General features: G+C 32.4%; 2 protein-coding genes and 1 long non-coding RNA gene across 6 annotated transcripts; 2 read left to right on the top strand and 1 right to left on the bottom strand.

Annotated features, from left to right (window-relative positions):
* The first annotated feature begins 51259 nt into the window (after positions 1-51259).
* On the top strand, positions 51260-93585 carry LOC139515810 (uncharacterized). The gene is made up of 5 exons (XM_071305508.1): positions 51260-51304; positions 51411-52180; positions 81454-81949; positions 89291-89317; positions 90588-93585. Exons 2-5 carry the CDS (start codon positions 51485-51487, stop codon positions 92612-92614), a joined length of 3246 nt encoding a protein of 1081 aa, XP_071161609.1. The 5' UTR covers positions 51260-51304; positions 51411-51484; the 3' UTR covers positions 92615-93585.
* On the bottom strand, positions 70234-72896 carry LOC139514783 (uncharacterized). Its single transcript, XR_011662699.1, has 2 exons — positions 72438-72896; positions 70234-70430 (listed from the first exon to the last, which is right to left on the bottom strand). It is a non-coding gene; the product is annotated as an uncharacterized lncRNA (long non-coding RNA).
* A 16679-nt stretch (positions 93586-110264) lies between the features above and the next one.
* LOC139515798 (protein phosphatase 1B-like) lies at positions 110265-141082 on the top strand. Of its 4 annotated transcripts, none has more exons than XM_071305494.1 (7): positions 110265-110367; positions 123433-124293; positions 128985-129102; positions 130376-130481; positions 132282-132336; positions 133155-133227; positions 134291-135174. In XM_071305494.1, exons 1-6 carry the CDS (start codon positions 110296-110298, stop codon positions 133206-133208), a joined length of 1266 nt encoding a protein of 421 aa, XP_071161595.1. In that variant the 5' UTR covers positions 110265-110295; the 3' UTR covers positions 133209-133227; positions 134291-135174. The 4 variants fall into 4 exon arrangements, with proteins under 4 accessions (XP_071161595.1, XP_071161596.1, XP_071161598.1 ...); XM_071305496.1 differs by lacking the exon at positions 110265-110367 and adding an exon at positions 119009-119375 and having other exon boundaries at positions 134291-137344; XM_071305495.1 differs by lacking the exon at positions 133155-133227 and having other exon boundaries at positions 134291-141082.
* The last annotated feature ends 3097 nt before the right edge of the window (positions 141083-144179 follow it).

Genomic DNA, 144179 nt, shown 5'->3' with positions numbered 1-144179 from the left:
TTTTCTGAATTGAAAATTTAAGATTTTAAAAAAGTCCGTAAATTTTAATTGTTTGATGATAGTTTATTCTTAATCTAACCGGGATTGAGATCTAATAAGTATACCAGAAGAAACGTATACTCATTACTTTGTATATGAAATAACCGTTAGAAAAATCATGATCGTAATGTTTAAAGCTGAAAAGCAATGACCAGATATAGTGTTCTTAAATTGTCCGTTTTTCAAACCTATATATTGCAGTTGATTGAAAGTCGTGCTGATTATCATTTGCCGCATCTTCATAGCAACATTTATTTGCGTATTGATTTTTTCTCAGTACGTGTATAGTATTATTAGTTTGCCATCAATTTATTATTTCCTTTTCGGTCTGAACAAAATAATATTTCTACAATATTTACATCATAATCATGCCATCACTCCATTGATGCGAATCAACTTTAACTTTTCATTGTATTTTCTTTTTTTCGCTTTCGTGCTTTGGTGGTGCTTAAAAGTTCATTCGGGTCAATAATGTAGACTGATAATAATGTCCTAAAACCTTTCGTTATGTTTGAACGAAATAAGGTGTAGCTCTAGTATCCTTATATAAAATATATTACTTACTTGTAATTCATGCCTTCTAAATTTTCCATTTATTTATCAAAGTGTTTTACATGTGTACATAGGGGTGTATCAAAAGCTCTTAGCGAAGCTGCTTAGTAATGAAATGGATTTCTGGTGGGTTTATCCACCTTTTCTACATAAAAAAAAATGCCTGTACCAAGTCAGGAATATGACAGTTGTTGTACATTCGTGTTATGTGTATGAGCTTTTGATTTTGTAATTCGATTAACGACTTTCCTTTTTGAATTTCCTCGAAGATAAGTATTTTTTAATTAGTCCTCTGTAACCACCTAGTATCTAGTGCCTAGAAAATCAACCTAACGATGTTAAAGTAGATTTGATTCGTAACTTCCTCCCCGACGCTGGGGCTATATATAATCTTTCTAAATATAACTTTCACTTCTAAAAGAATAGATCGCGATCGATCTAAGCGCTTACGCTCGAAGAAATATTGATTTAAAAAAGATCGAGCTTTAAACCATCTTAAGAGTTAAACTTTTCAATTCCCATTGAAGACCGATCTTTCTAGTTTTCATTAGACTGACGAATGATCTTTGAAGGGACTACAGTGGGACTAGTTTAAGGGTCTAAGATAATTTATGATAATTACTCTATTAGTTCCTATTGGATAAAAACGATTCTCACCAGAGCCAGAGACTAATTTTGATCCAGAAAGCCTGATATTTCAAGCTTCTCTGAACGTCTTGAAAATTTATAAAAAAAATTCCTTAAAGCAAACACACGTTCAGTGCTTATCCTTAATACTATGTATTTTAAAATTGAGAAAGGAAATGGTGAATATGTCAAAGCGACAACCACCCGACCATAGAGCAAACAACTTTGTTTTCTTCCAATTAACACTTTAAAATAAAGACTATGTTCCGCACTATTATTTCAGATCGACTTGAACCTTAGACACATCAATTTCACAAAAATGGGAATTATAACATTGGATCTACTAGCAGATGTTCTTTACGACCTTGTTCTTGTAAAAGATCCGAATTTCACAACACCTAAAAGTGAATGTGATATTTCTAAACTGTATGACATACACAGAAACACAATTAATTTCTTTATTCCAAGCCGCGGGAAATGGGGAGGTAAGTGGGTAGATATAAATGCAAATGCTACAGCTCCTGGAGACGATATAGAACGTATTAGATTAAATAGGAATGAACTTCAACATTCAAGCAAATTTGAGCTACAGGATACCCGATTTTTTCAACTCTGCAACCTTCATAAAAAAGTTTTGGGTAGATTTGAAATACAAAATAATGTTTCTGATTATGTCCAGAGGTTTGAAAACATACTCAACAAGAAAATGGAATTTCAGGACTGGAAAAGATGCAAATAAAACATTGTTTTTGGTAAGTAAAATATGCCACAGTTAACTTTATAAATATCTTTGACAGCAGGCACCTGACATTTACCGAATATAAAAGGTTCATAGGTCGACGTTTATTTTTCTTGCTTATGTCACATTTTCAATTACTATCAGATCGTCCGGAACATGCATGAAATATTTGTCACTTGACATTATACAAACAACGAATAATCATTTATACAAATACAACTGTTTTGGTCCATCCTTGAAATTTAACATAACTTTAGATACAATATTTGATTGACATTTAGAATGTAGGTGTGTGACAACTGTTTTTGACTTTGTCATTTTGATTTAGGACGTTTCTTAACTTATTAACGGCAAACTTGATTGACAGTTTTAATCACATTTAATGCATCTGGTACCATTTAATGGAAGTATTTTATCGCGTTCTGCAAAAGACATAAGAAGATGTGGTATGAGTGCCAATAAGACAATTGTTCATCCAAGTCACAATCTGTAAAATTAAACCAATATAGGTCAAAAAGGGTCTTTAACGCGGAGCCTTAGCAAACATCAAACAGCAAGCTATGCATAGCCCTATAAAATGACTAGAGTAAAACAATGCAGTAAAAATTCAGCGGGTTTAAAAGTGTTAATAGGTACCAACATTTACCCTAACTTGAAACAATAGTGAATCATCACAACATAGAAAGACACACTATGGAATAATAATTAAAATGGCTTTACTCAATCAAAAGATATATTAACAGAAACAAGTGAATATGCGCTGAAGAAACAACTTTGATCTATGACTCATTGTATATACAGAGATTTAATATGTAAATTGAAAGTTTTTGAAATGTGTATTAAGTATTGACAGTTTTCCTTTAATACTTTATTTACTTCTGATGCAATAGAGAACCTTACATTTGATTTTCATTAGTTTAATCAAATAAAAGTTTTTTATTCCCTTTTAACGTTTTTAGAAAAAAGCTTATTCTTTATCAAAATGGTGGCAGAGAGACACCTTTCTTAAGCATTTTCGTCCATTTTATGCAACTACTCTGAAACAGTTAACATAAAAAGCTTTGTACAATAACATACCAATGCCAACACTGTGTTCAAGAAATGATGTATAATTGTTGATCTATTTTAATAACTTTAGTATATACGATATAGATACAGCAATGTATGTGCCTTGCAATTGTGCAGACAAATTACACTGTACAGGGCTGTTAAACCATACGAAGGAGCAAAAAGCAACACTCAACTAAAACAACTTTTAGAAAATCAATACGACATTTGTCGATTATTTTACAAAAAAAAAAGAAATAAAATTAACAAAAGTTTGTACTCTTTGTTATTTCTAACTTTTTTTTATCCGAGCGTCACTAAAGAGTATTTTTTTTTATAGATGAAACATGCGTAAAAGTATTTTAAGGTAGATAGGGTGTCTTCCTCCATTTTGGATTTTGAAATACTAGAAAACAAGGTTTAGATCTTTGATGAAATGTGCAAATTTTTATAGTAGTAGTTAATTCATGTGTAAGAATTTTCATTATGATATAGAAAATGCCATGTTTGATCATATTTATGATTGTATTTTACAAAAATAAGAATTCTTTTGTTTGATTAATTTTTTTCCAACTTTGTCAAATAGGGGGAAGCAACTCAAATGCAAGGGCAGATAATTCAGATAGTGTTACTTTTACAATAGAATGTGTTAGAAATTTACCTATTTTTACACGTAGCAAGAAAACGAGTCCGGTGACCCCATTTTTTCCTTTTCTTATCTGAAAGCATAATATTGGAGCTATCTTCTCATATTTTATCTCAAAATTCTATGGTGTGGTTTGCGTTTTATGGCGGTTTTTCATGCATAATCTATACAAAATCTTTACAATTTTGCACAACCTGTATTGTGAAAATAAGTCCGGTGACCCATTCTTTTTATTAATGTTTTTAAACAAGCAGGATATGAACTACATTTTGGCAAATTATTAAAAGATTCTATGGATTATAATTTAGACACCCAATCTACCTTAAGCGTGGTATTACTCGATTTATTTCAACTGACTGGGCGGAGTATAACCGATTCGCTCACAATAAACCAGTCCATCTATAGATAGGTGTTTAATGATAAACTCATCAATGAGGTGTCCAGTCATTGTTTTGTAAATTCCTTTGGTGACACTGATAGGTGATTAGATATCAGTAATAATTAAAAACCAATTGTTCAGAGAACAATTGAAGGTCTTTACACTAGTTAAGATCTATTTTGATATTGAAACAGGAGAAATCAGTTTAAAATGTTAGTTCCTATGGCTTTCTGATGTATTTATATGAATTTCAAGCATAGATCAAAATCTAGAACGTCCAATTAGCCTATGACCTTGACATAAATGTCAAGGTCACAAACAAAGGACCTTAAATCAAAAGACCCCAGATCTGTTATATGCATGGTTAATGAGTTATATCACTTTACGCGTTATTATTTAAATATAGGATGAGTGAAAATTTCAATTAATTGTCTACGTACCCGGGCAACCAAAATATATAAGTAACGACATGTCGCAACTAACAATTTGATAAAAATAATTTGTCAATATCTTTTAAGGTTTTTGAAAATATGTGAAAATAAGCTGAAATCAAAATTTAGAATATGACCTTGACCTTTGACCTTGACCTTATTTTCATTTTTTTGGACCAAGGATCTCAAATCAAGAGACCCTAGGTCTCTATCACTTATGGTTTACCAGTTAGAAACACATATCACCTATATCAAATACATAAGGGGGAATAACTCTCATATGGAGTCTCTGGATTGCTTCGGTCAAAATAAAAATCCTAATCCTGAAGATGTAACGAGCAATTTGGTAAAATAAATTTGTCGTAATCTTTTACGGTTGCGAAGGAGTAGTGGCCACAAGAAAAACAGTGTTTGGGAAGATAACTCTTATAACGTAAAGTATTTGGTTACATCGTTGTCAATTTTAAAAGCGTATAAAAAATACGATATCATATTTCAAATATATAAGCGAAATCTTTTGAAACATCAATACTACGCAAGAAAATAATAAGGCGGAAGAAGAAAAAAAATAATAATAATTAAAAACCAATTGTTCAGAGAACAATTGAAGGTCTTTCCACTAGTAAAGATCTATTTTGATATTGAAATATGAAAAATCAGTTTAAAATGTTAGTCTCTATGGCTTTATGATGTATTTATATGAATTCAAAGCAAAGGTCAAAATCTAGAACGTCCTTTTAACCTATAACCTTGACCTCAATTTCAAGGTCACAAACCAAGGACCTTAAATCAAAAGACCCTAGGTCTGTAATATGTATGGTTAATGAGTTATATCACTTTAGGCATGATTTTAAATATAAGATGGGCGAAAACTATCATTTATTGTTTACGCACCCTTCCAACCAAAATTTATAAGTTACAAAATGTCGCAACTCACAATTTAGTAAAAATAATTTGTCAATATCTTGCACGGTTGTTGAAAATAAGAGAAAATAAGCCAAAATCAAAATTTAGAATATGACCTTGACCTTTGACCTTGACCTTATTTTCATTTTTTTGGACCAAGGAACTTTAATCCAAAGACCCTAGGCCTATATCACTGATGGTTTACCAGTTAGAATTGCATATTACTTATATCAAATGCATAAGGGGAAATAACTGTCATATGGAGTCTCCGGATAGCTTCGGTTCAAATGAATATCCTAATCCTGAAGAAGTAACGAGCAATTTGGTAAAATAAATTTGTCGTAATTTTTTACGGTTGCGAAGGAGTAGTGGCCACAAGAAAAACAGTGTTTGGGGAGATAACTCTTACAACATAAAGTATTTTGTTACGCAGTTGTCAATTTTTAAAGCGTATAAACTATACGACATCATATTCCAAATATCTAAGCGACAACTTATTAAACAACAATACTACGCAAGAAAAAAAATTAGGCGGAAGAAAAAAAAAATAATTAAAAACCAATTGTTCAGAGAACAATTGTAGGTCTTTCCACTAGTAAGGGTCTATTTTGATATTGCAATATGAAAAATCAGTTTAAAATATTAGTTCCTATGGCTTTATGATGTATTTATATGAATTTAAAGCAAAGGTCAAAATCTAGAACGTTGTATTAACCTATGACCTTGACCTCAATTTCAAGGTCACAAACCAAGGACCTTAAATCAAAAGACCCTAGGTCTTTAATATGTTTGGTTAATGAGTAATACCACTTTACGCGTAATTCTAAATGTAAGATGGACAAAAACTCCCATTTATTGTATGCGCACCCTTTCAACCAAAATATACAAGTAAGGACATGTCGCAACTAACAACTTATGAAAAATTATTTGTCGAAATGTCATACAGTATTTGAAAATAAGTGAAAAAAGCCAAAATCAAAATTTAGAATATGACCTTGACCTTTGACCTTGACCTCATTTTCATTTTTTGGGACCAAGTACTTCATATCTGAAGACCCTAGGTTTCTATCACTTATGGTTTACCATTTAGAAATGCATATCACTTAATTTAATGGAAAAGGGGGAATAACTCTCATATGGAGTCTCCGTAAAGCTTCAGTCCAAATGAATATCCTAATCCTGAAGATGTAACGAGCAATTTGGTAAAATAAATTTGTCGTAATCTTTAACGGTTGCAAAGGAGTAGTGGCCACAAGAAAAACAGTGTTCGGGGAGATAACTCATACAAGGTAAAGTATTTTGTTACGCGGTTGTAAATTTTTTAAGCGTATAAACTATACGATATCATATTCCAAATATCTAAGCGACAACTTATTAAACAACAATACTACGCACGAAAAAAAATTAGGCGGAAGAAAAAAAATTAGGCGGAAGAAAAAAAAAAATAATAATAATAATTAAAAACCAATTGTTCAAAGAACAATTGAAGGTCTTTCCACAAGTAAAGATCTATATAGTTATCAAAATATTAAAAATCAATCTAAAATGTCAGTTCCTATGACTTTAAAATGTATAAATATGAATTTAAGGCAAAGGTCAAAATCTAGAACGTCCTATTAACCTTTAACCTTGACCTCAATTTCAAGGTCACCAACCAAGGACCTCAAATAAAAAGACCCTAGGTCTGTAATGTGTATGGTTAATGAGTTATATCACTTGAGGCATGATTTTAAATATAAGATGGGTGAAAACTCTCATTTATTGTTTACGCACCCTTCCAACCAAAATTTATAAGTTACAACATGTCGCAACTCACAATTTAGTAAAAATAATTTGTCTATATCTTTCACGGTTGTTGAAAAAAAGAGAAAATAAACCAAAATCAAAATTTAGAATATGACCTTGACCTTTGACCTTAACCTTATTTTCATTTTTTTGGAACAAGGAACTTAAATCCAAAGACCCTAGGCCTATATCACTGATGGTTTACCAGTTAGAAACGCATATCACTTATATCAAATGCATAAGGGGAAATAACTCTCATATGGAGTCTCCGGATAGCTTCCATCCAAATGAATATCCTAATCCTGAAGAAGTAACGAGCAATTTGGTAAAATAAATTTGTCGTAATCTTTTACGGTTGCGAAGGAGTAGTGGCCACAAGAAAAACAGTGTTTGGGGAGATAACTCTTACAACGTAAAGTATTTTGTTACGCAGTTGTAAATTTTTAAAGCGTATAAACTATACGACATCATATTCCAAATATCTAAGTGACATCTTTTGAAACATCAATACTACGCAAGAAAAAAATTTAGGCGGAAGAAAAAAAAAAAAAAATAATAATCAGAACAAATTCAATAGGTCTTTCCACGGAAAGGTGGAAAGACCTAATAATCAGAACAAAACCTATAGGTCTTTCCACGGAAAAGTGGAAAGACCTAATAATAATTAAAAACCAATTGTTCAGAGAACAATTGAAGGTCTTTCCACTAGTAAAGATCTATTTTGATATTGAAATATGAAAAATCAGTTTAAAATGTTAGTTCCTATGGCTTTGTGATGTATTAATATGAATTTGAAGCAAAGGTCAAAATATAGAAAGTCCTATTAACCTATGACCTTGACCTCAATTTCAAGGTCACAAACCAAAGACCTTAAATCAAAAGACCCTAGGCCTTTAATATGTTTGGTTAATGAGTAATACCACTTTACGCGTAATTGTAAATGTAAGATGGACAAAAACTCCCATTTATTGTATGCGCACCCTTTCAACCAAAATATACAAGTAAGGGCATGTCGCAACTAACAATTTATGAAAAATTGTTTGTCGATATGTCATACGGTAATTGAAAATAAGTGAAAATAAGCCAAAATCAAAATTTAAAATATGACCTTGACCTTTGAACTTGACCTTATTTTAATTTTTTTGGACCAAGGACCTCAAATCTGAAGACCCTAGGTCTATCACTTATGGTTTACCAGTTGAAAATGCATATCACTTGAATTAAATAAAAAAGGGGGAATAACTCTCATATGGAGTCTCCATATAGCTTCGGTCCAAATGAATATTCTTATCCTAAAGATGTAACGAGCAATTTGGTAAAATATATTTGTCGTAATCTTTTACGGTTGCGAAGGAGTAGTGGCCACAAGAAAAACAGTGTTCGGGGAGATAACTCATACAACGTAAAGTATTTTGTTACGCGGTTGTAAATTTTTGAAGCGTATAAACTATACGATATCATATTCCAAACATCTAAGCGACAAGTTATTAAACAACAATACTACGCAAGAAAAAAAATTAGGTGGAAGAAAAAAAAAAATAATAATAATAATTAAAAACCAATTGTTCAGAGAACAATTGAAGGTCTTTCAACTAATAAGGATCTATTTTGATATGAAAATCTTAAAATTCAGTTGAAAATGTCAGTTTAAATGGCTTAATGTTGGATAAATATGAATTTCGAGCAAAGGTCAAAATCTAGAACGTCCAATTAACCTATGACCTTGACTTCAATTTCAAGGTCATAAACCAAGGACCCCAAATCAAAAGACCCTAGGTCTGTAATATGTATGGTTCATGAGTAATATCACTTTACGCATAATTCTACATATAAGAGGGGCGAAAACTCCAATTTATTGTCTACGCACCCTTTCAACCAAAATTCTTAAGTTCCCACATGTCGTAACTAACAATTTAGTAAAAATAATTTGTCGTTATCTTATAAGGTTAATGAAAATAAGTAAAAATAGGCCAAAATCAAAATTTAGAATTTGACCTTGACCTTTGACCTTGACCTAATTTTATTTTCTTTGGACCAAGGACCTTAAATCAAAAGACCCTAGGTCTCTATCACTTATGGTTTACCATTTAGAAATGCATATTACTTATATCATATACAAAAGGGGAGATAACTCTGATATGGAGTCTCCGGATAGCTTCGGTTTAAAATAAAATCCTAATCCTGAAGATGTAACCAGCAATTTGGTAAAATAAATTTGTCGTAATCTTTTACGGTTGCGAAGGAGTAGTGGCCACAAGAAAAACAGTGTTTGGGGAGATAACTCTTATAACGTAAAGTATTTTGTTACGCGGTTGTCAAAATTGAAAGCAAATAAACTATACGATATCATATTACAAATATCTAAGCGACATCTTTTGAAACAACAAAACTACGCAAGAAAAAAATTTAGGCGGAAGAAGAAAAATAATAATAATCAGAACAAAACCTATAGGTCTTTCAACCGAAAAGGTTTAAAGACCTAATAATAATAATAATCAGAACAAAACCTATAGGTCTTTCCACGGAAAAGTGGAAAGACCTAATAATAATCAGAACAAATACAATAGGTCTTTCCACGGAAAGGTGGAAAGACCTAATTATAAGGGCAATCATCTTTATAACACACATCTTCAAATAGACTGTCCTTATTTAAATTAAAACACAAGCTCCGCCCGATCAGTTGAAATAACATTGGTAATATCTATAACGGAATTATTTGATCAGCATTCAGGAATATTTGAAACAGTTTACATAATATGTTAGTTAATGTGACATATTTAGATAATTATCATTTCTTTCCTTTTTGTAAGATTTTTTTTACACACATTCCTTATCTGATTATGTTTTTCTTTCAAGGATAAATTTTAACATTTTGATATTAATCAGAATGAATATCTTAGTTTTATTAGCATATAATAAGTGTTTATATAAGTACCAAATTATCAGTCTTATTTTATACCAATTTCAGTCTGTGCAAAGTTACAACTACCAAGTTCAATAACGTCTTCTAAAGGATGTGGATGTACTATCAACTGCGAGATTAATTCAAGTTTACCCTCTGAGTCCACGTTATGCTGGTTCAAGGACAACAACGGCGTAGATGAACCTGTAATTGCTGACAGTCAGAAGTATCATGGTTCATCAATAAAATTTCCATCCTTGGTTATTTCAAATTCAAACAAATGCGACGAGGGGTTCTATTCATGTCGAATTGTGTACCCGAAGAAGATACTGAAGCAGTGGTATGGCCTAAAACATACCTACACGTTAACAATAAATGATAATAATCAAACAAAATGAGTTTGTAAAAATCATGAAAATTATGTTAAAGAATAAATGTTTAAGAGAGATTTTTTCATAAAAAGCAAGAAATGAGTACCTTTTTGTAGTACCTGTAGTTTTTGACATTGACATTGACAGTATTGTTTGATGCAAGTTTTGTCTGTTAACTCTTTAATAACTTTACTGAAGCGTGCTTGAGAGATTTTCAACTTATATTTGTTCACACAACCCTGCCACAGTAAACTCCTTATACAACGTCATGTTAGTTTAAGCATCAATGTTATACCAGTTAATGGATTTTTACTTTATATCCTGCACAGGAACATCAGTAGAACCAACGATGACCGCGGCTTATTTTTATATTCATAAACATAACATAGAAACATATACATTAAATACTACACGTTGATACTGCATCGTAGGTTGATGAAGTGCTGAAGATTTGAACTGTCATTTATAAATATGGGTACCTTTGATAGGGTCAGACATTTCGCCTTGCAACTGGTAACTTACGAACATCTTCATGTGCTTAAAATTTAACGTCTCATGTCGACTGCATGTGGATATGATTTTAAATAGCCGGAATTGACAAATGGAGGACCCACTTAAACAAGGATACCATATTTTATAAGACAGTCACTCCCTGTTATTTTCATTTCAGTTGGGGCTAAGATTTTATGGCAGTTCACTGCAACGTTTGTGAAGACATGATTTCGATTTAAGTGTACTCGACATGTGTCCCTGACACGCGAACGTCAAACCGTTATGTAAACATCATATGGATTAAAGTGTACAAAGTATTTTAATATGTTAAAATTAATCAGACATGTGGACGTCAAAAATATGTGAAGACACGATACCGATTTAAGTGTACTCGACATGTGTCTCTGGGTATAACTTCATAAACGGCCAAGTAAGCTTTTGTATAAGTTTTTACAAAAATATTCTCCCGTGAAACTACTGGGTCAAATTAAACTAAAATAGGCCACAGCCAACGTTTGGTCAAATTAAACTAAAATAGGCCACAGCCAACGTTTGGGCATCAAATGTAAAATGAAATAATATATCCGAGGACCTCGTCTGCCAACCAAAATGCGTAAAAAATAAAACGGGTGTAAAATGTTAGATTTACTTTTCCATAAAACTTCCCGTATACTGTATATGTTTTCTTGTTTCCGCATCTCCCTAAAATTATAAAAGTTATCGCTTCATTTTTAAACCAAAGCAGTCTTGTTTCATTCTATACGAGTTATTTCCCTTTTTCTGTTTGACATGCGTGATATGTTGGGGTTACTTATGAACCGTAAGTCGTATATATTTAGATATCAGAAAGTTGAAGTCAAGTTCAAAGGTGAAGGTTAGGTCCCAAGTTTTGAAATTCTCAGAAACTGTCAGTTCGGCAAATCAGTTTTCCATATTTGTTCTTCGTGCTTGAAGATATTTATTTAGTATTGGATATATATTTTCAACATAACAAATTACAGATCAAGTTCAAATTTTGTTCCGCTCTGATAATTTTTATCCAAAGGGTCCTAATACTTAGGACATTCACCCAAATAACTTTTTTTGGTCTTGCATGAAGATATTGATTTGTTAATTGGTACTGTATATAGTTTTAACATGACAAATAACAGATCAAATTTGAATTTGTTCTGATCTGATAATTCTGTGCAGAGTTATGATCCTAGGGCTTAGAACATTCACCCAATTAATCAGTGTCCCTCCCATTTTTGGTCATGCATGAAGATATTGATTTAATAATTGGTATGATATCTTATAATGACAAGTTACAGATCAAGTACGATATTTTTCTGGTCTGGTGATTTTCATCAGTTATATGGTACTTGGTTTAGAAAATTCAATCAAATAATCAGTTTCCAAACATTTTTAATCATGCTTGACGATATTGAGTTGACATTTATTATATAGTTTACACTATCCCAAGTCATAGACCAAGTATAGCATTTTGTTCCAGAGAGGACTATGCATTGCCATGCAAAATTCTCAGTATGCATGTTTAAAAGGGATTGCCAACACCCAGAGGCTACGTTTATGTCTACTAAACAAATATATGTACAGATTCACAATTAACAAAGATGTTTTATATTTTTAGTTTACAAATATATTTAGCACAAGACAAGAAAATATGTACAGGACAAGACATACGGTTTTAATTTGTCTATACACTCATCCCATCACTCGTGCATCTTTTTCACATGCACGCGACTTTACAGTCATGTTGAAATCAGTATATAAAATATGATAATGGAAAGACGAGTTTTAGAACAATTAGGTCAAATGAGATAATAAAAAAAAGAATAATAAATTAGCCATAAATATACAAGGAAAGGATAGTACAAATAAGTTATCGAAACACACACTCAAACAGCTCTAAAAGAGGGACAAAATATACAAGAGGGACAGTCAAACTTATCAATCGAAAATAAACTGACAACACCATGGCTACAAATTATACAAGGACAAACAGGCAAAAATAGTACATATGCCACAACATAGAAAAATAAAGAACAAGCAACATAAACCCCACCGAAATCTAGGGTTGATCTCAGGTGCTCCGGAAGGATAAGCCGATCCTGCTTCACATGTGGCACCCGTCGTGTTGCTTATTTGATAACAAATCCGGTAAACTGTCTAATTCTGGAGGTCACATTCATGAAAGGAGAGGGGATTGTAGTTACGACGTAAGGAACATATCAGATAACATTTGTGAAACTGTTATTCCATAACGGTCAACCAACTCGTGATGGCGTCCGTAAAACTTACGAAGGGATGATTTCATCTTCACCGTTTGGAACTCTTGGTTTAATAGCTCCCCTGTGAAATCAGGATAGGAAATGCAAGCACGAGAATATTGTATCAATTGGAAGATATATACATCGTGTGTAGGTGCTGCTGGAATGTTGCTACTTAGAAATGGAAAGTTAACAATTGGAAAGCTGAAATCATCTCTTTTGTCGTAAAGTTTTGCTTTCAACCGACCCTCATTGTCAATTTCTAGATGTAAGTCAAGATATGAGGCCGACTTTACTGTATCTGTAGTATCCTTTAATTCTAGTTCGATGGGATAAATGCGATCAACATGGTCACCAAATTTTGAATTATTTAGTGAAAGAACATCACCTATATATAGTGGAAGATATTAGCAAGCAAAATCAAAGGAATTGTGCAAATGATGATACAAGCAAGAAAATTAGCACGAATCCTCATTTTTATATACTTTTTAAGAAAAAACTCCTGGCCATAAGAAAATTTCATTTTTTCAAGATGGCCACCACCTTTTCTAAAATGTCTGGTTTTCTTCCAGATTTAACTTCTTATAACGTTTTCTTTGACCTTCATTGACTAAAAAATATTATCAGGTTTGGTGGATACCTTCTTTATATGTGACGTATATACAAGAAATGAATATTTGACATGTTCTGAGTTTGCGCATGCGTGAAAATGTTACAAAATTCACACACAAACATTTGAACTATTTATTACATGCTTAGCGCTTTTGAATTTTCAATGATGTTATGAATTTGTTTGATGACTTTTTGCAGCTAATGATACACATGCGTTTAACAATTTCGCACATGCGCAAACTATTTATGAATAAAGAACAAATTATACGCACTACAAAGGCACAATAATGGAAATCGTTGTTCATCTAACATATGAGGATTTGAATTTCTTTAACATATCTTGGTCGTCATTCATTCCTCTAAGCATCTAGGTTCTTCTGTTCGAGTATAAAGTGTTACTCCTTTGATGCCACTGTTTGAAAACACGCTCTTTCAGTTCCAATGATCAAGCATTGGATAGATTAGGTGAAAAAGGTAGTTAAGTTTTATTATATCGGGCAAACATCAGTAAAAGCTGCAGATAACCCCTTTGGTATTGGCTAAGCAATTTCAGTTGAGATGGCCAGATTTCTACGGAGAACATAAGTTTATCGTCATATTTGATGGATTGTTCATTAAAATGACTTGGTTGTTAATTCCGAGTGATATATTGCGTGAGAGTGGATGGACATGACCATCACTGAAGCCGATATTGCAACACCTAGAATAGCAGCTTGATGGTGTAAACTATGCTCGATGGTTACCGAGCCATCCCCAAGATGTGGCTTCCCTTAACGAACATCACCCACAAGTTGCAATGAAATTTGCAAATGGTAATTTTTACAGTAAGAAAGACCAGCTAGTTGATTTCTTATATTACAATTGATCAGGCACAAACACAGAATAATGAGTCGTGAACGGCGATGTAGGTACCATAATTTTAATCGAACATTCCTTCGAGACGAAAGATAGTAGCTGGACCAGAAGTTAGTAGACTGGTAGATGAATTTGAAAGATTTAGGGGATTGAGTCAGATGAACGACGTCATAAAGAATCTACGAAAAAACAAAAGGATTTCTTCGAAAAACTTAAAAGGCTTTCTAAAGTGATGAACGAGTTTGGAAATCCATTTCTAGAAGAATCGTCAGATTTGTACAAAATAAACTCTTTAATGAAATAGTTCATTCAGAAGTAGGTAAGATATGTATATAAACTCCAAGATATTGGGTTCAAACAGTACGATCTTTTGAAGGAAATATGAAACGACGGATAATCTGCTACCAGTATTTTAAACCAGATGAAAAAGAACGTTTCCATATAAAAGCCGTTAAATGAAACTGGAAACTTCTTTGCAAAGCTAGAGAACCTGAACACTGATTGCGATCTCTTTTCTAGACTTTTCATTTCCTCTTTAGTCATGAAAACCAAACTGCTCCTCCGTCTTTGTGTTAGGTTGTGGTATTAAATCGCAGCAAATGGGTATACTTGAAACATTCTGCGATTTGCCTTCAACTGATTCCAATTCTGACGCATTTGTCGTTGGTGGGGCAGCAATGGTTAATTTATTGCCATCACTTGGGGCAAACATATTGATGACTATGCAAATGATATCATACTGCCTTACATAAAATCTTCCTTCGAAAAGTATCCAAGAGTAGACAACGATTTGATGTTCACTTAATTAATTATTTTAAGTCTGAGAAAAAAAAACAAAAGACAAAGTATAGGTGCTAGACGGAAAGTTGTTGGTTCTGGAAGAACGCAAAGGGTTTGGAGTAGTTTGTCTGAAAATGACAACAAAACGGAATTGTTCAACTTCCTTGCCGACAGAATTGCTTCTTTAGAGACTAATGAAATGATTATGCCACTCATCAAGGCAAATTATCTTTGCAATTTCAATACGGATACTTCCTAGCTATCCCCTTGTGACCATGAAAAAGTAGATACACGAACGATTGTCTATGATAATCAAGCTGCTGAAAATGATTGTAAAAAGTAGTTTTACGTAGTACTGACATAAATGTAGTAGTATTAGAAAATGCAGTACTCGCAAGATTAGGTGTGGACAAATTGTGGATAGGTTTTTGAAGGAATAAAGACTTTTGATGGCTTCCTGTGCATGTCATATCAACTTTTTTTGGTCCTCGTGTAACAGCTTTTCTTTTCTTCCGTGCATTTAGTGGGCGTGTCGGCGTCGGAAAGTGAAGAGGTCAGTTTGGCTGACATTGAAAGTATACTCAGATTTAACGGCCCGATTTTGTATGAAGACACAGACATGGACATCATAGAAGTATTTGTTTGTATCAACTACGGAAACATCACCGTTTGCTGTTAACGAGGCACGAGTAAAATAGTTTGCATGAAAGCAGCGGCCTTATGATGCTATTCCGCCTACCAAAAAATCATTATCAATACCTGTGGTAGGCGGAATAGCACCATAAGGCTGCTGCTTCCATGCAAACGATTATAATCTTCTGGAGCACATCAAAAGAGAAACATATCAAGTTGCACATGTTTGGGCTCGTCCGAATTTATTCATTCGACATGTACCAACCAAGTCATGAACACAGGAGTTGGGTTAAAGACAACAAAAACAATGACAAATGGACACCAAAATTTTGAAATGCGGATGTAAGAAATTCAGCTGTGTTGGTAACTGTAACGCTATCGTTCTGGCCTTCCGCGTATTGTTAACTGTCAGATAGTTTCAGATAATTATAAGATAAGCAATCTGTCTTTCTAAACAAACTATATATGCATTTGAACTTAAAGAAATCAGTGATATCTCTTATTAAGTTGATAGAAATGATATAATTGACATTTGCACGTTTTGTCGCCATTTTGGGACCGGAAGTCACTTGTTTCTTCATGTAGGTGTTGTCTTTTCGTACTTTAGGAACTGTTATTTATGTTTTGGATAAGACGCCATTTGCAAAATCAGCGGTGGCCATCTTGAAAAAAATGATTTTTTTATGGTCAGCAGCTGATTTTTTTTAATTATCATTAAGTCCACCCATATACCAAATTTCATGCTTGTATCACGATTTGCACAATTATGTCCATAATATCTCCCACTAATAGCGGAAAATAGAGTTAAAGGATATTGCTAACTTCTTATCTTTCTTCCTAGGAAGGTCCCTAATGAAGTCAGCCTCATAATAATAAAGAAAAAGTCGGCAAGAAGAGGGGCACAATTAGTTTCCATTGGAATGCCGACAGTCTGTTGAAAAACACGTCCTCCGAACGTTACAAATATGTTGTCAATCAAGAAATCAAGCAATTTGATATCGTCATTAGTATCGTCAGACAAATTGTCATTACCTTCTTAAAAATGTGCTCAGATAATTAGAACATAGATCCCGCAACATTGCTATATTTATATCTGGACAAATCAGATTATTGATACTTAGTAGAAGAGTAATCCGATACTAAGTGTAACGGAAGCAATGAATTAAATAGTTGTCGGTGCGTTCAATACGGTTACTTGAGCAGCATTACCAAAACCTATTTAATGTGAGATTATATTCATACAAGTGGTCACTATGGGCACTAACCTGTAAGTGTAATCTGGTATGAATCTTTTCCTCACAACCATGCCCTCGTGAACATTTGTTTTTACTACACAACTGGACATGCTTGTTTAACAACATTTTGAAATACGACAAAGATGTTGCTGAAATTAGTTCAGCTGACAAGCTTTTTCGGTCTCTAATCGTAGCTAGAAGAAAATAATTATAGTATGCTACGACCTTTAACAAGGAGCAAATTCCATACCACTTAGTCATCTAAAAAAAGCCCCTAAATAACAATTGTAAAACAATTAAAACGAGAACTAACGGCCTAATTTATGTACAAAATATTAACGAAAAACAAATATGTAACACATCAACAAACAAACACTGAATTACAGGCTCTTGACTTGGGACACGCACATACATACAGAATTTGGCATGGTTAAGCATGTAAGCGGGATCTCAACTCCCCCCCCCCCCCCCCCCCCCCCCAAAGCGGGGACAGTGGTGTTACAGTACAACATAAGAACGAACTATGAAAATCAACTGTAAAGGTTTAACTCATCAGAAGGATACAAAAACAAATACATCAAACGAAAACACAGAATGAACGTGGCCAACAACAAAATGACACTAAGTACCCATCTTAAAGTACTCACAGTTACTGACAGCTAGTTCAAAGCCATTAACAATTAATAATACAAATCATGCATCTTAGACTTGATTATCAATCAGTACACATCCAACATACAATGGGTTAAGTTTATAGACGTCATAAACAGTCAGAGAAAGTTTGCAATGCCAAGACACAGGTTCGACAGATTGTAGATCCATGAAGTGTATTCAAGAAATGACTGTAATAATTTTTCTGTCTATGAAGAAATAAAATGTTTTTTCATGTTTTTTTCATGGTTGATTCTGGTGCACCACATTTTTGTATGTTTGTTCGAATAGACAGAAAAAATATTGCGGACATTTCTTATAATTTAATTATAAATTCTATTTTAAACCGGAATAAACCATGAAAAAACGTTGATGACGTCACGGTCACATGACAAAATTATGTCTATGAGCTGATAAACAATACAATATCAGCCAATCAGAAGAGGCGTTACATCCAAAATAAAGTTTTATGTATATAACAATAATTAGTTTGCTTTTATTTACTGATAATAACATCAATATTAATACAGTAGGTCAATATACAATGATATAAATACAATCTTAAGTTGGTAACCTTTAAGAATAATATTATTTAAAGTATCGATTAATGTTCAAGTGTACCAAAAATTTAAAACGTCACAATGTCGTCTTAAGTTATAGTTTTCTGTGTTATGATTGAATAATGGATGAAAATTACCGAGATAATTTTGTACAGATATGTATGTCTACGTACTTTACAGCGTGTATTTCAATAAAATGACATGTTTTGCGGCCATGATGACCCCAGTAGATATAATGCAGGCACGTCTCTGCGAATGTTCAATGTTTGTAGATTCTGCGCTTAGGGAGTTATCTTAGCTGAATTCTACATAAACTAGCAATGAACAAACAAATGTTTTATATAACTTTTCAATTCATAATCTTGATAATAAATGTTGCGTCCTCAAGATAGTGTTCAGTTTACTGTGACATTCCTTAAAAAGATCAGCAATATGATCTACCCAAGAAAGTTTATCATTCAAAATAAGACATTAATGTTTCTGGTGTGTAACTCTCTTTATACTAAGTATTTACATTAGAGAGTAAAGGGGGAACTTCTTTGTCTTAAAAATAATAAGATACTCATTTTTGTGTGCATTGAAAGTTACACACCTTTGATTTGACCATGTGTTCAACGTGTTGGGGTCACTGTTCAGAGTTTGAAAACGATCAGAGATGTCATCAATTTGTTTGACAAGGGAAGTATCATCAGCAAACAGTTTAGTTTTGCTGAAATTCCATCTTTTATATCATTAGCATAGATAAAAAAAAAAAGCTGGTGTCAAGCGATCATAAAGTGCAATGGATGGTTGTTTATTCTTTTAAGTGCGATCTGCTGACACGCGTAAGTGCGATGGTGTACATCGTGATAACGTGCGCTGGTATACAACACTTTAAAGTGCTCTGGTGTAACAATAATGTGGTTCAGGCATTGGTTTCCGTTTGTTGCTGTGTTTCACTATTATATTTTTTAATAAATCATACCGTTGTCTTTCTCTTGAATTGTTTTTACACTGGTCATTGTGTGGCCCTATATAGCTTGCGTCATTCAAACACCAACGACATTTAGTCTTGGTTGAATAGTTTTCTCATTGACATTTATACCACATATTCGAATTTATATTTAAAGCATGATATTAAAAAAAAAATGGGAAATAGTTTCATTGCAGTAGCTAGGTATACACTTTATGATATTAAAAAGAAGATGTGGTATGACTGCCAATGAGACAATTCACCACAGCAGAAATTAATACACATTTTCCATTAAATACACGTATTTTGTTGTATAAATGAAGAATGCGTAATGTTATCTGTCCTTGTCTCCATTGACGCTTTGATAAAGAGTGCTTTCTTTCACGTTCGCATTTCTATCAAGTATGGCATGCCGAGTTAACATTTTAATGAGTACTATAGATGGTAGACATAAATAACAGAACAGTGCACAACTAAGAGCGCTTCCGAAATGTAAATTGATAATTTGCGAGTCTCAGTTTATAACATCGATAGTAAAATTGTCAAATCAGTGGTAATTTTTCAATACAAAAAAAGACTTTATTAATGTTGAAACTTGGATAAGAAATGAATAAAATGTGCTGTTATCAAACGTATTTTAACTGAATAAAGTCATGAAATATTTGCCACTGGATATTAGACAAACAAATAACATCCAATCATGTATAAATAGCCATGTTCATGTACTGTTTACATAAACAATACTATTTGTAATTGCATATTCATAAAACAGATTTATTTTTTTATTTGTGTTCTTTGTTGCATTTTTTAGTCACAACGCATCGGTTGTATTTTGAACAACACAGGCAAACATGCGACACAAAAATTACTCTAGCAACCAACACCCCCTCTGTTAATATTGACTCTGTCACAGGAAGGTCCCAGTTTTCACTATTCCGATTTACCATCATTTTTTGTTGTTGTTAACTTATTCTAACAGAGAACGCTTCAAACTTTAAACAGTTCTATTTGGTGTTCCACTGTCTTTAGAGTTCAAACGTATTAACTTTAAATAATTCACCCTTCAATTAAGTAGTGTATAAACATTGTTGTATGTAGACAAACAAAACTATAATGTTCTTCTCAAAATAATTCTGTAAACTGAACCAAGCATCGTGCCTTAACTTTCTAATTTCTCTGCTTTAGGAGAGACACATAGCCGTGTATCGTCATGTTAGTTATTCGATAAAACTTCACAAAGTTTATTAAGTATGACAAAATGTTCGCTACACCGCGTCTCAATCATTCTTTATTTTTTGGGGTGAATATATCTGACTACTTTCACTAATACATATCTACCAACCAACCGTGGTAAATTTTGTGAGCCTGCTGCAAAGCAAATTTTCTGTATATAGTCCCTATTCAATACTAGTTATACTTTCATTGTCCAGTGGCAGTTCAGTGTCATTTGCCGTTTTTCATGCCGGATGGCAACTATTACAGGGTCTTTCTATTTTATTGATTGTTAACTGATTGTTCTCAGCCTGAACATGCATGTCAGTAATATTTGCCACTGAACATCACGCAAAATTATAATATTGTAAGTACTTTATGATAGGTTACTAGTATTATTATTTTGAGGCTTCTCAGGATGAATAGTTTTAACTGATGGGATTATTCTCTTGAAATCAAAATTATTTATTTAAAAAAGTTGCTCAATTATTCAATGTCGGACTATTTGGGGTATCAGACTATTGGGATGTCGGACTAATGGGGCGTCAGACTATTAGTTTGTCGGACCAATGAAGTGTCGGCCTAATGGGACATCGGAATAATGAGGCTGCCCCGATTTATAATACTTTACTTCTCCCCTCGTGTATTTTTTTTTCAAGACTTTAGTTTTCAATCCCTTTCAATGACATCAAATGCAATTTCTTGTATCTTGTTTAAAATAAATTAGCAGCTAAATTACTCTCATTGTAGATAAAAAAAAAATACTGATTTTGCCACGGTTGTGCCTTATACTATAGTATAGGATTCATTCGAGTTCCCAAATCTTTTGACCTAAGTATTGCTGAACAGCCAGCTTACTTCAATTCGTCCAACTCGGGTTGTAACATCAGTGTTAATGATCATGTGCACAATCTTCCATAATCGAAGTGAAAAATCGACAGGAGTTGAGTCAGACTCTCAGAATGGAAGATATTAATATAGCAGCAGTTGTCAATTTTCTTTTATGGACGTCGACAATAAACTTTATATTTGAATTAGTAACATAATGGAATTTAAGAAAAATGCTTATTTATTCCCCAATTCCCCTCGTTTTTTCGAGACTTTTCTATCTTTTTCAATGACTACTCTTGCAATTGTTTTGTATCTTGGAATTGGACATGTTTTGGTGTCAATTGAAGGTAGACCCTTTGAAAAATGATGAAAATCGCTGAAATCTTGTTGCCGTCATGAAAAATTTATGAAAATCGTGAAAATCCTGATGACGTCGTAAAATATGATAAGAATTGAGAAAATCGTAATGACGTTGTGAAAAAAATAAGGAAAATCGCAAAAATTCATGATTGTCACAATGAATTTTATAATTAAATGGAGCTTTATCGCAAAAAAATCAAAAATTGATATTATGTCCATTCTGTATAAACATTCTCAAATTTATAGATATTAAAGTTTTATTCCGCTAGATAAGAGATCACCATCGATTTTAAATTTTGAGTATCAATTCTCTGCGTTCCGCCATTTTGTTATCTTCTACGATCAAAAATCACGATATGTCTATAAACCGCAAAGGACCAAAACTACAGTAACCGATGTAGTCGTAATTGCGTGTCGATATCTTGTCAATCGTACGGTTGTTTTATCTGACTAACTAACTTGATACGGAAAATGTTCTTATCTTTTTTTTAAATAACCATAGTCTGTTATTTTTAAACTGTTAATATTGGAATTAATTAAAAAGTCAAAGTTCAAATCATAAATACTGAAGTGTTCCGTGAAAATTGTTTTCGAAAATGTAATTCGTTCATAATTCTTTAAAGTAATAAACTTTATTCAAATAAATTCGGATCTTCCCTCATCTGATCACCAGCATGGCTTAAGGTATTACTCCCAAAGGTATTGTGAGGGGTGTGAGGTGACACGTCCAGGTATTCAAGCAATTTCCTGTCGGGCTTGCAAGTTCATGCATCGTTTCACTTCTGTAGGTATTGATCGGTGTACACGGCCGATAACTTATAACTTTCCATTTTGAACTATCAGGTTTATAATATACATCTCTGTCTTGCGTGTCCGAAAGTGATATAATATACTAGTCATTACTTAACTCATACGCTTGTTTATAAATAACATTTCTGGTGTAAAGAATATTATTTATAAAAATATAAATAATACATAAAAAAAAGATTTGAAGAAATAAAAATCTATTTACATATTTTTTCCAAGGGTTAATTTAGGAAAATGTAATATAAACTCGTTGTCAATATGGAACATACCAGAAATATTGATTTTAAAAAATGTACGCATTTGCCGACGATTCGTTTATACGCCTGGATAGAAAGTTACGGAACTATAGCGCAATTTAAATTATATACATGTATACATTGAACATAAGAAAGAAACATACATTTTGTGTAGGGGTAAAAGTTTTGTAAATAGACTAGTCCAAGTATGCTAACAGTATGTAATCAACGAATTCGATAGACTATTGTATACCAAAGAAAAAGAAGAAGAACGAACTATTCAAATCAGTTGAAAAAGGCTTTAGTTAACTCATCAGATGGATAAAAATAAAAATACTATAAATACAATTGGAAGTTTTCGTTTTTACAATTTGAGAGTAAATGATGTATCAAACGTTCAAGAATACGCATGTAATATGTGTCACTGGATAAAAAAAAATCATCCTCAACACCTACTTCCGTATGGGACTTCCCCTTTCAGTGACCTGCAAATTTAACAGATGATACACTTTCTAAGATTTATATGTCCAACAACGACCCACTGCTCTACATGTGTTGCTAACAGCCTAAGACAGCAATTCTTTTGTTAGGTCAATTCTCTTTCGTACAATGCCAGAAAACATGGAAAATAAGTTCTTTAAATTTTGACTCTGGAATTAATACCATTTTTTCGTGCGACAAACTTTATTTCTGGCTATGAGCAGACATGGGCGGAAAACAATAAAAAGATAGGTTTAATATTTGTTCATTCATTTAACATGTATAATATGAATATCATTTAGTACACTTCGGTCTATACAAATGCAGAATATACCATGATGGTTTGATTTCGTCAAAAGATATAAGAGATCTGACAAATAGATTATCACTTCGATATTGCAAGACACCCATTTATAACTTTGCACTTTTGCATACCAAACTTTCGCAAAAAGATAAGTCATTTGATTAAATAAGAAGTTGTGGTTTGTTTACTTGGGAGACACTTACCCAAATGAATTGGACTTAAGTAGCTATATAAGTCACGGTATGGCCTTCAACAGTGAACAAAATTAAAAGTATATTGCATAATTCGACTAAATGTGAACATGGCTGTGAGTTAGTACGTCTGGAGCTCTCCCTCAATGGCGCTTGTACCTCGGAAAACTTATACAGCTTGTTTCAAGAACAACCGGGTTCAGACAAACTGTTCTGAAATCGATATTGTCACAAATGCATTCACCCAATTCAATATTACCATCAAAGAGAGTAAATTCGGGGCAACAAAGACATTCCGTCAATAACGGCATAACTATGCATTTAGTACACGAACACCAATCCGGCTGTGTTAAACTGGCGAGGGTTGCTAAGGATATCTTGATTTCGGGAACTTTCTGCAGCTTCCATTTTATGGAGCTCTTCTTCGGTATACTCTGGCTCTAGTGCGTACCCAAATTGACCATACTCGTCAAAATCTGCCTCTCTTGACCGGACTGGAACCACTGTTAGTGCTATCAACCTCTTTTTTTTTTTTTACTATCAACCTCCGAACAGGACATTTTTAGTTACGATTTTATGATTAATTTTGGGACAATATATACACTGTCCTATAGAAACAAGCACGCACAAATCATGAGAGAAATATATGTGAGTAAAAGTTAATTGAATTAGCAAAGTTAATATCCTTTGTTCTCGAATGTATGTTAACTAATTAATGTGTTTTTATAGGCTAGCTCAAATCCTCATCCAAATAATATAATCTATATGTAATAATCCCTTCCTACCACACCAAGATTTAATGCCGAGCGGTAGACATATTTAAGGTACTAATTAAGTATAATTAAATGAACAATAGATAACAATAATTAATCATAAATGTGCAAAGATTTAAAAACATTTTTTTTTCTTTATTCGTACAATTATATTCCGCTTCGGTAGAGTTATCTTCAGATAGTTTCAGATATTAATTAATACATGGGTTTCAAAAGTCTAAATGTAAGTGTTCTCGTACATTTTTTTGCCTAATAAAGACAATCAAAATGATTTGGTAAAGCTATAATTTCTAATTTCTAAGTTCCCTTTTTTATGAGACTTAAATCAAGGACAAGAGGTGTATATCATTTTATTCTGACACATGCATTAAGTTTCCCGTCTTTAACCGAAAACTGTTTATTTCTTAGTAAATTAATTTATTTGAATTCAAATAAATAATAGCACCAAATGTAATTAAATAATTCCACGGCGATCTATTTTTATTTGTCACCTGTATTTTTAATGTGTGTATTAAATGCTCCCTTGTTTTATAATCCACTGATCCGAATAGACAGTCACACCTGGCAAGGTGTGCCCTAGAGGCGTGGTTAAATACCGAAGTGCAAATAACAATTTACCTTTAAACAAGCCATCTACGAGTATTGCCACAGAACCGTGAATACACACATCGTATAAACCTGGTCATAGCAGAGATAGTAAAAGGTCAATGAGTACACCAACATATTGTCTTTACAGATTATTGTACTTTAATTTGTTCACCTTATCAGTCCGAAAATGCATTAATTAAAAATAATTTTATAACTTTTTGTGTTGTCTAAAAAAATAATTCGAATATATACGTTTAACATAAAAAAAATTATCTCATGAATGTGTACAATTGCACGTCTGTGCGTTTTATCTTCTTATTATCGGCTGGTTATTAGATAAAGCATAAGTCATCGGCGCTTACGATTACGTTAAAATATGATTAAAAACCAAGACTTTAATGATTGTTTTTTAAATCCCGGCATGCAAAAACCAGGAGAAAACGTCACGACCTACAGGAAGTAGTTAATATTTTTTCATTAATTATTGAATTTCTCCTTTATTACTGCACATTTAGCGATAAAACTTTGTGAATATATATATTATGTCATTATGAACATATTTAATCCATAAGAAAAAAATCGCGAATTTTCCCTTTAACATTTTAATAGCCACTTAATTGTCTATTAGTTAATAGTAGCCTTAAAAGTGATTCGTCTTCGTGAAATATGTAAGATTTTTTTTTAAACAAACTTGGTATCAAATGATAGCTAGAATTGTTTTAATATTTTTCAAATACATTTTCACTGACTAAATTGCTATTGTATGCACATTTATGATATGTCAAACAGCGTAAATTTAAGTTTCGAAGACTTTTAAAACAGCCGAAAATTAAATAGCTTTGCAGAATATTCCTAACTTCAAATTTCAGGTTACGTCTTTACATAGAAAAAAGTAATTAATCAGCATTAAATTCTATTAAAGTTTTGTTTTAAGCTTTATATCAGCATTTTGTTTTTTTTGACAAAATGTTATTTACAAATATATATTTACGATAAAAAATCCATAGATTAATACAAATTTTCACTAAATTATGATAAACTTGTTCAAAATGCAACTGCTTGTCTATAAAATAGATGAACGTATTTTCATTATATTGATGGATGTTTACAACTGAGGACACAGATCAGTGTGGATAGTTTTAGTTCAGTTTGAGTCCGGGTACTTTTATTGTGAATTTTTCGCGAAACGTATCATACACATTGTAATATTATTGAGGTGTAACTTCGATCTGGTTTTTTGCAGAGTTGACAGGTATATTTTTTTTATTGACTAGATTGGCTTAACTACAATGTGTACTAAGTATGGTGTTCACCACCCTAGCAGTAGTGTGCATGCTTTGGTTTTAATGTCTTTCTCATTGGGTTCTATGTTAATCTGTTTTCATTTGTGACAACAATTATTTATTCAGATTGGCACAAATACTCAAAATAAGTATTAAATGATCACCATTATATCTTTTACTTAAGTATTGGTTAAATGTTTGAGACAGTTTCAAAGAAGCTATTTGTACGCATTTCAAATATTGTTCTACATGAATTTTATGTTCCCCAGTGGTATCCATCTTTTATTTTATAATATAACCTCGTGCATTCGTAGATCATCTGGTTTTACTGTTTGAGATGGTTTATTATACGCTTTTGTATGTTTTCCCATATGTGTAATTTATGTTAAAACATGGTGGTCATTTATATTTATTTTATTTTTGTTAAACAAAACTTACAAATTACAATCAAAGATATCATTATAAGATCATCCTAGTATCTTTAGTGGATAATTTTGTTTAGATTTTAGAAATAGTTATCTATGAAATATCAGTTTGTATGTATTTACAAAATGTTCTATGTGAAAGATGTTTCTTGGTGCCAATTCTATTTTGTTATGGATGCGCACAAAACATAAAAAAAATCCATATTCACAATACAAGGCGATTTTTAATTAACTAAAGGTTCCCAATAAAGTGATATACTTACAAACTATTACATGACTGGTGCCTCCTCCGCCCCCAGAAACCGCACACCGAAGTCTCGAATTGCCTGTTAACAGTCTATTCCAAATCATAATTAATTAGAATCCTGCATAATGCTTCTGACACTTTACTTCACAGTTCATATGTTCATGTTGCATGTCTGTTTACAAATCCAAAGAGAATGTACATCTTGCAAAACAATCTACTGGTCTTATTTAGTGTATAGAACCTTAATAGTAATCTATTGCATTGGAGGGTGTTAAATCCACTTATAAACCTATTTTTACATCAGAGTCGGGCTTCTTTTTAACTGAGTTTAACTGTGCGTATTGGTCTGTGTTACTGAAATAGTACACAATTGTTATTAAAGGTACCGGGATTATAATTTAGTACGCCAGACGCGCGTTTCGTCTACATAAGACTCATCAGTGACGCTCATATCAAAATATTTATAAAGCAAAGTTGAAGAGCATCCATAATTCCAAAAAGGTTGGGCAAAATACGACTAAGGTAATCTATGCCTGGGATAAGAAAATCCTTAGTTTTTACGAAAATTCCAAGTTTTGTTAACAGGAAATTTATACAAATGACCACATTATTGATATTCATGTCAGAAGTGTTAAATACTGGGCTGGTGATACTCTGGGGGAATGCAATTTTTAAGCGGCAAGCTTATGACCACCTCCGGTTGCGGGATTTTTCGCTGCGTTGAAGACCCATTAGTTTGCACTGGCCTTCGGCTGTTGGCTTGATCTGCTCTTTGGTCGGGTTGTTGTGTCTTTGACATATTCCCCATTTCCATTCTCAATTTAATTCCTATAAATTATATATATATATATATATAAATAAAGCAGCGCAAACATGTTTGCATTCACAGTAATAAGAGTAAAAAGAATCACGACAATTTAATTTGCATATACTTTTATATGTATACACAATGTATACTGCAATTGACCGATCCCAGAGCATAAGATACATGTTTATAAAGTGACTTACATCATTTAATCTCAAACAAAAATATCAGAAAATTCAAAGCTATGAAGACCTTAATAGTATTAGACCAAGATTTACTGGTGGGATATACTGGTCCTTTCCATTGCAACATACGGGTACATTAGATACCTTTGTTGTCACATCCAAAACAGATATAAAGTACAGGGAACCAGTCTAACTGGTAGGTTTGCAACTATAGTTCTTTCTATAAAAACATGCTTTATAATGTGACTACTTGTATTGTCCTGTACCAAGTCAGGTAAAATGGCTATTGTTATCTTATACATGTTGTAGTTCGTTTCTGAGTGTGTAGCATTTTAGTGTTTCTATTGTGTCGTTTTTCTCCTCTTATAATTGATGGATTTCCCTCAGTTTTAGTTTGTAACCCGGATTTGTTTTTCTCAATCGATTTATGAATTTCGAACAGCGGTATACTAATGTTGCCTTTATTTACCACCATCACGAAATGTTTGATCTATAACGATATGTCTGTGTCTAAAATAACTAATGACATTTTTACCACTTTTTAGATTATGGTTTAACACTTATGTCATCTGTCTGCTAAAAACCGAAAGTGACCTATTCCCGAATATGACTGTTTTCACGAGTGTGAATTTGCATAGCTATACGAAGTGTCTCGGTATTACATACATCCAACATTCATGTATTTATTTATGATGTTTCTGTTATTGTTTCGGTTGGATAATGTTTTTTTCTTATCGTTTGTAGTCCAATTTTTTATAACATAGCCTTTCAATACTGTCAGTGTCATGATAATTGTTTGGACTGGTATTGTGAAAATATTAAGCGAGTCACTGCTTGCGGTGTCCTGTGCAGTCTGTCCTTGATGTTTAATATTCGTTGTTCTGCATGTTGTGTCGACTATTATATCATTTGTTTGTGCGCATCTCTTAAATGAGTGTTTTTGTGCTGTATTTCTGCCACGTAGTATTGTCATGTAAGCGAATATTTTAACATTGACATATAAGCAGGAGAATTGAATCAATCAAACCAGGTTCAACATACTATTTTATTTCTTAAAATGTCCTGTACAAAGACAGGAATACGGCAGTTGTTATCAGATAGTTCGTTTCTATGCATGTTGGCGTTTGTTTTTTGTTGCTCTTCAATCTTCCTGTTATCTCTTTGTTTTTTCTTCATCGAAGACTCCCATAGACTAGTATAAATAAGACTTTTGCAAGAAAGATAATTCATAATTTTTCAATTTCAGGTAAAGTCTTTTTCACGAAATAATAAGTACTCAAGCATATTCAATATCTATCAAAGCTGTATTTTGAGCTATTTATCAGAATTTGATTTTCATTTGATGTACTGTTAATCAACTGCTTTCAAAGTAAACAGTGAATAGGACAATACGCATGTTCACTTAAACATGATAAACATGGTGCAATTCAATTGTTTGCTTCTATAGCAAAGCATATGTTTAGTATATTGATGAATTAATTCAGTTCAAAATGCAAATCGAGAATTACTCCTCTTTATCTACATATATATATATATTTTGGTATTATCTATATTTGTTTATCTTTTGTAAATGTAAAACATGCTAATCATTATAATGTTTTTGCAAGAATTAGTCCTCTTTTGGTAGTAAACGTATCTACATTACATATATAATAAGTAAATGCTCATCTGTATATGTTTAACATTTATACAACCTCTCAAAAAATAATTTTAATTTGTAATCCATGGTACTGTTACGTAAAATGGTTATAGTTGTATAAAGTATTTCAAAAACACCTTATTTCAAACAAATGTAAATCAAATGCGCATATTCCGTGAACTCTTACAGATGATATTAAGATCCTTTTGCAATCAATGTTTTGATTTAGAATACCTTAATTGTCTAGAGGGGGCAACGGGTTTAATTTAATTTCATTTAATTCTTTGTTATCTGTTATTCTGAAACTATATTTGCTGTTAGCTGTTATTGTCCTATTCCTTGTTACCTGTTATAGGACTAATAATTTTTGTTATCTGTTATTGTGAGAATGTATTTGCTGTCAACTTTTATTGAAAATTGGAATGTTCGCATTTTGACAGCCAATCTTAAGTAGAAATTGAAGATAATTGAAAATTGTGACTTGGATGGAGAGTTGTCTTAGGCACTTATATCATATATACTTATATCTATTGGGATATTTCTACTAGTAATATCGTGGTCACCTATTTGCAGAAGGATTCCATTAACATGCATCACATAAACATGTCAAAATCATTCGGGTGCAGGACCATTCCAGTATAAATTATTACTATCAATTGTAATAAATTCCATGGTCTGTGAACAGGTTTTTATATTGTATCATTTTGTACAAAACTTGTGTACACATTATAATTAATATTTTGACTTAGTACACATTTTTCGTAGAAAAACAAGTTATATAGTAAGATCTACTGGATTGGACTTGGACCGGACTGAGTTTTATATTTAATTTACTGTTATCTGTTTTTTCCCTTTTCAATTCCTTGTTATCTGTTTTAAGCCAAATCAATTTATCGTTTTGCTGTTATTGGAATTCCCCCCCCCCCCCCCCTTGCCCCCTCTGTCTAGTTATGTATTTGAAGATCTTGCTACTCATTGAATGACATTTATCCAATAAATAGGATTGTTTTGTTTTGTAAATGGCCAACACAATATAATCGATTTTGTGTTGTCAGGTATTTAATGTGCTTCATAAGACTGTATTGTGACATATACAAAAACCATGAACTGTGTCACACCTTAAAAATATAAAATAAATTTTCAACCAGTAAAACCGCATAGGAGACAAGTAACAACTTCGTTTAATTGATTTTGTAAATATTTTCCAGCGTAAACAAATACTGTTCTTTACGAGTTTGTAAACAATTGAAACAAGAAACGAAGACATTTTTAACACGGAACATTCAACCCGAGTTGTTTAAATGTATGCGTTTAAAAAAAGGAGGCATGCAGTAAATGTTATAAAATGTTTCGGTTAATGCACTTTAAAAGTGTATTGTATTAATTCATCCGTTGATATATATAAACATATAGCCGACATGTAAGAACTTAAAAAGTAAAAATAAAAGATACTTACACATTATATTGTCGGACAAAGATTATCTTATTTGATAGATTTATTTGTCTGTTCAAATCTGTATGTTTTATTCGCCCATCTGTGTACGTTTTCCAAACACAAAGATAATGGTATTTCACACCTAACAGTCTGGTGTATAGGTGCCAAGATAAGTCTGAAAGTAACATGTAAATACTTTAAATAGTTAAAATATTATTTAAAAAAGTAAAAGTAAATACCGAACTGCATGGTTAATTCAGAAAGAGGAAACTTATAAAAACTGACAAATCCAACCAACGGACCGAATGAAAAACAACTGTCTTATTCCTGACATCGTTTATGTAGGTCCTCGCTATCAGGTAACTATTCCTCCTTGGTTTCAAATATTTTTGTTCTATTGTTGTTTATGAGAATTATATCGTTATGCCAAATAAATGGTCTATATAGATTGACATCAAAATATTCATAAACTTAATAAATCCTGCGCATATAGATGTTTTAAACTTAAAAATCGTGTAAATGAAGAAACTGATTTTTAATCTTAAGTTTACATACATATAGAAAATGAAAATGAAAATTACTGTTATGTAAGTCAAGATACTGTAACACCATAGAGTAAACAAACACCGTAAAACAATAACCCTGTAGACGAACCACGATTAACTCGACTCTCCTAACAAGTGAGACATATTTGAATTGTACCGAAAATACTGAATTCAAAATACAAACGAAATAGATAGTCAACTAAGCACGAAATTACCAACCGGACCAATACGTATATGAAAGTTACGACAAAAAGCCCAATAGCGGAATATTCAGATAAAGAACCTCGTTGTCTCCAGTAGCGAATATATGACATTATAAAATAGTCACCGGGACTTACAAAATAAACATCATCACTTTTAAAGTACATGAATGTTGGATATATGAATACCGAGAAACATCGTATAGCAATACGAATTCACACTCAGCTGCTCAACTGTCATATTCGGAAATAGGTCACGCTCCGTACCAAGTTGACTGGACGACATTAACGGTAAACCTAAAACTTGGAAAAAATGTCATTAGAGAGTTTAGACACTGACACATTGTATGGAATAACCAACTCATGATGGTGTCCATAAAATTTACGGGGTGTCATTCTTAATCTTTCCTCTTCATAACTCTGTTGAAACAGTTTTCTGCGTAAACAGCACATTCCTGTATATGAAGTCTGTATAGTGTGAATTTCAACCAATATAACGCGTCACTAGAGATTAGCACCATATGACGGGGTAGAGGGTATGTAACTGCTGAGAAATAAAAAAATGATAATTGGGGAAATGTAATGAACCCGTTTTTCATAGATTTTAGTCTGAAGTCGTCAGTTTATCATTGCCTTTCTTTCTGTTGTAAGAGAGTGACAACTTTGTTTATCGAAATTGCGTTTGCTTTTCTGTTTATAGACTCGCATGTACTCACACTATTCTAGCATTTAACATTATCAATGACCAATGTAAATGAGTTCAAGGGTAGCGAAACTCCACCAGGTAGACATGCAACCTTACAATCATAACGTTCACCTTATCTTGTTAGCTTCTTGATAATCCTATCTGAACACTTACCAATGATTATAAAAGAAAGGTAACCTATGCAAGACAACATTTTGCATCATACAATCATTCAATACATCAAATATATCGTCTGATATTTGAGAAACATACACAACCATGCATAAATGCATTGACCAAAAATAAGGTCAAAGTCAAATTAACCCTGCCAGACAGACATATTCATCTTGCAAGGATCCTATTATCAACAAATAGTTACAAGTATTCAGAAGGGTTATAGTTACGATACTGTTGTTAGTTCATAGAAGATGGCATATTTTGGTATTTATATTAACCCCCTCCTAGGGTATTTGCATCGGAAATAAACACATTTGTTCTAAAACCAATCTGATATAGGTAATGTTCTTCTCCTATATCTGATGATGGTATGACACTTAACCACAAACGGGATGGATTGTGCTTGATTTTCATATGATGAAGACATAATTTTTAAATTAGTTTAAATGAAGTCTGGAGCTGGCATATTAGTAACTGCTAGTCCTTTGTTAATGAATGTACCATTGTCATTTTGCTTAGCTTCTTTAGTTACCTATTATGACATCGGACTCGGACACTCTTGAACTGAATTTTACTGTGCATATTTCCGTGTGTGTGTGTTTGTTAATTCGTATTTTTTTTTAAATTTTAGTTCATTTATTTATATTTTGGAGTTTAGATGTCCATTTTCAGTGAGCTAGTACACATTTTTATTTTACTGAAGCCAGCCTCCGGATGCGGGATTTTCTCGCTGTGTCGGAGACCAATTGGTGACCTTCGGCTATTTTCTCCTCTTTGGTCGGTAAAACAAAAATTAAAAACAATTGAAAGGTCTTTCCTTTTTTCTTTTATTAATTGCCTAAGAAGGCAAAAATATAGTTTCTAAGGACTTTTATGTTCATAAAAAGTTGTTGCTAAGGATAAAAATCATTCCTAAGGATAAAAATATTACTACCAGTTTTAAAAATGTCATATGAACTATTCATAGTATTTAAAGTTAAAAAAATAAGTGATTGCTAAGGACTAATATGTCGTTGCTAGGGTCAAAAATGTCATATCCAGTATTTAAATTTCATATTTTTATCATTCATAGCCTTCTAAATTCAAAAATATATGGTTGCTAAGGTGTTTTATGTCATTGCTAGGGATTTGACCTCTGACCTTGACTTAACTTTGTGATCTTATTATGCTGAACATTTTTGTAATTCAAAGTTTCTTTTTATCTCTAACCACTTTTGAGTTATAAGCAAACAATCATCATTTCGGACCCCAAAAACAGTTTTGGTGCCCTAGTTCCATAACAGTTTGTCCAATAATTTTGAACCCACATAACAAATGTAGATTTCGACAAGACACACATTTTCTCCGTTACATTTTATCAGCTATCTTTTACGGTTATTGAGTAAATCCGATAACAAGCTAAGGTCAAAATCTAGGTAAGGACCTTGACCTTTGACCTTAGGTCAATTTTCTTAGTCACGTAAATTGATGATCATTGGTGAAGATCCTAGGTGGCTACAACTTACGGTTTCTGAGTTTTAGTGGCCAACCGACATCGGTTAATTTTTGAAGGGACATAACACTACCAATGAGTCGTTGAATCTTTTCGATTCATATGTAACGAAGAACCAGGGTCTGTTATTGAACAAATTCCACCCTTTATTTTTTTCTACCTATTATGGTTACAGAGTTAGAAAGATAACAAGGTTTTCGGTGTAAGGTGAGATAACCCCTATAAAGGAAATATTACGGGGTCGTGCCTTCACCACAAGATAGCTTTTGGTCAACCGATACTAGATACCTAATATCATTTTAACATATCGCGTACTTTTTTTGGGAAATGTCGTTAAAGTTTGGCGAAAAGAATAATAATAATCAAAAGAAATACAGTAAGGTCTTTCCTTATAGAAAAAGGAAAGACCTTAAAAAGGTTCACGGAGTCACTGAACAGTGAACATAGGGTATAGAACAAATGACATATATTTCGTTGTAAATAAAATGAAATTGTTAGATAAGGGATCAACAATTCAATCTAATAATCAAAGTTTTTAACCTTCAGAACAATAAAGTTTCAACAAACAGTTTTCGCCCTCGGATAGAAACCCCTTTGTCTTACATTCTTGTTGAATAAAATATAGAAATCACCCCTCTGGTGTGAGATATATATAAAATATCTTTATTCATATCCAAATACATTACACAGGTAATTCATTGACTATTGATTTTATATGAGTGCTTTAAAATTCATTATATCATTTATACCTTTAAATTATTTCACCATTTGATATTAAAAAGAAAGCGAATTTGCCTCGTATTGAATTTGTAATTCCCCGTTTACAAAAATAAACGGACCGTGTTTTTTGTTTAATGGATTTCCCATAATCTTAATAATACAAAATTGCGTTCATTTTATAATTAGAACTGCTGAAGGTAAGATGTGTTTTGTTTATCATTCTTACGGACTATTGTGAGAATAATATCGGACTTTAGTAGTATAATACTCGGCAAAAAAATAGTTGATATCAAATCAATATCTTGCTTTCTTTCAATTAACGAAATATGTCACTCTCTTGCGTTACGCTGATAACATGTCCGAGTTTTGCATATTTTGTCGAGCCTGCGACTTTTGTCGCAGAAAGCTCGATAGAGGGATGGGCTACTACGGCGGTGTTAGTTAACTTCTTAAAAGCTTTATATTTTAGAAGGAAGAAGACCTGGATCTTCATTCTTTATATATAGATGCCTCACGTTACGAAGTATCCGTCTGTCATATTTCCATTGACCTTGACCTCATTTTCATGGTTCAGTGACTACTTGGAAAAAAGCGTAGCTCTTTTGTAAGTTCATTTCTCTCTTATTATGAGTAATAGGTTAACTATATTTGGTATGTGCGTACCTTGCAAGGTCATCATGCCCGTCAGCCAGTTTTCAATTGACCTTAACCTCATTTCATGGATCAGTGAACAAGGTTAAGTTTTAGTGGTCAATTCCATATCTCAGATACGATAAGCAAGAGGTCTTGTATATTTGGTAGTTGGCAGGACTGTAAGGCGTACATATCCAACTTGCAGCTGTCGTCTGACCTTGTCCTCATTTTCATTGTTAAGTGGTTACAGTTAGGTTTTGTGTAATGGTCTGGTTTTTTTCTATACTGTATGCAATATGTCTACTATATTAGTGTATGGAATGATTGTAATGTGTTCATGTCTAGCCAGCAGGTGTCAAGTGATCTTACCCTCATTTTCATGGTTCAGTGGTCACAAATAAGATTTTGAGTTGTGGTCTTTTTTTTCTAATACTATATGCAATATGTCAACTATATTTGGTGAATGGAAATATTTTATGATGTAGATGTCAATTTCGCAGGTTTTATTTGACCTTGACCTCATTCTATAGTTCATTGGTCAATGTTTAGTTTTCTTGGTTAAGTTTATTTCTTTGTAGTATCTATCTGATGAATCAAGCCCATTTAAACCGATACTTATAGTTTATTCTTGTGTGATCCTGCTACACTACCGGGTTGCTCAGTTACAAACCTGATACATGTACGACCTTGTTCAACTATATTCTCTTAATGAACAAAGTAAGACCAAGGTTGCAGTCTTTGTTATTGTTTATTGCAAGTCATTATTTCATTCGATTATGCTTTAATTAGCCTGTAAATATTTTATACATGTTTCGATATTTTCTTTATAAGGTAGCTATAGGTTTCGCATTAGTCATTTCAAGGTCTGTACTTTGACCTGTTTTTATAAATCTCATTCTTCTTTCTGGATAGTTGTCTGAATATGGCAAGCATACTATGTCCCTTTATATTGTATTTGTATTTCTTTTTTTTCTTTTTTTTAACAAATAATAAATATTCTTTATTCTTCAGATTGCTTCTTACAATTTTACTTCATTGTCCAAGCTTCAATAAAGTATCATTGTGAAATACTTTATGGGTATACAGAAAAATACACAGAATATCATATAATATAAACATTTTTTTTTCATCACTTATATCAATCTTTTTAAACTTCGTAATTTATTTGGCATTTTTAACTTTTTTATTCGAGATTCTCTGATGAGTCTTTTGTGACCGAAACGCGCGTCTGGCGTACATATGAAATTTCAATCCTGGTATCTATGATGAGTATATTTAAATTTATGAAAAATTCATTTTGAGATTTTGTTTTGTTCTCATTCATAACCCTTCTTAGCTCCGTTATAAACATAGCATACACATTTAAAATTTTCTGGTTTTGCTCGGATGCATAGTACGACTTGTAAATACTAAAACCTAACATTGTCACGAAATAGTTAAAACCGTTATACCCTTGTTCTGATGTTTTGTATCCAAATACTATATGTTTTGCTAATATCTTGTTTTGAAAATTCATTTTTGCCAGAAGATAATGTATTTTCTCTCAAAAATCTTTCAAAAAAGAACATGTAATAAAGAAATGAAAATAATCGTCTTCTTTTGTTTTACAAAAATTGCATTTCTCGTTCTCGGATATTTTCCATTTTAATTGTATTGGTATTTCTATTGATTTAAGAATTGTATAAACAATAACTTTACCAAAGAAAACACCACTAATTGTTCATGTCAGATACATTGTTAATGAAACTTCTAAAAGCAGGGGTACCGACGGTGAATGTTCACCATGGTCCCTTTCTTAAAAAAAAAACTGAACATGTAGTGCATGAATCATTAACTTGTGATCATTATTTAGCACATGATTTTTTCTTTCACAATTTTTCGTATAACTTTCAAATATATTATGTACAATTGGTTCTAGTATGACAGTACAAATGTTAATCTAAGTTGTAATCCGCGGATGCTTCTTTTAGATTTCTCGATGAAGAGTCTTTTGTTTTGTTTTTAATTTACGATTAATAATATACCAACAAAAATTAGTAATAATTAGGACCTAAGAAAAACACAATAATAAAATAGCTTGCATACATTATTCAACAGCTTTGACAGTTTGACAGCTTCAGACATACTTATTGTTGACCATGTTGACCTTTTTAACTATATCAAATCACTAATTAAGATTCAGCACACAATATTTTTCAACGTGTAATTTCACCCCCTTACTTGATACTTCTTGCATCAAATATCAAGAAACAAATTGGGAAAGTGTATGATAAAATTGCAAGTTATACACTGTTTTCACTAGGGACTATATTCATGATATCAGCTGTGTCCTTGGACCAATAGACATATGTTTCGTTGTTAACAACATGAAGTCTGAAGATGAGGCATCAGCATTATATTTAACAATCTAGGTATTAAACCTTCTAAAAAAAAACACCTTAATACAAATAGTTTTCGAAGTCGTCATCGGGTTGTGACCCTAATGATTTACATTCTTGCAGGACAACATATGAGGAATCTCCCTTCTGAAGTGAGAGGTATAAGATACCTTTATTCATAATCAAATATCAAAATGGAGTCAAAACATTACACAGGCAATTCATTGACCATTTAGTGCATTCATTATATCGGTTAAACATTTAAATTATTTCACCAATTGTTTATCTAAAAAGGTGCCGATTGTACTTCGTATTGGATTTAAAATTTCCCGTTTACAAAATGAAAACAGACTGTTTTTGTCTAAGGGAATTCCCAAAATCAGAACAATACAAATTACGTGTGTTATATAAATAGAACTGTCGAAGGTAAGGACTTTTTTGTTGATCATTTTTATATATTATTGTGGTTATAACATCACGGGTGTCATTCGGTTTATCGAGAGAAATGGGCGTGAAAGAATATCTAACGGCGGTCAAGTATTGAGAGACGATCGTGAAAGTTCTGGTAACGGATCGTGAAAGAAATTTAATCGAGAAGACATATGAAAGGTCAGTAAATATTCTAATTTAATTAATTACACAGACACATTTACGACAAAATAAAACTGTCTGTCAAAATGGTTCAACATTATGATCAGTATGTCAGAATATCCAGTTTCAAAAGTACACAGTTATTACAAAACGACAAAAGGCAGATTGCTTCTCGACATTTCAATGACATAAAAAATGTAAACAAACACGATTTTTTCACAAATTCGACTAGATAAACTACCTTTATCAAAATAAGGGCATTGTATTTGAATTAATTAAACGGTTCTCATAGTTATTTCGTATAAATATAATCTGAAACTTGGTTAATAAAGAACTATTCACACAAAATTGATTTTTTGGATCGTGAAAGATCACGTACCGCATTTTTGAAGATCGTGAAAAGGATCGTGAAAGATCTGATGCTAGTTTTATAAATTGACCATAAACCCACTTTTTCATGGTATGGTATCAATATTTCTGACCTGACACTACGTACTTTTTATTGCTTAATTCATTAGAATTTAATATGCAATGTTTCGGGTTTTTTCGGGAATAATCCAAGGTAAACCCTCATCAGAGGTCGACCTTTATATATTTATTTCGTATCTAGTATCATAGATAGATGTGTGACTGTTTCATAACAGTTTTTTTAATTTATTAACTACACGTGCATATATGTCTACGTTGTAGCTAGTCTTTTTACAGACTCTAGATACGAAATAAATATATAAAGGTCGACCTCTGATGAGGGTTTACCTGGGATTATTCCCGAAAGAACCCGAAACATTGCATATTAAATTCTAATGAATTAAGCAATAAAAAGTACGTAGTGTCAGGTCAGAAATATTGATACCATACCACGAATAAGTGGGTTTATGGTCAATTTATAAAACTAAAACTATTAGATCTCGTGTAGATTTATGATAGATTAGATCACGTGAATAAAGACAATAAGTCTTTTCATTATATATATGAATAAGTAACCAAAGGTGCTGATCTACTTGGTCAGTTTCTTTAGTCTGTAAAAAGACTAGCTTCAACGTAGACCTATATGCACGTGTAGTAAATTTGAAAAAAAACTGTTATGAAACAGACACACATCTATCTATGATACTAGATACGAAATAAATATATAAAGGTCGACCTCTGATGAGGGTTTACCTGGGATTATTCCCGAAAGAACACGAAACATTGCATATTAAATTCTAATGAATTAAGCAATAAAAAGTACGTAGTGTCAGGTCAGAAATATTGATACCATACCATGAATAAGTGGGTTTATGGTCAATTTATAAAACTATTTCATGGATGAAGATTCATTTTAGTGGTCAAGTCGGTATCGAAGATTCGTTAAGTTTAGGATAACTGTCTGTTGTTATGATTGTAAGTTGTATATTTTCGACTTGTGCAAGGTTTCAACTAACATTGAACTCATTATCATGCATCATTCGGCAATGTTTGTTTTATGTTGTTTGGCCTTTTGAATATATACATGTATGCAATAGCGACAATATGTTTCGTGTATGGTGTACATGTCTGTCTTCATGTTTCTTATATGACCATGATGACTTCAATTTTGTTTGATTTATTAAATGATAGAAAGATGTCTATGTCTGGCTGTCGGTCAGGGTTCATATACTTTTGACCTTATGTTTCGAATTAATTGGCTAAGCACAACTTTTACATTTGTCAGTTTCTAAGGCACTGTAAAGATCGGAACACATTAATCTGGTGAACGGGATATTTGTAGAGATCTGTATGGCATGGTTCATCTGACCTTGACCTTTTTTATGAAACATTGATAATCTTAAGCGCATTTGACACTTCTAGTAAAACCCTTTATATTATAGACGTTCAACAAATATACTATCATAAGTAAAGCAATCAAGACATTACAGCATTTGCGCTTTGGTATTCTATAATATGTACTATAAAGTTAAATCAATCCTTATCTGCGTTGTTTATAAAGAACTTAAAAAGTTCTGTTGCACAAAATGTTGGTTATCGTTCAATCCAATATTACACATGAAATGTGCTGTTTTTGCTATGATGTTTTGTTTGATGGATAAAATTTTGGTTTAAACGTTGCATATCCATATTATTGGCTAACTAGTGTTTGTGTGCTTGAAGTGCACTAGACCGATTCAAAGAGCTGAATCGTTCACACTTATTTAGACACGTTATTAGTTAGGTATTTTTAACTTTCGAGGTTAAGTGTTGAATAGAAAAAAAAGATAATAGCTATAATGTTCATCCTTATCAAAATAGTTACAGGCTTCAACCACTTGCAGATTTATTAAATGGTAAAAGAAATACTGATTTCTGATTTCTAGTATAAAGTCTGGTCACGCATTTTCTTTCACGATCGAAAAAATACGTTGCCTGATCTTTCACGATCAAGTTTGATGGAAATTCAAGAAATTCAAGGTTTTCATAAACAAATTAACGCTTTTAATGGAAGAACATACTTTAATTTTACTGTACTATCAGATAGACCAAAGATTAAATTTCAAATATATCATGATATTCTGAAATATGACCATTATAGGTACACAAAGCGTGTTATTTGTAATTAATTTCATAGACACGCATTGCGCCTTTTGTGTTTTTTCAAAAAGTACTTCATATTTTCTTTATCTTCTTTCACAGTTATGTTGAGGAAGTTATACCATTTTGACAGACATATTTTTTTGTTCGGATTTGTTCCGCGTTTTGAAAATTTAGCGATTTTTTCAAAGATTCTGAACTAAAATGTACATTAAATGCCTTTCACGATCCGTTACCAGAACTTTCACGATCGTCTCTCAATACTTGACCGCCGTTAGATATTCTTTCACGCCCATTTCTCTCGATAAACCGAATGACACCCGTGAACATGGGACTTTCGTAGTATAAACTCTGCAAAATAAATTGATTATATCAAATCAATATTTTTCGTTATTTAAAGTTAAAGAAATATGACGTCCTCAAACTGATGTCCGGGTGTGGCATGTTTTGTTGTTGCTAAATGACAAAACTTAAAAGAACTTAAGACTGAGTGTTTGTGAATTACGATGAATGTAAGTCTTCTCTAACTTATAAGAATCATACATGGGTATACATGATTAATTTGTGATTGTGTTTTAATCAAGTACTTTTTTTCCATTTACAATTCTTTGTATGGCCTTTAAATTATATGGCGCTAGTAAGGGAGCGCCAAGATTAATTTATATAGTAATTTCAGTCATCAGCAGATAGATCTGTAAGCTTTCGGTCTGAATAGTTTTTTGTTTGTTTTGTGTTAACGAAGCAATCATGTACTAACAGAAATTAGTCTAATATAATTAATAGCTATGAATAGCACAATAATACAAAATTCATTATTCATTTCGATTTAAACAGAAGAAGCTAAATACACTTTGTATATATACAAAGCATATGGAATGACATAAAAGTTTTAAAGTACATTTTATCTGAAACAAGATGGAAAGACTTTGTCACTATTCAATACGTGTATTATTTAAATGTCTGCTTCCTTTGTTCACCGTCGATTCTGCGGTCAAACGTTTGACATCAAAAGTGTCTGATTTCAAATTTTCCTTTTCAGTGTTAAAATGGTTAGTGATTTTCCGTTATTATTATAATGTCCCGTTTCTGGTGTTAATATTTGTGACAATTTTTTGGGCAAGGAATAGAAACTTTCTGTTATATCTGACTTATATACCGTAAAAAAAATAAAAAAAATTATAAGATTTTCAAAATTTATTATCTTATTTTACCGACCACACTACAGTGGGATATTCTTTTCTAATGCGTTCAGGTTTTTATACGCCCTACGGCTCACTTAAAAAGTGAAATAAAACTAATAAATCTAGATATAAACGTTAGAAATATTATCAATACACAATAAAACAATGTAACTGTAACTACATGTAGTAAGACACAAATGAATTGTTACCATCCGATAACGGTGTACACTTTGTTAGTAATTTATTGTACGAACTTGGTTTATGGAAAGAAAGGGGGCTATGCTTCTTTTTTTTTTTGTAATCACGAAAACGAACACCACTACATGTAGGTCACAGTATGATTTCCTATTCGGTGTGTATCGTCCTGAACATGCATGGAATATTTGCCACTGGACTTTAAGCAACCAACAATCAATCAACATATTCAGTGTGAATCAATAAGATTTTCAAAATCTTTTACACGAATATGTTAAACCAGGCTTTATTTCAAAGTGTTATTAAAGTTTTACATTAAAATTCAACTCACATATATTGTAGGTATATAATGTTATATAATTCAGTGATTGAACGCAAGATATATCTTTTACAACAAAGTTTAGTAAAAAACAACAACAAAAATTCCTTCCCCTCGATTTCTCACTTACGTTATTGGTAATGCTCGTGAATCATTTAGAACTAATTTTTTCAATAGAAAACGCTTTTATCTTCTGATTTTTTTAGATATTATTAGGTGTTCTTGATTTAAATTTAATTTCAAATGTTATTTTAAGCCCCAGTCCCACTAGACCGCGATCTGAAATAAATTCAGATCGTGGTGAGGTCGCGGTATGAGCGGCATTAAAATGTATATTTTCGTTGCCTCCACGATGCTACTACGTCCTCATTACGCTTCTACAACGACCCCGCTACGATTATACCACGTTCTCACCGCACTTTTTCTGCGACCTCACTACGCTTATCAAGATCTTTCTATGCTCATCACGTTCTCCCTACGACCATACCACGAGTTATCCGATTGCAACACGATCTTCCCACGATTCTACTGCGATACTAACACGTTCTTTCCACGATTATACTACGTTCATACCGCAATCTTACTACGTGCACAGCAATAACGTCAACATCGGGTTCCATATCAAAACAATTCCATTCTTTATATTTCTGATTAGTACGAAGATTTCTCGGAAACAACATGTCATGCCACCAAAATATACAAGAGCATTTGGGAGTTGTAGTAGGGTGATAGAGGCAGATGGAGCTTTGATAGTAACGAATCCTGATCCAGCATAGAAGACGAACCGACCAATCCAACCAGAATCACAACCTGTTGCTGGTCCATCAAGCTCAAATAACGATGTGTTAGTGAACGATAGCAGGGATGACATAGATATGTCAAGCATGGTCGAGCCGTTAGAAAAAAAGGACAAGAGGTCCAAATTACATACAGACAAAAAAAACATGGAGAGCTTTAATATATTTTATGTGACAATGAGAAAATGCATGATGGTCGTAGTATGAACGTAGTCTGGTCGTAAGAAGAGCGTGATGAGGACGGCATGGGCGTGCTTGAATCGTACTATGATCTTCAAGAGCGTGGTGTGAACGTGGCATAGTCGTAGTGGAAGCGTAGTTAGGTCGCAGTGAGAACGTGATGGTCGTAGTGAGGTCGTGGTCGTAATAACATTGCTGTGTAGCGCAGTCTCTCCGAATTGAATCACGCTTTCACTACGCTCTCGCTACGTTGGTACAGCGACCTTTGCGATCTTACAAAGACATTACTGCGCTCTCACTACGCTTCTACTACGACTTGATTTCGCCACTACCGCACCACGATTGTTTGGAATATGTTCAAAGCTGACCACGCTCATCACGATCTTGAAGATCTCACTACGACAGTGATACGAACTTACTGTGATCTACACGATCGCACTACGATCTTCAAAATTTGCCTTTTTTTCACAGATCGTAGTGCGATCGGGGCCTAGTGGGACTGCGGTATTAACAACGTTAAATCATAATTGTATAATAACAACTGATGTATTGAAAATGGGAAAATCTAAATCTTCATAAAGATTACGATGAGAGTAAAAAAAAATCTCTGTAAGAGGACTCAAACACATCTCTTCTAAAGATAGGTGACATAAAAGTCATCTAAAGTAATCGGTTTAATGGTTTCTTGTCATAATAATATTCTGTTAAACCAAAATAACATGAAGTCAGCACAATTTGTTTTTGAAAAAAAAAATGTAATAAACGAGAAGAAACTTCTAGGATTTGCATGGCGACGATAAAACTATGCGTATTTGTTCATGTTCGAAACATCCATTGATAGATCTAGATCAACTCTTACTACTAACTAATTTGATGACATCTTGATTTAAAAAGATGATGTTCCTTGGGCGCAAATTTTAGATTAACGCTTGTCTCCTGCCTATTGTTAGAACACATAGACTAGGTAAATGAAATAATTATATTTTGGAAGAATATCTACGAAAACATACTAAGAAAAAACGATGCTTACAGTAACCTCAAACATTACTGGGGTTTATTAACTATGCTTAAACAAAATTGTCAACAAATGTACGAAAACACGAATATTTAAGGTAGAAGAGAAGCCGGAAATGTAACTTTATTTGCTTGGCCTTTTTGGTAAATTTTGAATATCCTTAATGCATTTTACAGATTTGATTATCGGTAAACGTCTGCTGCCCCAAATTGATATAATAAAGTCTTTGCACTGACGTTTATAGATATAAGATGATGTGGTATGAGTGCCAATGAGACAACTCTCCGTCCAATTCACAATTTATGAAAGTATACCATTACGATCTTCAGCAAGGACCATTGGTTCACACCGAACAGCAAGCTATAAAGGGCCCCAAAATAAAAAGTGAAAACCATTCAAACGGGAAAACCAACGGTCTAATCTATATAAAAACGAGAAACGAGAAACACTAATGAAAAACATCGACAAATGACAACTACTGAACATCAGATTCCTGACTTAGGACAAGTGCAAAAAATTGCAGCGGGTTTAAACTTTTTAATTGTACCAAATAATTATCAAAGGTACCAGGCTTACAATTTGATACGTCAGACGCGCGTTTCGTCTACATAAGACTCATCAGTGACGCTCAGATAAAAATATTTAGAAACTCAAAACAAGTACAAAGTTGAAGAGTATTGAAACATTTACCCTTATCTAATACAATAGTGTAACATCATAACATAGAAAGATACACTATAAAATATCAATTGAAATGGGTTAACTCAATCAAAAGACATTTTAACATAAGTGAACATACACTGAACGAATAAATTTGATCTATGATACAATGTGAATAAAAAATTAATAAAATAAGGGATGAATAATTAAAGTAACAGTATTATACCGCTGTGAAATGTTATTCATATTTAAGAAAAACAACAATATGCTTGAACAAAAATCCGCCATTTGCAATAATATTATACACGGGTAATTGAAAATAGTTTTGTTGTTAGGTATACAGGTACAATATTTCAGTGAACTTAAAAACGATTTTTTTAAGTACTTTCCGTATGTTTTGGCGTTTTTCTTATTTTGTCATGTTGTGGTCTTACATTTTCTCCACATTTATGTCTTTCATGCTCCCATTGGCATACCCTACAGTTTAACTACTCTTCCGAGCTTGTATGTTATATTATAAAGCCGTTAGTAAATATACTTAAGTGTATAGTACCGGATTAAAAAATATGATTCCTATTAATCATTCTGCAAAAGATAAAATCTTTTCTTTTACTATTTCTTTGTTAAATTATAAATGCAGGGTTATTTTTGTTTTTACATTAGTCCAACAAGAACAGTTGTTAACTAGATATGACAATTTACATTCACATTTGTTGTACCCTTTATTATATTTAAAAATTTGAGATATGAAGAGAAAAAAACGTATATAACGGATCGATTGTTTTAAAATCAACCATAATTATTATATGTATAGTGCCATTCAGACAGTCATTTAAAGTTGTAATTCATATCATTGTAATTGTTATCATTATAAAAACTTATCTATTATATCACGCTTTTCATTTTAGTTTTGTAAATATATATGTATCTATTAATAGTATCGGAAGCAAATGTCTGTGTTTGTTTATGTTCAACACGTGTTGATGAGCACATGGTTGCATACCTGGTTTAATGTTATTGTATGATTTGATTGGCTATTGTATGTGGCAATGCAGGTATCCTACCCGTTAGTACGAGGGTAGGATCGTGATTCTCGTGCAGAATCTTATTATAAATAAAAGATATTTTTATAACCAGTTATTCGACGTTCTGCCTTTACCGAGTAGCATACCTTCCGTTTCGTTATACACATATCCCCACCCACCCCACCCATTTGATAGATTTGAGTTAGACAGTTTAATGATGTGACAAGATAAATTGTAATAATAATGTATTTATTGTGTTTTGTAGATTGTTGTTGATTTTGATTTTTAGTGGGATGGAGTCCCGATACGGACTTTGTTGTATTGAGGAAACTTGTGTGATTTTCTTGGATGAGTTATTAGATGCAGATGGACGTTTTGAATGAATATGGAAATATGAATATACGAAATGGTTTTGATGTTTGAAGAAAAAATAAAGTATTAAAGTGTGCTACTCACAAGGAGAGCTGATTCCAATAGTATACATGTGTTGAGTTTTATTGACTAAATAATTGATGTTCGGTTAAGCTTGGCGAATTAGAACATAAGGTTGAAAAGATGTGCATGACGGGTTGAGTACTAACTACAACTACAAGATCAGAATTGATGAGGTATGTTTATCTACGATCTTTTTTAGTGGAAGTTATAGTATATAGTAATAACATCATATTAAATTCATAAAACGTCTCATGAAATTTGCTGTCACCTTTTGCTTTTTTATTTTTTTAAAATAGGTAAAAACTGTACATTACCGTATTAGCAAAATCAACACTCTTTCTTGTGGAAACCGATAACTGATTGTGTATCATCTACACCGACGTTTGCAGTTAAAAAATAAGGACCTGTTTAAGAATGTATTTTCAGAGGATATTGGGGTATATTGAAAATGCTATGGTCCCTTGTAGTGATATCCCACACATATCATATTTCAACCTTGACTTCTTCCCCGGTGTGTTGTGTTCGGTTTCTCTTGTAGGCTTTTGGTCATTATTAGATGAACAACATTTAAAAGAAATCGTGAATATGCATTTGTTTAATGAAACGTTTCACACACTCGTCTAATTAATCGAAATTAATTGTCAATTAGTTTTAATGTTTCTGGTCCCAACACCAACAGATGCATAAAAAAAATGAAAAGCTATTTATATCAGCATATTCATATAGGTAATTGTTTAAAACTAATAGTATTACAATACATGATAAGATGAATATAAAACATTCTTAGAATTTTTTGGGAGCATTTAAAATAAATGTCAGTACATCTCCTCATAATTATCTAGAATTTATCAATGTTTATGCAGGTAAGTGGCAAGCATGGTGTTACTGTTACCAAGTGTTTATAAAAGTGAATAACTTTTCAACAGCTAGGTTATATAAACTTGGTTTAAATAATCAACCAAAGCGGTTCGGACGCAACAAAATTCAAACGTGGTTTTATTCTCATTTATTATATTATTCATATTAAACAATTTGTTTGAGTCATATCAAATATAAAAATAAGAAGATGTGGTATGATTGTGAATGATATAACTATCCACAAGATACCAAATCGTGAGTACAAAATCAAAAATATTAAAGTAAAATGAAGGCACATCTTTATATTTTATTAAAAGATCTCAAGTATATAGCTCTTAGTTCCTGCTATTGCCTTTATTTGATTGATTTTTTTCAATCCAGTGAAATTTTTGTCCACATTTTAAATAAAGTTTGACCTTGATCTATTCTGCATTGAATTTATCTACACCTGGAAACAAGTATTGCAACACTTCCGTTGAAAAAAATGTAAAATGGCATGAAAGTGAACTGTGTATAGTTTTGGTTTTATCAAATACTTTTAATCCGTTTATGGTTTAAAATGGAATTCATGGTATGAACTTACTTTTCATCCAATATTAATCCTACATGGATAGGACAGAACAGCTGCACGAAAATAGTTTTTCGCACTTTTCACAAAATTTTTGCAAATTTTGCAGGACTCAATTTTTCCAAAACATTGGTTCTGCAATGAGACTTAATGATGCGTCTCTCTAGTCTTAAGATTGCCTGAAATGTTAGTCTATAACACAAATTCAATTTTAAACCATAAACGGATTAAAAAGTAAAATCACAAAAATACTGAACTTAGAGGAAGATCAATTGGGAAAGTCCATAATCACATGGCAAAATCAAATAACAAAACGCATCAAAAACGAATGGACAAGAACTGTCATATTCCTGACTTGGTACAGGCATTTTCAAATGTAGAAGATTTTTATTATTAAGAATATTGATTTTTATCAGATGTAAGCCTATTTGTTATGTGAATGATTAAATGAGAACAAATTCATACTAGTATTTAGTATATTATAAAAAGTTTTTTTCAAAATGAGCCGACCAACATAAAGCAGTTTGACTGCCACTAGACAATGAGGTTATATCGAACAAGGGCATAAACCATGCCTTGCCACATGCCATCTAGGTCTTATCTTGGCTGCATGCCGGTCGGAGAAATCAAAGGAGTGATCCTATCATTATACCCCAGTGAACACTGTTGGTGCTAAGAATGTAAAGAATGAGAATAATATGATAAAAATATTAACATAACAAAAATTCGATCAATGGGATCAGAGTCCATTTATTTGAACTAATCCACATATACGAAAATACGATTCTTATGATAAACATTTTTGTAAGTAAGTTTCCTTGGTGACCATTAAACAATTAAAGAGCTGTATGGGGTAAACTTAAGTTGAATCCGACTATAACACAGTAAATATGGACAGCTCTTCAACTTAATCATTTTCAATTCAATTCATGCTATATATACGGCATATGTTTGCTAATATAAACATACATTTTGTTGCTGCAATTGAGCTATGGTGTCGTCGTTCGGAAACCTGGACACACTATATATATCTGTCAAAATTTACAAACAATTATTTCAACAAAACTAAAATCGTTCATATTCATTCATGTTATTTTTCTTGTGGGTTGATGAAAATAATGTGTTCCCAAGTGTTATGAGTGAAAAAGGATCTACTAACCCTTCTAGAGAACCTGGTTTTACCTAATTCTTAAATATTGATCATTTTGCTAAATCTGTATTATGTTTTTTTGTGTTATGCTTTGTCAATTTTACGTCGTGTTTTTCGTACTTTTTGGTCGTGGGATTGGTTGTCTTTAAATTATGAATTTCTATTGAAAGAATCTCTGCAAAATGTTTGCTGCAGTATGATGGTATAACCCCTTAAAAAAACATGTTCTTGTTTCTGGACAATCATTTGTGTATGAGTGTATAGATCTCCATGACATTGTACCACACGGTTCCATACCTGTACAAACCTTTTGGGATATCTTTTTGGGGTTATTGTCCTTTTAGGAATTAGGACCAAAGAGGGAACAAAAGTCAGCATTTTTCTTGTTTCTTGACAATAACTTATATAAAACGTAAGGATCTCTATGAAATTGTACCACAATGTTCCATACCTCAAAAGGAATGTTGGGGTTGACTGTGGGTTATTCTTTGTACTGTGTAGGAATTATGGACCAAGTTGTGGTCAACACTTTATCATTTTTTCTTGATTCAGTACAATAATTGAGTAGAAGCGTATGGTTCTCTATGAAATTGTAGCACAAGGTTTCACTCTAAAAAATAAAGGCTGGGGTAAATTTGGGTGATATGGCTCTTATCGTTTAGGAAATAAGTGCAAAACTTGCGGTTTAATTGAAGGTTTGAATTCTTAGGGTTCTTTGATATGCTAAATCGAACCGTGTATAAATATTTTAAAATTGTTCTAGGCCCCGTTTTCAGATTGGTGACTGAAAAAAGGGGGTCTCTGATATGAAGAATCTAATCATGAATAAGACTCTGATTTTGGGTCCCGTTCCAAATTGTACCATATGATGGAACGAACGGTGCAAAATTAACTGTATTTGATTTGAAAAAAAAGAATATGCTGAATATAACTCGTTTATTTATTTTTTTATTATTATTTGGACCCTGTTTTCAGATTGATCCACATTGACGTCCAATGGGTTCAAAGCTAATTTTGTTATTTCATAAAATATTTAATTCTTGGGGTTCATTTATATGCTGAATTTAACCATGTGTTTCGATTTTATATATTATATATTAAACAATAGTAGTTAAATGCCCAATTTCAAACTGTAACGTTAGTGGACCACATTTATTCTTTGTCAGAAATCTATGCTTTGTCAAATATCTAAAATTGTAAATACAATAAAAATTTAGAGGTGTATCAAGCTCGAATGTTGTGCTAATACTTGCCCGAACTGTTCATGGCTCAACCTCTGCAGTCGTATCAAGCTGTGCCCTGCTGCGGAGTATTTTATCCGCTCTTATAAATATAGATGGTTTACTAAAAACATTATCAGAAGATTAACAAATAAATACATTGTATGGCGTTCATTATCACTGAACTAGTATATATTTGTTTAAGGGCCAGCTAAAGGACGCCTCCGGGTGCGGGAATTTCTCGCTACATTGAAGACCTGTTGGTGACCTTCTGCTGTTGTTTTTTCTATGGTCGGGTTGTTGTCTCTCCGACACATTCCCCAATTCCATTCTCAATTTAATTATTATATATGTTATTTTGCAGTATAGTTGAGATGTTATTCAGACCATGATTTCATCTGGATCTAACGCAACATGACAACCTCTAGCGCTGTATGACATTAAATTAATCCGCGAATCCAATATCTCGTGACAACTTCTATCGCCAAATGACAGTTAAACTTCAACAACGAATCCATCTCCTTGTGACAACTTCTACCGCTACCACATATAGATTTAACCATGCCTTTATCAGCACGTGATAACTTATTCCGCTATGAGATTATTTATAACCATGGATTCAATACCACGTGATAATTTTTACCACTGATGAAACAAATTTTAACCATGAACCCATCACCACGTGACAACTTCTACCGCTGTATGACATTAATTGTCGACAGTGGCAACGAAGCAGCTTGGGATTTGCTGGATTATTATTTATCCAACAAAGGTACCACGTTAAAAGATTTCATAGAAAACAACCAACATGAGATTTATCATTTATGCTACAATTATGGTTGTTGCTGTCAGTGTCAGTATGGATCTGTAAATAAACCTAAAAGTAGAATACTCTATCAATCACAGCTAGACATTCTGCTAGATACAAAGGGAACCAACATTCCGTGTATCGTACACGTGCGGTCAAAACCAACGTGTTCACATACGGGGAATGACAATTATGCAAATCCAAATATTGTTACTAAGCAGTTAGACTTGACGCTTTGTAGGTGCTTATTAATAAATTTTACCAATATACTCCCGCAAGGATCAGTTGAAAGGAAATCATTTGAAGATCTGATTAATATGCGAAACAAGTGCTGCCATGCTGCGAAAGGTGAAATTTCAAGCATAGATTACAAGGCATATAAAGCACAGATTGAACAATGTCTCTTAGTGTTAGCTCAAGTATATGGGAAAACTCATGACATGACCCTGAAAATAAAGGATGCAGAGAAACGACCATTTGATGAAAGTATATGCAAACAGCTACAGCAAACTATTTTGCATGAACAAGTATTACAGGTAACGTACGTTATTTTTATAGATTTACAAATTCTATTAAGTTTTATCTCACCTGGCCAAAACGTCGAGTGAGCTTTTCTGATGACTTAGTGTCTGTCGTTGTCCCTCGTCATCCGTCGTATGAACTACTAAAGATCAAGATTGAATTTTGTTCCGGTCCGAAGATTTTGTGCATAGATATGGTCCATGGACTTAAAATGTTTAATGCAGTAATCAGTTTTCCACAATTACTTCTTCAAGCTTGAAGTTATTGACTTGATATTTGTTATATAGTTAACACATGGCAAGTTATAGCTTAAGTTAGCATTATGTTCCAGTACAATAAATTGTTAACCGTTTAGGTAGGGGACTATTTATTGCCATGCACTTCTCACAAGATGCTTATTTTATTTACTGTCGTTATTTGTTAACTTTTACATTTGTCCCTCTATTGAGTTTAAATTATCGAACACAAAATACGAAAACTACCAGAACAAAAACATGAGACACTCAAAAACATGACAAATCAAGCAAGAACAGAACTTTTAAGTAATAATTTTACCATCAGAAAGAGAAACAGATTTCCAACTTTATTTTAACAGGTTTAATTCATTCATTTCTATTTATTTTTTCTAATATCTTTTAAAAACTCAAAGAAATCAATTTATACATTATTATTCATTTTCTCGTTTTATTTTTAGTAATTATTGTGACAGGACAAAATTGCTTAGATGACGCTTGTTTTCGTGTCACTTATTAACAATCTGTCTTATCTAGAGCTGATGCGTTTGGACACACAAAACAAAATCATATTATTTATCTTTAAATTTTTTTTAAACTGGTTCACTTTTTTTGATACCCTTAAACATCTGGCATCAATAAGTATAAGTTACTTTTTTTTTTTACATATATAGGTTAAGAACGGGTAAACGATAGATGCACACATTTCCTTTTCTGCATAAGTCAATTACCTAACGAGGAGGCGGCCGATTTAAAGTTTAAAAGGACTTAATACCAGTTTGATAGAGTTCAACGATAAAGTGTCTAATTAATATGATGTAGCTTTACAATATCATCGATTAATTCAAATGACCACAAGGGTATCTATTTGACTGATAATAAACTAGCTTGAAATGGATTGAACTAAATTGAAAAACGGTTTTGATTTTTGTCAATCTTATTTCAATATTCAGTAATCTTTTTATACGACCGCAAAAATTGACAATGTTTTGGTCGTATATTGGTATCACGTTGGCGTCGTCGTCTGCGTCGTCGTTGTCGGCGGCGGCGGTGGTGTCGTCGGCGTCGTCGTCCGAATACTTTTAGTTTTCGCACTCTAACTTTAGTAAAAGTGAATAGAAATCTATGAAATTTTAACACAAGGGTTTATGACCTCAAAAGGAAGGTTGGGATTGATTTTGGGAGTTTTTGTTCCAACAGTTTAGGAATAAGGGGCCAAAAAACGGCCCAAATAAGCATTATTCTTGGTTTTCGCACAATAACTTTAGTATAAGAACATTTCGGTGTTGACATGAATATCAATAATGTGGTCATTTTTATAAATTTCCTGTTTACAAAACATTGAATTTTACGAAAAACTAAGAATTTTCTTATCTCAGGCATAGATTACCTTAGCCGTATTTGGCACAACTTTTTGGAATTTTGGATCCTCAATGCTCTTCAACTTTGAACTTGTTTGGCTTTATAAATATTTTGATATGAGCGTCACTGATGAGTCTTATGTAGACGAAACGCGCGTCTGGCGTACTAAATTATAATCCTGGTACCTTTGATAACTATTTACACCACTGGGTCGATGCCACTGCTGGTGGACGTTTCGTCCCCGAGGGTATCACCAGCTCAGTAGTCAACATTTCGGTGTTGACATGAATATCAATAATGTGGTCATTTTTATAAATTTCCTGTTTACAAAACATTGAATTTTACGAAAAACTAAGGATTTTCTTATCCTAGGCATAGATTACCTTAGCCGTATTTGGCACAACTTTTTGGAATTTTGGATCCTCAATGCTCTTCAACTTTGAACTTGTTTGACTTTATAAATATTTTGATATGAGCGTCACTGATGAGTCTTATGTAGACGAGACGCGCGTCTGGCGTACTAAATTATAATCCTGGTACCTTTGATAACTATTTACACCACTGGGTCGATGCCACTGCTGGTGGACGTTTCGTCCCCGAGGGTATCACCAGCCCAGTAGTCAACATTTCGGTGTTGACATGAATATCAATAATGTGGTCATTTTTATAAATTTCCTGTTTACAAAACATTGAATTTTACGAAAAACTAAGGATTTTCTTATCCCAGGCATAGATTACCTTAGCCGTATTTGGCACAACTTTTTGGAATTTTGGATCCTCAATGCTCTTCAACTTTGAACTTGTTTGGCTTTATAAATATTTTGATATGAGCGTCACTGATGAGTCTTATGTAGACGAAACGCGCGTCTGGCGTACTAAATTATAATCCTGGTACCTTTGATAACTATTTACACCACTGGGTCGATGCCACTGCTGGTGGACGTTTCGTCCCCGAGGGTATCACCAGCTCAGTAGTCAACATTTCGGTGTTGACATGAATATCAATAATTTGGTCATTTTTATAAATTTCCTGTTTACAAAACATTGAATTTTACGAAAAACTAAGGATTTTCTTATCCCAGGCATAGATTACCTTAGCCGTATTTGGCACAACTTTTTGGAATTTTGGATCCTCAATGCTCTTCAACTTTGAACTTGTTTGGCTTTATAAATATTTTGATATGAGCGTCACTGATGAGTCTTATGTAGACGAAACGCGCGTCTGGCGTACTAAATTATAATCCTGGTACCTTTGATAACTATTTACACCACTGGGTCGATGCCACTGCTGGTGGACGTTTCGTCCCCGAGTATATCACCAGCCTAGTAGTAAACCTTTCGGTGTTGACATGAATATCAATAATGTGGTCATTTTTATAAATTTCCTGTTTACAAAACATTGAATTTTACGAAAAACTAAGGATTTTCTTATCCCAGGCATAGATTACCTTAGCCGTATTTGGCACAACTTTTTGGAATTTTGGACCCTCAATGCTCTTCAACTTTGAACTTGTTTGGCTTTATAAATATTTTGATATGAGCGTCACTGATGAGTCTTATGTAGACGAAACGCGCGTCTGGCGTACTAAATTATAATCCTGGTACCTTTGATAACTATTAATAGAAATCAATGAAATTTAAACACAAGGTTTATGACAACAAAAGGAAGGCTGAGATTGATTTTGGGAGTTGAGGTCCCAACAGTTTAGGAATTAGGGGCCAAAAAGGGGCCCAAATAAGCATTATTCTTGGTTTTCGCACCATAACTTTAGTATAAGTAAATAGAAATCTATGAAATTTAATCACAAGGTTTATGACCATAAAAGGAAGGTTGGGTTTGATTTTGGGAATTTTAGTCCCAACAGTTTAGGAATAAGGGGCCCAAAATTGAATAATTGGGGTTCTTTGATATGCCGAATCTAACTGTGTATGTAGATTCTTAATATTTGGTCCCGTTTTCAAATTGGTCTACATCAAGGTCCAAAGGGTCCAAAATTAAACTAATATTGATTTTAACAAAAATTCAATCCTTGGGGTTCTTTGATATGCTGAATCTAAGAATGTACTTAGATTTTTGATTATTGGCCCAGTTTTCAAGTTGGTCCAAATCGGGGTCCAAAATAAAACTTTGTTTGATTTCTTCAAAATTGAATAATTGGGATTCTTTGATATGCCAAATCTACCTGTGCATGTAGATTCTTAATTTTTGGTCCCGTTTTCCAATTGGTCTACATTAAAGTCCAAAGGGTCCAAAATTAAACTAAGTTTGATTTAAAAAAAAATAGAATTCTTGGGCTTTTTTGATCTGCTGAATCTAAACATGTACTTAGATTTTTGATTATTGGCCCAGTTTTCAAGTTGGTTCAAATCAGGATCCAAAATTATTATATTAGGTAGTGTGCAAAAGCTAGAAATTTTCAATTGCACAGTCTGGCGCAATAGCAAGAAATATCTCATTGCACAATATTGTGCAATAGCAAGACATTTTCAATTGGAGTGATCTTTCTTTGTCCAGAATAGTAGTTGAATCAACTTAAATCATTGTTTTATACAATATACAATGTATATTCACTTTTACTACCAACTGATAAATTAAAACAATCTTTATCATTCAGTGCAAGCACTTTATTTTACATTTTAATATTTTATGATGTATTTAAATGAGTAGTTATTGTTGCAAACTCCATTCGAAATTTGAATTGAGATCAGTTTTGGAAAAAGGGAAAGGGGGATGTGAAAAAAATGGGGGGGGGGGGGGTTAAATTTTTCTCATTTCAGATTTTATAAATAAAAAGAAAATTTCTTCAAACATTTTTTTGAGAGGATTAATATTCAACAGCATAGTGAATTGCTCAAAGTCAAAAAAAATATTTTAAGTTCATTAAACCACATTCATTCTGTGTCAGAAACCTATGCTGTGTCAACTATTTAATCACAATCCAAATTTAGAGCTGAATCCAGCTTGAATGTTGTGTCCATACTTGCCCCAACCGTTCAGGGTTCAACCTCTGCGGTCGTATAAAGCTGCGTCCTGCGGAGCATCTGGTTTTAAATAGGGTTAATGCCTATTTGGCCAATCAATCCAAATTATGGTTAATAGTGCTAAAAGTTAGTGACATGCCAATTCAAGACGTCAGTTAAACTGATTGAAGGATTATGTCCTCATCATATGAAAATCAAGCACAACCCCTTCAGTTTGGGGTTTTAGTATCATACTATCTTCCGGCGAAGAAATGTAAGGTCTAGACACATATCACATACCGTATTACAGCCGGGTGTTACGGGGTAGAAAGAGAGTAGCAGATTCTACCGAGGATGGCCGAATGGAAAATTATGTGTAATTTTAAAACAGTCCTAAACGGAAGTCATGTTTATGACTTAAAATTTCGTCCAATGACGGAAATAACATCCGGACGCCTTTATTTTTTATTTTTTTTTTCTCAAAATAACACAAACTGATAAGTCATGAGCTAGGATGACAAATGTGACTAATGGTTCATATAGGACACAGATTGGTATGATATAATGTTATAATATAAGAATTAACAAAGGTTTCAAAGACATCTTGACAATGAACCAAATGAATGCATTATATTCTATTTCAGTAAAAAAAGACAGATGTGTTTGTAACCCATTTTGACAATAAAAATATATAGTGTTTATTACTTTAAATAGAGTATAACGAATTCTTAATAGCCTTTTTGGCTTTTCTAATCAGATGACCAAACCCTTTAAGTCATTCAATGGGTGACATTCATTGCTATAAAAATGTTTGATTTTTATCAGAAATTTTAAAATAAAGTGTAATTATTTGTCTAAATAATTTGATAGATGAATACTTACAATTAATAAAATGCATACATTTATAATTTTGTTGGAATTATCTTCTTAATAATTAAGAGCAATTCTCTGTAACCACTTACCATTATATATAGGGGGACGGCACGCATAGTCACCCATTTTCATGAAACTTAGCCAAAACATGCGATCATGTAAAAAAGTAAGAAAAATGCCCACCCAAATGTTGCTAGGTCATGGTTGCCATGGCAACCAAGTGAATGAGATTTCCCGCAAATTTTGAGGAATTTAGCATCGAAAAAACAACTACTTTGCAGTCATTCGTTATCAAAACTAGGTTTTATTTAATGATATTTGTAAATATTTTTTAGAAACATGAAACTTAACAAACAAAATAGCAATGTCATTTATGAAAAATATTTTGGCTGAATATTGTCACAACCGCAGAAGCAGAGGTCATTTTTCAATATAGTTCAGAAGACAAATTTTACACATTTTGTATGAACAAAATAGACATTTTTGCATCCACCTCCACTTAACCTGTGGTTATGAATGAAAAGTATTAATGTTTCTAATAAAAAAATTATAACAAAATATTTGGGAAATTAGGTTCTAGGATGGTTGCTATGGAAACAAAAATGTGTCATTTTTTTCTTTAAAATGTAGCCATTTTATTAAAATAATCCACAAAAAGTAATTATTATTTAATGACTATGATGTGCAAACTATTGGCAATTAAATAATCATAAATTTGTCCAAAAGTCAAAGGTCACTGATGACCTTGACTTTGACCTTGTGTATATTAATTGAATTTTGAAAGGAAATATAATAGAAAGGCTACTATACATGGAGAAAATTATCAGGATGTTTTAAGCCACTTTTTATCAACATATGAAAAATAAAGAGTCAAGGTCATGTCCAAAGCGCTTAGCAACCACCCTAGTTTGATAAAAAATGTACCTAGCAACCATATCTGATTTCATTCAGGACTATATAAACTATTACAGAGACCTTACTTCAAAGGTATAGAGGGTGTCATCACATTAGTTGTAAACAATCATTCATCTAAAGTGTAAAACTGCCCAGCAACCATTTATTTATATTGGGAAAATGCCTAGCAACCATCGAAAAAGTGCAAAGCAACCAATTAATTATTTAGAAAAACTGCACAGCAACAGTTTATTTTAGATTTCAATTGGACAAAAATAAGAAAAAAATAATATTAAAAACACTTGTCTAATCCGGAAGAGTAAATAATATAGCAAATTTAATTTCATGAGACTGATTACACATATGTACAAAAATTCAAAAGATGTCGTCTGATGAGACAACTCTCCAGAAGACAACCAAACGTTAGTTAAAGACAAATTATTTATATATCTACAAGAAGAAGAGAAAAGGAATATAACTGCTAAGAGATCGACCAGTTTATTTTAGTTGGAATTGGCCTTTCAAGCAAAGAAGTTATGCATAGACAATATGTTTTCACTCTATATAACTTATAAGGCTTGATTATTTCATATTTTTCGTCGAAATTTTTTTTCATTGGGTAAACACTATTTTTTTATTTTAAATAGTTTTAGATGTGCATCTAAATGTACAGAAATTTGTTTTTTAGCATGTTTTGGGCAATATTATTTATCTTCAGATCAAGACACTATCACATTAATTTCGTTAAACTTCCATCATCTCCTTCACAAAAGATAAAATGCTCTTTCCTAACTAATACAACTACCCTGCATCTATCCATTGCTATTTTTGTATATCAACAGTGGAAGATTATAAAAAATTATTAAAAAAATACTTTGTAGATTTAGCAAAAGTTATTTTAACAGAGTCTCAGTGCCAATTGAGATTTAGTAATTGAACAGACTAGGCCAATCAGGACCCCTTTTGGCCCCAAAATATAGAATTATAACATTTGCTTAAAGAGTAAACTCTAACGCTATTTATAAGTGTGTAAGATACGAGTCGTCTTATACAACACAGTGAAACAAGCGTTAAGAAATTGAGCACTTACTTATACAAATGTTGAGACAAGACATGAATTCGACAACTTCCATTTTAGACCAAAAACATTCTAAAAATGAAATGTAATAGCAAATTTGATTAATTTCCATATTTGAACTTGAATTTAAGTATTTGTAATGACCAAATCAGTTCAAATCTTTAACACAACTGATTGATTCAAGTGAAGTACACACTTTTTAAAGTATCTAAAATGTAACATTTTAAAAAAAAATATCTTTTAACTGGACTCCACAAACCAGATTTGAACTCAATCATCATTAAAGTTATAATGTACTTTAAAAATGTATCACATGATGGCTTACATGACTTTAATAGAATGTAGGAATAAAATTCAAGTTTACATTGTCCATCATCATAAAAAAAGTTATAAATAGAAAACTCTGAAAGGGAATTTCTGGCCTGAAATGATGAGTGTTAACCTTTTTATGCCCCGCTGAAGCAGACCTGGCATTAAGTATTACCCTTTCCATCTGTTTGTACGTTCGTCCGTCCGTACTTCCCAAAAGTTGGTATCCGTTCTCTTATTTTAGTTTGCCTTAGCCAAATATTGTTTAACTTGCATACCATGCTTATTGCCACATAGTACATATCAATTTGAAAATTGGGTGGCGTCACCTTTATCTATTTGGGGTTATATGCCTTTATAAACATAATAATAATTGCACTTTACAATTCTTTGTTTTTGTCCCTTTATAATTTTATAAATATGATATACAAGCGGGGGGGCATCATCTGCGTTCCACGAACACATTCCCCATTTATGTTTTTTTTTTTGCCTGTTATCTTGAAAACAATAAAAGAGAAAGAGAAACATTTAATTTAATAGATAATCAGCAGCACTAGATCTTCTTCGTCGAAATCGTCAGCTGATTGTTATTGCCCTATAAAGACTGTGAGTGCTTTTTTTCCTAATATCAAAAATACTGTATTATAGCAGAAGGAAACTAGAAATTCAAAAGTTATCAACAAGACACGATTCATCATACAAATAGACTTTTTGAGACAGAATTTTCTTCATTTGCTAAAATAAAGATTTTAGTATGCTTTTTAAAAAATATAATAAAAAGGTTGGGTCACCATGCTATTTTACAAGCTACGAGTCATTGAAAATTGCCTAAATTTGGTTAGATTGTTCTTGAAAAATCACACTTGTGTGCATAACAAAAAATCTTTGATATAATAGTATTTTGAATAATTGTGGGAAAATAGGTTTTATCATATGCTTTAAGAAAATAAAATGAAACAATGGTGTCACTGAGCTAGCTCGTTTTCTCGCTACAAGTAATAATTTTAAAAAATCCCTATTAGTCCAGTATATTTTTTTTACTGAAAGAGTTATCTCCCCTTAAATGGCTCATTTGAAGAAAAAAAAATTTGTAAAAAAAATTAGGACAATTGTTTTTTAAATTTTTATGAAATTTATGTTGCTAGATTCATACTTCAGAGGACACAAATCACCTTTTATTAACCGTTGCTCAGGTATATTTCTGTTGCTAAGTAGTTGCTAAGCAATTTCTTTTTAACTCAAATTGAAGTAACTATTCAAGTTATTCTCAAACCAACCATGTTATCTGGAAAATATGGTTATTTGAACAGATACATCAATTCGTATGTGCTAATTATATTATGTAGTAAAAATGGTTGCTAGGCTACCTTTTTTTTAACGGAACAAAAAAAAATCATTTTTTTTTAGGTTTCTATACTAAGGTATGAATTAAGACTTCTTTTGAGAGGGGGCAAACACGCTCCTTTTCATAGGTACCTTCTCCTTTGCCGATTGAGGCAAATAACTAGACCAATTTGTACTGTGATTGTGCAATCCAAGATGGCGGTATACCATGAATCTTCCTTCAATTCATTTGACAACCCCTAATAAGAGTAAATACCCTTTAAAGTCAATTTGGGGTAACTATCATCATTTAGTATTAACATAAATATATTAATATAGGATAAACTATGTATAGCTACAAGAGTAACTAAGAAAGAGTACATAATTGGGATAAGGAAACAAGACAAAATGCTAGCTGTTATTTGAATTGTTCTCCTTTAGTACTAGTATTCATTAAAAGGCAAAACGCCTATATGGAGTAAAATGAAATTTTTCGAATATTTTGATTAAATGATTGAGTCTTGTTGGTAATTTTTACTATTAAATTGTTCATTTATCCATATAAGTTTCAATAAAAATAATGTTTTGTTACATTAATTTTTTACATGCGTTGAAGATTCAAGATTAAGAACATAAAAGTATAACACGAGTCCCCTAGCAAATGACATAATGATTCAACTGGTATTTTTTCGTAAAATTGATAAAATACTTTCGAAAAAACATCATTTGTAATTCAAGTAAGAACAGGAAACAAAGTTGCTGGCGATTAACTGAAATTTACATGAGTAAACTCATTTATGTTAATTATTTAAGAAAAACAAAACCTGTTCTTTAAAGAAATTTGAGAGTCTAAATGGAAGAATGAATTACAACTTTAGTAAAATACCAATACAAGGACGTTTGCTATGCATTTTCTGATTTAATGAGAATTGGCTGGTAAAGTTTATTTTGAAAATATTGACCCCTTAACTTTTAAATAGGATGTATATCATAATTCGTATCAATCTGAACCCAAATATGTATGGTTGCTAGGTACTTTTGTATCAAGTAAAGGTCGTTGCTAAGAACTTTTAACATGACCTTGACCTCTGGCATTTTGCTTTCTAACGAAATGTAAGCAAAATTTTGTCTAAACACTTTTTCTAAATACTTTTTGGGTTTATTTGATAAAATTTCTAACAAAATTATATAAAAAAAGACCGAAGGTCCAAGTCAAGGTGATAAATAACCTTTGACCCTGAGGTCAACTTTCATGTCATTGAATGCACAACATTTCCCAAGTGATTTTTATTTTGTATTTGTCACTGTTTTTAAACTATTCAAATAACAATGTCAAAATTTTTCTTCAAAATACCAAAAATGAGACTTTTATGGTCCCATAGCAACCACCCTAGCAACCTTTTTCCCAAACCTTTAATGATAAATTATTTCTAGGCAACAGTCATAATTTACATTTATCACTTTAGTATAATTGGTTGTGGATGCAAAAGTGTTAAATAATGTCATGCAAAATACCTATAATTTGCCTTTTTTAATACATTGCAAATTCCACTATTTGAACCAGTGCTGCCCCCTTCTTCCCCTTTTGTCAGAAATAATTTTTATCTTTCATTTTACTCATAAAGTGTTTTATTTTAATGGAATTATAGTCAAAATATTCCTAAAACTTGAAATGTATGCATGATAACTGGTTAAAATGGGTCATTTTTGATCCGCAGAATATGCATTTTTGAGGTAAAATCCAAGAAGACCCGTAACCATGGAAACGGGGGCATAAACAATTTTTTTGTCAACATTTTTCTTGTAAGTTTATCGATAGCTACCAACAGACCAAGTTTCAAGAAAATCTGAGACTATGCGTGCCGCAACTTGGTTGGTGGTTACAGAGAATTGCTATTAATTATAAAACTGTCAATGAAGTATCTAGGGCCATACAATGTATATCTGATACTTAATTAGACATAGTTGAAATCAAAACAAAGTCTGCATGTCATCCATTAAATGACTTTAATTTTATTGTTCGTTTAACTCTTAATGTATAAACGAACAATAAAATTTAATTCGGGAAGACAGTATATTATAAATATGCACAATATGAAGCATACATTACCCATAATTAAAAAATTTGAATGGCAGATTGGTGAATGTCAACGCTAAAACTTTTTCACCATTTCTTATTGACCCATATTTCAAGAACTTTTAATTTATCATGTTTATCGGTCGAAACAACAACTGTTTAAAACAGGACATGTACATTCTATAAATAAAGTGTCTTTTTTATTTACTATCAATTCCAAGTTTACTATCCATAGATAGTGTCAAGTTCTTAATGTATACTAACAAAATCATTGACCAGTATAATTGTGGTAAGCTTTCTTTAGACATTTAAATAAAAAATCAGCATGAAATTGACAGAAATCGAAAAACATGTAATTACTTTTGATAAAGTAATCGATTGTAATCGATTACACACAAAATTCAGTTCAATCGAATAAATCTTCATTTAATCGGTTATCGATCAATTACAATTGACAGTAATCGGACCCTTCCCTTGTGAGTTTGAATGTCCTATTGGTAGCTTTTGCCTCTCTTTTGTAAATTTAGATATAAAGCAATGTACTTCTATAGACATGCACTTGAAAAATGTGATGACAGCAGTTTTAAATGCAGACAGCCAATGAAGTCTAATAAAGCTGTTTATTTATATATCAATTCATGCAAGGAAAAAAAATAAAACTTGATAGGAAGAAGTTGAGATCAAAATCTAACTCAGTCATTTTGACGAAGGAATGGCTACGATTTCTCATTACATGGACTTCTAAACGCACTACAAATAATTCATGAGTAATCAACGGAAATCAGATCAACTTGAACTCACTAACTTAAAGGTGAAATGCAAGGGTAGAAATTTTTTTTTAGGAAAAGGTGTAGATCGCAAGAATTTATGTTTAAAATGTTGAAATTTATATTTATACAATAATTCCTAACCTTGTTGGTACTAAAAATAACAGGTAAATATTGGTGTCGAAAAATACGGGAAATACCAACCTTGTTTATCTCCCTTTATTTCCTTCTCGCTGTGACGTCATATGAGTCCTTTATTACATTGGTATCGAATACATGTGATAGAACGTAAAATATTGTAAAGAACGTTAACCGGTTATGGTGTTTTGTGTTGCATACAACTGTAATACTGGATCAGGTCAGGGATTATGTTTGTTTACATTTCCAAAAGCCCAACAAAGACGAAAGATTTGGACACGTACGAAAGGTGAAGACGCAAATTAAATTTCGTTCAACGGAGCATTCCAGATTATGACCCCAAACACTTTGATTTTGATCAATTTGTTATTGATGCAAGGATTGCCTCGTTCATGACATTCACACCAAATCAGAATAAGACTGAAAGCAAATGTTATGACTTTGTTTAATTATGACAAGACGGTAGGAACAGACTTCTGCCCTTCCTGCAGGGAGCCAGCCCAAGTATGCATCTAGAACATAGCCATAGGAAAATGACGGAGATTAGAGGTATCTACATTACAAAATCATATATTTCATTATTCGTAAGACATATTTGGTTCTTAAATTAAAGCAGGGTAGGCATCATTTGTGTTTATAATTTGGTTAGGATTATTTTTATTGAAGCTCGATCTAAATAGACTGGTTTAAAGATATTTTAACTTCGAGGCTATACAATGTTTAGACGTCATAGTAGACCTGCATAAAATGAATGAACACAAGTGTGTTACTTGCAGTTACATGTACGACAGACCAAATACAGACATTTGAAATGTTTTCTAAGACTGATAACAAAATAATGGAAGGTTTGAAAGTCAATCACTGATCTTTTTCTATAAAAGGGGGCGGGGGGCTTATATATACCTGGAAAATATAAAACCTTCAAAAAATAATTTGTTGATAGGTTGTTGTCTGATTTATGCATATATAGTATTAAAAAAAAATTTGTTTATAGGTTGCTGTCTCCTTTATGTATATATATATATATAGTATTGTATAACAGGGTTCTCGTTAAGGATTTTTGAAGGCGAGTCCAGGGACTCGTCATTTTTGGCCATGGTGAGTCCAACAGTAAGGAGAAGATATTTTATTGCAATATAATGTAATATTTAAGTCTCCATGGCCTAACAGAGCAATGAAATGACATTGAATTCAGATTACTTTTAAACTTTTGCTATAAATTGATGATATTGTGTTTAACTGTGTTTAGTTTATACAAAATATTTCTATCTTGATGCATCTGTGGACTCACCAGTTTTGAAAATCATGAGTCCAGACAGATTTTGATGAGTCCAGGACTCATGGACTCGTCTTAGTGAGAACCCTGGTATAAAATATGTAAGGGTTCGGCGGAACACAGTGTTTCTTTCGCCTGCTTTTGCTGTTAATTGCAGGCTCAACAAAAATGAGGAGAAAAATAATTAAAAAATCCACTTGATTTTATCTTTATATTGTGAGCAGCTTCTGTCCAAGTTTGTTAAAAACCCAGGATAGTTAATGAATCTAATAAATATTTAAAAACTTGAACTGTAGACTGTATGTAATGTTAACTGGCAAAAACACTAAGTCTATTTTATAAGTAAAATACGGAAAAAATAGATTATTTTTAAACAAAATTTACTTCTATATTCTATGTATTCTCTTATGATCATGAGCTGCTGTATCTTGATGCTTCTGTCCAAGTTTGGTAGAAATCCAGGGAAATTTAAGAAAGTTATTGATATTTTACATGTTTTAAACACTTTAACCAGAGTGAATATTTGTGGACGACGACGATGCCGCCGACCGAATGCAGCATCGCTATGTCTCAATTTTTCAACGAAAGTCGAAGACTCGATAAAAATGATATAAAATGTACTTCACCTACAGTGTACATGTACATGTCAGTATAAAACCTTCAATGAGATAAACCTTAACAGAAACAAAACAACAAGGCTGATAGTTTAGTCTTTGATGCATGATTTTTATACGACCGCAAAATTTGAAAAATTTTTCGTCGTATATTGCTATCACGTTGGCGTCGGCGTCGTCGTCGTCGTCGTCCGGCGTCCGAATACTTTTAGTTTTCGCAGTCTAACTTTAGTAAAAGTGAATGGAAATCTATGAAATTTTAACACAAGGTTTATGACCACAGAAGGAAGGTTGCTATTGATTTTGGGAGTTTTGGTCCCAACATTTTAGGAATTAGGGGCCAAAAAGGGCCCAAATAAGCCTTTTCTTGGTTTTCGCACTATAACTTTAGTTTAAGTTAATAGAAATCTATGAAATTTTGACACAAGGTTTATGACCACAAAAGAACGGTTGGGATTGATTTTGGGAGTTTAGGTTTCAACAGTTTAGGAATTAGGGGCCAAAAAAGGGCCCAAATAGGCATTATTCTTGGTTTTCGCACAATAACTTTAGTTTAAGTAAATAGAAATCAATGAAATTTAAACACAATGTTAATGACTACAAAAGGAAGGTTGGTATTGATTTTGGGAGTTTAGGTCCCAACAGTTTAGGAATAAGGGGCCAAAAAGGGACCCAAATAAGCATTTTTCTTGGTTTTCGCACTATAACGTTAGTATAAGTAAATAGAAATCTATGAAATTTAAACACAAGGTTTATGACCATAAAAGGAAGGTTGGTATTGATTTTGGGAGTTTTGGTCCCAACAGAATAAGGGGCCCAAAGGGTCCAAAATTAAACTTTGTTTGATTTCATCAAAATTGAATAATTGGGGTTCTTTCATCGCCGAATCTAACTGTCATGACTGTGTATGTAGATTCTTAACTTTTGGTCCCGTTTTCAAATTGGTCTACATTAAGGTCCAAAGGGTCCAAAATTAAACTTAGTTTGATTTTGACAAAAAATGAATCAGTTAGGTTCTTTGATATGCTGAATCTAAAAATGTACTTAGATTCTTGATTATTGGCCCAGTTTTCAAGTTGGTCCAAATCGGGGTCCAAAATTAAACTTTGTTTGATTTCATCAAAAATTGAATAAATGGGGTTCTTTGATATACCAAATCTAACTGTGTATGTAGATTCTTCATTTTTGGTCCTGTTTTCAAATTGGTCTACACTAAAGTCCAAAGGGTCCAAAATTAAACTTAGTCTGATTTCAACAAAAATTGAAATCTTGGGGTTCTTTGATATGCTGAATCCAAAAATGTACTTAGATTTTTTATTATGGGCCCAGTTTTCAAGTTGGTCCAAATCAGGATCTAAAATTATTATATTAAGTATTGTGCAATAGCAAGTCTTTTCAATTGCACAGTATTGCGCAATGGCAAGAAATATCTAATTGCACAATATTGTGAAATAGCAAATTTTTTTTTAATTAGAGTTATCTTTCTTTGTCCAGAATAGTAAGCAAGAAATATCTAATTGTAAAATATTGTGCAATAGCAAGATTTTTTTTTAATTGGAGTTATCTTTCTTTGTCCAGAATCAACTTAAATCTTTGTTATATACAATATACAATGTATATTCACTTTTTACTACCAACTGATAAATTATAATAAATAACATTCAGTGATAACAAGCAGTTTTTTTTACATCTTAATATTTTATGATGTATTTAAATGAGTAGTTATTGTTGCAAACTCCATTAGAAATTTTAATTGAGATTAGTTTTGGAATAAGGGAAAGGGAGATGTGATTAAAAAAATTGGGTTCAATTTTTCTCATTTGAAATTTCATAAATAAAAAAGAAAATTTCTTCAAACATTTTTATGCCCCACCTACGATAGTAGAGGGGCATTATGTTTTCTGGTCTGTGCGTCCGTCCGTCCGTCCGTCTGTCCGTTCGTCCGTCCGTTCTTCCGTCCGTCTGTCCCGCTTCAGGTTAAAGTTTTTGGTCAAGGTAGTTTTTGATGAAGTTTAAGTCCAATCGACTTCAAACTTAGTACACATGTCCCCTATGATATGATCTTTCTAATTTTAATGCCAAATTAGAGTTTTTACCCCAATTTCACGGTCCACTGAACATGGAAAATGATAGTGCGAGTGGGGCATTCGTGTACTGAGGACACATTCTTGTTTTGAGAGGATTAATATTCAACAGCATAGTGAATTTTAAGTTCATTAGAACACATTCATTCTGTGTCAGAAACCTATGCTGTGTCAACTATTTAATCACAATCCAAATTTAGAGCTGAATCCAGCTTGAATGTTGTGTCCATACTTGCCCCAACCGTTCAGGGTTCAACCTCTGCGGTCGTATAAAGCTACGCCCTGCGGAGCATCTGGTTTTATTGGTTGCAAGTGGCTTTGAACTAGCTGTCAGATAACTGTGAGTACTCTCAGATCTGTTCATTGTGTCTTTTTGTGTCGGGATGTATAAGTACCTGGCCACGTCCACTTGTATTTTTGTCCATCTGATGGGTTAAGCCTTTTTCAACTGATTTTTATAGTTCGTTCTTTTGTTGTACTGTTACACTACTGTCCCAGTCACATTAATTTGAAACTGATTAATTAACACATATAGAAATAAGAAGATGAGATATGATTTCCAATGAGACATCTCTCCACCAGAGACTAAATGATGCAGAAAGTACATATTATGGTGTTATCATTTAAAAAAATCCATTAGGAGTCTGGCATCCAATGAAAGTTGTCCATAATTATTAACCATGCTGAAAGATTCAAGCTATGTTGTTCCTATGCAAATCAAATTGTTTTTTCAATTGAACAAGACTTAGCTATAATCAATTCTCTTTTTAATTTATTTTTAAAGGTAATGTGCATGAACTTATGGAAGTATCCTTCATACAAAAGTGGCCTAGATATACATATGTACTGTTATGTAGCAGTAGTTGATAAAAGAATGGCTGAGCCACCTCTACTCAGGCCTCGACAATAACGCTTGTCCGATTGTCCGGTACCAGAGGTAAAAAAGGTCGGACAAGTAAAAGCTATACCAAGCTTGTCCGATGGGACAAGTAGAATCATTCTGCAGAAGAAAAAAAATTAATCCAACTTTGATGAACAAAGTATAATTATTAACAAAAAAACAAAAAAACAAGAAAAGAAGATTTGTTTGACATCTTTCCTTTTTAAACTGAAACTAATTGAAACTTTTTATTTCTCAAGCCCCCTCAGACTTGCAATCGATAATTTAAAACTGGTTCTTTGTCAAGTACTTTTAACAGGTAAAAAGCACACTTTTCTCGGAAACCAGTCTTACCGATCCCATTCAACCATGCGCTTTTTAGATAAGGTAACTTTAAAAGACAGTTTGTCACCAGCTCGAAAATGATTGGCCCCAAGTTTAATAGACAGTTGGACACCGTAGGAGACATATTTCTTAGACATGATTAATAGACAGTTTGGCAAGGCAGTAGACATTTCTGGACCAAGACAAATCAGAACCTCTTTTCCTACCTTATTTTGTTGCTTTATAATAATTAATACCAATGTCCATACCGTATTTTTTAAATAAGAATGAGGAAATTATTTACCATAAAAATCATTAAATCATGTTTGATCTTTAAAACAATACTTGCAATGCAGTGACCTATAGTTGTTAATTTCTGTGTCATTTGGTCTTTTGTCTCATTGACAATCATACCTCATATTCTTTTTATTGATTGCATTTGAATAAACTTTTTTCAACTTTTAAAAAAATAGGATAAAAATCCAATGAGTGTACATTTAGAGGCCAATCAGATGGTGCCTCATGTGCAATGTATGATGAGACTTTAGCATTGATAAAAACTAGAACCTAAGTCCTGTGACACAACTGAATTCAGTTGTTCATGGCTCCTATCTTTTAAAAGTATTTCAAAGGATATAAATCAAATTCTGTTCAATTTTTTTTTAATTTATTTTGTTCCTTGAATCAACTTGAAATGCAAAAAAGGTTAATATTAAGATTTTTTTTGGAGAAGTTACAATTTCTATCGGTAAGTTTTGGTATGTACTTGTCCTACTGGACAAGTTGAAAAAAAGTTATTGTAGAGGCCTGCTACTAGCAGATCAGACAAACAGACAAGAAAAAGAGACCACTTATAAATAAATTAAACAATGAATAAATGTGATAAAATTTTATTATCAATATAGTTAATATAATTTGACTCTTTGTGTGGTCATTAGGGCTATTTAAAGTTTGTTAATTGTTCAGCTTGGAACTGTTCCCTTATTTTTCAAACCACACCTGATGGCAACACAACTCGTATGTTTCTCCTAGTACATGGTAAATCTTCTTTGTGACAAATATCTGTTATTTCTGAAAACAAAAAACTATTCAGTGAGACATGTGAGAACTTATTTTAAAAATGAAATTTTACAAAGTGTCTTAGTTATTTTGTTTGGTTGCTGTCCAATATATGTATATCACACATCTTCTTTATTCATACATGTTTATTAGTAAAAATCATATGGTTGTTTATTTACTCTTTTGAAACTTGATAAGGATTTAAAAATCAAGTACAAAATCTTACTTTAATTATCAACTGTAATCTTATTATAGCTCCAGTAGGGAAGTAGTGGAATGGGTGTCAATGAGACAATACATAAGAGGCCAAATGGCACAGAAATTATACACAAAATTTACATTTACTGGTGCTTCTGAAATAGCTGCTGGTATAAAAATCTATGAAAACTGAACATGAATTGCTTTGTATGCATCAGTCTCTGTGCCAGTTACAAATAAATGCAAGTGATATTCATTAATGTAATTGAATTTGTATCTTAAAAACCTAATCACAGAAAATTAATTAACTTCTTGTCTTTAAATATTAACAATACAACAGTTTGTTATTAGGAGACCAAGAAATGGGAACTTTCCAGAAAACTAGATTCCATACAGGGTAAATGACAGGTTTGTGTTGGCAAAATAAAAGAATATAGTCATTTAAGTAGTACAAGTTAGTGTATAATGAGGGGTTACTTGCTACTGGCATAATTAAGCAATGTGATAGTATATATACTTACTCATGAATCATATGATTTGGATTAAATGGATTAGTTCTTGAAGGTATTCATCCATGTACAATGTATTCATAATACAACATGAACAAGAAGGTATGGTTTGGGTTGGACAAAATCAATCAATCAAAAGGGATATAAGTATATCAACTCTGCAAGAGCTTAACCCAATTAACTTGGGCTTTATCATGTTTATCATGTACAATGTACATTTGTTATGTGTATTACAAATGTAATACTATTACAAAGTGCAATTGATTACAAACAAAGCCATGACTTTCCTTAACAAGTTTTCTAAATACTTTGATATTTATGAGATGGAGTTTATAGAGAGAATCGCTCTGTTCAAGCAAATTAATAAGCATAAATGCAACAGTCTCTTACTGTAGCAAGTTTGCCATATATGTTGATCAATCATCATGTATTGAATTTAAAAAAAGAGAGAAATATATTTTCTTAATTTATTCCATTCACAACTTAAACAGTTAGAATTAATTAAAACGAATCAAACATGCATCCACCCTCCCCATGTTTTGACATATACAAGTACATCACACCAGAGACATACACAAATGTACATGTATGAAGATATTTCACCAACTCATGTATTAAAGTACTGTAAATCTGCAAATTTGTTCAAAACTAGGACTGACTAGTGACTATTTATATAATTTATTCAGAGGTATTCAATAATTCATGACAAAAATTGTCTACATATATAATATATAGTGCGCACATATAGATTCACTGTACATTACCACACACAATTGCTTTTGTTTATATTACCCACTATATTGTAATAAATACATTGTACATGTAATGATGTATATCATACAGACAGGGAAGCATTGACAGTTTCATTTGAAGACATTTCCATTTCAGGCCTTCTTTTTCAATCGAATCAAACAAAATCCCCCCCCCCCACTTTTTTCTTTTTATCTCAACTTAAATCAAAGAGGGGTGAGCAGGAGTCTTTGATAATTTTCCTCTTTCCTAACTCAATCCAATTCCATCTCTCTACTCCCCCTGATATGCAATTTCGCATGTTCCCTGCCAACCCCTCCCTCAACAGCTAAAGGTCGCAATGTACATTAACTGTGTTTACCAATCTACTTATATCAATATTATATGATTACAAAAATTTTGTCCGAGATGACTATGACGTCCAACGGCTGTTTTGCCAGACAAACTGGGGTCGTGCCGAGGGCCCAAGCTTGTCTGACAAAACAGCCGTTGGATGTCAGAGTGATCTCGGACTCACAAAAAGTATGCCTAAATACATTATTTTACTATCTAATTTACGCACCATGAGAGATTTTGAAGCCGACAGGCTGTTAAAGATCTATTTCGTTTCCATCTACACCATCGGATGTAGAAAATGTTAGCTTCTTTATCCAGTTACCGATTCGGCACCGGCAATTCTCTGGCTCCGACTTACAGGTTCCTACATGTATGATTGTACTGACATAGTTAGTTTAACCTTGGGAATGTCTATCTGTTCACGTTCATCGTCTGTGAATCGATAGTCCATAGTTGTATCGTTGTATTGTCGTTCACATATTCGCGGCCATGCTTGTTTGTTTACAAAATGAGAGGACACATATGACGTCACCAGCATTCCGGAACAAAGGGAGATAATCATGTTGCACTTTCCCCGATGAACCATGAAATTACCTGTTTTATATGTATTACGAGGACACACATACGACTACCAATATTTTTTTTAGTATTTATTTTAACCAATTTATTAAAATATGAAACAAAAAAAGTTTTTAAAAAAACTTGGCATTTCACCTTTAATTTTAATAATCACTTGGTTGTGCACTGGTAATCAAAATTACTTTTTTGTATGATATGACAATTTAGTTGTTGTTTGTGCAGTCAATATAATTTCATGGCCATTCATTTCAAATAGTTATCAAAGAAACCCGGCTTATAATTTGATACGCCAGACGCGCGTTTCGTCTACACAAGACTCATCAGTGTCATAATAGTTAGAAATCCAAACAAGTATACAGTTGATGAGCAAGGAAGATCCAAAATTCCAAAAGGTTGTGCCAAATACGGCTAAGGTAATATATGCCTTGGATAAGAAAATCCTTTTTTTATTTTTTAATATTTCGAATATTTCATAATTTTGCAAACATTAAATTTATAAAAATGACCATATTATTGATATTCATGTTAACACCGAAGTGCTGACTACTGGGCTGGTGATACCTTCGAGGACCAAAAGTCCACAAAAGATTTTACAAAAAAATTGGAAGTTTGTTATAGGATAACTGATCCGCTGCATTTGGAAAGCAGTACTTTAGCAAGTTTTGAAGTCATTGGTACATAGAGTAATCGTTGTTGAAATAGTTACTTTTTTATGTTGAAAAGGACTACAACACTCTGTTGACTACTGTACCACAATTTTTGACAATTATAGCTATTATGTCTGTTTGTTTTGCTTATTGCTTAACATTTTTGTCAATATAATGAAATTCATTGCGAAAAAGGAATGCAAAACAACTTTCATATTCTTCACTTTGTACAGGCATTTCCATATGTTGAAAATGATGAATTAACGTGGTTTAATAACTAGCCTAATCTCTAATGTCTCAGGGAAGAAGTCCTTGATCTTTTGAGTTTGGCGTTTGATAACGGACTCTACGTTTTGAAATTCCTTGGAGTTTTTTTGTTTTTTTTTTGTTATTTTACTTTTTACTTTTTTTTTATTATTTTGCATGCTCATGTCATTACCCCTATATAAACCATGTTTCAAAATATCATGTATATAACATTAATCTTATCACAGCCAGTTTTTGTTTAAAGTTAGATGAGGTGTCTTCCGACATCTTGGATTGTTAAATAGCGTAACACAACCGTTATAGATCTAAAATTAAATGTGCATACTTTGAGAGAAGATGTTATTCCTTTGTAAGACTTTAAATCTAAGTACAGAAATTATTGGTTTTATCTTATTTTTACTACTGCTTTTACAAATAAAGAATTATATCTATTTTTAGGTTAGATAAAAAAAAATTCAACAGATAAGGGTTGATAATTCAGATTATGTAACGTTTGATAAGGAATGTGTTACGAATTTACCTAGTTAGGTGTGGAGCAAGAAAACCAATCCCTTGTCCCTTAGTTTTCTTTTCATATATAGATAGCACATTATAAGAGCTATTTTCTCATATTTTTATGGCGTACGGAAAGGGTCAAAAGTAAAAAGAGCAGCATAAGCTATTTTTTATAGCTTATGCTGCTTTGTAGCATAAGCTATAGTTCACGTACCAAAAGGGTCAATATATATTTGTCTGGTTATGCTGCATTTCAATCGCATATGCTATATTACAAACACTGACTATGCTATATTTTCAAATTGTAGCATATGCTGTACTATTTCAAACACATCAATAAAGGGTCAAAACTCGAAAGTAGTACTATAGGCTGTATAATTTATTTTGATTGGACTGTATATCTCACTGTTGGAAGGCGTGTTTAACGAATCTAGTAAATTGTCATCACTAAAGAATCCGTCCTTTTTTATCAATACTTCTAGAAATGAAATGTATAATACGATCATTTGAAAACAAAAACAAACTTTTTTAATGATCAAGTAAAACTTTTAGAGTTAATTGAAAAAAAAATCATTTTTTAGTATTATTACATTTTATATATTCATATGTATTTGCCTGGTATATTAGTGGATTTTATCAAACTGGCTTCGGGTAATTATAAAACAAGGTGATTGGAAACGCGGCACACATGGACAATAATTTTCTTATATCACCTCTGTCTCAGGTGATGTATTAATTATGTACCCAGCAGAGTCTTCTCGCTAGTAACAGTAAAAGTAACCCCACCTTATAACCATATGGCAAAATTAAGCTTATGCTACATTTACTTTTGACCCTTTCGGGAATGTTATAACTTAAATGTAAATAATGTACATGTTTCAACAATTAAAGCGTAATCTGTATTTCCTTTTGACCCTTATGGTACGTCAACTGGAGGCTCAAGCTGCATATGCCGTTTATTACAGCATATGCTATATATTATTGCCTAAGCGACATTAATTACAGCATAGGGTACATAAATTATAGCTTAAGCTGTAGTTTATATGGCATATGCTGTATTAACTGTAGCATATGCGAAATAATTTACTTTTGACCCTTTCCGTACGCCATATATTTTGTCTTAAAACTCTATAATCTTTTTTTCTTTCCATCACTTGAAAATTGAGATATAATGAAAAATCGTTACAAAAAAAAATGCAACTCTGCACTTGAAAAAACCGTGATCCATAAATTTTTTACAACACAAAATTTTCGTCAGAAGAAATTTTATTTCAGACAATAAAATAATTGAATGAATCTGTATGAAATTGTACCACACGGTTCCAAACCACAAAATAAAGGTTGGCATTAGGGACCATTAAGGATGCAAAACTAGGATTTTCAATTTTCAGGACATTAACTTGAGTATAAGTCTATAGATCTCCTATGAAATTGTACCACAATGTTCCATCTCAACGATTGATTTCAGGGCCGGGTTATGACCCTATCTGTTTATGAAATATCCATTCGTTTTGATGTGTTTGAGCTTTTGATTTTGCCATTTGATTAGGGACTTTCTGTTTGAATTTTCCTCACAGATCGTTTTTTAACCGGATTTTCGAAGTAAAAATTGGTTATTGATTTGGCGATGTACGGTGGGCGGGCGAACGGGCGGCTGCTTAACATTTCCGTTAATTTACATGAAAACGCTTTGAAGATTTTTTTCAAATTTAGATATGTTGTTTCCTGTGACTAAATGAAGGTCAACTTCAATTTTCACGATTTTACCTTTTCTCCTTAGTCAGTTAAAGCCCTTTTCCAAGAATTAAATTTTTGATGAATTATTTCTGTACGAAGGGAAATAACTAATTTTTTAAAAGATTTTTAAAAGACATTGCATTATAGTGGTAAATGACATTTTGGATTTTTTTTAATTTTCTTGTTAAATTGTTTGAAGAATTGTGTTGTGGGTTTGTTTGTTTTTTCTGTATAAACTAATTTTCTGAATACTTTATTTGTTGTGTCTGTTAATTTCAATTTTTATTTGATCCTGTTTGGGGTTCCAGATTTGCAAATTCATTAGATAATTATCTATTTTTATTAAAGGATATATTTCATTACATTACATTGTGTAGATAAAATTGTAGACTTTCATAGATAAGTTGCAGATCTTTATTAGTTTGTTACAAATGAAAGAAAAAATATTGGGAACTATTAACTGCATATATAAAGTTTGATTAAACTTAGTGTTTTTAAATGATTTTCACCTTTTATCAAGATAACACACCATCTGGTTATTGTCAATCACCAAATAATAATTGTAGTGGCAGATTTTTTGAAAATAAATATTACATCATATCTAATTACATCATGTCTAATTTTAGAGAACTATAGTTAAATCTTTTTTTAGATTAACATTATTGGTTCATGGAAATAAAGTTATTTCCTTTTGAACAGAAATGGATTGACTAAAGAGTATTTCATAACAAAATGAGTTCTAGGGGTTCCTTGATATGCTGATTCTAGCAATGTACATAGATTTTTGATATTGGACCATAATAGGTAAATGTCCAATTTCAAATTTTTCAGTTCTTTGACCACATTTGTTTTTGTGTCACAAACCTATGCTGTATCAAATATTCTATCACCATCCAAATTCAGAGCTGTTTTAAGCTTAAATGTTGTGTCCATACTTGCTCAACTGTTCAGGGTTCGACCTCTGCAGGAAAATCCGGTTTGCTGTCTCTCCGACAGCCTCTTGTTTTGTTTTGTTTACTGTTTGCTTATTTCTAACCTGTGTCAGAAACCTGTGCTATGTTTAATATTTAATCACAATCATTCAAATTACAGATCTGTATTGCAAAATTGATAAAATTATCAGTATATTCATATTTCAAAATCGTTACTGCATCAAATTTTAATTTTGTGAAGAAATTATGTATAAATATCGTCTGAAATTTAATGTTTATTAAAAGAAAATAATTAAAACTTAAAAGTTAGTTTTATACATTTAAAACACACATTGTGTTAATGATGAATGATAGTTTGGAAAATGTTTGTTTATGCCCGTCGTGGTGGATGGAGCATAATATAGTTTTCCCTTACCCGTCTGTTCTTCAGTCCGTACGACCCTACGACCCGAAATTTGTTTCCGTTCTCTAACTTTAGTTTGCATTAACAAAATGTTATGAAAATTATACACAACTATTATAAGCACAGATAACTGATCAACTTTAATTTGGATGGCGTCACTTTTACCTTTCAAGAGTTACACCCTTTACAATTGCTGATTTTTTTTGTTTCTGTTATCTAACTTAAGTTTACCCCAGGTGTAATACCACCAATGATTTCCCCAACTAGTCTTTGTTAAATTTGCACTTTACAAAATATTTCTTTGATCATGTAACAATACTATATACACAATTTCACATTTCATATCATTGCATATATGAAAAAATATATATGACTCAGTCTGGAAGTTAACCAACCAAATTTCTCTTTTTTTTTACCTGTGCACAAGCTTTAGTAACCATGTAACCTCAAGCTTCCAAAATATCCAGGCCATTGTGTGCTTCTTTCTTACATATTTGTCTTTGTGGTAATTAAGTATATAACACAGTGTTAACTGCTGTACTCCGATTTCTGACATTTTTAACTATTTTTGTTCACACACTGTTGTCAAAATAATGGAATTTGATGCGGCTGTCGTACACGTGAGAGGTTAAGCTAGCTTTAAAACCAGGTTTAACCCACCAGTTTCTAAATAAGAAAATACCTGTACCAAGTCAGTAATATGACAGAAACTGTTGTTATCCATTCGTTTGATGTGTTTGAGGTTTTTATTTTGCCATTTGATAAGTGACTTTCCTTTTTTAGTTTTATTCGGTGTTCAGTATTTTTGTGATTTTTTATCTACAATTGTTAAATTCAAGGCAATATCTATATCTACCCTTTTCGTATGCAACAAGATATGACAAACTACGATTTGATGGTTTTACATCTGAATATTATTTATTTTGTCATTCTTGATATTTCAAGTATTACTGTCAAGTTTTGTCAAAATCAGTTCTTCAGTTTGGAAAAAATCTTGTATAACGTAAGACATTTACAGCAATTCGAGCAACATTTCGAAATCAAAATTAGGTCGCATCATGATAGAATATAGTGTGGACCAATAAATGATCAAATATTTATCTCATCTGCTTACAAACAGTTGCATATGATACAAAAGGTTACTTTAGGATAATTAATACCACTAATTGACCTCTTTGTCTTCCTTATAAATTTATAAATCTTATTTCCTCAACATTTTTCCTTTGTAAAGCAATACATACAAATTTTGAGATAACTTTCACTAATTTATGATATAAATGTTATAGTGGATGAGTAATTGAAGTATTCAAGCTCAGTGAACTATCCATATTAAAGTTTACTCACACACAGGTTTCAATATGTCAATTAAATTGGTCTTAAATTTACGCCACGTTTCCAGAGTGGGGCATAAAATGCTTCCTTTTTAGTATATTATTTGTTCTTACTGCTTCAAGAATAATTTCATTTGCTTATAACTACATATTTATTGAAGTACTACTTCGTAAAAAACAATCTCTGTTATAGCAGAATATAAAGTATCTCAAAACACTGAGTACGACTTGCTTTGTTTACCTATACTAACGTTAGAGTCCAATGTCAAGGCAGGTTTCTCATAAAATGTGTTATTGAGACTCACTTTACTCAGAATATTTTATTTTTGTAATATTTCGCTTAAATAGCATGAAAATTTAACAAATGTGAGTACTTACAATGTGAAATTTCATGTGAAGCTTTCCATGTTAGGTCTTCTACAAACCATTGATTTTCCCAACTAGTCTGTTAATTTTGCACTTTTAAAAAATTGTTCAAACTTTATCTTTAAGAAATACTTAACCTGAGTAAAGTTTTATCCTGTCCAGTACTGTAGACAAAATTTCACATAACATTTCGATGCATATAAGAAAATAACCACCACAGGAAGTTAAATAAAGGCAACAGAGGTATACCTAAGTTCAAAACTCATAAATCGATAGAAAAAAAATACGGGTCACAAACCAAAACCGGGGGAAACGCATTAAATACAAGAGAATGACGACACAACATTAAAATGTAACACACACAGAAACAAACTATGCATTAGACAAAATCCGATGAGAATAACAAATATAACATGAAAACTAAATATATGAATTTGGGATAGAAAAGTACCGTGACACGTCTTATAATAATGTGAATCCATACTCAAGTATAAGAGGAAACAAACGACACGAAAGAAACACACAACTTTAAAATGTAACACACACAGAAACGAACTATAATATATTATGACCATATTCCTGACGTAGTACATGACATTTTTTAAAGAAAAAAATGGTGGATTGAACCTGGTTTTTTGGTATGCCAAATCTCCCTCTTTTATGGCCATGTTAAATATAACATTAAAATGACAACACAACATTACAGGACTACAATACAAATAAATAGGAGAACACAATTGACAAAGAAACACACGAATAATAGCTAACAAAAGTCACCAGGTTTAAAATTTAATAGAATTTTAACCAATCGAATTTTCAACTCTTTTTTTTTTACAATTGCATAAGCTTTAGAAACCATTAAACCTCAGATTTTAAAATATTCTATAAAGAAACAAAAAAATATTTTTTTTGCTTTGAAACACCCAAGATATATGTTTATGACCTAGAAATGTTTTACTGCAGTAAACATCACTATTAATATCCTACTACTGTAAAATTTAAAATACTATTTTTTTTACCCTTATTTGTATGCAACCAGCATTCCCTATTTGTTTGGGTATATCTTTATACGTAATCTTAAGTGGTAGGTATGCTTATTATTTTGTATAAAGTTCTTTTCAAAATGCTTTATTTATATATATATATTGTATAAAGTGACTTTCAGAATAGTGTGTCTACATTTTTTTTATTTAAAGAACCTAACATCTTTTAAACTTGTATGTCCATTAACAAATAAATTAATTGAATTCATTGGTGTTCTTTGATATGCTAAATTGAACCGTACATTTAGATTTTTGATAATCGACCATAAAAGTAAAAATCGAAATTCAAATGTTTTGGTTCTATGACCGCTTTCATCGAGTGTCAGAAACTAAGCTGGTGTCAAATATACTATTCAACAAAAGAAATGATACACAAGTTGAACTCAATTAATTTATCATGAAATAAAACAAATAGGAAAAACGGTTAAATTATCCAACTAAAAACATTCTTTTGCAAGGCAAATGCATATGACTAAAAAATCCGACCAAATTTGAAAGTTAGAAAATACCGAGTTATTGAACACAGGGATCAAATATATTTTGCGGGAAATGATGAAAAAGTCGGCACTTAATTCCGAAGATGGGAAGAAATTATTCAAATGTCTGCAAAGGAATTTATTATCTTAAGCTGATCATGTTAGATTTAAATTTTTGAGTTCTTATATTGATTTTTTGAATTTTTGAGACTTAATTAAGTACAAGTGAAATTTTTAAGCCTGCTACCTTTAAACTTTTAAACTTTGATATAAGTAATTGTTTAACAAATAATTTTTTTTTTTAAATTACATGAATGGGATTTGTTCATTATTTTAAGATTTTTTTTAAATGTAAAAAAAAGTATCAGCTTTGTGAAGTAGTTAAGTTTTGATTTCAAAAAGATCCTTGCCTTTTTATTTCAGACATTTTGGGTTTTTTTCTGAACTACCAGAAGAAAAAATGCACATGAAACAAAAGGGATATTCAAATTCATAAGTCGAAAACAAACTTACAATGCCGTGTCATAAAACGAAAAACGACGAAAAAAACACAAAACACAAGATAAAAACTTATGACCTCCCCCTTTCCCCCTTCTAAAAACGAAAAAGAAACGGGGTTTTCTCAGGTAGAAATGAAAGGTGAGCAGATCCTGCTCCATATGTGGCACCCGTCGTGTTAACTGACCTCAATATTACTTATTTGTTTTTTATAACGAATCATTCGATTCTGTCTAACTTCGTGTTTCAATACTTATCAAAGTCTGAAAAATCTTTTAATACGAAATTTTAAAAATCACGATTCAAAACTATGGAATTGAATCCGGAAATTGTTTAATAAAATTATTAAAAAGTAAAATAACCAAAATACCGAACTGCAAGGAACACACTGCCAATAACATATTGCGGGCATTACAGTTGTAATTTTACTTTGCTATTTAAGAACTGTAATTATATTTTCATTATCAGGGTGTATCGGGATTGCATAAACATATAGAATCCAGCAAGGAAGCAGAAGAGTGTACGACCATCGAAATACAGAAAATTGGTAAAAGTACAAAGAGAACATTACAGGCAGTGAACTTAAGTCTGAAATCAGCAGGTCATACTGCTACGAAAATACAAAAACTTGAGGAAACCTCAAAGAGAACATTAACGGTTGTAAAGTCAAGTAAAATATCAGTAGATCACACTGCTTCAAAAGTCCAGAAACTGGAAGAAAATACAGAGACAAAATTTCAAATTGTTGAGAACAGAGCAGCTAATATAGAGAAGAAAATAGAGGAAAATTCAGAGAGAACCATACTGGCTGTGGAGTCAAGTCAGAAATCAGTAGAGCACTCATCTGCTAATATAGAGAAGAAACTAGAAGAAAGTTCAGAGAGAACAATACAGGCGGTGGAGTCAAGTCAAGAAAGTACGGCCACTAAGATACAAAAGCTCGAGGAACGTCTGTCAAAATGTGGTAAGTGATTATGCACATGGGAATATTACAGGAGACAACATAAAAAGGTCAAATATAGATTTAATACTGAGGTTTTTAAAAGCATACGAGTCAGGCCCTTTAAAATTGACATTCAATATGTATGATGATCATTTTCTGTAAACGTACATGTACTATATAGAAAATCTCGAGTTATTCAAAATAGTAAGGTTTATAAACCAAAGTTTTAGATCTCCTTATTCATATGTTTACATAAATGTTAACAATTCAACGTCAAGAATCGAACCTCCTAGTCCTACATAAATCAAAGATAAGAAAATAATGTAAAAATAACGAGTAGATTTTGAATGCTTACAACTTCATTTCTATGTTTTTAAAACAATATTCCCGACTATAAATTGTTTAATTGAAAATGACATATCTATTACCATGTTTCATTTTTGTATACGAAAGTAGCATTATGTGAGACAAATGTATTTAAGTGTGGCGGCGTGGTCATTACCGTATTTCGGGAATATATTACCTTAGCCGTTTGTGGCACAACCTTTTGGAATTTTGGGTATTCAATGCTCTTCAACTTTGTACTTGTTTGGCTTTATGTACACGAAAAGAGCGTATGACGTATCCAATTATAATCCTGGTACCTTAGATAACCAATCAGATACAATAAACAATAAATCAAGTATATTTAGTGTATTGAACAATTGTGACGTTTACATGTCTGTCTTGCGGGAATGATATGAACTAGACCTCACTTTCATTGTTCATTGGAAAATATATGGGTATCTGGTTTTAAAAATGTGTCCGTTTACCCCGCCTGCCAATAAACATGGCCAACATAGCTAAAAATAGAACATAGGGGTAAAATGCATTTTTTTGGTTTATATCTCTGAAACAAAAGCATTTAAAGCAAATATGACATGGGGTGAAAATGTTCATCAAGTTTAGAATTGTCTGCCATGAAATGTTTTAGACAATCTGATTTTGGGTTGCCTTACCTAGATAAGTAACTTTTAGCAATTGTTTTAGCTTTTGGTTATTATCTTACCACTGTTAGGTATGTTATAAACTTTATTTTACTTGATTTGAAAATCAACAGTAAATACAGGTTAGTGACACAGGCCCTGAAAAGCCTCTAGTTTTTAGAAAGGAATGGTCCAAAAAGATTCTCGTTCTTGTGTCGTTCGGAAACATTGACTGATAGGTCATTTGTATTTGTCTCTCGTTTTTACTATGAGGTTCTTTAGTTCCATTTAGTGCAAAACAATCTATGAAAAGTGTGTACAACAGTTCAACCAATCAAATTTTAAGAATTTCAACAAGGATTATCCCTATTGTTACACAAATAAATCGCTTGTTTCTGTACTATACTATTTTCCGGTTACAGAACGGATGAGTTCAAATTCACAATAATTCTGAATAAGTCTGTTCTGACAGTCCACATCCATGTATCCTGTATCACAAATCAAAAGTTATTTTCTGCTTTCATAGTTAGTGAAAACTATAATTTCAAGATACATGTAACTTTTACTCAATAAATGTACAACTTAACTTTGGAAAATCGATTTGTGTATATTGTATGCAAGTTCTTCTTAATTGCTACAAATGGTCAAGAATAATTGACAAACAGAACCAAAACAAGAATGCAGACAATATTATGTGTATGAATAACTTTCAAAATGTACTAAAGGATTTCATCCAAGAAACATTGAGTGAGGGGGAAATTTCCCAGAAGGAATTAGGTGCAAAAAGGGAATTTAATCTAGTTTCGAGACAATAACTGTTGTTAAAGTTAATGAAACTCTCTGAAAATATACATTTTTTCCTGAAAAGACAATAATATACCCCCCCCCCCCCCCCAAAAAAAAATTAAGGGGAGGGGAGCGATTTTTTTCAACCTATTGTAAGGGGTTCATATTTTTTCATGCTTTTTTTCTCCAAGATTGTTTTTTCGTTCTTTTTTTTTTTTGCATCGATTATTTCTGATTTCATAAAAAAAGAATTAAAAGAAGCAATAATTACTGATATGGAAGGAGAAACATACATTACAGGGTGTGGAAATTATCATATATATAAGCACAGAATTGCGCATAAGCAAACAATCTTCAAATGAAAATATATACAAATATTTTTACCAATTTCAATTGACTGATTTAAAGTCTTTAATGTCTTGGGGTTCTCAACTTGTATTAATATTTTCGATATTGGGCCCTAGTTTTTAAATTGGTCTACATTGAGGTACAAAGGGTCCTAAATTAAACTTTATTTAATTAAGCCCCACCTACGATAGTAGAGGGGCATTATGTTTTCTGGTCTGTGGCTCCGTTCGTCCGTCCGTCTGTGCGTCTGTCCGTCTGTGCGTCCGTTCAGGTTAAAGTGTTTGGTCAAGGTAGACTTAGACTTTTGACCCCAATTTCACCGTCCACTGAACATAGAAAATGAAAGTGGGAGTTTCAGGTTAAAGTTTTTGGTCAAGGTAGTTTTTGATGAAGCTGAAGTCCAATCAATTTGAAACTTAGTAAACTTTTTGCTTATTATATGATCTTTTTAATTTTAAGCCAAATTAGACTTTTGACTCCAATTTCACAGTCCACTAAACATAGAAAATGAAATTGGGAGTTTCAGGTTAAAGTTTTTGGTCAAGGTAGTTTTTGATAAAATTGAAGTCCAATCAACTTGAAACTTAGTACATATGTTCCCTATAGTATAATCTTTCTAATTTTAATGCCAAATTAGATTATTACCCAATTTCACGGTCCATGGAACATGGTAAAGGATAGTGCGAGTGGGGAATCCGTGTACTTTGGACACATTCTTGTTTTATTAATAACTTAAATATTGCGGCCCTATGATATGCTGCATCTTATTGTTCATTTAGATTTTATTATTTTGGGCCCGGTTTTTCAAATTTGTCCTCATTAAGGTTTGAAGGATCCACAATTAAACTTTGTTTGATTTCAAGTAAAATTAGATATTTGGTGTTTAAATCTAACAATGTGTTTAGATTTTGGATATCAGACAATACTAAATAAGATGTTCCATTTCAAGTACACAGGCAAATTTCACTCACATCAATTTCACATGAATTTAAATTCATGTGAATCTCACGTGAAATTCACATGAATTTCACCTCAAACGAGCTTATACATGAAACTCACGTGAAAATAAGTTTTTGTGAGTTTCATGTGAATCTCATGTGAAACTCATGTGAATTTCACATTAAAATCACGTAAATTTTTTTCATGTGAAATTCACATGAAATTTAAAAAAAGAGTATTTCAAATAACATCTTAATTTTCAAATTTAGTTAAAATCATGGAAAATATCAATTTTTTTTGTTGTAAATTTCACATGAAATTCATGTGAAAAATTTCACATCAGATTCATTTGAATCTCAATTCACGTGAAATTCACATGAAAATTTTCACGTGAGTTTCATGTATAAGCTCGATTGAGGTGAATCTCACGTGAAATTTTTCATGTGAATTTCATGTGAGATTCACGTGAAATTCATGTGAGCAAATTTTGCCTGTGTATTCAAGATCTTTGACCACTTTTATTTTGTGTAAGAAACCACGATTATGTAAAAAAATTTGATCACGCTCCAAATTCAGACAGAATCAAGATTGAATATTGAGTCCAAACATGCTCCAACTGTTCAGGGTTCGTCTTTTGCGGTCGTATCAGCCTGCACTCGGCGAAGCATTTTTTTCTTAATAAAGAAATATACAAAACAGAAATCTAACGTAAAAATGTGTTTGCCCACAAGAAAGATAAAAAAAATTGTAAAATAATTTTTGCAAACAAGATACCAATTTTTGCACATGTGTGTTGTCGGAGAACATGACGACAATGCAATTTCTACACACATTTTTCAATTGAAAGGGTTGTTTCTATAGAAACACTTTGTAATGAATTCTTGAAATGGTAATTGCACATGTGCATATATGAGAGTCACGGAAATGACAAAAAACGTGTGTACTGTCCCGAAAACACGAAGGACCTTTTCTTTTAACATCGCAATTGATTTTTAGCTCACCTGGCCCGAAGGGCCAAGTGAGCTCTTCTCACTACTTGGCGTCCGGCGTCCGTCGTCGTCCGTCGTCGTTAACTTTTACAAAAATATTCTCCTCTGAAACTGCTTGGTTAAATTTAACCAAACATGGCCAAAATCATTATTTGGGTATCTAGTTTAAAAATTGTGTCCGGTGACCCGCCCAACTAACCAAGATGGCCGCCATGGCTAAAAATAGAACATAGGGGTAAAATGCAGTTTTTGGCTTATCACTCAAAAACCAAAGCATTTAGAGAACATCTGACATGTGGTAAAATTGTTTATCAGGTCAAGATCTATCTGCCCTGAAATTTTGAGATGAATCGAACAACCTGTTGATAGGTTGTTGCCCCTGAATTGATCATTTTAAGGAACTTTTGCTGTTTTTGGTTATCATCTTGAATATCATTATAGATAGAGATAAACTGTAAACAGCAAAAATGTTCAGCAAAGTAATATCTACAAATAAGTCAACATGACCAAAATGGTCTGTTGACCCCTTTAGGAGTTATTGCCCTTCATAGTCAATTTTTAACCATTTTTCGTAAATCTTAGTTATCTTTTACAAAAATCTTCTCCTCTGAAACTACTGGACCAATGCAAATTAAACCAACCAACCAAGATGGACGCCATGGCTAAAAATAGAACAAAGGGGTAAAATGCAGTTTTTGGCGTATCACTCAAAACCCAAAGCATTTAGAGCAAATCTGACATGTGGTAAAATTGTTTATCAGGTCAAGATCTATCTGCAACAACAAAAGAGAGTTTTTAACGACCTCAGCTGGCTATACAACCCTTGCACAATCAACTGAATTTTGCAGAAATCATTAATAGGATATATTGCCCTTATATGATAATTTTTTATTACCTTTTTGGTTTTTTTGGCAAAGGGGGGGGGGATGGGGTTGCGCAACAACAAAACAACTTCACAACTTTCTCATTACTTTGCATTTCTCGTTAGATAAATTTTACAAAAATTCTCCCCTGAAACAACTGTCAAATTTAAACAAACTTGGTTTAAATCACCACTAGGATATCCAGGGACCACTGTGTATGATGACCCTGCCTGCCCACATGGCTGAAATAAAACATAGGTTTCAAACGCACTTTTTAGTATTATATCTCTGAAACTAAACGACAGTACAACAGTTGCATTTAGCATTCATCAATTGTAGATAAAAATATCAGGTGAGCGACACAGGGGTCCTTGGACCCCTTTAGTTTTTGTCGTCATGACTTGAAAATATTTATCCACTCTTTGCTTACCAGTATCTTATATAGCTTATTTCTACTTTCTTTTTTGGCTTCAAAGCTTTAATACAAACTTTAAAAAAATGTAGCCTAAATATCGAATCGCAGATATATTGATCACCAAAACTGAAAGAAGAAGGAAGAAATGTCAGATCCTTGACAGAAGGTGGATTTGTATTCCCCTGAATCTGAATTGGTAATTTAAACGAAATTTTGCAGATTTTGGTTGTTATCTTGAATATTATTATATATGCAGATAAACTGTACACGACAATAATGTTCAGCAAAGTAATACATGTATCTACAAATAGGTTAACATGATTAAAATCTACAAATAAGTCAAATAAGTCAGATAAGTCAAATGACCAAAATAGTCAATTGACCCCTTCAGGAGTTATTGCCCTTTAAAAAAATTCGTAATTTTTTGTATACTTACAAAATCTTCTCCTCTGAAACCACTGGGACAAATATAAGTCACAATCATCATTAGGGTATCTTATTTAAAAAATGGTTCCGATGATCTCGCCTGCCAACCAACATGACCCCACGGCTAAAAAGAGAACATAGGAATAACATGCAGTTTTTTGGTTTATATCTCTGAAAAAAAAAGTATTTAGAGCAAATTGGACGATTGGTAAACATATTCATCAGTTTAAGATCTATATGTCCTAAAATTTTCAGATGAATCAAACAACCTATTGTTGGGTTGCTGCCCTGAATTGGTAATTTTAAGGAAATTTTGCAGTTTTGGGTTATAATCTTGAATATTATTATAGATAGAAATAAACTGTAAACAATAATAATGTCCAGCAAACTAAGATCTACAACAAGATTAGAATTATCAATCGACTCCAAAAGGAGATATTGCCCTTTAAAGTAAATTTTCAATTATTTTTCAGCTATTTTTGTTATCCAATACAAAAGTCTGAAACAGAGGAAAAGTACTATAACGGTTGCATTATTTCATTTATCAAATGTATGTGAAAATATCAGGTGAGCAACACAGGCTCCTTCCTAGCCTCTTATTATGTTGAGCTGTAAAACAGTGATCCGTGTAGGGAGATGGTTGGGCAACCGCTAACATGTTTAATCCCGCCATATTATGTACAAAAACTCCGAACTCCGAGGAAAATTGGAACCGGAATGTCCATAACCAAATGTCAAAATCAAAAGCTTAAACACATCAAACGAATGAACAACAACTGTCATATTCCTGACTTGGTACAGGCATTTTCTTATGTAGAGAATGGTGTTTCAAACTTGTGTTATAATTGGAATGTGTGTGCCTGTCCAAAGTTAGGAGCCGGTAACTCAGTGGTTACCTTTTTTGCTGTATTACATATTTGTTTTTAGTTGATTATTTCCTACATAAATTTTCTTGATAGAGGGTTGCTGCTCACAAGAAAGCTATTAAACCAAGAGTTACAAATGGTGAAGTTGAAATCATCCCTTCGTAAATTTTACGGACGCCATCACGAGTTGGTTGACCGTTATGGAATAACCATTTCACAAATGATATCGGATATGTTCCTTACGTTGTAACTACAATCCCCTTTCCTTTCATGAATGTGACCTACCGAATAAGACTTTTTACCGGATTTGTTATCACATAAGCAACACGACGGGTGCCACATGTGGATCAGGATCTGCTTACCCTTCCGGAGCACATGAGATCACCCCTAGTTTTTGGTGGGGTTCGTGTTGTTTATTCTTTAGTTTTCTATGTTGTGTCATGTGTACTATTGTTTGTCTGTTTGTCTTTTTCATTTTTAGCCATGGCATTGTCAGTTTATTTTAGATTTATGAGTTTGACTGTCTCTTTGGTATCTTTCGTCCCTCTTTTTTGACCATTAGTTTTCTCGTTTGAATTGTTTTACATTAATTTTGTCATTTCGGGACCTTTTATGTCTGCTTATGCGGTATGGGATTTGCTCATTGTTGAAGGCCGTACGTAGACCTATAGTTGTTACTTTGTGTGTTATTTGATCACTTGGTGAGAGTTGTTTCATTGGAAATCATACCTTATCTTCTTTTTTCTATTTTCTTTTCTTTTTCAGAACCATCTAAAAGAAATCGACTGATAGGTAAGATGAATTTTATAAAATACAATTTTTGAATATTCATAATCATCAGTTGACATGACTATATATAGGTGATCAGATTTTCGTATTTGATTATCAAAGGTCTTTATCAACCGCAAATTTTATTACTAATTAGTTGTCTCTATAAATACCAGAAATTGATAATTACCATATACACTTAAAAAATGGCGTAATCAAAAACGATACATATATTATGAAGTTCTTTCAACAGACAATAGGCAAGTTATCTTTTGTAGTAGTCGAACCAACTACAATACACGAGACACTCGCTATTTTCTTTCTTACCTAGATAAACAGCAAACTAACTGTAATTTTATCTGATTAACCTTTAAATAATATGCAAATATTTGAGCAAAAACTCGGAGGCGCGTTTGAATGTAAAATTTAATTAAATAAAGGGGTTGCATCTGAGATTTTTCTCTATACATATTAGGCTTATTATGATCTTGTGGCTGTGTATTCCAACCGTTAACATTTAAAGATTTCAAATAATCAAAATTTTCCAAGTGTATAATTCTTCATATTAATATTTTAAATAGATATAGACAAATGTTTTAGACCTGAAATTTGAAAAAAATATGTTCAAACGTATTTATAAGGATTTAGATGGTGTTTTCAAAATAATATCATGCCAGATTTAAAGTGCCAAGATAATTTAACCATCACTATATTTAGGATTAAAAATAAATGCGCTGATGTTTTCTTTATAACAATTGAGAAATATTGCAAAGTTTTATATTATTGTAAATGTGAAAACATGATTTTGAGAGAGAGGCGAAAGATTTTAATGGGATATTCAAACTCATAAGTAGAAAAAAAACTGACCATGCTATGGCAAAAATCGGAAAAAAAGAAGAAAGAGCAAACATTACATAAAACACAACAAAGCAAACTAAAAACTATGGCAACACAAACCCCACAAAAAAAACCGGACATAATGTCATGTGCATCAGAAGGGTAAGCACATCCTGCCTCAAATGTCGCATCCGTCTTGTTGCTCATGTAAGAACAAATCTGGCGGTAAGTCTAATTTGGTAGGTGACATTCGAGGGAAATGAGTACGGGATAGAGATTACTACAATTAGAATATAACCATCGTCGTCATCTGTGATAACGTTTGTAAATTTCGTAGGCATGATTTCAACTTCATCACTCGGAACCCTTGGTGAAAAAGCTTCTTTGTAAATTGCTTTAATAAATGAGATGCCTAATCTTATCTTTTTATATATACATACACACATTTTCATTGCAGATTTAACTGAGACAGAAATTAACAACCACCTAACAGAGGAAACGTTCGTTGAAACACCTGCTGTTGACGCCTGTATCACATTCTTAGAGACCAACTCGCTTCTTGTCCTAACAGGTGCAGCCGGTTCTGGAAAGAGTCGGAATAGTTTAGATATACTGAACAAATTTCGGATAAAGCATCCCGAATATGAGACCATTAAGCTTACAGAGCTACATGATTTCACAGATATAGTTACATCTGATGGAAAGTTAATTATATTGTTTGAAGATGTTTTTGGTAGAACCAATACAAGATTTACAGAAAACACTGATATACAGATCATACAAAGATTACAGGCTTGTTTGAATCAAGGTAACGTCAAAGCTATATTAACAGTAAGAGATACAATCAAAGTGTCATGTCAACGAATTTTAACATTACATAAAATATTTAATGGCAAATGTGAAGTAGATCTTAGTTCAGTGGAATTTAAAATGAGCAGAGATAAAAAAGAGAGTTTACTTTTGAATTATTTTAAGAAATTCAATTTACGTGTAATCAGTTTAAATGAAGACGAAAATTACTTTAAAGAAGAAATACTAAAGGAGAATATTTCTGTCACATTAAATCATAAAACCCTTTACAGTATTATAGAATCCGAACCTTTGCTTGGTTTTCCCGAAGCTTGTTCTTTGTTTACACGGAATAGGAAATTAACACGATTAGGAATTAGGTTCTTTAACCATCCGTCAAAGCATTTATATGATGAAATAGATAAAGTTCGAAAAAATGGCAAAAGAAATACAAACGACAAATTACTTTACGTGACCTTAGTTTACTTACTTTTAAATGGAGATGTTTTAGATGAAAACTGTGTTGATACAGCGAAAGGAATGGACATTATGCAATCTTGCTATGGTTCCCAACAGGAAAGACTTCTTTCATGTGACATAATAGACGCAGCTGCTGACATGAAAGGCCGTTACCTCACATACCGACCAGATACATTTAGATATCACTTTCAGCATCAAACAGTACTTGAAAGTGTTATGATTTCATACAGTAAAATAGAACAGGAAGTTGTCATATCAATGTTGAGTTTTGATTTCATCAGAGAGATGGTACGATTACAACATTATCGTGAAAATGAAGGAGAAGTTATCATGAAAGTGTCACAAACTCTTTATGTAAAACTTGCAGAAAGGATTATAGAAATACTACAATCTCAATACTTTAAAAAAGCTTTAACATTTAATTTGCAATTACTATGCGACATGCAAATAATAAGAGATAATAATGAATATTTTATTACTTCATTGTTGACAGCATCACACAATGCATATATTTGTTCCGATTACAACCTAGAGACTGATATTTTGGTTGAAAGTTCATTTAGGAAATTTAAATTGTATTTCCCTGCAGCTTTTCTAGAATACGTAGGAAGACAAACAGGAATGCATACATCGCTTATTTGTATCTTTGATCATTTACGTTCAATTGTACTGAATGAAACGAATGACGACCTTCTTCATGTTTGTAAATATTCTCTTCTTCAAACTTTCTTCGACATTTGCGAGAAAGATTCGGAAAATCTTTTGGAAGCTGCTTGGGGAGTGTTGAAACTGTTCATTTCATTTACAAAGCATTATGAGTACTTTCAAAATATCATAGATAAAGCTTGCATTAGCTGTCCAATTACAACATTAAAATGGATGTTCAAAACGTTTGATAAAGAAATATTTGAGGGCAGAAGAATGTTATTGAACGCTTGTCAGCATAAAATACTGACCAGTGTAAAATTTCTGTTTAAATCATTCAAACATGAAACATTCGACTTTAATGAGATATTAATTGCTGCAGTGAAAAACGTTCGGAAGGAATCAAATACAGAAGTTTTACAGTGTTTGTTAGAAAATGTTCAAAGCAGTTCAGGTGAAATGAGCAAAAGTATTCTATCAGTTTGTGAGATCATATGGCCTAAGGATATGGATGCTTTATTAAAGAATGCTGATCCCTCTTTATTTGAATCAAAGTCTATTTTAAAGTAGACAGAAGAGAAGGTTCGCTCGAATGTTTAGTAAAATGGATAATAACAAATGTTAATCCCAACATTCTTGATTTAACTGAAATTATGAATATTGTTTGTGTACTTCAAGTGCTTGAAATTGGCAAATTGCTGATTCAAAAAATTGAAAATAAACGTTTAGATGTCGACGTAATCATGATTGCTGCAATACAAAAGTATTGGCAGGGGGAGCATGAAAATTTTATCTCATGGCTTATATCAAATATTGATCTAGCATTATTTAATTTCAAGAATATAGAAACTGAAGCTTGCAAACATGGGAAATTTGACGAGATGAAATTATTGTTAACAAAAACTGACCACAATTTATTTGATATAGGAAAGATTATGCAAACTGCATGTGATCATGGAAAAGTCGATATTGTACAGTATCTATTGTCAGTCGCTGAACATAAAAAGATGCAGGTTGACATTGCTTTGCTGTCTGCCTGTTCAGTGGGCAATTTGCATATTGTCGATTGTTTCATAGAAAATTGTAATCATTTCCTTCTCGATATTAAATCAGCAATGAAAAAAGCATGTATTTGTGGTAAACACGATGTTGTGAAATTGCTTCTGTCGAAGTGTGATATATATATGTTTGACATGAAAACTGTCATTGATAAGGCATGTTCGTTTCGATGGTTTATTGTTGTAAAATTGATGCTAGAAAAGCTGATAGCAAAAGATCTGTTGGAAAGTACAGATCATACCAAAATAGAAATAAAAGAAGCATTACACATAGTGAGTAACACATGGGTGTATGACAATATCTACGACGATCAAAATGATATTACTGACAAAGGGGAGATGAATGACATGTTAATGCATTTGCTCTTTGAGAATGTTCGCTATGACTCAATTGGTTTGAATAAAATACTGTACCAAGCTTGTCGTAATGGTTTATTAAATGTTGTCATATTAGTTCTAGAAAATACTGATCATTCAATGTTAGATTTAAAAGAAGCAATGAAAATAGTATGCAGCTCGTGGATTGATAACGACACCGACTACGACGACGTAAAAAGTAATGATAGAAGAGAAAAGTACGAATCTTTGATAAAACTGTTTCTTGATAAATTCAATCATGACTTACTTGATCTACAGGTGGTATTAAATCATGCTTGTCGTTATGTTTACATAGATGTTGTCAAGTTAGTGTTTAAAAACACCAAACATGAAAAGTTAGATTTAATGGAAGCAGTGGACATAGTATACAGAGCATTGAAGGATTTCGGGGGTAACAATAATATGAGACAAAAGTACGATCCTCTTATCAAACTGGTTCTCCAGAAAGGAAATTTTGACTCATTTGACTTGAAAAAAATATTGAATCAAGCATGCCAGTATGGTTTTTTTGACGTTGTCACATTTGTGTTAGAAAATATAGATCACGAAAAGTTAAATATACAGGAAGCAGTGGCTGATATGTACACTTCACTCGAGAACGAGGCGTTTTTATCTCAAAAGGAAACGTATGAACCTTTGCTCAAACTGATTCTTCAGAAGGTAAATCATGACTTACTTGACTTGAAAACAGTCTTGTATGAAGCATGTTGGTCTAGGTATATAGACGTTGTTACATATGTCTTAGAAAATATTGATCATAGAAAGTTAGATTTCAATGAAGCTGTTAGCACAGTATTCCGCTCATTGATGGAGTACGGGGACGACGATCATTTTACACAAATTGACGAAACTTTGATCAAATTGATTATTGAAAAGGTAAATCATGAATCATTTGACTTGAAAAAAGTATTGAATCAATCATGTCAGTATGGTTGTTTAGATATTGTCACGTTTGTGTTAGATAATATCGATCATGGAATATTGGACGTTAATGAAGCAATGAGCATATCATACAGCTTATTAGGGGACAACGAAGATGACGATAATAAAAGACAAAAGTACGAGCCTTTGATCAAATTGATTCTCGAGAAAGTGAATTCTGAATCACTTGACTTGAAAAAAGTATTGAATCAAGCATGCAGGTATGGTCTTTCAGATATTGTCACGCTTCTGTTAGAAAATATCGACCATGAACAGTTAGATGTAATGCAAGCTGTGAACAGAGTGTTCAGCTCAAAATACATCTATTATGATGATGTTAATCATCAAAGAAGAAACTACGAGACTTTGATCAAATTGATTCTCGAGAAAGTGAATCATGAATCACTTGACTTGGAAAAAGTATTGAACCAAGCATGTCGCTTTTCCTATTTAGATGTTGTCTCATTAATGTTGCAAAATATCGATCATGAAAAATTAGATCTTAAAGGAGCAATGCAAATGGCGTACGACCAATGTGGAAATCATATCTTAGGCTGGAAAAAAGAAAAGTATGAGATTTTGCTCAAACTGATTCTAGAAAAAGTAAATCATGCCACACTTGACTTGAAAAAAGTATTGAAGCAAGCATGCCGGTATAGTTGTTTAGATATTGTCACGTTTGTGTTAGATAAAATCGATCATGCAGAATTAGATGTCAACGAAGCAATAAACATAGCATACAGCTCATTGGTGGACAATAAAGATGACGATGATAAAAGAAAAAAGTACGGCTCTTTGATCAAATTGATACTCGAGAAAGTGAATCATGAATCACTTGACTTCAAAAAACTATTTAATCAAGCATGTCGTATTGGTTATGTAGATGTTGTCCAATTAATGTTACAAAATATCGATCATGAAAAATTAGATCTTAATGAAGCAATACAAATGGCATACAACCAATGTGATAACAATTTCTTTGACTGGAAAGAACAAAAGAATGAGCCTCTGGTCATACTTATTCTCAAAACAGTAAATCATGCCACACTTGACTTGAAAAAAGTACTAAATCAAGCATGCCGTTATAGTTGTTTAGATATTGTCACGTTTGTGTTAGATAATATTGATCATGCAGAATTAAATGTCAACGAAGCAATTGACATAGCATACAGCTCCTTGGAGGTCAACGAAGCTAACGATTACATAAGACAAAAGTACGAGCCTTTGATAAAAATAATTCTCGAGAAAGTAAATCATGAATCACTTGACTTGAAAAAAGTATTAAATCAAGCATACCGGTATTTAGACATTTTCACGTTTGTGTTAGAAAATACCGAACAAGAACAGTTAGATGTAATGGAAGCAGTGAACAGATTATTCAGCTCACAATGGTTTAGCTACAATAATAATTATCATAGAGAAAAGGTCGAGACTAAAATCAAATTGATTCTCGAGAAAGTGAATCATGAATTACTTGACTTCAAAATGCTATTTAATCAAGCATGCCGTTTTTGCTATTTTGATGTTGTCTCATCAATGTTGGAAAATATCGATCATGAAAAATTAGATCTTAATGCATCAATGCAAATGGCGTACGACCAATGTGGAAACCATAACTTAGGCTGGAAACATGAGTATGAACCTGTGATCAAACTGATTCTTCAAAAAGTAAATCATGACGTACTTGACTTGAAAAAAGTATTGAATCAAGCATGCGGGTATGGTCGTTTAGATATTGTCACGTTCATGTTAGAAATAATCGATCATGAAAAATTAGACGTCAAAGAAGCAATGAACATAGCATACAGATCCTTGGAGGACAACAAAGCTATCGATAGCATAAGACAACAGTACGAGTCTTTGATCGAACTGTTTCTCAGGAAGGTAAATTATGACTCCCTTGATTTGAAAAAAGTATTTAATCAAGCATGTCGGTATGAATGTTTAGACACTGTCACGTTTATGGTCGAAAATATCAATCATGAAAAATACGACGTCAACGTAGCAATGAGCATAACATATAGCTCAACGCGGATCTACTACTATGGTTTTAATAATCAAAACAAAAAGTTCGATGCTTTGCTCAAACTGATTCTCGGGAGAGTAGATCATGACACACTTGACTTTAGAGAGATGTTAAACCAAGCATGCTACTATGAATGTTTTGAAGTTGTCACGTTTGTCTTAGAAAATATCGATCATAACAAGCTAGATATAATGAAAGCAGTGCAAATATTATACAGCTCAACGAGGGTCAACAGTGGTAATTATAGAAAACAGAAAGAACTTTCGATCAGACTGGTTCTAGAGAAAGTGAAATATGACTTACTTGATATGGAAAAAGTATTTGAACAAGCTTGCAGCTATCAGTTTATAGATGTTGTCACGTTTTGTTTAGACAAAACTTGTCTAGAAAAGTTAGATATCATGAAAGCAGTACAATTATTATACCGTTCAATAAGGGAAAACTACGACGATATTGATTATCTAAGAACAAAGTACGAACATTTGTTCAAACTGATTCTAGAGAAAGTGAATAATGACTTACTTGACTTTAAGAATATTATGAACACATCAAGTTGCTACGGGTGTTTAGATGTTGTCAAATTTGTGTTAGAAAATACCGATCATACAAAGTTAGGTATAATGGAAGCATTCAATGCAGTGTACATAGGGAACTACGGCGAGAAAATTGACGACCCAAGAATAAAGTACGTATCCTTGATCAAACTGATTATCGAGGAAGTAAATCATGAATTACTGGACTTAAAACAAGTATTTTTTCAGGCATGTTGCTACGGGTGTTTAGATGCTGTCACGTTTTTGTTGGAAAATATCGATCATGAAAAGTTAGATTTAATGAAAGCTGTTAACACATCGCACGACCAAATTTGGAGCCAGTTTGATTTTGAGCAAAGGGAAAAGAAGGAACCTTTGATTAAACTGATTCTCGAAAAAGTGGATCATGGCTTACTTGTCTTGAAAAAGATAATGAACGAAGCTTGTCGTAATGGTTTTTTAGGTGTTGTCACGTTTTTGTTAGAAAATACAGATCATGAAAAGTTACATATAATGGAAGCAGTAAACATGAAATACATCCAATCATATAGGGTCGAGCAAGAAATTGATGAGCATAGAGAAAAGAGGGAACTTTTGATCCAACTGATTCTTGATAAAGTTGATCATGACTTACTTGTCTTGAAAGAGATAATGAACGAAGCATGTTGTAATGGTTATCTAAATGTCGTCACATTTTTGTTGGAAAATACTGACCAGAAAATGTTAAATATCATGGAAGCCGTGAACAATGCATACAGCTCAATTAGCGGCGAGGATGATTGCGAGGATGATATTGATGAGCAAAGAGAAAGGAATAAATCCTTGATCAAACTGATTCTCGATAAAGTTGATCATGACTTACTTGTCTTGAAAGAGATAATGAACGGAGCATGTCGTTATGGTTATTTAGATGTTGTCACGTATTTGTTGGAAAATACCGATCATGTAAAATTAGATATAATGAAAGCATTAAATGGTGCATACGGCTACCTTACAGGCGAAGATGACTACGAGGGTGATATCGATGAGCAAAGAGAAAAGAAGGAAATCTTGATCAAACTGATTCTCGAAAAAGCAGATCACGACTTACTTGTCTTGAAAGAGATAATGGACGAATCATGCCGTTGTGGTTATTTAGATGTTGTTACGTTTTTGTTAGAAAATACTAATCACGAAAACTTAAATATAATGCAAGCAGTAAACAAAGCATGCAACCCATCGATAGATGAGGAAACTGACAACAGTATTTGCGACAATAGAAGTAATGAAACACTTATAAAAATGTTATTAACGAACGTTAAAACTGACCTACTTGATATGGAGATACTAATGAACGAAGCCTGTAGAAACGGCTGGTTAAATATTGTCAGATGGTTAGTTGAAAATATTGATCATTCTATGTTTGATGTAGACACTACAATCAATGTTGTTATTCGTCATGATAGCGTCGAAACTCTTATCATCTTCAAATTACTTTTACAAAACATAAGTACAACTCTGTTTGATATAGGAACTGTTATCGAACAAGCTTCTCGTCTGAACCACACTGAACAAGTTTTGTGGTTATTACAAAATAAGGATAGTTCATTATTTGAAATGAAAAATGTGATGAATGAGGCTTGCCGAAATAGTAATCTACGGATAATAAAATATGTCCTGGAAAATATGGACAAAGATAGTTTCGATGTTAGGTCTGCAATGAACAAAGCATGTCGCAGTTCAGAAGTTAATTCTCTAGAAGCAGTTAAATGGCTTTTGGAAAATATTCCGCATGATATGTTAGATTTGGAAAGCGCAATGAACAATGCATGTCGTTATGGCATAGTTTCTGTTGTCAAATGGTTCTGGACAACACTAGATAGAAAACTGTTTAATGTGAAAACCGCATGGAACAATGCATGTTATAATTGCAATCGGTCATTACTATCATACCTAATCAACACAATGGACGAAAACATGTTGGATAAATCCAAGGCAATGTCTCGGGCGTGTCGGAATTATGAGGAAGGTGATAGGGTTATTTCTTTACTTTTTGAACAACCAAACATGAACACACCAGAAAACTGTAAAATGGTACTGAGAGAAGCATGCGTTCACTCGAATCAACCTATAGTAGAATGGCTGTTAGACAATACTGATATTCAGCCATCAGAATTAAAAGAAATACTAATATACACCATCAAAGCTACAATAAATAAATCAAATGATGAAAAGAAATCTATTCACGAATATCTTGTTCGGTTTATGCTAAGGCATCATAAGGTAAAAGAGTTGGAACGGAATGATTTGTCTGATGTTATGGAAGCTGTAAGCAGTATAGGACAGATAGACATGGTACAAAGACTTTGGAACAACACAGAACAAAGCATGTTTAATATGCGAGCTATTGTTAACACGGCTTGTGAATCTGGAAAATTTGAAATCGTTGACTGGTTTCTGCAGAACATTGAATTAAAAAACATTGACCTACAAACAGTAATGGTAGAATCATGTGGCTATGGTTGGTTGAAAATTGTTGAATTGTTATGGTCAAAATTTGATATCGAAAATTTTGATATGAGGACTTCAATGAACGAGGCTTGCTCATATGGGCGATATGAAATTGTAAAATTTCTTCTTGAAAATGTCGATTCTAATTTGCTCGATACTAAATTAGTATTGGAGAATGCGTGTGGATACGGATGGAAAGATATTATTCTTTGGTTGTTTGACAATACTGATAATATATCTATTGATTCAAAAGAATGCATGTTTGAAGCATGCGCCCAAGGTAGACTTGAAATAGTAGAACTATGTTTTTCAAAATATAGCACCAAAAACTTTGATGTGAACAAATTAATAGATGTATCGTGTAAAAACAGTAGAAACGCAGGTGTCGTGAAGTTTTTTATCGAGAACTTTGATCTAGCACAATCACATATAGATATCATTATGAAAAAATCATGCACATACAGTTGGACGGAAAATGTAACATCGCTTATAGATGTGTGCAAACATAACAAAAACCTCATGGAAGAAGCAATGAAAACTGCTTGCATTAATGGTGAAACTGAAATTGTTGAACTATTCCTTGATAAAGTTGATATATGTTTCCTAGGAGTAAATACTAATATGAATATCTCATGCCAGAAAGGCTTGGACGAAATTGTTTCCTTACTGTTAGAAAGAGTTGATCATTCTCTGTTTGATTTTACTGCTGCGATGAATGAGGCTTGTCGGTGTGGAGAAGCAGACGTTGTTGAGTTACTGATTCAGAAGGTTAATCGCGAAAATTTCAACTTCGATACTGCGATAGTAGAAGCATGTAAAAGTCCTTTAAATGAAAACTTGGTACTGATTTTGCTTAAATATATTAATCGTTCAACAAGTGATATAGAGGCAGTGTCGGCAAAAGCTTATGACTGTGGATGGCGAAGAGTAAGTTCGCGGTTGAAAAGGATGATCTACAATGATATTAGTAAATGAAATTTTACTTATTTTCAACATTTTTTCTGAGAGAATATTTCGACCACTAGCAGTGTTTGACAAACAAAAACAAAAACGAATACATAGTTGATCACGTAAGGAAAAAAATAAAAGCCGAATACATCCGTAAAAGATCATGTTCGGAACGTAGAAAATAAAAAAATAGGTTTCTTTATGATCACGATTTCAGGGTGTTCGCTCCTTTTGGTGTTTTTTTAAGGTTTGCCAGATATAGTAGTCTATAGTGCCATCGACACTTTTGCCCACTTATTCCTACTTTTCTTTTCATAAATTGATTGCATAAACTAAAAGTTTAAAGCCATACTTGAAAATCTTATAATATTCTTGTTATTTTTTCATAGTTTTTGATAGAAAAAAGGTGCCATAGTAAAATATAAGAAAAGTCTAGAGAGAAATATCTGCCGCCACTCAATGGCTTATATTCCGAAAACAAGCACACGGATTCTTAATTTTTCCTGCTTTTTCAGTTCCTTTTTTTCTATACCAATAATTTATTTCAGTCTTTAAAAAATCTAGTTACTTTGAAACAGAGTAGCCACATCCTTATTGTGATTATTATTTTTGTTTTATTACTTGTTTTTGCAACTTTCAACAATATAATTTTCATTACTTATATCTTTCTATTTTCGTGATACCAAATTTGTCTTCGAAATTTATCGTATATATGCATTTTTCAATAACTACTTATGTTTATAATTGTCAATGGGGTATATGTTATGGTATCTAACCGAAACACTGCAGTCTAGCTAAGATGTTCATTGTGGGAAAAGCCAAATAGCTACTGTCCAAATGTTTTTTTTATCAAGTACACCGACCGGTCCATAAGCTAAGATGTTGTTTTTTGTTGTTAATTTAACAATGTTCTGTATACAAACCTATGACAAATTTGCAGATCGTAGGAGAACACATTTACTCATGAAATCCAAGTTAGGAATAATTTTGAATCCACAGTATTATTTTTATTATTGTACATCATCATTTTTGACCAAAGAAACTTTTTCGATAGAATTTATTCTTCAAACAATTAATCAACGTTTACTTGTATTTTCCAAATGATCAACTAACATTTTACACTTGATTTTAATATATTTTACTTGTATTATCCAAATGATAGACTAACACTTCACACTTGATTGTATTATATTTTACTTGTATTTTCAAAATGTTCAACTAACATTTTACACTTGATTGTATTATATTTTACATGTATTATCCTAATGATCAACTAACATTTCACACTTGATTGTATTATATTTTACTTGTATTATCCAAATTAATCAACATTTACTTGTAGTAACTGACTGTTTAAATCGATCATTGTCACTTATTACTGTACTGTATTTTACTTATATTATTAGCATGATTTATTTGATGTTTACGCTAAACTGTATTATATTTTACTTGTATTTTTCAAATAATCAACTTAATGTTCACACTTATATTTTTCTTGTATTTTCCAAATGATCAAAAGTAAAATCACTGAACTCAGATGAAAATTCAAAACGGAAAGTTCCTTATCAAATGGCAAAATCAAAAGCTCAAACTCATCAAACAAATGTTTAACAATTGTCATATTTTTGACTTGGTAGGGGCATTTTATTATGTTACACACTTGATTGTATGATATTTCACTTGTATTTAAAATATGTATTTTATTATGTTACACACTTGATTGTATGATATTTCACTTGTATTATCCAAATGATCAACTTAAATTTCACACTGGATTGTAATATATTTTACTTGTATTTTCCAAATGATCAACTAAAATTTCACACTGTATTATATTTTACTTGTATTTTCCAAATGATCAACTAACATTTTACACTTGATTTTAATATATTTAACTTGTATTATCCAAATGATTAAATAAAATTTCACATTGGTTTGTAATATATTTCACTTGTATTTTCTAAATAATCTACTAAAATTACATCCTTAGTTGTAATTATATTTTGCTTGTATTTTCCAAATGATCAACTAACATTTCACACTTGATTGTATTATATTTTACTTATATTATCCAAATGATAGACTAACACTTCACACTTGATTGTATTATATTTTACTTGTATTTTCAAAATGATCAACTAACATTTCACACTTGATTGTTTTATAATTTACTTGTATTATCCAAATGACCAACTAACATTTCACACTTGATTGTATTATATTTAACTTGTATTATCCAAATGAGCAACTAACATTTCACACTTGATTGTATTATATTTAACTTGTATTATCCAAATGATCAACTAAAATTTTACACTTGATTGTAATATATTTTACTTGTATTATCCAAATGATCAATTAACATTTCACACTTGATTGTAATATATTTTACTTGTATTATCCAAATGATCAACTAAATGTTCACACTTGATTGTATTATATTTTACTTGTATTATCCGAATGATCAACAAAAATTTCACACTTGATTGTATTATATTTAACTTGTATTATCCGAATGATCAACAAAAATTTCACACTTGATTGTATTATATTTAACTTGTATTATCCAAATGATCAACTAAAATTTCACACTTGATTGTATTATATTGTACTTGTATTTTCTAAATGATCAACTTACATTTCATACTTGATTGTATTATATTTTACTTGTATTATCCAAATGATCACCTAGCATTTCACACTTAATTGTAATATATTTTACTTGTATTATCCAAATGATTAACTAACATTTCACACTTAATTGTAATATATTTTACTTGTATTATCTAAATGATCAACTAACATTTCACACTTAATTGTAATATATTTTACTTGTATTATCCAAATGATCAACTAAAATTTCACACTTAATTGTAATATATTTTACTTGTATTATCCAAATGATCAACTAACATTTCACACTTTATTTTGCCCCATCTACGATAGTAAAGGGGCATAATGTTTTCTGGTCTATAGGTCCGTTCGTCCGTCCGTCCGTCTGTCCCGCTTCAGGTTAAACATTTTTGTGAAGGTAGTTTTTGAAGAAATTGAAGTCCAATCAACTTGAAACTTAGTACACATGTTCCCTATGATATGATCATTCTAATTTCAATGCCAAATTACAGTTATGCTCCAATTTCACAGTCCACTGAGCATAGAAAATGATAGTGCGGATGGGGCATGCGTTTTCTATGGACACATTTTTCTTGTTCTATATTTTACTTGTATTATCTAAATGATCAACTAACATTTCGAACTTTATTGTACTATATTTTACCAACTTCCAATCAAGGACCGAAGCTCATAAACTCGGCAATCAAAACGCAGGACTTCGGGAAAGTTCGAGAGAGCTGACAACCTTGCTTCTGAAGTTGATATTTTACTTGTACTACCCAAATGATCAACTAAAATTTCACACTTGATTGTACTATGTTTTATTTGTATTATCAAAATGATCAACTAAATAGTCACAGTTGATTGTAAGTTATATTTTATGTCTATTTATCACCTATAGTACTTTATTTGTATTTCTATAATAAAATTTTGCATCGCAGTGAACTTAATATGTTGGTAGTCTTTTTGTCTGTGTTGGAGGTCATTGGCTTGATCACCATTTGTGTTTAACCAAACACTTCAAACTTATTATTTGTTGCTATTCAACTATAGTGCGGTGACAGAAGTGCAAAAAGTCGTCTAGATCGTGAGTTTAATCTCTCCAAATAACACACGGCTAAATATGGTCTTAACTTAAAGGCAAATATGTCTTCTTTAGTTTTTGCCCTGTCATCAGAATTTCGTACGGTCACATTTTTCTAAAAAGTCGTTTTTTATGACTAGTAGTATATTGGAGAGTTTCAACCCCCCTTTTTCAAAATGAACTAAACACGTGAAATTTCGGAGTAAAGAGAGAAGCTCTCGACGATTCAGTTAGAAACTGAAAGCAAGGGTTCTATTCCTATCATATCAATGTTGATATGTATGTAATATTTGCTATTAAACATTGAACTCGGAACAATCTGTTTTATATCACCGGCGATTGTTACAATTGACCTTCTTTACTTTGTATCAGCAAACTTTTCCTTAACCCGTCAGTTAAGAGCACGAAATGATTTACCGTCTGTAGTTATTCTTAAATGAGTAATGAGTTTATGAGTAAAATTGAGAATGGTAATGAGGAACGTGCTAACGAGACAACAACCCGAAAAAAAGGCAGAAAACAGCCCAAGGCCACTAATGGGTCTTCAATTCAACACAGCGAGACAATCCCGTATCCTGAGGCGGGCTTTAGCGGGCCCTAAACAAAATGTGTACTATAGTGTTCAGTGAAAATGAACGTCACGCTAAACACCAAAACAACAACAATAAGCAGAAAAGTCCACCCCCCCCCCCCCCCCCCCCGAAAATATTTTATTTGCCAATCACGGCGACAAAAATGAGCATAACAATTACAATATTATTTCAAACATAATATAAAAGTAAATGAAAAATAGGTTAAACAAAGGACATAACAGGATTAATTTGGGTTTAAATGATTTATATATAATATCAAAGTAACTGAAATAAGCAATTTGTAATAAAACATATAAAGTTTTAAAATTAAAAAATATACAAGATTAATAAAGGCCAGAGACTCCTGAATTGGGACAGGCGCAAAAATGCGTTTTGAAAGATCTCAACCCTCCCCTATCATTAGCCAATATAGAATAAACAAATACACAGCAATACGTACTGTAAAACTCAGTTCAAAAGAAGTACGAGTCCGATGTCAGAATATGGACATGTAACAAAAGAAACTAAGCAAACTGATAATGATACACAAAGTAACAAAGGACTACTAGCAGTTACTGGCATGCCAGTTCCAGACTTCAATAAAACTGATTAAATAGTATGTCGTCATCATAGGAAAATTAAGCACAATCCCTCCCGTTAGGGTTTTAGTATCCTACTATCATAAAATATATGAGAAAAACATAACCCGAGGTTTTGCGCTTCTACTAAAGTTTTCGTTATATATATCAATGAGAAGATGTGGTATGAATGTCAATAAGAGAACTCTCCACTAGAGAACAAATTACACAAAAGTTAACAACTACAAGTCTCCTAGGACCGTAAAAAATTAGAAAAACCTATACCACATAGTAAGCAATTCTTTCACATATATAAGAGAGGGACGAAAGATACAAGAGGGATAGTCAAACTCATAAATCGAAAATAAACTGACAACGCCTGGATAAAAATGAAAGAAGACAAACAGACAAACAATAGAACACATGACACAACATATAGAAAACTAAAAAATAAGCCACACGAACCCCGTCAAAAACTAGGGGTGATCCCAGATGCTCCGGAAGGGTAAAAAAAGGTTATGACTCGGACTTTAACAAGAGTAAGCAGTGCCTGTTATGCAATTGAAAACACTTGATAGTGTCGCTCAAATCAGGCTAAAATATTACTGTGAAGTGTTTTGCTGACGTGTCGTTGTCTTCTATATTTCGGCATTGTTTTATTAACTTGTTTTATTGTCCCTTGGTTTACTTCGATCTCCATTTGTTATTTCAATATTCAAACTTGAATAACGTTCGGTCATATGCTATTTCATTGTAATGCAAAATCACATGTTACATGCACTCTATAATATATATTCACAGCATGCATTAATTTACCATGTAGTCACACAATCTGCGCTCAAAGACTTAATCTAAAGTAAAAATGTATACACTTAAACAAAACAGTCATAAAAAAAACTAGTAGGCTCTACCAGCCTTACTTTATGTTTTAATGGTTATACTGAACTACAATAAATGGAAGTATTAAACAAATATAAAAAAGAAGATATGGTATGATTGCCATTGAGACATCTCTCCAACAGAGACCAAATGACACAGAAATTAACAGATATTGATCACACTACGCGGCCTTTAACAACGAATAAAGCCCATACTGCATAGTCTGATGGGGGAGTTCTGATCCCGGATCTCGCTTACTGTTTTGTCAGATTATGAGTATCTGAAGAAGACTATGTATACATTATTTAGTTTTTAATAACTAATTGTATCATTAAAACTATACTGCGGAACCTGTTCAACATATCAAAGCATTTGCGTATTTGAATTGGAAAGGATCCTGAAATTCGAATTAAGAATGCTTAAGACCATATTTACATATTCCTGACTTGTTTTAAGTTTATTTCAAACTGTTCTTTATTTCAGTTCATACTTGACCTTCAAGAGAGTATCCATCAAGATGGAGAGCAGCAAACAAAACATTTTTTCCTTTAATAAAATTGAGAATGGAAATTGGGAATGTGCCAAAGAGACAACAACCCGACCATAGAAAAAAACAACAGCAGAAGGTCACCAACAGGTCTTCAATGTAGCGAGAAATTCCCGCACCCGGAGGCGTCCTTCAACTGGCCCCTCAACAAATATATACTAGTTCAGTGATAATGAACGCCATACTAATTTTCAAATTGTACACAAGAAACTAAAATTAAAATAATACAAGACTAACAAAGGCCAGAGGCTCCTGACTTAGGACAGGCGCAAAAATGCGGCGGGGTTAAACATGTTTGTGAGATCTCAACCCTCCCCCTATACCTCTAGCCAATGTAGAAAAGTAAACGCATAACAATACGCACATTAAAATTCAGTTCAAGAGAAGTCCGAGTCTGAGGTCAGAAGATGTAACCAAAGAAAATAAACAAAATGACAATAATACATAAATAACAACAGACTACTAGCAGTTAACTGACATGCCAGCTCCAGACTTCAATTAAACTGACTGAAATATTATGATTTCATCATATGAACATCAGGCACAATCCTTTAATGCATGTACATCCACAAAATGTCTATCTACTCACATTACAGACACGTTTGTAAACTACAGGTGTGTACTACCAAAGGAAATTTTAAAAAATCGCCCAAAAAAATTGCAGTACTTCTCCTTTTTAACCATCATCCCAAATCCGAAATCCAGTTTTTCTCGGAATCATGTTATATCCGCGCCTGATATAAATGCATTTCAATTAACCATATGCTTAAGGTTCATCATAACCTTTTGGCAAAAATGGCCGTATTTACACCCCAAATTTTACTCTGAGTACAGACTAACCTATACACCTGCAACAGTTTTAAGGGATGGCAGGAACTAGATATATAAATTTTAAATGCATTTTGTGTTTCAGAAAATTATAAACTTTTCTAGATTTTGCTATCCTTTTTTTTCGTTCCTGCAGAAGGTGCAAAAATTAACTAAGTAGTGAAAACGATTGAGAAGCTCCCCTCATATAATCAATGTTGTGAGTAGTATTGATTTAAATGGACAATAGATGGACAATAGACACCTGTAAACAATAGGTGATTTAACAGGTTTAAACTGTGTAACTGAGTGGACCGTATCAAATGAAACTCGGGTGTTTGTTTATTTTGCTATCTTCTGCAGACTGGAAAAAAATGAACATCAAAATCCAGGTAAGTTTTTAATTTTCTGAAACGTAGACTTCATATAACTTTTATATATCTAGTTCCTGCCATGCCTTAAAACTTTCCTGAATGTACAAGTTTGTCTGTACTCATAGTAATTTTGGAGGTGTAAACACGGCCATATTTGTCAATTCCTTATGATGAACCTTAACTTTCCACAAGAGACAGCAATTAACAGCTATACTAGTATATATGTCACCGTGTGGCCTTTGATAATGAGCAGTGCCCCTGAGCAAAGCCCATACCGCATGGTCAGCTATAAAAGGCCCTGAAATCACAAATGTAACAAATGTAAAAGTCAAACAAGAAAATTGAACTTGAGGCATAATTAATGTACAAAAGAAATGAGCGAAAAACAAATTAATAATAGCAATAAACGACAATCACTGAATAACAGGCTCCTGACTTGAGACAGACACATACAGACATACAGTCATACAGAATGTGGTGGGGTTAAACATGTTAACGGGATCTCAATCCTCCCCCTAACCTGTGACACTGATGTAACCGCAGGACAACATAAGAACGAACTATTATTCTCTATTAGTGATTTCAATTGAAAACACACACCACACCTGCATGTTTCTGTCTGAAAAAAAAATCATTTTCTAATGTAGAGAAAAAATAATTCAGCCTTTGATTGCAAGTGAAATAAAAAAAAATGTTGTGTGTTGTGTATCATTATTTGTCTTTTTTAACCATGGCGTTGTCATTTTATTTTCGATCTATGAATGTCTTCTGGTATTTTTTGCCCCTCCCCCCCCCCCTTTCACTGTTACTCTTCCGCAAGATAGCGAGAGATGAACAACTTGATCTCACTGAGCAGCCAGAACATTAGTTTCGTTTCTTTCTGTTCCTAAGTTCTGTTCTTCAACCTTAGCGATTGGAACGAACCTAATAGATCCTAATAGCTGATTTCAGTCATAATGATTCAGTCTATTGAAAGATGCTTATAAATGCAGCCAAGAGCTTCACAAATCTAACATAACTTCTTGGTTCTCATTTGTTAAAAAAGTATTAGAAGTTTTTGAAATTAAACAAGAAGTAAAACATTTCGGACAATATAAATTTTTGAACATATCTAGTAAATTAATTCACACTAAATATATTAGCAATTGGTATGCTAGCCAAAATAAAGCTTCTGATGGAAAACTGTTTAATTATGTGAAATTTAAGCAGAATTTTGGTTATGAAAATTATCTTTCTTTAATTAAGAACTTTGATTTTAGAAGATCTATATGCAAATTACGTATTTCTGCTCATAAGCTTCAAATTGAAGTTGGTCGTTTTTCAAATATTCCACGAAATGAAAGAATTTGCAAAAAATGCTCCTCTGGCTGTGTTGAAGATGAAATCCATTTTTTAACTAACTGTGAAAATTTTAAATCAGATAGAGATGCTCTCTTTGACTTTGTTTGCCAAAGAATTCCAAATTTTTCTATACTTGATAATCAGCATAAATTTATTTATTTATTAAACTGTGAAGACAATCAGGTCCTTAATGCTGTTGGTAAATTTATTAAAGTGAATATAAGTTAGTAATTGTATTGTAACTGTATGTAAAAAATTGTTTGTATCTATGTATCTATGCAAATCAATATTATTTTGCCTTATTCATGTATGCTCTGTATGCCCCTTGTGGGCCCTTAATTGGAAATAAAATATGTTCTGTTCTGCTCTGTTCTGATCTATAATGGAAGGGGGGCAGGACCTTTTTCGGGACGTCGAGATCGGGTGTTTTTAAGCTCGGGATTTCGGGATTGATCCTTTCGGGATTTTGGAATTCTATTTTCGAATTTCGGGATTTCGGAATTTAGATTACTTTAAATTCGGGACCTGAGGACTTCATGTTTTTAAGAGCCCGGGATTTCGGGATCAAGACCCCTCCGACCACTCCCCCCCCCCCCCCCCTTTCTTTAATGTCTGTAACATTGAAGTGAAGTCACTTGTATTTGGTAGCTAAGTCGATTTATCTTGGTTTTGTACAAATGTGTCTTCAAAGTACGGGTAAAAGTATCTAGATCACTGATATATCATTTATAAAACTATTTACAGGACAGTCTTCAAAGGGGGGGGGGGGGGGTTAGGAGGGGTCCTGATCCCGAAATCCCGGGCTTAAAAACACGATATCCCGAAATCCCAGGCTAAAAAACACGAAATCCCGAGGTCCCGAAATTCAAAAAATAGAATTCCCGAGCTTAAAAACACCCGATCCCGGAGTCCCGATAAAGGTCCTATCCCCCCTCTTCAAACTTGAAAATTCTCAAGACCGCATCGCTCCATATTGATACTGGTTCTCAATATTCATTACAAAATGAAAAGAGACCAGATAACGTCAAACCCAATGAAAACGTCTTATGTCGTGAAAAGGGAAATTCCCTTTCTTACCTCCGGAGATTGTGATGAATGATGAATGATGAATCTCCCTTATTCCCAAGATTTTAAGTTATTATACTTGTACGGTGTTCAAAAGCTCTCACAACTGGTTTGTTTCTATTGTTCATCCATTTTCTCCATTAAGAAATTATGCTTCACACAAAAAACAAGATCAAACGTCACTATTTTTTAAAAATGTGTTTCTGACTTTTTCTGTTTATTTTTGTCTCAGAGATTTCTGTGTGTTCTGCTTCTATGACTATGAGTATGAAGAGATTTGTGTATTTACATTATAAGTAACAGGTCTACTAATTCATCATGTGTTCTTTCTTAAGATTAATTATTAAACGGTTTACTTTCCAACGATCCCCCTTTAATTTTATTATTATTTTCGGTTAAGCTGTACTTGAACTTAATTATTGTCAAATTAAAGGGATTTCTGTAATTTGGTTCTTTTTTTTATTTCGATATTACCTTTACTTCTTCTATTAGTTCAACAGAAAAAAAGTTCCTTTACAAAAATGTATGTTTCTTTCGAAGGCAGATGGTGATCTTAAATGAACGGTGACCCCATTTTTTTATTTCCTTTTTCTTTTTTAAAAGTATAAACTTATGATACAGTTCATTTATATAAAAATACAGGGAAATCCTATAATTAATAAAAAAAAAAAATGATTTAGACCCGCGAGCCCCATTAACTGGTTATTTTATTTAAAATTCTGAATATAAGACACTGATATTTGGTCAAGTTGAGCAACAACGTTACCTAACCCAACCTAACCAATGTCCGGTAGAACTTTAGAATGACTATGATTGATGTGATTAGTGCTTTCAATAACACTCCATTTTCAACATTTGAACCATTATTTTGTCTAGAAAACTTCATAAATCGTTCTCTGTAATTATTTTTTGAGAAGAACTAAACTTAATTAGCAATTTTCTCATTGTGAACTTCTCATTTCTGTAAAACGTTGCAACAAGCGACTGCATATACTGTGAGTAATAAATCTCCCGGTTAATAAGGTGTCACAGAGCATGTTTTTTTGTTTCATTAGCTCCTTTGGTAGAGGAATCTGCTAATACATGGAAGCCATTGAAGTCATTGAACTAGTTAATATGCATACACTAAATACATTGTATTAAAGCTGACGTCATTCCTCCTCCCGCGGAAATTTGGCAATACGTATACATAGAGTCATTTTTCCCCCATGCCAATCTTTCCCCCATATGATAGATTTCATTATATTTATATAAGTCTGAAAATTAAATCCAAAAGAACTAGAATAAGATTTTTATGCTGATAAATATTTATTGCCAATTAACATTGAAATTACACAATTGTTCGTAAATCTGTCTATATGTGTCTACTAGTCTGTCTTTATTTTCACCAGTCTGATTTAGTCCCCTAGTTTGTCTCTGTCTTTATTTTCACCAGTCTGATTTAGTCCCCTAGTTTGTCTACATTCTCCACATTCTGTCTATGTGTTCACAAGTCTGTCTACACGGTGACCAGTCTGTCTAATCCGTCTGCATTTTTTAACAGTATGTCGTTGTATCCATTGGTCTTTCTTCGTGTTCAATAGTCTGACCTCATATTCACCAGTCCGTTGTTGTGTCTACTATTCTGTCTACATGTCCACCAGTTCTTCTCCGTGTTCAATAGTCTATTCACATGTTTTTCAGTCAGTGTACATTTCGAACAGTCTGACAACATGTCCACCCGTCTTTTTATGTGTCCATCAATCTGTCTACATATAAAAACGAAGATGTGGTATGAAGACCTTCAACAATGAGCAATGCCCATATCGCATAGTCAGCTATAAAAGGCCCCGAAATGACAATGTAAAACAAATTCAAACGAGAAAACTAATTGCCTTATTTATATAAAATAAATGAACGAAAAACAAATATCCAACACATTATAATCAAACGACAACATGCACTGAATTACAGGCTCCTGACTTTGGACAGGCACATACATACATAATGTGGCCGGGTTAAACATGTAAGCGGGATCCCAACACTCCCCCTAACCTGGGACAGTGGTATAGCAGTACAACATAAGAACGAACTATAAAAATCAGTTGAAAAAGGCTCAACTCATCAGATGGACAAAAATACAAGTGGACGTGACCGGGTACTTGTACATATCTACCATACTGTGCCTACTGTACATGTCCATCAGTCCGTCTATATTTTTAACATGTCCATCAGTCCGTCTATATTTTTACCCGTCTGTAATTGCTTTTTTGTGTTGTTTTGTCTGATCGTCCGAATCTTCAATATGCTGATATTTACATGCATTCTTTTGACCTGACAACTTTAACTACGTGTAGGTGTATACTCCATATTAATACCCTCATGCTTTGAAATGCCACACAGTTTTCGTTGGGGTTCATTATCACCCAATGAACATTTTTAATATGTTTCGCCACAACAATTCACGTTGCAGGTTTAGTTGATCTCACAACAGGCTAGTATGACGAGTAAACTTGTATTTCAATGTAAACTAGCTTCAAAATTAAATAGTCTTATCTATCTCCGGTTGAAAAACTGTCGTTTCACAACCGTACTAAATAGTAAAAATAAAATTGAGAATGGAAATGGGGAATGTGTCAAAGAGACAACAACCCGACCATAGAGAAGACAACAGCAGAAGGTCACCAACAGGTCTTCAATGCAGCGAGAAATTCCCACACCCGGAGGCGTCCTTCAGCTGGCCCCTTAACAAATATATATACTGGTTCAGTGATTATGAACGCCATACTAAACTCCAAATTGTACACAAGAAACTAAAATTAAAAATAATACAAGACTAACAAAGGCCAGAGTCTCCCGACTATGGACAGGCGCAAAAATGCGGAGGGGTTAAACATGTTTATGAGATCTCAACCCTCTCCTTATACCTCTAGCCAATGCAGAAAAGTAAATCATAACAAAACGCACATTAAAATTTAGTTCAAGAGAAGTCCGAGTCTGATGTCAGAAGATGTAACCAAAGAAAATTAACAAAATGACAATAATACATAAATAACATCAGACTACTAGCAGTTAACTGACATGCCAGCTCCAGACTTCAATTAAATATGAATATCAGGCACAATCCTTCCCGTGAGGGGTTTAGTATAACCTACCATCATAACATATATGAGAAAACATGCATTCGCAGTAATGTTTTTTCTCTGCGTGCTTTTTTATATGAACTATAGCATTGTCTTATATATATAAAAAAAAAAACGTTCGTAGTTATTTCTTTATCAAAGAACAACCAGTCTGACGTAGCCGACGTTATATTACAAGGGGAAAATAAGCTTCTCGTGCTATGTGGGTGGAAATTGGCCTGATCCTGGTTCCCCCCCCCCCCCCCACCAATCTCGCTGAGGGGGAAAAGTTGGGTCATGCCAATTTTTCCTGGGGGGGAAATTCTATCAATCCAGTTTTCCTCCGGAAAAAATCGCATGGGGAAGAATGGTTCAATTTTTTTGAATTGTTTTACATTGTCTTATCGGGGCCTATTATAGCTGACTATGCGGTATGGGATTTGCTCATTGTTGAAGGCCGTATGGTGACCTATAGTTGTTAATGTCTGTGTCATTTTGGTCTTTTGTGGATAGTTGTCTCATTGGCAATCATACCACATCTTCTTTTTTATATAGGACACCGGGCCCAATCTTTTCCGAAAGAGATGTTCTGTAATAAGTAAATCCGGACATCGTTTCCTTTCGAATTTACCCTTGAAATAATTTATATCAGTTTGAAATACTGATTAAAATATTTACAGAAAGGGGCCCGATTGTTCAGTTTTTTCAGCCATTGTATAGGGTTTGAAATTTCATGGTGGATATTCAGTTTATAAGAAATAAAGGTGACTTCCCTGAAGAAATAAAATCGAAAATTACTATTTGACTCATCAGTCATCATAACAATTTGTTTTAATACTTTTTCAGTATATATAAATTGAAACAAAACATTTCTTTTAATTTATCGGTTTCCAAAAAATAATCAATCATTTGCTTCTCTTTTTTTTTTCAAAATTTCGAACCACATCACAACAGCTAATAAAACAACAGCTAACTTTTGAATTGAGAATATACACTGACCTCAGACTTGAAGGGAGGCGGCGCTCGAAATATCTATCGGGTATTGGCTGTTGATCCACGGATAGTAATATCTTAATTACTCCAAACAGTGTTTGGTTTAGGGGTGAGCAGTGTCTTTAAATGCATTCCTGTAGCTGCATGTCCACGTTGATTTGCTCGCGTACATAGGCTATAATGACATTTAGGAGAACGAAGGGTTGCCCCAGAAGATAAGCACGGTTCAGTTTGTTTCAATAATTGTTTCTTTGATTAGTATAACTAATGTTATTGACTTGAATATTGACACTATTATATTTCAAACAACTTTGTAAACTAATTGTTTGGTAAAAAAAATCACGATGTGTCAATATTCAGAAAACCGACTTTGTCTTTCCAAGGATTTGTATAGTAAGACTATACAAATCCTTGGTCTTTCTATGTTGGTAACTTGACTGCTCGGAAATTAGGGGGGGTCTTCAACTCTTTAGTGGTAGGCATTTATCGATCCAGAAATTTTCATAATCGCGGGGGGGGGGGGGGGGGCACTGACTGCCTTAGAGGGGGAATGCTCCATTCACAATGACTGCCTAAGAGTGGGCCCGCTCCAGTCGTGCTCCAGTGACTGGTCGCTTCCGCTTCCGCGCTTCATACAAAATGTACTTCGATCAACGCTTTTACACCCCAATGAACTTACAAAAAGAAGCATTCAATTCTTCAATGCACCAGTGCTTCGGGTAATGACATATGCTATATAATAAAACATTTTCTTTAAATTTTCTTGCCGGTTTGAACTTTCACCCTTATCAGAGACATATAATTTATTGTTACATATGTCTCTGCTCTTCAGATATGGTGTACAAAAAATGGGTTGTCTTTCGTGTGCTTTGGCCTTTGTCTTTATATGCATTTTTGTTTATCTTTGTTGGCATGATTTGGCCAAATCAAAAAATATTTCATGTGTTTCCTATTTCAGTCTGGGCTACATACCCTATAATATATTTAAGCTTAGAAATAGCACTGTTTAATAAGTCCGAATTTCTCGCCAATATACGATACAATACAATACAATACAATATTTTTATTTTCCAAATTAAAGGGCCCATTAAGAGCATAACATTAATTACAACATGACATAAACATTACAGAGTGATTAAAGAAACATAAAATAATAATTGACATTCAAATGCATGAAGAAAGGATCAGTGGTCAAGGGGAGATAATTTTGATATATTTTAGAGTATCTAACTAATTTTCTGATTTTCTTAGTTGCAGGCCTTTATCCAGGTATGCACATAAAATAGATAGAAGTCTGCTATCTTCATTAATCCTGATCCATGAAAAAAGATCATTTATATTTAAACTATCTAAACTGGGGTATTTTTTTATATAATCAGTGATATCTCTTCTGAGGTTATTGTAAATAGGGCATTCCAGAAGAAAGTGCATTTCATTTTCAATACCATTTGTATTACAATATAAACATATCCTCTCATGTCGAGGTAATATTTCATATTTACCACATACATTGGTAATTCGTTCATGTCTGCCAGTTTCTATTCTTAAACAGTGATTGCTAAGTCTGTATTTTGTTAATAAATGTTTTTGTGGGTGCTTTAAATCTAAATAATTTTCATAGTCAAATGACTTTTTGAATGAAAAATAAGTGTCCAATTTGCCTTGATTCTGTAAATAAAAATCTCGCATTTTCTCCCAATCATTTTGAAAATTTAATTTGAGCTGTTTTTTCAATAAGTTTTTAAATTTATTTTTTCCTAGATTTTTACATATATTTAGGTCAATACCCAATTTTTCACTGTAGAAAATGATATAGACTCAATATAAAAACAAAAGTAAAATAAAAACAATTCTTATTTTTTTCAAAGATGACTGAATTAAAACACAAATTTTATTTTATTTGGCCTTTGCTTGTTTTTATATAGTGCTTAAGATTTTAACACAATGATGACTGCTGTGTCCTTATTTTTGACATTTTTACCTGCTATAGTGTCTGTTTTGTTTACACATCGTTATATCAATGATATAAGAATTTTTTTTTGCGACTATAGCTGTCCTACAATTGAGAGGTTTATCTAGCTAAAAAAGCAGGTTTAATCCACATTTTCTACATAAGAAAATGACCAAGCCAGGAATATGCTGCTTGTTATTCATTTGTTTGATGCGTTTGACCTTTTTTAATTGGCACTGGCTACGGTTACATGGAAATGTAACAATAATAAAAATATTATTGTTACATTGGAGACTAATTGCCGGAATGCAAAGTTGGATGAGGAACCGATTAATTACAAATGTAACAATAATTACTGAGGCTACGGTTACATTACGTTATTGTTACATGAAAAACAGCAATGTACGCTAGATTGATTTAAGGATGTATTCTTCTGACTTTTCAGTCTCGTTCAGTCTCGTTGAAATCTCGTGCTTGAATTATTTCCAAAACATGTGATACAAGTGGAAAATATCAATGAATTTTGAAAATATTATAATCAAACATAACTCTGTGAAAAAACTATGTATTTACAATGAATGGTTTTTGAGTAATCCAGTTTTCAAATTTTACGACCAATCAAGTCAGTATTTTTAGCCAAAATTTTGAGAAAATAGGTTAGGGATACTAAAAATGATTTTACGAGAATCATGTACATCCCATATCATTTTGGTCTTTTCAGATTTCTTAGATATGTATTATTTCAATCATTTATAACAAAAAAGTTGAAATAATATGCATTTTGTTCTTAAAACTGAGAAAAATTACAAAAATACAAAGTTGACAGCATGGTAAATTTTACACATAAAAGCGTCAAAATATGATAAAACTTTCTTATATTAACACCTACCTATACTTTTTTTAAGTAAAATTTATTCAGATTGGTCCACTTCATCTTTATAGAAAGTATGAAAAAAAGTTTAATTGTGGAAATGTGATTTTTTTCACGATAATAGCCCAAAAATAGGTAAAAATCGATGAAAAATGGGAAAATCATCAAAATTGGGCATTTTCAAAGGGCCGTACCAAAAAAAGAAGTGCACCACCATATGAGTTTTTCTTCACCAATTATTTTGTTACAGTCTTATAAACCCAAAAATCAGGTTAAGAAAAAAAGTTTAATTCTAGAAATATTTGGCTCCTCAGAGGTGTACATGTACATCCTTAACTTAAAAATCTTCTATAGTTGTATTGCTTCATTCTTTCATATGTACTAAACAATACTTGTAATTTAATACTGATAAATAATAAAATATTATTATTCAACAAATGGTGTACAACTTGAATAGTTTTGCTACGTATTAATGGTTTTGATGTTCTTAAAGATACTACTCAAGATTAGGAGTGTGACTGTCAAAGGCGAAAAATATAGTTCAATGGTTTCACTTTTTTTAAAGTATTTAACTGCACACCTACTCTTATTACTGTCATTATACTTTGGACCAATTTTGTTTATGGTGAAAAAAATAAAACTTGGGATGCGTTTTAAACGCAACTGAAACAATATCAAGACATATACATTTCATACAGCTTTATAACTAAGTTACTTGACGCAAATTGATAATCAAAAGCAAAGTTTGCTAACTGTAACTCAAATACTAAGAAATTCTGTATGTACATGTATCCGAGGAGGACGTAATTTCGTTCATCAAAAATGTGTCGGACTTTAAAAACAACTTACTGGATTTGTAGAAATTGTCATTGTAAATAAAAAATTACAGTAAATAAATTGTATGTTATAAATGAATGTAATAAATGTCCTCAACTTTTATTATTTAGTACATATTACTAGTCCCATCGTACATTGCTTTTTTTCATACAATAACGCAATGTAACCGTAGCCTCGATAATTATTGTTACATTCGTAATTAAACAGGTCCTTACCCAACCATGCATTCCGGCATTTAGTCTCCAATGTAACAATAATATTTTTATTATTGTTACATTTCCATGTAACCGTAGCCAGTACTTGTACGTGCCTTTTTAATTTTGCCATTTGCTTACGTCCGTTTATAATTTTCCCTGGAGTTGGTGGGTATTTTTTTTAATTTACTTTTTGTGCGCGCGGACTTCTCAAGTCTTCCAAATAAGAAAACGAATTAATGTATGAATTTGTATGGTCCGACGAAAACTTTGCGCACTGTCGGGCAACGCAGCTAGTCTTCTCATTTGAAACGTTTACCAATTTACAATTAAAACTAGTATACAGACTATATATATCCTGTTTATTTCCCTGTTAGAGCCTTATTTTAGCCTCTCTCAGGTCTGAATTATATGAATTGGTTTATTTTTTCGAACACTTAAGCCGGACGCTTGTGTTCCCAAATTAAAGGATGAACCTGGGAACAGTAGTATCTAACATCCATATGTTCCTGGATGAACACACTGGTTGAACACTTCCCCTCCCCCTTTTCCCTGTGTCCAAAACGTATTGGAAGTGTAAATCGTTTAAATTTCTCTGAAAAAAAACTGACGAACCATGTTTTCATTAGATCAAATTAAAAAAAATATTCATGAAATGTTTCTTTCTGAATTTTTTGAATATTATAACTTGAAATTAGTTATAAATAGCATTACAAAATAAGTAAGTGACGTCATATCTTGTTCTCTTCAAGTTGTCAAAGCGCTTTAAACGATGAGGACACGAATTTGACAAAGAAGCTTTTGACTAATCGAGACGGTGATTCATCGGCAGTGCTCGCTAATTACGCATGCCCATTAGTGGTAGAAGCCATGTTGACCTTTGGTTGTTAGTGGTCTCTTGAGAAAGCAAACGGTTTGGCACGAGAATTCGTTATGCTTAGTGCCAAATCATTCTTAGTTTCACAAAAATAACGACAAGCAAATGTAAAGTTACCTATAAATGCACTCTCACACTTCACTGACACTTGAGAAAAGTGCGAGTAGAAAACTGGTTACATTTGGTTTGGCGTCCCATTTTGGTATGCTACGGAACCGCTGTTGGTGTTTTACATTGAATGTTTCGTGACAAATAGAAATTCCTGAAAAGATTCGGTTTATGAGAAATAATAGGTGAGATCAGCTGCAAGTGTCATGTCAAAATATCGATGAGTTTGTTACAATCGCCAAATTCAGTCCCCTCCATTTTATGCACAAGCGTATCAATTTTTCTGCGTGCATGTGCGGAGAATTGTTTTATTGTAATACATAAACACGACAACCTCACATGAAAATGTAATCAATGTTAATCAACACCAAATCTACAAAACCCAGTTCTTATTTGAACAATGGTTTTTTTCAATTAATTTTTCATTTGAGAAAATGTATGCATTTCTTGCAGTGATCAGGTGATATATATATATATATAGTCATAAAATTTTGTACATTAAATTCCGTACTGAATCCGCCCTTGTGTGTGTCTTGCGCATTTTGGATCAACAGAGTGGTGTTCAAAAGGTACATGTAGTTATGGTTTGTACTTTGCCAAAGACCGCTTACAATTAAATAAAGGCAATATCTATACAATTACGTTAAGGTACATCAACAAAAGAAGATGCCGTCAGGTTTGATTGTCAATGAGACAATTCTCCACAAGAGACGAAATGACACAGAATTTAACAGTGTAGGTCACTATACTGTGTTCAACAATTGGATGATCAAAGCTACAGTCCGCTATTATAGGATATAAGGCCCTGAAATCACAAATGTAAATCAATTCAAACATGTTTGTTTCATACGAATCAACGATTTGATTGGCTCACAACACTTAAGTATCCAATATTATATTTTACTTTTCTATAAAATTCCAACATCTTTTGACTGCACATGCTTCCTGTCACAAGGGGGTCTCATTGGGGGGCTTCGATCCCGGATCCCGCTTACTGTTTTGTCAGATTCCTGTATCTCGCGTACACTATGTACGTAAGCAATTCTCATTTTTGTTCATTTCCCGGGTGCCGCTAGACCTCATTTCCGGTTTTCACGACACAATAATTTGACTTTCACATGTCACACTTACAAAAAAATTGGCAATCCCGCGTCACGCTTAGACCCTAATGAGACCCACTCACAACAATACAAACCAGTAGATTTCATATGTTGATTTAAATTTTAGTATATTAATGTAATTTATAAGAATTGGGTTGTAAAAACATTGGTTTTATGAAGCCCTTTCATGTTTTATCCTTGGTCGATGCTTTTCAAATAAAATTACCACACTGCTGAACTCATTTCCCAAAAATTGAAATTTTAGTTGCTGTTGACAGAAACCAGGAAGCAATGCATGATTAATATTTACCTATTGTCATGATTGTAGGATTGTACAAATAAACATAACATTTGAGACCATGTGTTCTATGTATACATATACATGTACAATATATGTATGATGTGGGAAAATATAAAATTTATTTGTATGAGTTTTTGAAACAGGATGAAAAGTGAGGCTCTGCCGAGCTTTTCTCCTGTTTTGTAGCGAGTACAAATAAATTTTATATTTTCCAACAATGTACACATATTGTTTTTATCCTGAAATTACTCCCAACACTTGAAACTTTAGTTATTAAAATCAAAATCATTGTAATTTCTCAAAGAATACAGGCTCCTGACTTAGGACAGGAATAGCACATACAGAATGTGGCATAATTAAGCAACTAGTTTGATAGCGCCAACCCTCACATACATTTTTTGTAACCTGGGACAGTGGTGTAATAGTACATAAGAAGAACAAACTATAAAAATAAGGATGAAAAGAGAATTGTTTTTTTCCCGTCTCAACCCTATGTTTGATAGATAACCAGCTGAGATTTTACCATCAAATATTTTATGCCTAAGAAATCACTCCAGAAAAAGTGTGTGAGTTGACATGCAATTTCCCCTGAATTTTGCTCAAATATGTTATAAGAGCTGCAAATATCCAGTGTTGACCCAGTCTTCACGCTTCATGGCTTCATCAACCAAGACTTAGCAGTGTTAAGGCACCAACTTAACAACCCTCATGGTTCTGTTGTGATCAATAAAATATTGATGTCTTAGCTGTAGTGTACATGTATGTTATGATCTTTTAAAGTTGACAGTAATAAAGCATTTTTATTTTCTTTCACTGTCCTGACCGCCGCCATAATTTGTTTCAATTGATCTTGATTTAGGGTTACATGTACATAAATTTGTTATTCCTTGAAACTCTGTATAAACCTTCTTAATTATTGTTGAATATGTTTTTTGGTTTTTTACTGGAATTCTTTCAAATATTATTCTATTCATGAAAAAAAATGATATTGTTCATTGTTTAAAAAAGCTTGAAAGTGGAAAGTCTTGAAAATTAATTCCTTATTGTTTTGAAGTAGCGAAAAATAACATTTACATTCTCAACCACATTACATATGGTGACAGGGTTGGCAAAGTATTACCTGCCCGGGAATTCCTGGGTGGGAAAACCCGCGTTTTCCCGAACTGGGCAATACTCCCAGAAATTGGGAATACTGGGCATTACTGGGCAATATGATTTTTAACCGGATTTTTGTGACAAAAATGTTATTGATTTGGGGATGTATGGCGGGCGGCAATCAAATGTTGTCCGTGTATTAACTCATGAACCATTAAAATTTTAATATGTTGTTACTGACAACTAAATGAAGGTCAAGTTCACTAATGGTGATTTTGACTTTTACCGTTCAGGAGTTATGGTTCTTGAAAGATTGAAAAATGTTTTTTCCAGTCGTGTCCGTGCATTTACGCATGAACTGTTCTACCAAAGCTTCCCAAATTTTAATATGTTGTTACTGATGACAAAATGGAGGTCAAGTTCAATAATGACGATTTTGACTTTTACCGTTCAGGAGTTGTGGTTCTTGAAAGATTGAAAAATGGAGTTTCCAGTCTTGTCTGTGTATTTACACATGAACTGTTCTACCAAAGCTTCCCAAATTATAATATGTTGTTACTGATGAAAAAATGGAGGTCAAATTCAATAATGACGATTTTGACTTTTACCGTTCAGGAGTTATGGTTCTTGAAAGATTGAAAAATGGTGTTTCCAGTCGTGTCTGTGCATTTTCTCATGAACCATTCAACCAAAGCTTTTGAAATTTCTATATGTTGTTACTGATGACAAAATAGAGGTCAAGTTAAATAATGACGATTTTGACTTTTACCGTTCAGAAGTTAAGGTTCATGAAAGATCGTAAAATGGCGTTTCCATTCACTTTATTGCATTTACTCATGAACCATTCAATCCTTAAGCTTTTCAAATTTTAATATGTTGATACTGATGACAAAATGGAGGTCAAATTTGATATTGACGATTTTCACTTTCACCATTCATCAGTAATGGTTCTTATGATATTGCCAGGACACAAATAAATGTTAATAAATCCGGTTTGCTGTCGTTGTGACAGCCTCTTGTTTAAGCTTATTTTAACACAAAATAGTAAAAAATATGTCTTGGTGTAGTTTCGTAGTATTACAGCTTAATATATACTTTTTATACAGATAACCATTGACAGTCATTTCTAAAAGAATGAAAAATTCAATTTCATTCCCTTCTATGTAGTCGGAATACAAGATTTGCACATTTAAGGAAATCTTGTTAATTACCAAGCATTGTTTCAATAATCCATACTTTGAAAAAAAAAATTATTGCAATGTTTAAGTGAATTATTAATTTCAAATGTTATACATTCATACTTTTGTCATATTGCTAAATAAACACCCTAAGGGGTCATGGCATTAACACTTATAGAATTGAAAGGGCTGATTATTGTTACATAAACAAATCTGCATTATAATCTGAATAATTACTTACATGTACTAATTAGTGACAGTACATATATACATTATTTAAATGTAATTTTTCTTACATATATCTTAAATGTATAAAATATGTGTTTGATTACTGAATCCTCTATAAAATTCAGACCAGTATTTTATATTGCCCAGTATTACCCAGTTAAACCCGGGTTTTCCCAGTATTTCCCACTGGGCTGGGCAATACTCATAAAACCCGGGTTTTTGCCAACCCTGTATGGTGAAACCTTGTAACTGTACATGTATTAACTAGTTATAAAAGAATAAATTCTCATTTACCATTCTTATAACATCTGATAATGACAATTTACTTAATTTTCTGCAGCTAACAATGGGAGCCTTTCTTGACAAACCAAAAACTGAGAAGCATAATGAGGGTGGAGTTGGAAATGGGCTTAGATTTGGTCTCAGCAGTATGCAGGGATGGAGGGTGGAAATGGAAGATGCCCACACCGCAGTCATAGGATTGCCGAATGGATTAAAAGATTGGTCATTTTTTGCTGTCTTTGATGGCCATGCTGGTGCTCGTGTTTCAGCACATTGTGCCGAACAATTACTTGATCATATCATAACTAATGAAGATTTTAGAGGTAAAATTGAAATGAAAGAAGGAACTGAAATTCAGCCGTCTTTTGAGGATGTTATTAAAGGTGTGAAAACAGGTTTTCTAAAATTAGATGAAAAGATGAGGTCAATGCCAGAAATGGCAAGTGGCGAGGATAAGAGTGGTTCCACAGCAGTTTGTACAATTGTATCGCCAAATCACATTTTCTTTGGAAATTGTGGGGACTCTAGGGCTGTACTATCACGCGCAGGTAAATGTGTATTTTCAACACAGGATCATAAACCTGTGAATCCCACTGAAAAAGAAAGAATTCAAAAAGCGGGAGGGAGTGTAATGATTCAGAGAGTCAACGGTTCGCTTGCCGTATCAAGAGCTCTCGGGGATTTTGAATATAAAAATGTACAAGGTATGGGACCTTGCGAACAACTGGTCTCACCAGAACCAGAAATATTTATGGAAGATAGAAACCAACAAGAAGATGAATTCATAGTGCTAGCCTGTGATGGGATATGGGATGTTATGTCTAATGATGAACTCTGTGACTTTGTCAGAAGTAGAATGCGACTGACCAGTAGTCTTGAGCTGATTTGCAATCAAGTAGTGGATACTTGCTTATACAAGGTATGGTATCAACTCAGAGTTTTAATAATTGTGTGTTTTAAATGTGTTGAGGAGAGAAGGACCTTTAACAAAATTTCAAAAAGAATGCAATTCGTACATGTGCAGTATGTCAAATGTATGTAGCTAGGGAAGCTTGTTTGGCAATGATTACAACAAAGATGATGTGGTATGATTGCCAATGAGACAACTTTCCACAATGATTACATACATAATATATTAAAACTATTTAAAGCTTTATACATTGTATAATTTCTGTAAAGGTACAAGACCTGGATACTTCATATATTGAATACACATGCCTAATGCTCTGAACTTGCCTTCTATCATGCAGGTACATGTATGTCGTTGTCCTTGACCCAATCGTCACGGTGAAGCAAATGTTTAAAAAAAAAAAATAATCTTATATTTGCATAACATACAATGTATCACTGATTATGAGTAATTCTCTAGACCATCTATATTTGTTCATTGTATATTTAAAATCATTGCAAAGTAAACATGTCTGTCAGACTGGGGTTTACTTGGCCGTGACCTTGTTTCATTAATCAGTGAACAACATTAGGTTTCAGTGGTTATTTCTCAGATAACTACATAGTTTAAATGTTCAACTGTATTTGATGTACAAGTACAAATGTATGGAATCATTGTTATATACATATTTTTATACGACCGCAAAATTTGAAAAAATTTTCGTCGTATATTGCTATCACGTTGGCGTCGTCGTCGTCGTCGTTGTCGTCGTCGTCCGGCGTCCGAATACTTTTAGTTTTCGCACTCTAACTTTAGTAAAAGTGAATGGAAATCTATGAAATTTTAACACAAGGTTTATGACCACAAAAGGAAGGTTGGTATTGATTTTGGGAGTTTTGGTCCCAACATTTTAGGAATTAGGGGCCAAAAAGGGCCCAAATAAGCATTTTCTTGGTTTTCGCACTATAACTTTAGTTTAAGTTAATAGAAATCCATGAAATTTTGACACAAGGTTTATGACCACAAAAGAACGTTTGGGATTGATTTTGGGAGTTTAGGTTTCAACAGTTTAGGAATTAGGGGCCAAAAAAGGGCCCAAATAAGCATTATTCTTGGTTTTCGCACAATAACTTTAGTTTAAGTAAATAGAAATCAATGAAATTTAAACACAATGTTAATGACTACAAAATTAAGGTTGGTATTGATTTTGGGAGTTTAGGTCCCAACAGTTTAGGAAATAGGGGCCAAAAAGGGACCCAAATAAGCATTTTTCTTGGTTTTCGCACCATAACGTTAGTATAAGTAAATAGAAATCTATGAAATTTAAACACAAGGTTTATGACCATAAAAGGAAGGTTGGTATTGATTTTGGGAGTTTTGGTCCCAACAGAATAAGGGGCCCAAAGGGTCCAAAATTAAACTTTGTTTGATTTCATCAAAATTGAATAATTGGGGTTCTTTGATATGCCTAATCTAACTGTCATGACTGTGTATGTAGATTCTTAACTTTTGGTCCCGTTTTCAAATTGGTCTACATTAAGGTCCAAAGGGTCCAAAATTAAACTTAGTTTGATTTTGACAAAAATTGAATCAGTTAGGTTCTTTGATATGCTGAATCTAAAAATGTACTTAGATTCTTGATTATTGGCCCAGTTTAAGTTGGTCCAAATCAGGGTCCAAAATTAAACTTTGTTTGATTTCATCAAAAATTGAATAAATGGGGTTCTTTGATATACCAAATCTAACTGTGTATGTAGATTCTTCATTTTTGGTCCTGTTTTCAAATTGGTCTACACTAAAGTCCAAAGGGTCCAAAATTAAACTTAGTCTGATTTCAACAAAAATTGAAATCTTGGGGTTCTTTGATATGCTGAATCCAAAAATGTACTTAGATTTTTTTATTATGGGCCCAGTTTTCAAGTTGGTCCAAATCAGGATCTTAAATTATTATATTAAGTGTTGTGCAATAGCAAGTCTTTTCAATTGCACAGTATTGCGCAATGGCAAGAAATATCTAATTGCACAATATTGTGAAATAGCAAATTTTTTTTTAATTAGAGTTATCTTTCTTTGTCCAGAATAGTAAGCAAGAAATATCTAATTGCAAAATATTGTGCAATAGCAAGATTTTTTTTTAATTGGAGTTATCTTTCTTTGTCCAGAATCAACTTAAATCTTTGTTATATATACAATATACAATGTATATTCACTTTTTACTACCAACTGATAAATTATAATAAATAACATTCAGTGATAACAAGCAGTTTTTTTTACATCTTAATATTTTATGATGTATTTAAATGAGTAGTTATTGTTGCAAACTCCATTAGAAATTTTAATTGAGGTTAGTTTTGGAATAAGGGAAAGGGGGATGTGATTAAAAAAATTGGGTTCAATTTTTCTCATTTGAAATTTCATAAATAAAAAAGAAAATTTCTTCAAACATTTTTATGCCCCACCTACAATAGTAGAGGGGCATTATGTTTTCTGGTCTGTGCGTCCGTCCGTCCGTCTGTCCGTTCGTTAGTCCGTCCGTTCGTCCGTCCGTCCGTCTGTCCCGCTTCCGGTTAAAGTTTTTGGTCAAGGTAGTTTTTGATGAAGTTTAAGTCCAATCGACTTCAAACTTAGTACACATGTCCCCTATGATAAGATCTTTCTAATTTTAATGCCAAATTAGAGTTTTTACCCCAATTTCACGGTCCACTGAACATGGAAAATGATAGTGCGAGTGGGGCATTCGTGTACTGAGGACACATTCTTGTTTTGAGAGGATTAATATTCAACAGCATAGTGAATTGCTCTAAGAGAAAACAAAAAAATTAAGTTCATTAGAACACATTCATTCTGTGTCAGAAACCTATGCTGTGTCAACTATTTAATCACAATCCAAATTTAGAGCTGAATCCAGCTTGAATGTTGTGTCCATACTTGTCCCAACCGTTCAGGGTTCAACCTCTGCGGTCGTATAAAGCTACGCCCTGCGGAGCATCTGGTTATCTTCTGACCTTGACCTCATTTTCATTTGATTATTTTAATGTTGCTTTAATGAATGTCACTATGATAAATGTAGTAAAAAATAATCCTCAGATTTTTAAAGTAGAATTCAATCATGATCAGAATATCAGACTAAGAATTTTCAGGTTGAACATTTTTCAACAGCTCTGTTTTGTTGAGCCTACTTGTCAGAGGCGGATTAAGAGGGGGGCTCTGGGAAAAAAATGGTTGCTGATTAAGGAAATCACTGAAGCATACCCGAGCAGGCCCCCTCTTAGGCAGTCAGTGGGCCCCCACTTACAAAAATTTCTGGATCTGCCAGTGCTTTGTGATAATATAATGTGTACAAAAATAAAGGACCATTTACATGTACATGTACAAAAATATACAAATGCAACTTTATTTGTAAATATAATTATTTTGTAGGTCTTTAAATGATTTGATATGTACACCCAGTCTGTAAAGTTAGTTAAATTATATAAAGATTCAAAGATTTAATGGCAATATATAAAAAAAACATTGTAATTTTATAAAAATTAAAATCTTAACTTTTTAAGAATGTTTTTTTTTGAGGAAGAACAAAATAATTGTATTGAATTGAATACATGTATGATTCAATACTTGTTAAATTGTTAAATGTATATGAGTCATACCCTGTGTGTTAACTAGCGTAAATGTGTGGGTGTTCTAAAAGTGTTTACAGATTTAAACAAACTAATCAATGGTAATATCATATAGTTTTAAGGAAATTATTAGATACTTGTACATTACAAATATCTTTAACATGTTTTCCCATCAGCCAAAAAAAATAAGAAGGAACATTTTAAGCATAATTTGTTGATAAGCTACATTGTATAGTTATCATTTGTTTGTTTTTGTTCAAATATATGAAATATGATCATGATATAAACCAGGAACAAATCCATGTTTAGATATATCGACTTGTATATATATGTATGTACGTGTATATCAAAACACTACATAAAATTCAGCTGAGAAATGTTGATTCTCAAGTATTTTGAATATATATTTACAGATGCACATGTAGACAGGGAAGACACATGCATGTATCAGCATATTATATACACATGTACAATGTACATGGTATATAATATATATATTCAATTAACAAGTCTAAATTGAATACTACCTTCAAACCTATGATTGTGTTGGATAAAAAACACATTTTTTATACTTGTGCATGCAAAACAAATTCTATTGTAGCTAGAATGGTATAAAAACAGCACATACAACATTTCCTCAAAGACCAAAAAAAAGTGAAAAAGTATATTTTAACAAAACACATTTGACTAACTGACGTTCTTAAACTCTGACTGCCATTGGCGATTGCCAAATAAATTGATCACAAGATGTAACAAATTAGATCTTAATATTAATTTAATATTAAACAGAAAACAATAAACATGATAAACTTGCAGTAAAGATGTTATTCCACAAACATGCGGTGCAAAAATACATCTGTACAATGTATGTACATGTATCGATTCCACTTGTTACAATTTAAAAGGATAATTATTTTAAATAATTTTACACCATAAAATTAATTACATGTAGTCTTAAGACAAAAAAAAATTCTGCTAGTTCATACATTACCTCATTTTATTTAAGTTAAAACTCTTATTTATGTCTAAACATACATGTATATATAAATGAACCATATTTCTTTTTCCTAAAATCTGTATTTTTTTTGTTGTTGATTATTTCAGGGCAGCAGGGATAACATGAGTATTGTGATAATTGCTTTGACAGGATCGCCTAAAGTTTCTGATGAAGCTATGAAAAAGGAACAGGAATTAGATGAAAGAATAGAGGCAAAAATTAAAGGCAAGGAGAATAGGCATCATTGATTAAATGGGAAACTTTAATATATATCCTTTATTTATATATATAGATATATACAACTCGTCTAAACATCAACCCAACAATGTTAGATCTTTGTTCTTCCCTCGGTTGCGATTCGAACCCATGCTACTGAGATATTGTGACACCAATTGGCAAATATATATATAATATATAGTCACAGCGGGACGGCTGCAGTGCAGGCGATTTGGTGTCACGATATCACAGTAGCATGGGTTCGAATCCCGGCGAGGGAAGAACCAAAAATTTGCGATAGCAAATTTACAGATCTAACATTGTTGGGTTGATGTTTAGACGAGTTGTATATAATATATATAGAGAGAGAGAGAGAGAGAAAATTTTCATTATTTTGTAATGATAACAACATGAACAAGTACCATTGAAAAAAAAACAATTGAAAATTCTTCTTGTATATGAATAAATGTTATTTGGAGTATAAGTTAATGAGATAGCAACCCAAGAACATAAAAAACTAAAACATCTTATTAGGAAACATCTCTAATTCTACTCGTATTTTAAAGAAAAACAATATAAAAAAGAAATCGCATTCACACCAAATTCTCTGAATAACAAAAAAAAAGATGAATGCTAAAAGTTACAAAAAGCAAGCTAGAGATATGAAACCATGCGATCGATCCAACATGTTACAAATATGCATGGGTCTTGTTTTATTTTGCAAGTTATTATTTAATCATTATCTCTATATATATAAATAAACAAAACTGTTGAAAGATGTATTTTCATGATATTAAAAGCATCAATTTTACCATTGAAACATTGAAACAATGAAAAATTAGAAATACAGGAATAAGTTAAAAATATATTGTAATACACAAAATCATTTGATGTTCAGAAGTAATAACAGGAACAGACTTATTTAAGTTTGAGCTTTAACTGCTTGTCAAATGAATTTTGAATTATATTATTTATTGTATGTAACTTTTTATCTTCAAATATTTCATGACTACACAGAGAAAAGACTAGGTTTAACAACTAACAACAATATAAATCACTCTAGAAATAGAAAGACTGAAGGAAATTGTCAGGAAAATAAGGCATAAATAATGACTTATAATTTGATTTTGTTGCTAAAATTTTTCTCATCTTTAAGAAAAAAATCTACTAAGCGAAAAAAGAGACTTACTGATTACTGCTGAAAGGTGTCAAATTGGCTGCATTTGAAACACTCATTTTGATTTTATATCTTCCTAATTTTTTTTATGTCATCTATTTACAGAAATTTTAGCTGATGTTGATGTGCGAGACGTAGATTTACCATATGTAATGCATACAATAAGTGAAGATATTGATGGTCTTCCACCTGGAGGGGGATTAAGTTCAAAGTAAGGCTCATTTGTCATTGCACAGTTTTTCTAGCATTCCACAGGGTCTAGCTTTATGCCTAAAATCACCACAATAATGTGTAAATTGGAGTTTAAACGTATCTGAAAAAGTAAAATCACAAAAATACTGAACTCAGAGGAAAATCAATTCGGAAAGTCCATAATCACATGGCAAAATCAAATAACAAATGACTGACCAAAAATAATTTGAAAAACAATGGCTGCAGAAATCAGAAATGGACTATAACTATACTGGATCTGATTCCAGGAGCAGATAAGGGTAATTCCTGGTTTGTCAATCAAATTCATGAAAGAAATAATAATACCAGGCAGGACACAAGTTACAGCTAGAATTATAAACCTGAAAAAAATGAAGAAACTCAAAAAATATTTTTGGTTCACAAATTTTTATGTCAAAATCCAATGAAATGAAGATTAATTTTCTTAATCATTAAAAAAACCATGTTGATATTAGGGCTATTCCAGAAAAAAATGTATGGGGGGTTGGAAGGCACATTGTATTAATAATACATGGGTGATGGGTATCAGAGCAACTTTTCACACTACAATGCACTATAATTCTCAATTACAATTGTCTGGGTGGCGAGTGCTGAAAATAACTGCCTCCCAACCCCCCGCATACTTTTTTTTCTGGAATAGCCCTTAGATGTTTTTGTAGTGTAAACACATGACAACCAACCCAAGAGGTAATTCCTTCTCAATTTTGAAGGGCCAGTAAAAATCTGGAATTTTCTTAAATAAAATTGAGAATGGAAATGGGGAATGTGCCAAAAGAGACAACAACCCAACCATAGAAAAAAAAAACAACAGCAGAAGGTCACCAACAGGTCTTCAATGTAGCGAGATATTCCCGCACCTGGAGGCGTCCTTCAGCTGGCCCCTAAATAAATATATACTAGTTCAGTGATAATGAACGCCATACTAATTTCCAAATTGTACACAAGAAACTAAAATTTAAATAATACAAGACTAACAAAGGCCAGAGGCTCCTGACTTGGGACAGGCGCTTTATTTCCACAATAAAAGATAATTTTTAATGAACTAAAACTCACATTTGTTGTTTCCCAATTTCATTGAAAGTCACATAAAAATTTCCCCAAAAATGGCCACTGTTCTTTGACCAAAATATCTAGAAAAAAAACTGCATAGTTTATATGCATCTTGAAATTTTAAACTAATTTTTAGGAACTGTGAAATATTGCCAAGAAATATAAATAATAATATACATCAGATGAGAATATGCAACACCATGGCTGAAAAAGACACAGACATATATAGTACACAAAACACAAACTAAAAAACTAAAGACTATAACAACATGAATGAACCCCACCAAAAACTGGGGGTGATCTCAGATACTCCGTTAGGGTAAGCAAATCCTGCTGTGACAGCCATTGTATTGCTCATGTTATTACAAAACTGGTGAATAGTGTAATTTAGTAGGTCACATTCGTGAAAAAGGAATGGGATTGTAGTTGTAGACTTAAGGAACATGTTTGATATCATCTGTGAAAAGGATATTCCATAACAGTCAACCAACTTGTGATGGAGTCGGCAAAATTTACAAAGAGATGCTTTCAACTTCATCATTTGGAAACCATGCTTAAAAAATTCAACAAATGAAAATACATGAAATGATTATTATGCACATTAATTATTGCTCTTTCTTAAAAGTAATATCTTAATTGACAGGAAATTAAAATAAAAATATAGTTGATAGGGTTGTAGAATAGAAATAGAAAACAAGAATAGTATATATATCTGTTCATTGTCTTGCAGAAAAAATACAGTTGAAAGTATACTTAATCGACTGCGACCAAAGAAAACAGCAGAAGTAAGTACAGAAACTATATTGAAAGCTTTCAGTAGCATGATTTGTGTTTGTAACAATTAACTCCTACGAATGTTTACCTATGACCACGAAACTATGCAATAATTCCATAATGTTTTAAATAAACTGACAATTTAAGTAGTTTTTCAGACACTTAATCCTCTTTGTCCTAGATCATTTAATTTGGGAAAAGTGGTATTAGAATTGGGATGTATTTGCTTAACATAAGGGTAATAGGAGCTGGATGCATTAGCATTATAACATTAATATGTTGTCAGATCTGAGTGTCATTTGCTTTTTATCCTGTGTATGCAGTTAATGTGACATCAAGCCATTTATTTTGCTTATTCCATAGTATATTATCCTACCAAGGTTTGGGTACTTAGAAGTGACTGATCCACATAATTTCAATAACCATTTTCATGTCATATACATGTACATGTGTGTATTTGTTTATTAGAAAATACCCAATATGATCCTTTAAAGCAAGAGAAATCTGGAATTGTTGAAATTTCTGATAGCCTCTTTTTTCAATCCTCCTTAAAATTGTGGAGATGGTTTTAATAATCCTGGGTCCTAATGATGAAATGGATTTTAATGTAAGGGATGTAGTTCTGTGCATTAAAAAAATAATACTTATTAGGGGACTGTTGACAGTTTATATGATAATCTAATGCAATCTTCAAATATGCAAAAATATTTTACATTTCTACATCAATAGAAGAATTTAAAGAAATGTCTGAAGGATGGTCTAATTGTCCAGATATTTGACATTTTTCAATATGAATTTTTGAAATTTTCTAAGTTGCCTTTAATTTCAGCAAGAAACTAGCACTGATGAACCCTTCTATAAACAGTTATTGAGAAAATACTGAGTTTATCCTTTGTTACTAGGTTAGTCTTTCTGCAGTGAGTTTTGATTGGTCATTTGTATCTAACCAAAATGTACACTCCTCCTTTACTCATTAGATTTAGCTTTTATTCTGATTTTTTTTCTATATATGATTATATCTATGTTGTCAGCTGGTTTATTTGAATCTTTCTTAACATCACATGTTTCCTTCATTAACAAATGGTATATATTAAAAGAAATTATAAGCGTCTTTTGAAAATTTGGTCTTTTGTCAAACCAATTGACACTTTTTGCATAGCCTGCGATAAAGTGTTGGAGAAACAAGACAAAACAACACAGACATTCCCCTGTTACAGTGTCATTATATAGTTCAGGTTTGTTCAGGTCATTAATAACATTCTCAAAGATTTTCATGATAAAAAGACAGAATCCATTATATGTTGATTTTCTCTTATTTTATTCTTAAATTAAAATGCAGTTTAAGGTTGAAGGGTCAAACCTTTATAGATTTTTTTATACCCCATAACCGTATGCTGTTTTTTCTCTGTCTGTCTTAAGAAATCCATCGTATAAGAGTTATGGGAATTTGTGGTCAATCTTTATGTGAATATGCTCAACCATGTGATGGTTTTCAGATTGATTGCTCATAATTTCCTGTTTACTGAATTTTTCACATAATGGTCATATATAAAAGATTCGTCACACCTTTCCCTGGAACTTCCTGAAATTTGTTGTATACTTCATGTAAACAAGTTTTACAGTGTGATGCATTAAGACTGATTGATTATAAACCTGTTCCTCAGTCGTATTATCATGGCTGATTTTCAAATATTTAATACAGAAATGTGACATTGTGCAAGTCTTAGAATACTCACAAAATAAGATATAGCTGTGGACTGTAGTTAAAATGATATCATTTGAAATCAAATACTTCATGGAGCTCTGTAAAGGACCCTTGTTGAATTAATTTGGGGGTTGAAGGGACGGTTTCTTTCAGTCTTGATTTGCTAACTAATGTTTGTCATGGTATTTTCCTCCTTTTACTTGATTTTATGATAACTTACATGATGACATCTTTTAACATTATCTTTATGTTTCTTTTAGGAAGAAGACGGTTCAGCAACAGTAGAAGATGATTGGCGATAGTTTTGTTTGGCAGAATTTTATATAAAAACAAAACTGTTAGATTCCAAATCAATAAGGAGCAGATGTATGGCTCAAAACATGTGGCAGAAAATGGCCACTGAGCACCTGTTCAGTTGTTTTGTTAAATCTATAATTATATATATATATTCTATGATGTTATATTTGCTTTTTAAAATGAAATATTCCTATGAGTGGGACAGTACAGCCTCTGTTTACAGAAAACAGTTGTTATCAATCAAAGGGATAAGATTGGACGATTTTTGTTATTCCTTGCGAATGGCAGTATCAAAATATTTGTAGAAAAGTTTTCATTGTAGATCAGTCAGTTAGCTCTCGGAAAGGTTATTTCTTTTCCTCTATTATAAGTTTTCATGAAATTGCATTATGTATAAGTAACGAATACTGAATATGCCACACCAGATTTGATCTTAATTCTCCAGGTTTGCCCCACATTTACTAACTAACAAAATTGCTCAAAATATAAAAATAAAACCTTTTTAAAAGGGAGAAAACATTAATTTGCCAATTGGAGATTTCCAATATGATATTTTGGTTCTGTTCTTTTAAATTAGTCTTTAGGGATGGATGTTCAGAAGTCAGTTTCCAACTTTTTTTTTAATCTTTTTTCACAAAAATAGTAAATATAATTAACTATAAATATTTAAAAGCACTTCTGTAAAGTGAATGTTCAAGTCCTTCAGGTAGTGATTTAAGAACTAAAAATCAATCAGATGTGGTGTTATTCAAATTCAGGTTACTTTATTTAAACTTTTCCAGAATAAATAAACATAATTGACTATTTTGTGACCCATTTATTTTAGTGCTAAGTTAGTTCATATAAATACACATTAATAACCAGAAATAATACTGTGATGAAATGATTGACCTCAGTTATTGTGGATTAACTTATTTTCGTGTGTATCAATTTTCGTGGATTCATGAAAAATTGCATTTTCGTGGTTTTCCCAATTTCTGCGTACAAGACTCATAGAAATTTCTTTTGAAAATTCATTTGTTGAACATTCGAGTTCGTGGTTCATCTGTTCCAATGAAAATTGGTACCCAACGAATAATAATGAATCCACAATAACATGTTCACATTGTTTGTGTGAACACGCTTGTTCTTTTATTTGTTGTCTACATTTTTATGATTTATAATATTGTGTAGTGTTTGATTGTTTGCAATGCTTCCGTTTTTTTCTGCGATGTTATGAATAAAACAAAAATTTATAACATGATATATAGTGCTCATAGAGGACGTTCATATAAATATAATGTTCTAGCAGCATTGAATAAAATTTAAACAATTTGACACACATTGCATCTTAGTACTGTTAACTATAAAATAAATTAAATATATTTTGTAAAATTATTTGCTCAATGTCAAAGAAAAAAATAATTTTTGTTTAATTTAAGTGGGAAGATTTTCTCAAATACCACCTAATTAGAAACCAATAACATAATAATTACTTCAGAAACTGTTTTGTGACCTGTAAGTTTTGCGCTATACTGTTTACCTTGATATCATTAGAATTCCAGGGTAAAAAAGTTTTATAATTAAAAATTAATAGGGCACATCTGTTTAAAGTATTAGGAAAGGAAAATTATTTTTCAATTAAACATATATATTGGACTGAACGAAACTACCAAAATATAATTTCGGCTAATTGATTGGGTCAGCTAATTATTTTTACCTATGGTCCATATATTTATATAAACTTTGTATTAATTTTTGTTCCACGATATATTGAAATAGCAGCTTTGAAAAATTTGAAATCATGCTTACGCTCAGTGAATACCACTTATTTATTTGAGATATTTAGATATAGCATTAAATGCTTAGTCCGTTTTATACTGATTGACTTCATAGTGCTGACATTTTCCCTTTTTAAGGATTGAATAATTGGTACGCTAATTTATTTCAAATTTGATATAGTAAACAGTATATGATGTCTATTGACATGGACCTTTTAGATGTTTATTGTCAGGAGAAGTGTAATCTTCCAGTTTATACCTATATTAATAATGATTCTGATATTTACACAGAATAAAACTGATTGACACATTGAGAATTACTGTAAATTCAGAAATTATTGCGAGGTTTTTATTATCGCGAAAAATGCGACAGAGTTGTAAACGCAATAATTTAAACTCGCATTTTGAAATAGTTTATATGAATTAAACAGGACTTATCTCAAAATCGTAAAAATTAAAATCGCATTTAAGTCTAAAATGACAAAATCGCAATAATAAATGCACGCAATAATTTCTGAATTTACTGTAACCGATTAAGCAGACAACAGAATAGGCTTTTATTTTGTATTTTGATTTTTTTGTAGTTCTGATTCTTTAATTGGTAAACAATTACTATGTAGATATGTTACTTAGCTTTGTGGTATAACCTATTATTGGCAGATCAGATGACAAGCAGATACTGTATGAGTCTGCATAATGTATGTATGTTATTAATCATTACCACCTTTTGTCCTTTCAAATATTTGATCATATTCTGCATGAATGGTAAACTTTGTCATATCATATACAGTATTACAGTTTATGTTAGACTGAATTATCTGATATGATGGGGAAAAGAAGCAAAATATTCTCAAAATGGTTATAGAAATATGACAATGCTAAATATTGTATTCTTTTTGTTTTAGTTCATTATTTAGAAATGTTTAAAAATTGTTACTTCAATATTAGATACTATTTGTTTTGTATTTTACCATTTTTGTTTCGTCCTTTTTCTAGTCTTGTATCACTTTCATGCTCATATACAACCACATAAACAGATTTTGGAGAAGAGATGAAAGATTGAAAAGAAATCCAACATAGTGACAATAAGCAGAATGTTCAGTGCTATTTGAAGATATTTAGATTTCATAGTTGAAAGTTTATTCAGGTTATTAAGGTCATCACTGCAGATAACTCTAAAAATAAGTTTCTCAACATCCACAGTTTGTATCTTTTTATATTTTGATGCATTCCAAACAAGTGATCATTATCTTACTTCGAATTAAAATATTTGGAATCCTAACGCCATTATTAAAAATGTCATCAAAATGAATTCTTTGAATCAGGGGTACAAAAACTCTTAAGGTGACTTACATACATTGAGGTGTTTCCGCTTGAACACAATCAAAGTTGTTTTTGAACAACTAAAGCAAAAAGATATTGTTAAAATTGACGACTTTCAAATCAAAATAATATGGAATTTGATAATTTGCTTGAAGACAGATTGGACACAATTTGGTGCAACATTTAAAAACAGAGGGATGCTTGTTGCTAACGCGTCCTGCAAGTAGATTCATGTCATGAGAATTTATAACAAAAATTAGACATAGATTTAGGAGTTTGTAAACAAATTATATTGCATACATGTTATATAAAATTATGTTTCGGTAGCTGATTATAATTTAGTTTTCTGTGTGTTCCTTTCTGCTGTATTGAATATTGTCTGTTAAGTTCTAATGAAGTACAAATGTAGTTGATACTATGTGTAATTGTTGATAGTTGTATGATTTAAAGTTGTCACACTTGGTTTTATATAACATGGGAGAATGTAATACCATTTAATAGGGCAATATTTAAAGTCTTGTTCTTTCTGTTGAATCATACATTGTGTTTTTTTGACAGTGGCCCCCCGCCCCCTTTATAGAATTGACAGTACATGTACCACAATATGTCATTTTAAAAAGACTTGTAACCTCAAGATAAAAAAATTGCTTATTTTTGTCTAATATTAGCTTGTTTTTTTTTCAAATTTAAGAAAAATCCCATGGACATCATTTGTGTTAAGATTTTTTAGGGGGTCATACACCCTTCAAATCTATGTTTGATATACATTTGTTTGGTGCAAGTAAAGATGGTTTTAGGGATCTAGGTTTTAAAGAAATCTTTTTTTTCAATCAATAGAATTTTTTTTACTCGGGTACAAATTAGGAAGTGAACACTTCATTTCTATAAATGTGTCTTTTGGTCTCAACTACTGATGTTCAACTTCAAAAACAAACCAATGAAATGAACAGAATAAATATTAACATTTCTTAAAGACTTGGCTTTTAAATATTTTTTTATTGTAATATTGAGTAGAAATGTTTGCAGACTCAAGTAACTTATTTTTGTCTTTTTCTAGTAAATTAAATTATTTAGAGTATGTGCAGACTGTGGGTTCTTTAATTATCATTACTATCAAGTTTTTTGTGATTTGTAAATTTGCCAATGTCAATATCTGATATAGTGGTTTTATCATTTATGCTTCCCAAAGCGACTTAAAAGTATGCAATAAGTTGAGGCTTCGTTACATTTGGGAAATTCATATATTCCTCAAAGCTAAGAAATTTGGTAGCCCAAGGCACACACTTGTTTTCCCCTCTGTTATATGATAAACATGTGTTTGAAGGTTACTTATGGGTTTACAGTTTATGTTTTTGGTATGGATTAATGTCTGTATGGGGAACAAGCTAGTTTTCATGTCAATTCCGTATTGTGTGCTCTCTCCCATAATTTACCCTTAAAATACATTGGTACCAAAAGGGAGAGGAAAAACAGAAAAATGTATACACAAAGGGGTGTAAAGTGTAAATTGTCAACATTATAGTTAGTGTTTGTCGACAGTACTAATCCAGATGTGTGTGATGACATTGATAAATTGAACTACATGTATCTGCCTCAAAACAATACCTGTTATGTAATTGTTGTTATACAGCTAGCTAGGTATTTACTGTTTGGCCACATCAAGTTAATATGTAGATTTTCATTCAGGGGTTTATAAGTATGAGAGACTTTTTTGACGTTTCAGGGAAAAACAGAAAAAACTTGATATACATTTGAATTTGAGGTGTGTAATTGAGTAAAACATATCATAGTTAAATTTATGGTGAAAGTTAAATGTTTCAACAAATTGGAAAAATGATTTGAATTGTTAAATCAAATACCATGAAGATTTGTCCAAAAAATGGCTGAATATCAGAAAGATTGAAAAGTACTAAAATGTAATCTACAAAATAATTTGAAGTGACCATAATTGTTAATTTATAATGTTTGCTATGTCACTATTCATTTTTTCCTCTCACAAAATTATCATTTTACACCTTGTTGCATAGCTTTTTATATTTGACAAAATACATTATTTTGTATTCATTTGTACTTGTTAATATTGGCAATGTCTGAAAAATTAACTGTTTCAGTATATCATTTTATACTCTGATAAACCATTTTACTATACAGACTTAAAATTTGAGTTCATATTGGGGTCCTTGTCCAAAAATGTCGGTCTCCTTCAAAAAGAAGGCAACAACTTTAAGTGAAACATATTAAAACATTTAAGCTGCAGAATAAAAACAAGACAGAGAATAAACAAAATATTTATACTAACTTTTAAACATGGCGAGCTTGGTTTTCTGTTGGATGCTAAAAATGTATACTTTTTTCAACAACGTTCATTTATTGTATTGGTTATTGTTCGGATAATATGTTTGATATACTGAACATGGAAATGTGGGATGTTAATTTTGAAATTGGGAACATTTTACTTGAGAATTTTTAACTAAAAACTAATTCATTTTTCCTAGGACAGAATTTTTTTGCAATTTAATTTGATTGTCAAAAGGAATACAAATGGATGTATTCAGACAACAAACAACAAATAAAAGTTTTATCTATTTAAGTTACATTTCAATGGTATAGTCCTTTAATTTGGTAAACAACCTGCTGTAATATTCCAGTATGAAATTAATGTTGCCAAGTTATGTTAAAACTGTTATAACAGTATATGATACATGAATGAAGAAAAGATGAATTGCCTATTTCCACTGTATTTTTTTCACACAATTTGGGATTTGAAACTTGACTCTTTTTTTTTAAATTCAACTTTAGATATATCCTTAAAGTTTAAATGATATTGTTAGATATGAAAATTTTTGAAAGGCACCTGAAAAAAAATAATAGATATAAACTTGTATCTGATACAGAGATTTTTGACTTACAAACCCTCACAAACCATCATTTGATATTTCCATTTTGTCAAATGTTCAGAAATGCTCAATGTTATGTAAAAAACCTCAAAGTTCAATGAAGCTGGGATTTTGTAAAAAATTTAAAAATGTCTTAGTGTGAAATAAATTCAATGGAAATTGACCCAATCTCTCTTCTTTTGACAGGAAGTATATATAATTACTTTATACTAGTTAAGATACATGCTTATCTGATTTGTTGTTATAAAGTTTTGTGTTTTAGACATATATATATGATGTACGTGTGTACGAGAACCTGGATGGGTATATGAAAATACAGAAGGTTTCAGTAGAGGCTTTTAGCAAAAGGAATTAGTTTTCTACATGGAAACTTTATATGTTCAACTTCCAGGTGTTTTAATTTGTTCAGCTTGATTATTTTGAATATATCTTTGGTCAAAATCTGTTTATAATAGATGCCCAAATACAGTAGCCCACTTATTGATTGATTTCAAATTAAACTGTATATTAAAGAATTCCACTTGTTATAAATGAAAACCTATAAATACATGTTATGATAAGGTCTTTTATCCTCAACAACAACAAAACGCTTGAACCCCATTTTAATTAGATATTTTCAGGGGAATAACAAATTAGCATTACTTACTGTATAATATTGTCCTAACAGTGATCATGTCATCCAGTGTTATTATGTATTTAGAGTCACATTGCCCCAGTAGGTGATGGCACTAAATCATTGTTCTATATAATTTGAAGAATAAAAATGAATTTTGAACGACTTTTAATTTTTATTTGGTTTGTGCTATATTTTTCATGAAAACATGAAGCTATGGGTATCCATCAGTGAATCAGCAAAACCACCATTCCAAATAAAATCATTGAAATAGGATGAGCTGCATATAAAGTTTTCATTTAAGATGTGGACTTCTAAATATATTAAGCAGATATTTATTCTGTACAAGTGTTTTGGAGAGCAAATGATAACATTAGCTACATGGGAATGTTCAGATCATACACTAGTAAAAAATAAAATCACAAAAATACTGAACCCCGAGGAAAATTCTAAACGGAAAGTCCCTAATCAAATGGCAAAATCAAAAGCTCAAACACATCGAATGTTAAAATCAAGAAATACGCAATTCATGAACATTTAATCTTGGAAAAACCTGTGAACATCTTAAAGAACCAGAGAAGCATAAAATGTAAAAAAAGGATGCCAAAGTAAGAAATTTATATTTAGCAAGTTTTTATTGAGACATGGAAACAACCCCTATAATTTGCACCATACTAAGTGCCATGGTAAATAAACTTTTTAGTGACTAAACTCTAAAATGCACCAAACTGATCAAATCAGTACTGACCAATTATAGCTATCTACCATCTCCACCCTCTAAAAATTGAGATTCGGTATCTTCTAAATGACATGCACGAAAATGTTTAAAATAACTCTTCCTGGTTATTGGATGATTCAGGTCAGGAATTCGTGACTAAATAATCTATCGTCCTAGAAAACTTAAAGGATGACCTTATTTATGGTTCCTAGTTTTAAAAATGTTATGTTCTTTCTTTAGTATTGAAATACAAATGTTTTCCATTTATATTTTGCATCTAGACAATCTGGCAGTTTTCATGGTTCATTAAAGTTAAATTTTCTGGTATACATAACTTAATTGTGGGATAAAGATGTCATTGTTAACTCATGTGAAAGATAATAGCTTGAATCTTGGGATAATATGTCATATTGTAAACTGATGTACAAAACAGTGGCTGAATCCTGTGGGAAAAGATTTTATAAATTTTATAATGTATGATCAACTCTAAGGGGGGGGGGGAGATGTTGTATACTACAGTATGAGGGAGATGCTGAATCCTGGGTGGGGGGGGTGTTGGAGATGTCAAAATGTATACTCCAGTGTAAAGGCAGATGTTGAATCCTGGCAAAAGATGTCATATTGTATAATCCAGTGGACGGCCGACGTTAAATCCTGGAAAAACGATGTAATACTGTGTACATCAGTGGACGGCAGAGATTGAATTTATAGTATAAAAAAAAGGTCAAATTGCATACTCTAGTGAAAAGGTAGATGTTGAATCCTTGCGGAAATCTGTCATATTGTTAACTCCAAATAAAGGCAGAGGTTGGATACTTGGGGATTGGGGGGGGGGGGGGGGGGAAGCTGTCATTCAAATGTATTGTATACTGCAGTGAACGGCAGAGGTTGCATACTGGGGGAAAGAAATCCTAGTGTACACCTCTATGAACGACAGAGGTTAAATCCTTAGGGAAAGATGGCATAGTGTGTACTTCGGTGAAAGGCAGAGGTTGAATCCTGGGGGAAAGATGGCATATTCTAAACTCCAATGGACGACAGAGGTTGAACCTTTGGGAATATATAGTTATCAAAGGTACCATGCTTAAAAGGCAGAGGTTAGATCCTGGTGGAAACATTTCATATTTTATACTCCCTTGAAAGGCAGAGGTTGAATCCTTAGGGAACGATGTCATAGTGTGTACACCAGTGAAAGGGAGTGGTTGAATCCTGGGGGATGTCATATTGTATACTCAAGTGAAAGGCAGAGGTTGAATCCTGGGAAAAAGATGTCATATTGTATGATTCAGTGAACGACAGAAGTTGTTATCCTGAGAGGAAAATGTCATATTGTATACTTCAAAGACAATAAATGACCGAGGTTGAATCTTTGGAAAAAAGATGTCATATTGTTTAATCCAGTGGACAGCTGATGTTAAATCTTGGGGGAAAGATGTCATATTGTATACTATAGTGAAAGGCACAGGTTGTAATCCAGTGGAAAAGATGTTATATTGTATACTCCAACGATAAGGCAGAGGTTATATCCTGTGGAAAGATGTATTTTTGTTTCTAATATCTGCTACAAAGAAAGTTAAGTCACGGATAATTCATGATTGATCATCACAAACATCCCCAAACCGGACAATTTTCTGGGACGTTTGTGATAAGTCTGTAGACGATATTCCGTATTCGCAACAACAAAAAATAATTAGGGATTATGTACCCTGGTGTTGCTTCAATGCTAAACATATGGAAATTTTATAGAAAATCCACAGCCTTTCCCCTTGTACTTGATAGATAGAGGATTATTGCATGCAGTGCTAGCAATGATTTCCTGAAAACAAGTTTATAAATTTAGATATTGGTTAAGGAATATGTACCCTTGTGTTGCTTCAATGCTAAACATGGAAATTTTATAGAAAATCCATGTGCAGCCGTTCCCCTAGCTTGTACTCTCGTATTTGGAAATTCGGTACTTGATAGATAGAGGATTATTGCATGCAGTGCTAGCGATGATTTCCTGAAAACAAGTTTATAAATTTAGATATTGGTTAAGGATTATGTACCCTTGTGTTGCTTCAATGCTAAACATATTGATTTTTTTTTAAATCCACAGCCTTTCCCCTTGTATTCTCATAATTGGCAATTCGGTACTTGATAGATAGAAGATTATTGCATGCATTGCTAGCAATGATTTCCTTAAAACAAGTTTAAAATTTTAGATACTAGTTAAAATAGATATAATAATAAAGAAACAAGTCGGCAAGAAGAGGGACACAACTGTTTCCTATTGGAATGCCGACAGTCTGTTGAAAAACACGTCCTCCGAACGTAACAAATATATTGTCAATCAAGAAATCAAGCATCTTGATAATGTCAGTTTCAGAGAATTTTTTGTTTGAATCAGAATGATCCTTTACAAAGTAGGATTAATCCTTCCCTAAGACAAGATACTTGTATCTACGTTGGCCATTCTTTTTTATAAAACAAAGCAATACCAACTTTTTCAATTAGTCTTTTAGTTTGGAATGTGGAATACTAGTGTAAAGTGTAGAAAAG

This window comes from Mytilus edulis, chromosome 3, assembly GCF_963676685.1.
Source record: "Mytilus edulis chromosome 3, xbMytEdul2.2, whole genome shotgun sequence".
Taxonomy (NCBI): domain Eukaryota; kingdom Metazoa; phylum Mollusca; class Bivalvia; order Mytilida; family Mytilidae; genus Mytilus; species Mytilus edulis.
The sequence above is the reverse complement of the archived record's forward strand: the minus strand, read 5'-3'. Positions and strand labels throughout refer to the sequence as shown.

Bases quoted from the DNA above. Each gene is read 5' to 3' on its own strand.
- LOC139515810 (XM_071305508.1), top strand. From the start codon at position 51,485: ATGAAACAAATTTTAACCATGAACCCATCACCACGTGACAACTTCTAC. The intron at 52,181-81,453 runs GTAACGTACGTT...TTTCATTATCAG, and splicing joins TGCATGAACAAGTATTACAG to GGTGTATCGGGATTGCATAA. The intron at 89,318-90,587 runs GTAAGATGAATT...TTTTCATTGCAG, and splicing joins TAAAAGAAATCGACTGATAG to ATTTAACTGAGACAGAAATT.
- LOC139515798 (XM_071305494.1), top strand. From the start codon at position 110,296: ATGATGAATCTCCCTTATTCCCAAGATTTTAAGTTATTATACTTGTAC. The intron at 110,368-123,432 runs GTTTGTTTCTAT...AATTTTCTGCAG, and splicing joins TTCAAAAGCTCTCACAACTG to CTAACAATGGGAGCCTTTCT. The intron at 130,482-132,281 runs GTAAGGCTCATT...ATTGTCTTGCAG, and splicing joins GGAGGGGGATTAAGTTCAAA to AAAAAATACAGTTGAAAGTA.